The sequence below is a fragment of the Brienomyrus brachyistius genome, unplaced genomic scaffold (assembly GCF_023856365.1).
Source record: "Brienomyrus brachyistius isolate T26 unplaced genomic scaffold, BBRACH_0.4 scaffold82, whole genome shotgun sequence".
Taxonomy (NCBI): Eukaryota; Metazoa; Chordata; class Actinopteri; order Osteoglossiformes; family Mormyridae; genus Brienomyrus; species Brienomyrus brachyistius.
The window spans coordinates 355,502-499,680 of record NW_026042357.1 but is presented as its reverse complement, the minus strand read 5'-3'; the positions used below and the strand labels follow the sequence as shown (position 1 = coordinate 499,680).

At 45.4% G+C, this 144,179-nt stretch overlaps 2 protein-coding genes and 1 non-coding gene across 5 annotated transcripts; 1 reads left to right on the top strand and 2 right to left on the bottom strand.

The window, feature by feature from the left end:
• Window positions 1-24,695: 24,695 nt before the first annotated feature.
• On the bottom strand, window positions 24,696-24,768 carry trnaa-agc (transfer RNA alanine (anticodon AGC)). Its single transcript has one exon. It is a non-coding gene; the product is annotated as a tRNA-Ala (tRNA).
• A 363-nt stretch (window positions 24,769-25,131) lies between these two features.
• LOC125726982 (hyaluronan and proteoglycan link protein 4-like) lies at window positions 25,132-31,157 on the top strand. 3 transcript variants are annotated; one of them, XM_049003535.1, is made up of 5 exons: window positions 25,132-25,181; window positions 26,398-26,515; window positions 28,140-28,502; window positions 28,822-29,124; window positions 30,669-31,157. In XM_049003535.1, exons 1-5 carry the CDS (start codon window positions 25,143-25,145, stop codon window positions 30,998-31,000), a joined length of 1,155 nt encoding a protein of 384 aa, XP_048859492.1. In that variant the 5' UTR covers window positions 25,132-25,142; the 3' UTR covers window positions 31,001-31,157. The 3 variants fall into 3 exon arrangements, with proteins under 3 accessions (XP_048859492.1, XP_048859493.1, XP_048859494.1); XM_049003536.1 differs by lacking the exon at window positions 25,132-25,181 and adding an exon at window positions 25,377-25,450; XM_049003537.1 differs by lacking the exon at window positions 25,132-25,181 and adding an exon at window positions 25,563-25,617.
• Window positions 31,158-56,318: 25,161 nt separating this feature from the next.
• LOC125726981 (neurocan core protein-like) lies at window positions 56,319-131,792 on the bottom strand. The gene is made up of 16 exons (XM_049003534.1): window positions 131,650-131,792; window positions 110,759-110,829; window positions 103,134-103,526; window positions 100,515-100,689; window positions 99,537-99,664; window positions 98,749-99,042; window positions 97,039-97,836; window positions 95,309-95,455; window positions 92,897-94,198; window positions 81,135-81,251; window positions 70,792-70,905; window positions 63,694-63,852; window positions 62,340-62,422; window positions 61,642-61,786; window positions 58,201-58,383; window positions 56,319-56,752 (listed from the first exon to the last, which is right to left on the bottom strand). Exons 2-16 carry the CDS (start codon window positions 110,820-110,822, stop codon window positions 56,634-56,636), a joined length of 4,221 nt encoding a protein of 1,406 aa, XP_048859491.1. The 5' UTR covers window positions 110,823-110,829; window positions 131,650-131,792; the 3' UTR covers window positions 56,319-56,633.
• Between the last annotated feature and the right edge of the window lie 12,387 nt (window positions 131,793-144,179).

Sequence of the window (144,179 nt, the reverse complement as noted above, 5' to 3'; positions counted from 1 at the left end):
CTCCTTTTATTTGTTTGGATGTGGTTTGCATAATGGAGATTGCTAAGTTGACAGTTTCTTTATAAATGAAATTTACATCGATTGCCGACTTCTACAAGTCACTTTGTGGCCTAAATCAAACTGCAATTTGCCACAGAAATCTTGTAGGAAAACAATTAATTTTGCTCCAGCATTTGCTGAACCTTATTTTGCTGTGCACACACCACTGTTACTTACATCACCAGTTATAATGATGAATTATTTTCATTGTTCGTTCATTTATCCCAAAGCGGCTTATTCGAATCTGGAGGACAGCCAAGTCATGGTCTAGTTTGGCTTTAATGGAGGTGATAAGGAGTGAATTCTGATTTCCTGGCACCAGCTCCACCAAAATGTTTTCATTTATTGATTTTTATTCTTTAAGCTTCTCATTCCGTTTTTGTCTTTATGACAGATTTTCACAGTGTAGCGGGGTACGGTGGCTCAGTAGGTACTGTAGCCCCCACACTACCAAAGCTGCAACTCCGATTTCCATTTCTGACTCTGCAATTCTTGAGTTTGCATGCTCTCCCCAAGGCATGTAGGTAGGCAAACTAACTTCTGTAAATTTCCCACATTGTGGGTGTGTGTGAGACTTGTGAGGGACTTGTACCAAAGCCAGGATCCAGGACTGGCCATCTGCCATACCAGTTATTTCTCAATCGGTGTTTGGGTAGGCAAAATTTATTGCTCAGAAACCATTAAATGGGACCCTCCTCAACTCAGTTGGGGGACTCCCAATGTCCAGGTTCGATTTTCAATCACAGTATAGCCCTGTTAGAGTCTCTCCTACACTGCCAGAAGTACCAGTTGGTACCTTTGGGGGTACAATTACTTGTCACTGGAGCCGTATCCTCAAGGGTCTGCCAATTATACTCTAGCTGTATGTAAATGTGCCTTTCAGTCTAATTTAAGGAGCAGAAATGGACACTGAGGAACATTTCTGTACCATTGAGGTATTAATGTTGTTTGTACCTTGGGGAAAAAATCAGTACTAGGGCTGTACTCTATTCTCTGACAGTGAACCTTATGACCTGAGCCTCTGGAGATATACTGTAGGATCACCACGGCACTGCACTGGAAGACCAGTTGTGGATGTTGGATTGATGAATGGGTTGATGGGGGGATTGATTTCTGCATTTTTTAAACAAGGTCACACTTGTTGCTTGAGCTAAAAAAACAGTCAATGTTAAATAAAGAAGCAATGTGCCATAAGTGGGATTTTGAAAGATAGCCGCTTAAAATCCCCCAATACATTTCATACAGACCTGCGTCAGTGACAATGCTTCATGGCACAGGAGACACAGTGCTGTGGACTGCCATCTTGCATGATGCTCCCCGCACTGTAACTGCAGGCATGCTTATCCCAATATCTTACCTGTCAGCCTGATAAGCTTAACCAAGAGCCACAAGGATTAAAATGGCTGCACTGGGCAGCAGGTGCATTTCTGACAGCAGCCATAGCGTAGGAATGGCTAGACCTCTGTACTGTTACGTCGCTGTAGGCCCACGGTCAATCCGTGGAGGCATCATTAAAAGGATGTTTGAATGCCTGATTTTTCAATACATTTAAACACTGGAAAGTCGATTTAATTATGAATGCAGGCAATACTGCCTTATACCCTAACCCTTTTTGATCCATGTAAGCGGTTGATCACTATAACCATGATCACTGTAAGCGGTTTCTACTCTACTGTGTTTTTGAGCTAGCATGTTTATCTTTGGTGAACTGCAAGGCAGGCTAAATCAGCAGAGCCCCTTCAAAACTACATGTAGCTTGTAGAATGAATAAGTCTTTTAAAGTGCAAGAATATCAGCGCCCCGGAGCAGATGCAAGAACCTCTCTCGATGAACCCCTTCGACCTGCTGAACTGGGGTGTTCTCTGGCTCCCATTCCTGCTCTTTTGTTACTCTGAACTCCTAATACCCCAACTCTAGAATAGATACGCTCTGCACCCTACAGCTGGCAGACATCATCATCTCCCCCCCAGCAAGAGAAATCGATAGCAGGGTGGATGGGACTGTTGCTGCATACAGCAAGAGGGGACCAGAGGAGGTTCATTGTCATGGGTTAACTCTTAACTGGAGACTGCATTTCATGTCTTAGCCAAATGTTTTTCTTTTTGCTTCTTAGCCTACAGCTTTACACAATCCAATTGTTTAAATTGCAAAGGCTCTAAATATCTTCGCTTTTATAACAAAGATGGAAAAATAGGCCAGGGAATAATATCCAGATTTGTGAACCTTTCCGCAAAATCAGATTATCATTTATCGACCAGTATCAGGAGGCTGCTATGTCGACTATTTATTAGATATAAGATGGTTATGTAACAGAAATTGTTTCTCTTAAATTGTGAGGAATTCTAGCAATAGATGCAGCCCAGATGTACAATAGCATTGCTTGTCCAAATGAATGAAGCAAATCTTTATATTGATCATTTTTTTCCAGTAACAGATCGATTGTTCGTTGTTTTTGTTTATCTGACTGCTGCCTCGGAGAACAATGGCATCACTTGTGGTCTGATGACCGCAGCTCAGTCACATGACTACATCTGTTTTGGTCCCTCAGCAGGCGAAGAATCTCGTGCTGAGCCAGTTAGCCAGGTGGCACATCGCTGAAGCAGCAGACCCTTACTGCTTGCTGGCCTTATGGTGCATGCCGATTTTTTGTTGGAGTGAAATTAATTACTTATTATAACTAAATATCTGTGTCTCTATGCTTACCATGCTTCCGATCATGTACTGGAACAGGCTAGTCTTCCTCTTTCCAGCTAACTAACACCTACTAGTTTCACAATCTATTATTAGAGATCGCTAGTTTCATAAACCATTGCGATGCATATGTAAATTGTTTGTCTCGCACTATAAATAAAGGCGCAGAGGGGGACCACTTTTTGTAGCTCGCACTGCAGAGAGTGTGGTTACCCTTATGCGTAGGAAAGCGTTGTCTGTGTTTTGTCCAGGGTGTAGGTTGGGGTGGAAAGCCTGGCGCTTTCTCCAAAATATAACTTGGTCCTTCGAGCCGGATCCGAGGATCCCTGACGACATCGGCAGTGCGCCGAGAGGAGCGACACCGAAAACTGCCGGCAGTCACTCGGAGACGGGTGCAAGAAAGACCTGTGATGTGAATTCGTCATCAGGCCGGTGGTTAGAACTGCGCTCGACGTCTGGTGATGCCTGACGGACCTCGGTGACGGAACAGAGGCACCCGGAATAGGTGAGACAACGGGTTATTCACGGAATAACCAGGTCAATTGACGGGGTTAGGTTTAGCCAAAATTAAGCAGAAAAGGGGTTAGGTTTAGCCAAAATTAAGCAGAAAAGGGGTTAGGTTTAGCCAAAATTAAGCCAGAAAAGGGGTTAGGCTTAGCCAAAATTAAGCAGAAAAGGGGTTAGGTTTAGCCAAAATTAAGCCAGAAAAGAGGTTAGGCTTAGCCAAAATTAAGCAGAAAAGGGGTTAGGTTTAGCCAAAATTAAGCCAGAAAAGGGGTTAGGTTTAGCCAAAATTAAGCCAGAAAAGAGGTTAGGCTTAGCCAAAATTAAGCAGAAAAGGGGTTAGGTTTAGCCAAAATTAAGCCAGAAAAGGGGTTAGGTTTAGCCAAAATTAAACAGAAGTATTGTATGTATAAATGACTGAACTGAGGACTTTATGGAAACTTTTCTTATTTTGTCTGGTGAGAAAGAAGTACTAGTGATTGAGGGATCAAGGACGGGTTTCATCCCTGAAAACTGATACCATTGCACAAATAGAGTGCAGTAGAAGGCCGTGTTAGTGTCTTCCCTCACATCTCATACTAGTGAATTTCTCCCCGGAATCTTTACGGTGTAGAAAAGACTGACAAAATGAGAAAAAGTCAAAGTAAGATAATAGAATTAGAAGGAGATGAGAAGTTCATGGAAAGGTATAAACCAGGCTCGGGACAAATAAGTAACCAAAGGTGGAGGAAAAAACATGGATTTGAAGGGAAACTCCATACATCAGATATCCTAAAATTACAGAGTAATTTAAAATTAGAGATGTTACGAACATCAAAGAAAGGAGCAGAGACCCTACACTATACCCAATGCAGGATCTAACCACTGCTAAAACTTGATGGCACCCACATACTGAAGGGATTGATATAGATACCGAAGAAGAGGATGTAGAATTGCAGTGTCCTCTAGTTGAGGTTGCAAATCCAAATAGAGGTCCAGAAGGGCAGGGGCCCGAAACCATGCTGGTCTACAGACCATGGACAGCCGAAGATAGGACGGCAGCGTTAAAAGGAATACCCCCTGTTGATGAAGGGGTACCGGAATTCTGGACAGCAATACTGGAACTACAAAGTAGTTTCCATTTAAACAGTAGAGAAATGTTCCAATGTCTTAGACAACTGTTTAATCATAAATGGGGAAGAGTAGCAGGAGATTTCACCGGCCATGGAGCAGATAATCAACCACTCACGCATAATTCACAGGCGCTACAACAGAGCCTACAAAGTCTGCGCGAGAGAGTAGAAACAGTATTTATGAGAAGGGCAGACTACGGTAGAATAGCCCAATGTAAACAAAAGGATGGTGAAGAGCCAGAGGATTTCATGGACAGAATGAGGGTGGTGTTTAGGGGAAATTCAGGAATCCCTCACAACGAGGAAAACGGAGGAGTTTATCAGCAGCAATTAAAACGTGCCTTCATTGCAGGGCTAAAACCTGAACTGAGGAGATATATAGACAAACATTGGGTACATCAAAATACTGGCTCAGTTCAACAAGCTTTAGAGTATGCCCAGCACGCACAAAAAGCACAAAAACAAAAGTCAGATACAGTGTTTGCAGCTACAGACACTGTTGCAATAGTACACATGAATCCTCCTGGGAGGGGAGGCTTCAGGGGGAGAGGAAGAGGCCGAGGAAGGGGAAAGGGTTGCCCCTTACGAAATGATCAGAACCAGACAAGGGACGATGTCTGCTGGACTTGTGGCAAACCTGGCCACATTTCCAGACAATGCTGGAAAAACGATGGTAAAATATCAGATAATCCAAACTCCAGCACTAACAGTCAGTGACAATCATCCTGTGGAGCCCTAAGGGGGTCCAGTGGGGAGATAAACCAGCCAGTAGAACTAGAAGAAATAGATTTACAGGCGGTCTGTCAATTATTAGCACAAAAACAACCAGAGGAACTACCAAAACGAAGACTTATTATAAATGGAAAAATATATGAATGCCTATGTGATACAAGAGCCTGTAGAACAGTGTTAACCACTAGCCCCCCAAGGGTTACCTTTTCCTCGTCCTCCATAAATATACGAACTGCAGGAGGCCAAGCCGAAAGTCATCAATTGACAAATCCAGTTAGCATAAAAGATGAAGAAACAGAGTTAGAATGTCATGCCCAAGTATTAATAAGCCCTTCGTGTCCAGTTAACCTACTAGGGAGGGATCTTATGATACAAATGGGAATCAGTGTTATTGCGACACCTACTGGGATGAAAGCTATAGTGGAAAAACAAACTCTCGTGATACACGGCACGTCAGCCCCATAATATTATTGGTCCTTAGATTTAGAGGGAACAGTGCAGACAAGGGAGTTACTGCGGAAAACTAGAGAAAAGCAAGGCAGAGAAAAAATTCATAGGGCCAGAGGGAGCCCTCCATGTCACTATGTGGTACAAGCCCACTCCTGGCCCAGACTACCAATATGACCGATAGTTTCATGCATTTGGACCTTCTTGCATAACACTGCAATACCTGTATGTAAATCCCGAGACAGGATACTCAGCAACCTCTGTGTTGCTGGGTTCCAAACAAAAAGAACTGTTTCGAGGACATACACCGCATGTTTCCCTTTCCAAACCTTCCCAAGGGCAATGGCAGGATTTGGTGCAGTTTGTTGAGGATGCTTCTCGAACAACAAGAATACATCATTATAAGTCTAGGCCAGGAACAGAGTGGCAGTATGAGGAAGTCTCTGGAACCTGGCGATTCCCACTGGGATGGAGAGTTCAGGTTACACCCACAACACACCTGGAAGATCAAGAATGTCAGGGTCTTTGGACAACACAAGAGGTAGATGAACCAGAGTTAAGCGATGTACCAGAAGGGTTATGGTCTACCTCTTCAACTGATATGGGATTGGTGAAGGGATTCCCACCTTACAAGGTGATCCTGAAATCAGAACATCAACCAGTGGTGAGACAATATCCATTAAAACCAGAAGCAGAAAAAGGCATAGCCCCAGTTGTGCAGGACATGCTAGCGTCAGGGATATTGCGGAAGGCACCTGAGGCCACTTGCAATACCCCCATCTTTCCCGTGCTGAAAGGGAACACTGGGAAGTGGAGGATGGTGCAGGATTTAAGGCCAGTAAATGAAATAGTACAACTTGCTGCACCAGATGTGCCAAACCCACATCTTTTGCTTAATTCCTTGTCCCCTGACAAGAAGTATTTTTCAGTAGTAGATCTGAGTAATGCATTTTTCTCAGTGCCATTACATCCTGATTCACAACACTTACTTGGTTTCACTTACAAAGGACATAAATACACATACACTAGACTCACTCAAGGGTTTTCGGAAAGTCCACACGTATATACAATGGCACTGCGGTATTCAATGAGTTCCTGCAAAATACCGCCCCATAGTCAAGTGCTACTGTATGTAGATGATATATTAATTGCTTCAGATACAAAGCAGCATTGCAAGGAAGCCACACTGTTAGTGTTACAGCATTTGTATAATACAGGACATAAAGCATCAAAGCAAAAATTACAATATTGCAGGGAGGAAGTTATATATCTTGGACATAAACTCTCCCAACAAGGTCGATCGTTGTTAGAAACTAGAAAACAGGCAATACAAGAGGCACCAAAGCCAAGAACTAAGCAACAAATGATGTCCTTCCTAGGACTTTGTAACTATTGTAGAGAATGGCTACCTGATTATGCCGCACTCGTTCAACCTCTGCAAACCCTAATTTATGGGAAGGACATGGCACTGAAAGATAAAATTCAGTGGACAAAAGAAGGAGAATTGGCATTTACAAACTTAAAAATGATGCTACAAACAAATGTGATACTTGCCTTACCAGATTATCAACAACCATTTACCCTATGTGTTGACGCAAATCAAGGATATATGAAAGCAGTATTAACACAGCCATTCGGAGCAAAAGAGAGACCGTTAGCGTTCTATTCTAAACGATTAGATGCAGTAGCAGCTGGGTTTCCGCAATGTTTGCAGGCTTGTGCAGCTGCTGCAGAAGCAGTAAAATTATCAGCAGAACTAGTGTTGTGTCACCCACTCACCCTGAAGGTGCCACATTCGGTCTCATTGGTTCTTTTGCAGACGCCGCTACCGTTCCTCACACATGCTAGACATCTGACCCTAGTCTCACTTCTGCTTTCTCAGTCAAACATCACGATACAGTGATGTGGTCCTCTCAACCCTAGCACCCTTCTTCCGACAACGGAAGATGGAGAGCCACATTCGTGCAAAGCAGTTGTGGAAGAGCAAACCAAACCCAGAGCAGATATTTTACAGACCCCAATACTAGATTCAACGGTTGTTTTTGTAGATGGATCAGCATCAAAAAATGATATGGGCAAGAACAAGGTCGGATATGCTGTAGTTACATCTACTGAAGTGTTAGAGGCCAATGCACTCCCCCCTGCTTGTTCAGCACAAGCGGCTGAACTCTATGCTGTAATCAGGGCATGCGAACTATTCAAAAATAAGTCACTTACTATATACACTGATAGTCAATATGTGTTTGGAGCTGTTCATCACCATGCAAGAGTGTGGAAAAATAGAGGATTCAAAACATCGCAAGGAACGTCTCTAACTCATACGAACTTATTACTCAGGTTGTTATATGTTGTGCAATTACCAAATTGCCTTGCAATATGCAAATGTAAAGCACACCAAACCGATGCTTCCGCGATAGCTAAAGGAAACAGTTTTGCGGACATGACAGCGAAAAGCGCTGCACAAAAACAGCCTACCTAAACTGTGACAGATGTCTTGTTAATAGACAGTGATGTACTATGTGATGTACAGACTCATGCTCCTAAAACAGAAATACAGAGTTGGATCAAGAAAGGAGCAATCGAGCAAGGGAAAGTTTACTATATGAATGACAAGCCCATCCTACCAAAAAATTTATATAAAACAGCTGCCTTAGTGAGCCATGGAAATACTCATGTCTCAACAGGAGGGATGGTACATATCATCCAGCAATACTTTTATGCTATAAATTTTTCTGATTATGCAAAACAATTTTGTAGAACATGCTTAATTTGCTGTAAACATAATGCACAGGGCAACATAAGACCAAAACGTGGCCAGTTTCCCGTAGCTGAGCACCCGTTTCAAGTTGTACATATGGATTTTATTGAATTATCTTGGTCACAAGGAAAGAAGTACTGTCTAGTCATTATAGACACCTTTCCTAAATGAGTAGAAATATACCCTGTAAAGCACTGTGATGCAATGACCGTTGCAAAATGTCTGGTAGGCCATTATTTTCCTACCTATGGCATACCTCATATTATAAGATCAGACAATGGGACTCATTTTGTGAATCAGACCATGTCCCTCTGCTCACAAGCACTCGGGTTTACGATCAAAAATCATTGTGCTTATCACCCCCAGAGCGCAGGCTTGGTAGAAAGAACTAATGGCACCATTAAAACAAGGCTCAGAAAGACAGTGGAAGAGACAAAAAGGCCGTGGCCAGAATGTTTGTCTCTAGTAAAATTATGGATGAGAATAACTCCCACTCCTGCAGGATTGACACCTTTTGAAATAGTGTATGGTAGACCGTTTCCCTTAGTAACCGAAATGAGTGATATAGGGAAAGCAGACAGAGAAAATACGTTGGCCGATTGGATGCGTAAGCTGTTATCATCACAACGAAAACATAACCCCAGTAGTCTGCCAGTAAATTCTATTTCTAATCAACAGGATAATTTGCAGCCTGGGGATTGGATCCTGGTCAAGGTCCTGTTGCGAAAGGAGTGGAGCACGCCTCGGTGGGACGGAGCTTATCAAGTCCTCCTCACAACACAATCAAGCCCGCATCAGAGACCTCTGCACCTCCGGAGTAGCAGTGGAAGTCCGCTACAAAGGCGCAGCAATCAGTAGGATACTGACGTCTCAACCCGGTGAAGAAAACAGCTGATCTGCACTCCATTTAGAATGGCTCTGATTGGGTGGGGATGCGGTAAGGTGACTCTCGGTGCAATTCTCTTTATGGGAATTGTTGGTTTGCTCTTGCACTCACCAAGACAGGTGTTTCGCCCACCTAGATGGACATGATAGTTCCCACCTGAAACCCATCTCCACAAATGACACACACCATTTTCTACAAAACTACTGGTACGGTTATGTCGATGATATTACAAGGAAAGACAATCTGACTAATTGTTATGTTTGCACTCATATGCCAACTCATGCTGACAGATTAACCATATATGGGAAACCTATGAATAAGACACAAGCGGAATGTGCTGCCTCTTTTGCAGGAGTAGGTTATCAACACCCAGATATAGTAGTAAATGACACTATCCTAGAAGGGGCTGGTTTAAGCAATGGCACATGCTCACAACAATTTTGGATCCTGGTGGCGACTTCTCCTAAAACTATGTGTACCGTTCTTAATCGTATTAATATTTATTTGTTGCTGTTTCTCGTGTATATTACCATGTTTTCATTCTTTCATGCAACGCTCTCTCCATACTAATCTTCTCCTGTATACTGCTGAAGAAGGAGAAGACCTACTTGCTGCAACAATTCATTCTGAAGAAGAAAATGAGACAGTAACCTAAATGATGTATATACAGAAAGCACAAAAGTGATTTGTATAATACTGAAGCGATTTGGTTACTCCTCATGATAAACAGGAGGGACTGTTGGAGTGAAATTAATTACTTTATCATTCTGTATAACCAAATATCTGTGTCTCTATGCTTAACATGCTTCCGGTCATGTACTGGAACAGGCTAGTCTTCCTCTTTCCAGCTAACTAACACCTACTAGTTTCACAATCTATTATTAGAGATCGCTAGTTTCATAAACCATTGCGATGCATATGTAAATTGTTTGTCTCGCACTATAAATAAAGGCGCAGAGGGGGACCACTTTTTGTAGCTTGCACTGCAGAGAGTGTGGTTACCCTTATGCGTAAGAAACTTGCAAGCGTTGTCTGTGTTTTGTCCAGGGTGTAGGTTGGGGTGGAAACATTTTTACAGTGGTCTGCACCGCTAGCACTTGTTCTGCCTTGGCAGAGCCTATGTTTTCATGATGGCTTCCTGGATTGACATTAGGGTCTCCTTATGGTGTGTCAAATGGACAAGAAGGTGGTAGCAGCTCCTCCTCTTTTTCCATCTCCTCTTCTTCGCCCCCTGATTTGGCCCGTGTACCTCCCAACGTAATGAATCGAGGCAATTTGCTGGCACTCCTTAGCAATCAGTCGGCCTGGCCGATTTGGTTGGCGGGGAGTTATAGTGAGAGTTATAGTGAACGTGCGTGATTGTGAGGTTTGTGGTATTGACAGTGACCCATAACTGTCACACCACGGGAAGCCAAACTGCAGCTCCTCATCCACCGGCATGATCTTTTGGGATCATCTCCTGTGACAAGCTCCCTCACTACCTGCCTTACTGTGTAGATGTTATGGTAACACTTTCTATGAATGATACGTCTATAAGGATCTATGAACACATTATTAACACACTATAATGTATTCATGAAGCATTATAAACAGATTCCTTCATAATGCAGTACAAAGTATCTATAATTCTTATACCAACCATTATGCCATATGAAGGTATCTATAGTGCATTATAGATCAGAGCTTCATTGAAGCTTATGAAGTGTTATAATCTGATGCCTTATGACTGTCAATAGAAGATGCTGTAATGCTTTATTGATTCTTGTGCTGACCATTGTAATGCATTTATAAAGGCATCTATAATGCATGACGAATGATCACCTTCAGTAAAGTGTTACAGGTGTTATCATAGCTCATGCGCTGGCTGCTTGCCTTTTGATCTGCATTATCAATCAACAGGAAAAAATGGAATTTCACCACACAGAGTCAGTTCCGAAGATTAAAGCATCACATTTCTGTCACTCCCCGCTGTCCCGGAGCTCTCTTCAGGGCATCCCTCGAATCTCAAAATAAATATTCTGTGAACATTCGTTTTCTAACTATACTCACAATGACTAACGTGAAATATGACATAAGCACTATCACCACACACCTTATTTGATTGGTTATAGAGTCAAGTTCCATAAGGCGCCTAGTAACCCAGAAATGTGACGGAAATGAGTGTCACAGTTACTTTAGCTCTGTGGCTGATAAAACGTGTTTCAATGGGGAAATATGGTGTCAAGATCCATCCTTCTTCCTGACTCAGTAAACCCTTTGCGTTTGTGTCTTTGTGGGGGGCAAGTTCTCTCCTTATGGATTCCCATGGTGTCTCAAAGGTCTGGGCACCTGTGCACTCCAGTCAGAGCCTGAACACAAGATTAGGCTGATTTATAGAGATGCACATTTCAGGTCCAGAAAGTAAAAATCCAGACCGAGGCTTTGTTTTCGCCAACCAGTTGAGTATGAAGAGTCACAGTGACAGAGCACTCAAGTGCTCGGTTGAAACAACATCTGGACTTCAACTTTCTGCACCTGAAATGTCCACCTTTGCTGGTCTCTCACCCTTTCGACCTGCTCCAGATAATCTGCAGACCTGCTCTTATCCTTTTAATAACAGGACACATGTACTGGAGCCGTCTGGTCTTGGCATCAGGATTATTCGTTTCACCTGGACTGGGGGTATTTACTGTCACAATAACACTGGAGACGCAACAAAGTCTGAACCCCGGCCAGTAACTTCACTACTAAAGCTGACTGTTCATTTGCTCTCCTCTCTTCATGCAGAGTGGGCTTCATTGTCCCCAGGGGGCTTGTTCAGCCTACTTAATTCATTACAAGCATTACTTAGAGAGCCAATAGGCTATCCCAGGGTTATGCTGAGGATGGTTCAACTTAATAGATCTATCCCAGATCAGAAACTAGCACAGAAGTCCCATTTTAATTATGACTGACCAGAAAGGTGTCTTATTTTCACATATCTGCATTTATGTACATCATGAAATAGCCATAGTTCTTGAGTCACATGATGCCATATAGCTGAGCAGATGCAAACAGCTGGCCTCTTTGATTTGTCCATCTGTTTACCTTCAAGCAAAGCTGAAACACCTGCTTTATCGCGGCGTACCAGCACTCAAGGGTCATCGATAAAAAAAAAATAGGAAACACATTCAGGAAGATACTTGATGCTTCGACAGTGTGGCAGCTTAAGCCAGCTCACAAAATGTACGTGACTCAGAGCTCCACTGACAAGCTTGCAGTTCTCTTAAGCGAAATTCAAGAAGGTTATAAAAATCTATCAATAAAAATGTATTCCATGAAAGCCAAGCTTCCACTGATGCTCTGCACTCCACTCCAAGTGGCTGGCTAACTTGGTTTATGGCGGCTAACCGATCTGCACATTAGTGATGCAGGCGATATGGTGAAAAGGTCTGACCACCACATTAGCTGCAACAGGACAACGACTGTCTCTCACATAAAGGTGACCATTAAAAGAACTAAATGAATTAATGTTTGGGCAGAAAGGGTCATGATCCTGTCAAGTTTACCAATGAACTGTGTAACGTGGAATGCGGCCACTCTGCACTAAAGTCTAAGCTTGCATTAGCCAAACACTGTTAATCTTAAAATCTGGACAGTGTGAACTGGGACTTTGCTGGCATGGTGGTGTAGTGGTTAGCACTGTTGCCTCACACCTCTGGGACCCGGGTTCGAGTCTCCGCCTGGGTCACATGTGTGCGGAGTTTGCATGTTCTCCCCATGTCGTCGTGGGGTTTCCTCCGGGTACTCCGGTTTCCCCCCACAGTCCAAAAACATGCTGAGGCTAATTGGACTTGCTAAATTGCCCATAGGTGTGCATGTGTGAGTGAATGGTATGTGAGTGTGCCCTGCGATGGGCTGGCCCCCCATCCTGGGTTGTTCCCTGCCTCGTGCCCATTGCTTCCGGGATAGGCTCCGGACCCCCCGCGACCCAGTAGGACAAGCGGTTTGGAAAATGGATGGATGGAAGGAGATACTTGGAACAAAGCAATTCCTCAAATGAGATCTACTCGGGGCCATTTGTGTGGAGGGGTTGATCCATACATTGCCCTATGAAAAAGAAAAGCTTTAAAGTTAACAACATTTAAAACTAATGGCCTGGATGGTTCAGTACCTGAAAAAAAATTCTACACTGAATTTGTTCACATGAAACACATCTAATGATTTAATGAACACAGAACATTCAACAAATTCAAAATGGAGTTGCTAGGACAAGCTGATGCATCCTAATTTAGCCAGAAAGCAAGGGGACCCAGTACTCTGATTAACAAAGACATCCTGCTAAGCAGCTCTAAAATGGCTTGACCCCACAGACAGATTTGTTTTAATACAAGGATGAAAATACTCTGAACAATGGGCTCTAGTGAGCGTTCATGAACCAAACTTTGATAATCATTTATTTATGCAGTATGAAGACTTTTATTTAACTGATGTCTTGAGGCAGAAACATCCGCAGGATAGTTACAACCCCTTTTACTCTCACCCACACAGCACACTTAGCTGCATTGATTGATTTTTGCTGTTCACTCTGCTGTTTCATAGAGAATTATATGTTGAATATCCCCTCAGATTGCCTAGTCTTCATTCCGCCCTGGTGCACTCATTATTAATCACAAACAAAACAAGTGGGGCCTACAGTTGGAGACTCAATCCTACACTCCTTAAAGGCCCGGAATCACGTACATTCTGTCAGCCATCTGAAATATGGTTAAGTACAAACGCAGATGGCGGCAGGGGCTGCGAGCAGATACAAATATCTTCAGATGCACAAAAAACATGAAACTCTATCAGGGGAGACAAAATGGGAGCTTAGGTGGTCACAATAGGCAAGAAGAAAAGAGACAGAACAACTCAGGGGCCTCTATGCCCACAACAAGAGTTTCAAGGCTGAAGAGAGGATAGCTGTTGGTCTAAGTAATCATGTCCATGAGGCACAGGTGATTTCCTTAATGCAGTCATCCTTGCTTACAACACAATGACATCACATTCTAAGGATTCCCACAAGATTCCCCGGAGCCCCTGTCCTCGCTAATGCCACCTGCTGCCCGTGCATGGTATGACACATGTATCAACATCAGATTAATATTTTTACTCTTATTAACCATCCCTACTTTTTCGTGAAGCATTGACGTTGTACCAGTGGGGCTGAATGATTGGCTGCAGGAAGCGATGAGTCAAAATACTCAAGAATCCGAAAATTTAGTCCTTGGAGAAATGAAAGAACTCCAACTAAAGGTCTGCACTGGGATTTCGTCGACGTGATATTGAAATATGACGCACTAAACAATTGCTCGGCAGAAAGGGCTATTATTAGATGAACACAATGCTAATACAAAGGAAACATCTAAAAGCTTACCAAGGAAGCCGTTTAATCAATCCCGAGGTGATAAAATCTTACCTCAGGGATTTTTTAAGAATTTCAAAATAAAAGCTCTCGTTTTTTTGTTTTAAATTGATATACTTGAATAAGCCAGGGAGGACAAGTATTTTCCAGGTACTTTCTGTAATGCTGCTTTATCCCAAACAAAGGGAAAGACCCCTTACAGTAGTGAGGCCTGTCTCACTTCTTAACATTGACTATAAATTAGACATGATGAATAATGCTGTGAGGAATGGCTGAAACATCTACAACAGCAGCTCAATGTGTGCTATGCTGGATCAGGATACGTGCACCGATTGTCTGACCATGGGGTGACAGACCATCTCAATAGACCCAGCTCAAAGTTTCTGTATTTCTTTTTTCGATGTGACACAGAAACAATTTGCCGCCAACATCACCAAAGGGACCTCCTCTGGGCCTGTAGTTGTGTCAATCGACCCAGGGGCTGGGGGACACGTGGGTCTTCCCCTGTGACCCATCAGTCTCCATTTGAAGGTCACCTTCCTGGATGACCAGCCCTTGGGGAAATTATCCATCTAACTGCTTCACTAAGACTGTGAGATGGTGAGATTCACCAAGAAACCCCCCAGATGCTCGTGATCTCATCCCCCTCTGTCCCCACACACTTGAACATATATCGTGATGTTAGCATTACTTGTCTGTATCCTGCAAAAAAGCACCAACTCTTGGTTTGGAGCCTCCTCTGTTTGTCCCCATGCTGAGCTCTGCCATTCTGTGTTACTTCAATAGGATGCCCTGACACAGCAGCAGTGGATAATGTATCTCCTGAATATGCAGAGTTCCAGATGCTTGCATTAAACCAAGCTGCCTTGGCTTCTTCCACTCCAACCCTGGGACTACTCCAGAAAATTGCTCCTCGGTACATCATTTCCTCAAAGCCAAATTTACCCATCGTCTCTTCCCTAATCTCTAAGGCTCATTTACAACATATTGATGGAGCCCTCAAAACTATATCTATCAACCTTGCCCATGGCTTCCGAATTTTTCTTTATAGAAATAGCAAACAAGGTCTCCGGCCCTGTATGGACTATGACAATTTGGACAGTGATTTGTACACAAAGGTGGAAAAATGTGAGTTCCATGTTAATGAAGTACCTCTGCTCAGTTAAGTACTAAGCTTGCAAATGCTAAAGATGGATCAGGAGTAGCTCATGCCAAAGACTGACAGGGAGATGCCGTTTTTCCTGGGCTTAGCAAACGTTTATAACTGGTTCGTATGTAGCTTCGGTAATGTGGGACCCCTCACATCACTGATTAGGAAATCTAGAACATTGTTTCCCAGCCTGGTCCTCAGGGACCCACAGATGGTCCATGGTTTTGCTCAGACAGTCCAGTCTGGGACTGGGAGGGAGTAAAAATGCAGACCATCTGTGGGTCCCCGGGGACCAGGTTGGGGAACATTGTCCAAGAACCTTGTTCTGGGTAATTGTGAAAGCCTTATTCACATAGTCCAGAGCTCCCCTTTGTTGAAGCAGAAGCTTTGGAGGTAGAACAGGAACTGTCTTGTCTCACTGGCAGGGTGATCCTCAAAGGCCAATCACAGAAACATTGAAAGAATGACGATGGTGGGAGTTTGGAACTGCTTGCTATTAACTAGCATCATAAGACTGGAGACACTGACTGAGAGGAGCTACCCATCCATGCTTAATTCTCACCACTGAAATATTGAATACATTTTGGGACATAAAGAGACTTAACCTCAGGTCAGCTTGGTAAGAATTAGCTTTCAACCATTTCCAGTTCAGAATACAGCATCTAAAATGGAAAAAGGCAGGTTTCTTTTCACGGATATACAAACCACCACTGGCCCTGGTCATTTTTAGTCTGTTTCCTCCATATTGGGGACAGAAAAGATGATGTCATCTTAACCCTGTCCTCTTTGTACTTGTCATTGAACCATTAACTGAGGCATTCAGAACCAGAGGCTTTGAGTCTGGCCCTGACATACATGACAAACACATCACTTTTAGCAGGACAATGATCTTGTAATTGCTAAATACAAAAGACTTCCCTTAGAACCTATAGGATTTATGTAGCTCTTTCTCGGGATATGAGGTCTGCTATGATGAAAGTGAAATTCTCTCTTTTTGACTGTAAAACTGCAGATAATATGTTTCCTTTCAAATGCTCACCTCCTGTCTTGTCTTTATAAATTCAGGCTGGTCTGACTCTTGTAGAGGGTCAGTAATGAATGCGCTGATAGATCCTTCACGCACTCAGTGTAATCAAATTGAACACCTTACATAACTTTTTCTGTATATTCAGACTATATGTTTCATTGTCTTTTCAACCGACACAACCATGTGCTGAAATAGTTTCTCTTAAGCCTCAATGGTGCTACACATAAATACACCCACCCAATGAATTACACCCACAATACATAGATCCATTTTCAGCAGCTGTTTATCTCATGGGGGGTCCAGAGCCTATCTTGGAGGTTACGGGAACAGGGAAGGGAACAACCCAGGATGGGGCGCCAACCCATTGCAGGGCATACTCACACACCTATGGGGAAACGCCAATTAACCTCAGCATGTTTTAGGACTGTGGGGAGAAATCTGGAGAACCCAGAGGAACCTCCACAATGATTTTGGGAGAACATGCAAACTCTACACACATGGAGCCATGCCAGCGACTAGATTTATGGTCACAGAGGTGTGAGGCAACAGTGCTAACCACTGCACCACCGTGCCGCCGACAACACAATACAATACAATATAAATACAGTGTAGAAAACTGTTTGATTTTGTGTGTATAGTGTAGTGCAAAAATGCAGAGTAGTCCAATTAAACAACATGCAAATGTAATTAAAAAGCAGAGAACAAAAAGCAAACCATGGTGGTGTCAGGTCTAAGATTAACTCTGGACTATGATCAAGCAGAACTGTAACTACTTTAAAATGGATTATTGTGCAGGCTACTGAGACGTTTGATGGTCTTTCCCCTTTCTGGTTTAATATTGAAAAGCAGTAAAGTCCAACAGGGATGTCAATGGGATAAAGTTCAATCGAAACTGCAACAAATACCTGCTGAAGAACCTTGGGAACGAAACTTTCCCCCCAAAATGTCCCTAGGGGAAAAGAGGCTTCTCCCAGTGATTTTTTATAATAAGAATTTCAGATTACAGTCAAAAAAAGGAATCAGTTATTTGAACATTGCAATGAAATCTCCCTTTACTGTAGAAACAGGAAAATCATTTATGTAATAAGATGTTTTTCTGGCCATTTGTGACTACAAGTTACACTACCCTCTGTGACACACATGGAAATACTGTCATCTAGATCAGCCACTGGGATCTTTAAGCAGTACAAGGCTCTTATATCAAGTCGATCTGTGCCTGAGTGGGATAAGACCAAAATTAGTTGGGGAAGAAATTTGAGGGTAAGCATAGATAGGAAATTATAAGTGTTACATTTACTTAAAATTCCAGGTATAGACTAATAAAATGTAACTTTTTACATCCAGATTGCAGGACTTCATTTCTTCAGCTGTAGTTGAAGGAACTTTTTAAACTTTCTACTTAATCATGCTCTAAAGTTCACAGCTTTTGGCAAGGTGAATGTGACACCCCCACCCGAAATTCACAGAATCATCATCCCAAGGTATCCAGACATCTGTCTCCTCCTGAGCAATATTACTCACTCCGGACTTAAGCACTGCTGTGCTGTAAAACTTACAAGCAGAGATATATTAGCGATGGCTAAAAATGTATTGCATGAAATGAAAGTCAGGAATGTGGATGTCTAAAATGAACAGATTCCTAGAAAAGATCATATACAGGCTAAGAACTAAGATCAAAACTTTCTACAAAATCTGGAAACCTTTTATTCATCGCATGGAAAGCACCCCACTAGACCAAATCGATAGCTTTTCTGTATGGTCAATGTTACATTTTATCCATTCATCTTCTTACCCCTTATCATGATCATCTTGATCACATGGGGGGGATGGTCTGAAGAATAGGCCATATAGCTGGAGTGCACCTTGGATGGGGTGGCTGAGATCAGATGATAGCTGGTGCGTCCAGAGAGGTATGGCCAGGAGATCAATGTTATATTTTATATGTATAACAGAGGCGTTTGGTCTATAGAGGTACACGAGGTCTGTCTTTGAGATTAAATTATGAAACAATTAAATTTGAAATAACTCATTACTAAAATTTTGCTGTCATTTCTCTTCTTTGGGAAAATTCACTATCACAATATTATGAAATGTGCTTAACTTAAATCTTCTTACCTCCATCTTTTTTAGCCTCCTGCCACCTCTGATGTATAAGTGAAATAGCAAACATGCCTGTAGTATCTCTGGTAAAAGAAAATTCTGCTTTTGTTGAATGTGTCTGTCATTTATTTCTTCTTTTCTCCTGCGCCTTGTATTTCTTGTAGTGTGGGCTTTGTTTTGTCCTGTTTCCTTTTCTCCTTTTCATTTGAGTCAGTGGGTTATCGCCTGCACTCGCCGCAACTGGAGGACGGGCACAATGGCGAGGCATCAATTAGGCGGGGAAGAGGAGGGGCGAACGCTTGATAAGATAATCCCCCCACTGGGTCCGGAGTCCTAGATTAAAGCAACAAAGGGGGCTGGGGTGTGTGTGTGTGTGGGGGGGGTGCGTGGGTTGTATGAGTGTGTGTGCCATGAATATGCTGTTCAGGATTCCGATGCACATGCTCATTAATTATCAATCATGATAAACTGGAATGGGCCATCAGTTGCAATCCAAGTTGCCATGCCCCAGAGAATTCTGGGATACTTCTTGTTGGGTTTCATAGTCAGCTAATCACACCTCCTCATAACTACAGTTAGTTAAAAGACTCAAGAAACCTATTTACCGCAAATGGTGGTTCTGACCGTTATTTTTTTTCACCCTCTGAGGTAAGCTATTATTATGCTAATGAGACGCCGCGGTTAGCTTGATTGCTTCTGCAAGTGCTCCATCTTTGCAGGTAGAAATAACACGCGAGACAAGTCTGCTAATGAAAAAGTGATGGACCTTAAGTACATTGCCAGCAATATGTATTCAAAGGCTTCTATATAGAGCGAGGCTGTAGTGCTCATTCACTGCAGTGTTCCTCTTTATAGGAGGTAACAGCAGTAGTGTAAAAAGCGTAGTAAGTTGCAATTTATATTCCAAAGGCTGCCTCACTGTCCTCAGAACCTGTTACAGCACACAGTCGGTACGGCACGGGCGACGCCCCCGAGAATGTACCTGCAGAACCTTAGAGCGTGGCGATCCTCCTCCTCTGGATGCTGCTCTCCTCATCCCAAGCTCCACCCCATCTGGCCCCAGAGCCCCGCCCCCACCTGACCGGTAGGCATTATTGGACATCATTGGCCCTCCCCCTGTGCCACCATACACGGACTTCGGTCATGCAGTCGCCCGGCTCATTCGACAGCATAACATACGTGCAGTCAGGAAGCCTCCCAGGCCACAGATATAAGCTTAGCTGCACCATATTCATATTCCCATAAACCATGGTGGTGTTATTTATACCCCCTGACAAGAATTACCGCCATGAAAGGCCGGAGCGGGCCATTCCTTGACAGCCGTGTGCATTATGTAGATTACAGGCGGATTTCTTTCCTCTGGCTCTTGCGGACTTGTCCACAGCGGCCTTTGATCAGGGTGCCATCAGTATTAAAGCTCTGTCTGCAGCTGCTGTTTACTTGCTCCGACGCAGCGCGATGGCCAAAGCGTCTTTGCATTCGGCATTCTTAATCAAAATAGGGCGCCGGGAACAGCGTGGCGTCACGTGACAACACCGGCAGAGAGGCAGGGTTCAGTGGAACAGCGCATATGGAATAAATCTGCCTGCCTGGTAACATTAACCTCGGTTGTTGAAGTTGCCGTTTATTTGAAGGGGTGTACAGCACTACATGGCCACAACACAGTTCTTTCTGTTTACTGTGTTGGAGGGTACCGCTTGCTGTTTTTGAAAGCAGAAAGTCACAGAATTTCGTTTTTGGTGCATAATTATTAAGCAGCGTTCAGATATTCTGTATTCTCTTTCAGTAGATTTTGGAGTTATATGTCATCCATTCATCTCCTATTCCTCATACCTTATTCAGGATTGTGGGGATCCAGAGCCTATCCTGAAAATGATGAGCACAATCCTGGCAATAACCCAGAGCAAGATATATGCACTGTTCACAACTATGGAGAATTTGGTAACGCTGATTAACCTTAACGTGTTTTTGGACCGTGAGGGGACGCCAAGGAACCCAGCGGAAACACGACGACGCCAACAGCATGCAAACTCGCACAGTAGGAAAGGTGAGACTCGAACCCTAGCCCCCTATGTGTGAATCAGCAGTGCTAACCACCCCATACATGACTCAATATAATTCTATTTAATTTCACTTACTTCCGTGTGATTTATGCCTACATTTTGGTTATCTCCATGCTGTCTGTCTAGTGAAGGAGAAGATCCTACCTGTGATGTTCCCCATCCCTCCATGCCTCAGCAGTTTCACTCTGGCCGCTCTCTGCACCTGCTCAGCCTCCAAATCCCCAGGGGGAGGCAGGGACCCGTCGCCACACTCGTTCCAATATAGGTGGTGCTCCCCCAACTCCCAGCCCTGTGCTGCAACTTCGGTTCCCGTCATCTGCCTGAAAATGGCACCTGGGGGTCAGGCCAGGGGTGAGAGGAAACGCAATTAGCAGTCACCGCGGGAATAAAGCTCATTCTCCTGCCCGGGTTTCACCTTCTTTCTCTCCCAGTCAGCTCTCCCACCCTGACTGTGTAACACTAATAAATGAGTCTACTTGTTAGTTTGTGTTCCCAGGGGCGAAATGAATGAAATGAATGCGTTAATGGTCAGATTAATGGAATATAACTCTGGGCTTATACAGAATGATACAGTAAATTCCATTAATTCTTGGACTGATTATAATAAAAGTTTTAATGCAGTATAACGTTCACACATTGAACCAGTTGTATAGGGAAAATGAGATGAAATAAGAAACCGACACTGCAGCGTCTTTGTAACTGGCATTGAGGGTGAACGCTGACAAAAACAGAAAATGAAGTGAAGGAATGATGCTTCATCTGCCATTTGCACGAGAGAGTACAGTATAGGTATAATGGAATACCTCGACGCATGTCCCATCATGCTCTCCTTTGGGATATGCACACAGAATGAAGCTTGGGGTCCGAGTGCAAGGTCAGGCCATTTGTCCAGCTCTCCTGGAACATTTTGGGTGGTTAATGGCTTAGCTCATTCTCATTCTTAGTTTGCACCTCTGCAGGAGAGATTTGTTGGTACCCGTTGGCAAAATAACAGGTCATGTGTGTAACATATACATGCATTAACACATAAGGTAAGAAAGGCACATAATTTCCACCAAGTGTAAACATCAAACTGCCTGTATATATTGCAAAGATAAACTGCTGCCGTAAGATGATTCTAGTCCCTGTTCTGGTTAACGCTGACTGCCGGTTTAAACATACACAGCTCACATCCTACAGTAATTGAGAGATTTGTGTCTGTTCATTACTCAGAGAGGAGACTCTCTAATCATTGAGGCCTTTAGTAATAACTGTAATAATACAATCATTCTGTTATGGAAGATAACGGCATGATATTCGAATACAGAATTCAAATATCCAATATTTCATAACAAACTTGGAAATGAAAGTTGGTGGCTAATTTTATTTCATGCCACTTTTTTCAAGCAGGAACTGACTGGGTGATAAATCACCAGCCGTTGGGTGGTTTTGTCGTATGATACCAGTCTCTCACTCTTCAGAATTTGTTAACCATAATGCATCTGTGAATCCATAGAATGTCGACTAAGCCTGATTCGTGAAACTTGCTTTTGACAATCCTGCTCACGTCGAATTACTGTCTGCCTCATGTCAGCGCATCCTCCACGCAGATGCCCTTCTGAACTCCGTGCTCCCTTCTTGCTGCCGTGTTACAGTGACATAGTAATGAATGTGTGCTCACCTGTGCATGTTTATTTTTGCACATGTCAGTTCAAGATGATAAGGTCGACACTGTCACTGCTGAAGGTCCTCACTGAGCAGCTCTTTTGACTTCAGGTGCATTCCCAAGCTAGTGTTGGGTTGTATAGTTCTGTTGTACAAGACATGCTGTTTAGCAGTGATATATCCATTGCCTGTCAACAGGATCTACATGGGATCCCACTTTCTCCATGTTTGACAGAATCACCCCCACACCCCATTTAACAGCAGCTTCAGCCTCATTAAAATTCCACCTGATTGAGACACACATTTTAGCTCTCAGCAGCTTTTTCATGCTGAAGGGAGGAATTTCCCACATGCAGACAGTGCAATCCGCGTGACAGCCGTTCTAAATCAAATCCGCGCGCAGTACTGCCGCCCCGCTCGCGCAGTAAGGGATTCTGCAGACCTTTGCTCAGGCGCGCAGGAGAGACTCACAAGCTGTACTTGCTCTGAGCTGAACTGCTTTGAAGCAGCAGCATGGCTTCTCATACTTAAGTCAGTATTTCACATTGACATAGCATTTGTTTGAAAGAGGAATCCAAGGCCCTGCGTGGGGCCTTAGGCGAGCGTCTGTACCACCGCCGGCGCCAAAATAAATGCACAAATGATGGGGAAAATAAAGATCGTTCATTGCTTAATTTAATATAAATGCAATAAATAACACAATAAGTAACATCTATCCATCCATTTTCTGTAGCTGCTTGTTGTATTCAGTTGTGGAGAAATAACTACGCCGAACATTTTATAATAAACATTACATAATATAATAATGTTTTATAATAATATGTTATATAATCAAAATAAATGATTACAAATAAGAATAAAGAAGTAAAAGCTCTCGTATCTGGCATTCAAGTGGCCAGCACAATTCTGAAATAACACTAGAACTATACAAATTTTAAATTCATAATAACGATTAGTACCATGATACTATTAAAATTTGCACTAAAGTGACTGAAAATACTAAGTAAAAGTGGTTCAGTGTTGAGGTGGACTTTACCATTAGGCAAGGTAGGCAACCACTTAGTGCCCCTGAAAACTATGGGCCCCATGAAGATATAATTTCCATAAGTTCCTCCAAATGCAGCGTAGAAATGTGCCCTCTCTTTCCCCTCCCCACGAAGGACGCACCCAACATATCCCAAGAATAATTGTCTAGAGGTAAATTGGGTGTGTTCCGAACTACAAGTTCATTCTTGGGAGGCAAGTTAGCATGACCGACCTTGCCAAGACCACAAGTACGATCTTTGCATTCTTAGTATTAAGAAACTCCCATGGGTAAGGGTGGGAACAGCTGCTGACACAAATAGGAAATCATCTGCAGACCAGACCGTCCCATGTGACATAGTATTCTGTTCGATCTTTGCATAACGCAGCCTAAAAAGACCTCGAAGCATGCAGCCCCTGAATTCAAACACATTTTTAAATACATTTTTTTAAATGCATTTTTTTAAATACTGGATACCGCTTGTTAAGTTTGATGCGGCACATGACGTAAATCTGATTCTGTGGCCAAATGGTCCAAACATGCCACACTGGTGTCGATTTTTACCGTAGCTTCCTTCTTTAACAAGGCAGCGTTAAGGATGGGGACTAGCTTCCATTAATTAATTCATTCCATCAAGTTTGAAAGGGGGTGAAATTTTCGTGACAAGACAAGAACCAAAATTTCAAAAAACACATTAACTGTGGCTGTAGCTACAGCTAGTCCTGGTTACAGTCCGTCATACTCGGCGATTTTTTTTGGTTTCCTAGTAAATTACATAAATACTCGAGAGCGAGTAGTTGATAAAAACCAAAGCTGGCCGGTTATTATACATAATGTTATATTCTTAGCTGAAATATGTTGCTGAGAAGATGAAAGGCATACTACCTTCTACTCGGATTGGCCCCTGAAACAGTATTGTCAGGTTATTCGAACGTCATGGCTTAACAAGCGGATTGATTGGTAAGAAATAGAAGCAAAAAGTTCATTAATGAAGCTATTTAATTGGTAGGAAACGCAAGGAGGACCGTGAGCTGATTGGTAAGAAATGGAAGCAAAAATTGTAAATGAAGTTATTGACTGGTAAGAAATGGAAGCAAATATTGGAAAGAAACTCTTTCATTGGCTGGCTAATGCAAATCATTAAAAATGCACGATCTGGAGAATGCGGGAATCGATCCCGCTATCTCTCGCATGCTAAGCGAGCGCTCTACCATTTGAACTAATTCCCCACCTCAAAGACGCATGCGTAAAGTACATTAGATATCTGCATAATTGCACCGTATTTTTCATAAATAAATTTCATGAAATCTTGGGTTGTTCCCTGCCCATTGCTTCCAGGATAGGCTCCGGACCCCCAGTAGGATAAGCTGTTTGAAAAATGGATGGATGGATGGATGGATGGATGGATGGATGTTGTAATTTAATTGGCAAAGTTTTTCATAAACCTGAAAAAGAAAAAAACTTGGCCGCAGATATAAAAAAAATATGTAAATGTGACTGTAAAGTTTTTTTCGACACCTGTTATTACGTATGGAATATGATTATAAAATTTCACGCGTCCGCTGTGTATTACGGCGTCCGTTTTTCGGACGGCTGCGTCTGCATGCGACCTCCTGCTACTGCGACATCGCACTGCTGCTGGGTATGAAAATGCGCAGCTAGTCCGTCGGAGGGGGTGACTGGAGAAGTCAGCAGTTTACCCCTGCATGGGGAAAAAAAGAAACGTAGTACAGTGGGCAGGAAAAAGTGACGGGGAACTGCGGGGATGGCAGAATGAGAGACAGGAGGGCGAAAGCAATATTGCAGCAATATATCCCTCTTGCATTTTTCCAGCTGACAGTGAAGGGAAATTAACGATAAACGGAGCTTTACGACTGATAATAAAAAATATTTACAGTTGCCTTAAGGATGGTAAGTATTCGTTATATTTGAACGGGAAATATCGCGGCGGGCTACCGCTTCGTGCTCAGTGCGTATAACCTTGAAAATGCGTTAAGCCAAGCGATGAGTAGGAAAGACGAGATGCAGAGCAAAGAAAAACAGGGATCCGAGTGGGACACGCTGTCGCCTTGCTGCAGGTACAGAAGTGGGATACGGACTTGTTTGCTGTTCCCAGAAGGGACCTGCTTTTATCATTTTAACTGGGCACTTAACCTAAATCCATCCACTGGGGTATCCAGCAGAGTTTATGATAATATGTAAATCGCGGCAAGAGAACAACTAACCGGCTGTATATTACAGTACAAATATAGCCAGTGTGCGGAAACAGATGAATGCAGACCATTGTAAAGTTAATAAAACTTTTGAGCACTAAAATAGTTGCGGTCTGCGTTTTCAAGCATCAGCGACCCGTGAACGTATTATCTATAGTTAACGTAGGTATATTAGGGAAGTATATTAACCGGTGCATGTATAAGTAACGTGACAGCATGTGTAAAGTTGCGGCGAGGCACTGCAGTTTCACACAACTCGGCGCACTGAAGGATCAGCGGCACCGCAGAGCAGCCCGAAGCGGACGGTCACGTGACGAGGGGACAAGCAGCTTCCAGCGATTGAGGGATGCTGCATATTTTAGTGCGCTACCGAAGCTAAATCGCATACACATCTCCCACAGCACAAATAATCTAAGTATACAATTGTATACATATTATAAATAGATAGCACCTGTCTTAATTTTCTTGATAGGCAGCAAACACACAGACTGTGCTAAGGATAAGCCCTGTGTAAGGATCAGCCGGTGGGCATCCGGGGAGAAGGTGTAAGGAGAAACCAGCAAGAGCCAGGTGCTTTGTGACAGATGCCTTCAATGGTGCTGCAGGGAGAAGAGACTGACATATATGTTTTTTTGTCATATTTAGCCCTGTGGACAGCCTCTGCTGTTGATGACCGTCACCTGGATGACTCTGGCCTTAGCCTCACCTGTGACCTCCCTCCCTGAGGCAGACAAAGGAAGGAGAAAGGTGGTTCACGTGCTGGGTAATGCCCCCCCCCCCTCTCTTTGACAGACATGCATAATGGTCTAATTAGGCAGTTAAACCATTTTTAATCTCCCTTCTCTTTCATCCCTCGCTCGTCTCAGTATGTGGCTGTTCTGCATTGCGCATTAAGCTACCAATCGTCAAATCAGTGAAAGTATTAATCTCACCTTTATTGTTGTTTCACAAAGACATGTAAATGAAGCACTGCTTTGAATATTACCCCCTACCCTTTTACCTGTTCTCTGGTCTGTATTTGCCATTCAGTGGGAAAACACCGTTTTTGCAGAAAGTGTTTAATTATGGAGCAGTAATTGCAGTAATGAGGTAATCAGAAGCATATTCCTATGCTGTCTGGACAAGCCGAAATGTCGGCTTCCCAAGGCAGAGCGGTGAGCCAATCAGCTGGCACATTTGCCATTTTTGAGTGCCTGTTTTTAAACTTCCATGCGTCCTGCATGGCCCAGCTTCACTATAAGATATCCCAAAATAAAGATACCTCCTAGCATTAGCCTTGTGTCTAAACCAAATAGTGCAGCCTACAAAGAAACGGAACTGGCATCTGTGTGCAAATCCTTTTAGCACCACTAGAACAGAGCAGTTAAAATGTTTTGAGCCCATTACCGCAATAATAACGGTTGTAGGCCTGGTGATTCAATGGTTGTAGATCAGGTTATTCACAAAGAACCTGCAGTCCTCTGATCTCAATGGCCGCATCTGTATCTCACAGGTATTCATTTGTTTTTTTTTTTCTTTATCTGTGCCGTGGACAGCGACAGCCAGCCTGAAATGGAGGCTTTTAAGATGCCGCTGCTAATGAGCAGCTGCCACGGCTAATGACAGACCCCAGGATCTGCCTGCAGAAAGGGTCTCTTGTGCTGCCGTCTGGCCGACAAAGGGCCGAGGTTATTATTGGCCCTCAAATGGATGCTCGCTCTAAATGGGCGGAAAGATTGAGAGCAGACCTGCCAATATGTAAATGGGGGTCTGCGAAGCAGGCATCTGCAAGGCTGACAGGAAGAGGGTCTTTCGCTCCGTGGGATGTCGTGAAATAAGCCGCGACAGGACTGCCATGTACAAAGAGGCCCCAAGGCGGGGCGGCACTTTTGTGGATTGGCACACAGACCGCAGAATGCATCTGAACAAGGGGGGGGCATGAAGTCATATCCACTCAGATATAACCTTAATGGTGCTTCATTTTTATTTAAATTGTTGAAGGCTTCTCACCTTACCATACACTCTTTTTCACTTGTGATGCATGATTTGGCTAATGCTGCCGACAGAGGTGGATAGTTCAGGTCCAGATAGTATAAATCCAGACCAGGAGTTTGTTTCAACCAAACAGTTGAGCATAAAGAGTCACAGTGACAGAGTACTCAGCTGGTTGGTTGAAACAAAATCCTGGTCTGGATTTATACTTTCTGGTCCTGAAATTTCCACCTCTAGCTGTCTGGGGTTGAGCGAGAGGCCGGGCAGGACAAGCCATTTTCCTGTCCCCAGTTGGCAAAATGTACAGCATGGCAGAAGTTATCATGGGGGGCCATTTAGGGGTCCAGGGTCAGATTATAATCCCTGTCCAGCCCTGACAAGCGGTCAGCTCATCCTGACCCACTGCCCCTCCACAGAGGATGAGACTGGGGCCGTCATTGTGCAGACCGCCCCCGGGAAGGTGGTGACGCATCGCGGGGGCTCCATCACCCTGCCCTGCCGGTACCACCACGAACCGGAGAGCGCCGACCCGGCCCGCATCCGCATCAAGTGGACCAAGGTGTCGGACAGCCTGCAGTTCGAGGATGTCTTCGTGGCGCTGGGCCGGCAGCAGAAGGTCTTCGGCGCGTACCGGGACCGCGTGGCGCTGGAGAACATGGGCCCCGGCGACGCCTCTGTCGTCATCCACAACATCACGCTGCAGGACTACGGGCGCTACGAGTGCGAGGTCACCAACGACATGGAGGACGACACCGGCTTCGTCAACCTCGACCTGGAAGGTCAGCAAGCGCCGTCCCGGAGCGTGGTCATTAAAGCTGTCGTCCCTCCCTCGAGGAGCAATAGGGATTCATTAAAATAGAAAATAATTAACAATAATAAAGACGCAGGTTTGTTTAAGGGGACTTTGAAGGTGAAGGTTAAAGCGTGAGTAGGAAGGATGCTCCCCACCTTGTGCGGCTCTCTCCCGCGAAAGTGATACTTAAAAATTCATCCATCGTTCGGACAGATGAGGATTAAGGGTTAGGGTGATAAATGCATGCGGGAGATCAGCCGTCAGCTGTAGCCGGCCGCTCTGGACGCTCGTCCTTCTTCTGGCAGGAGTGGTGTTCCCCTACCATCCCCGCCTGGGCCGCTACAAGCTCAACTACCACGAGGCAGATGAGGTGTGCAGGCAGCAGGACGCCATCTTGGCTTCACACGGCCAGCTGCACAAGGCCTGGCTGGAGGGGCTGGACTGGTGCAACGCGGGCTGGTTGGAGGACGGATCCGTGCAGTACCCCATCGCCCAGCCCCGGGAGCACTGCGGCAGCAAGGACACCCCCGCCGGCGTGCGTAACTACGGCTACCGGCACAAAGAGGACGAACGCTATGACGCCTTTTGCTTCACCTCCAATCTTAACGGTGAGTGTGTCCCTTTGCGTTGAGCATTGGGGGAGTTGAGGTCTACACCCATTTAAGGGGGTGCAGGGTGTTGTATTGGCTGGTTTTAACCCTCTGCATAATTGACACCCATGGTCTGGTCTGGGCGGAAGCTGAGGATTCTGGGATTTTTTCTCCATTTAAGGATGGTGACCTTCCAAAGTCCCAGACTCCAAAGTTTTGCCTGATTATAACAGGTATAAAATTTTATTTCCATTCAGCAGCCATTAATCCTGAGCAAGCTCACTGCTGTATTAGTTGTTATTTATTATTTATCATTTCTAATATTTTATATCCTTTTTTTGTTTATATTTTTTATTTACAGTACTGTGCAAAATCTTAGATAGTCAAAGAAACTGTTTAATGCTGTCTGGGTAATAAGAAAAAAGAAAATTACACTCTCTGCAAAGGAACAGTTACATGGTAAAAAATAACAAGAATTTATTCTTTTAGAAAATGTCACTGATCTCTTGGTTGGTACAGCTTCAGATCCCAAACCTCTCCACCTCGCCATTCCATGTATTTCTTAAATCTTACCACCAGCTCACTTAATTAATGTAAATAACTTGATGAAGCATTGATTGGCTCAAAATGTTATGTTAGCAGTCAACAAGTATGTGGGGTGACTTTAGGAGAAGTTTTGAAATGGCTAAGCTAACACACTTTGACAGACACAAAATCATCCTTTAAAGAATGTAATGGGAGACACGCTTTGGTGTGTGTAGTAAAACATTTAATCCGTCCTGTAAACATGTCCGCTTCCCTTCCGTTGGGTTTCGAGCAGCGAAAAGCGGGGATGTCTTTGGATTGGAGGCGGTGAGCCGCGATGTCGCTGACGAGACGATGTGGGCAGCTAATAGGCGGCGGCAACATGAGGCAGCAGAAAATCGATAGCAGAGTGCAGCGCTGCTTCCCACCCGTGTGTAGAGTGCGGCCTGGTGGGGGAGGGCTTGTGGTTTCATGCTCGGCTACCCCAGAGTGGCTGTGCTCACACTTGCTAGCCACAGAGTAGATAGACAGATAGATATACTATGCTTATTCTGCATATCCCACACATATACAGAGGTGCGTACAGAGCAATGCTTGGAGTCTGAGCGCAGGGTTATGTTACTTATCCAGGGTCCCTGGAGTATTTGGGGGTTAAGGTCCTTGCTCAGGGGTGCAATGGAAATGTGCAAAGGCTGCTTGAACCGGTTACCTTCTGAATACACGCACAGAGACTTAACTGACTGATCCCCACAGCGCCCCCTATAGATAGGGTTTATATAGGAGGCTGGTTTTGTCAGTGTCATTTCCTTTAACTGAGGTCCACGTGGAAGGGGACAGGCAACAGCGGGGGAGACAGTTTTATATTGGGGGATAGGGGGCAACTGAATTTAATACAAAGGTCTATTTATTTGGGGGGTGAATGAATTCAAATTAAATATGGGTGGGTTCCCCACGTTCCTCAGTTCCTGTGGAGTGGACTTTGGGGACTTGGTGACATCTAGAAGCTCATGGTGTCCCCCGCCCCATCTCCTTCCCAGGCAAAGTGTACTTCCTGAAACGCTTCAAGAAGGTGAACTACGCCGAGGCGGCCAAGGCCTGCCTGCGCGACGGCTCCACGATAGCCAAGGTGGGCCAGCTGTACGCGGCGTGGAAGATCCAGCTTCTGGATCGCTGCGAGGCCGGCTGGCTGGAGGACGGCAGCGTGCGCTACCCCATCGTCAACCCGCGGGGGCGCTGCGGCGGCTCGCACCCGGGCGTCCGCAACCTGGGCTTCCCCGACAAGAAGTTCCGCCTCTATGGGGTCTACTGCTTCCGGAAAAATCCAGAGAAGAGTGCCGTTGGGGGAGCCCATGGAGCTGGGAGCATCTGACGGAAAGCAGCGAGCAACTCCGACCATGACACTCGCTCGTCCAGAGATGACTGACGAGTCAAACGAGGTAGTGGGAACTGCCAGCAGGAGCCGCCTGTGATTTTACAGGGATGTCAGTCATCTGTGGTACAAGTGAGCCGCATTAAAGCCGAAACCATAACACAGCAGTAGTCAGATACACCTGGTTTCACTCTTTATTATTGTGTCTGCTGCCATTGTGAGGTAGGCTCCCCCTTTCAGCTGCTACTTTTCATTTGGTTTTCCAGCCAATAAAAAAAAATAACGAGATAAGGAGACCCATCTACATCATCAACATTAATTAGTACAAAGACAGAACGGTAGCTCTTTAGAAATGCCGCCGCATCTCTCTCAAGCCTGATCACATCCTTGATTATTTGACGATGGCATGAGAAAATCCTGCGTCTCCCAAACACAAGCCTGCAGCCTCCTTCATGGACGTCTCCGCTGTCCAGCTTCGTCCCCGAAGACTCTGCACAGTTCACACATCAGGAGGAAGGAAGGTGTGGACTAGAAAGTAAAACCACGTCCTGTTGTCTCGATGCGACGCGCTTGCTTATGAACATTTCGGTAATGATTCAGACCTGATAGTAATAAAAACAAGCATGTTTTAACTGTGATTTAGGCCAAGGAACCCAATTTGACGTACACTGTTCCTGCCATGTAACTGAAATATTAGTGCAATTACGGTCACAGTTACAGTAATGATACAACAAACTAAATGATACCTCAGTGCAGACATTAGAACATATTATATTAAGTGTAAGAGTCTGTAGTTCTAATGAGCTTCATTTCTCGCTTAAGCAGTAGTTTTTGCCAGCATGGAGCTTTGAATTGAAATGTTTGTTACAATGCTTATGAGCAGCAGCAAATGCTAATCTTAAGTTCCACTTAAAGTGTCAAAACTAGCTGTAGGCGTCTCGGAGCTCCGTCAGCAAAACCGTTATGCTGATGAAGTTGGGATGTTCTCGTCCTTCCGTGGCTCTTACAAGGACAGAGTGAGAAGTCAGGAATAGCACACCGCATGCAGCATTTAACAAACGTAACATTACACTCTGAATATTGCCCTTTCGAACCTGTTAGCCAGAATATAGAACTGAATCTGACCTATAGCTAAGCACATTACCTATTCGCACTTTTGTGGGCCGCACTTAGGTTTTTATGTTTCTGACTGACACCCGAGCGCGAACTGTCAAAAGGCTTAATTTGCCATTGTTCGAAAACTGAAAAGTCTCAAATTATTGATGAATGATTTTTATTTTATTCCATCTATTATTGTTTCGAGGCTGACAGCTAGAAGCAGTTCGGCATCACTCACTCATTATTATGGCTGGCAGTTGGCATTGTACAACAGACTCCAACAACAATAGATTGAAAGTAGAAGCTGAATGTAATGCACTTGTCTGTGCCTTTCTGCAGAAATATCCCATCAGTTTGAGACAAACATGTACATGTCTGTACTGCCTTGGTTCCGGTCAGTCGCGTGATTCACTGCAGCAGTAAAATGGTAATGTGCTTTATTCAGGATGTTTTAATGGCCATATGTAACAAGCACATTCAAATGATTACTCATTCTTCCTAGTGCCAGGAAGAACAGTCTTCAAATAATCGATAGATAGACAATTAGATATGCAATAGCACAGTGAAGATGAATAACATTTAGATGTTATTTACAGAGTGGTGCTCTGTTGGCACAGTGTATTGGGTTTGGATAGATTAAAAGCCTTTAATCAACAGAGTGAGTTTGAACGAACATGAATGTTGTCTGGCTGTTTCTAGACCAACCCATTTTCTCAGAACCGGGACTGCAGAGAGAACGATGGCGAGAGAGTGAGCGAGCAAGCCTCTCCATTCTGCATTTCTCTGCTCGAAATGAAATGCAGTGACCTTGTAAGGGCTGAGCACACCCCCCCCACCCCCCCCCCCCCAGAGTAAAAACAGCACAAAAGGGTAGCAGGAAGCTTTCATCTATGCGCTGTTTGTCAGCCGCTGACAGGGGTCAACTAACTCAAGGAACGGTTTGTACCGAGAAGGCACACTGAGCCAGAACGACACAGAGCAATTGAGATGTTACCAGGTGAGCAGCGGATTAAGGACGTGGAAACAGCCATGCGATTCAGAATCAGTGATTGTCACTCATCCACAATCTGCTCACATACTATATACGTTTCATTTATTTATGTTTGTGTATACACACATAAACGATTATAAATGCCACGTAAATGTGTGTATTTGTAAGCATACTCACAACCCTGTACTTGGAAAAACATTTTGGAAGATTGTACAGATGTTACGGAGGTGATACAGATGTGTTAAATACAAATTTCTATCCCATCCCTGGTGGTGTGAGGTTGTTTTTTTACTGCCAACCCCTTTGCATTGCATAAGAAGTCATGGAAGACGGATGCACGGATATTTTAATAGTTTTGAAGTTGCAGATGGTGATAATAAATGTAGTCTATTGCTGACCCCTTACCCCTGGCATATGTTTCTTTCTCTCTCTTTCTCTCGTAGACCTCCTTTTGTTTTGAAGAAGCTTTTTTTGTCTGCGTTTATGAGCAACCAAATGCGAATATTGCCCAGTTTGGCAGTGTGGAGTGGCTTACAGGCTGGTTAGCAGGGCCAGACAGGTGGATGGCCATTGAAATGTAAATCACTCTGGCGGAGGTTTGGCATAAATAAAATGACACAGGGAGTTCAATGAGGATTAAGAGATTGGCCCGTTTAGGCTGAAATCCAGCGTGTACATGAAAGGCAGGAAGCAGAGCAAACGGCCTGGTCCGCCGTCCATCTGTCATCAATGCACCAACAGATTTGTTCAGGCTGCAGAAGAAACATTATGAAGTTTGGGTTTCCAACAAAAAGATCAGAAAAAGAGATTTTATAAGGGAAATATTGAAAGCCACTTAAAGTAAGACCCCCTTCATACAGCAGCCACATACACTGTGAAGGAGATGGGAATAAGTTAATTAGAGAAAATATGCTTATTGTTTATTTAGAAATATGCTTATTGTTTGTTAAGTTCCAGTTCTGCGTATCTCTGGGTTATTACTCAAACGCTCATAACAAATTTACTCCAGGCACCTGTAGTTGGGTGAGTACTTGTCTTACAATGCCAGCCAATCAGAGGTATTTAATTAACCTGCATAGCAGATTTGCAGTCCCTTAAAGCCTATTAGAGCTTGATGGTTCACCATCTGCAGGGCCGTCATTTGCATATTTAACGACAGTGAGATTGTAAGCCTTAGAATCTCAATTTGTCAAGCCGCCTGGTAAAAGTTTGCTGCCATAAATGACAATTAACCTTTTACAACTAATCAGGCGCCACAGCAAGGCGCACCGCAGCGCCGATCACAAGGACAGTCTCATCCCCTGGAAATAACAACAGTCCCTCAGTGACGTTCCACACTCAGGAAGAGGAAGGCCGTCTAACTTGCTAGCCTTTAAAGGATAATGCCTGTTAAAATGTAATTTCAAATGTCAAATAATTAAAACTCAAACACCAAAAATGAACACACATTATAAAAGATATTGGAGGATGCTGAAATTTTCATGAATTAAATCTTCGCCTCCAGTCCTGTCTACAGCCAAGGTGCCCTTAAGACTATCATCAACAGGGACATGTGTTTGAAAAGCAACTATTTTTTTGCATGAGTTCAGGGGGATTGTGTTCTCACCCATCCAGGGTTGGTGGTTCAAATCCCACCCATGGCCTGTATATGTGGAGTTTGTACCTTCTCCCTATGTTGTCGCAGTTGCCAACGGATACCATCTTATTCCTGCACTCTCCAGACTTGCTGTTAGGTGAACTGGAGTGTTGAGACTGCACATTGAATATGTGTGTGTGTGTGTGTGTGTGTGTGTGTGTGTGTGTGTGTGTGTGTGCGTGTACAGGCTTGAGTTCCCCTCTTACCCTGTACTCGAAAAGTGATTAGAATGCGGATGTATAATTTCCTAACACCACCTAAGTAAATATTAGAATGAATGTGATTAAACTGATTAAATTAAATCATAAATATTAATGATAGCTGAATGAAAGCCGGGATGTTACTCCATAAGCAATATATGAAACATTAAATTTTTAATGGCCTTTGAAGTGTTACATTTTAAACTTTTCATACACTTAGCATAAGAATATCATCCACACAAAACGGCTGCAACCTTCTGAAGTTACAGACAGCACATCAGAAAGCAGACGGTATTTTATCGGCACAACCGCGTTCAGTGGATCTGACTGATTAATCATAAATGTAGACTACCGGGCTCTTTTATGGTTTATCGCGTTCTTCGTATAGTCATGGCCATGCAAGGGTATCTAGCATTAAAGCGTCTTAAACCCATCAAGCATCAGAAAAAAAACGAACATTTGCATATAGATGAATGATCTATCAAATTATAAGACGCGCCGCTCAAAGCGGGAATTCTCTAATTGCGTTCACATTTCTAAAAGTTATTTAAAGGAACCCGAGGCGCATTTCTTATAATTAGAAGCAAAAATAAACTCTGTACTTTAGGATCTGATTCTTTCTAAACAATTAATGTATATTTTGGCATTACTTTAAATACAGGAAAATAAATATACCTAAAAAATATAGCTCAGTCATAGAACGCAAATGGAAAAAGTTCGACTCGCCAGCTATAGATTTCACAGTGTTGGTAGACAGCAAAGGTTAAAAAGGTTTTTGCAACAAGATGACATTCTCTGATTAATAAGTCAGGCCGATTCCGTCAAGCAGCATCACCCGACTTAAGAACCAGACCACTCCAGCAAAGCAATACTTTTTGCGCCTTACACCTGTTGCCCATTTCCGAAAGCGCACTACAATACACTGCCGATATATTTTTATGTCTTCCCCACGTCATTAATATGCGTAACAGGTCTTTATATTCTAAAACCAACTTTTATTTACTTCCGTTCTTTTCTATCCCTGCACGAACAGCATAATCCAAAGGGAACTACAACAGACTTTTCCATATCGTGGACAGCGAATCGTGGACAAATACCCCTATGGAGCTAATGCAGTCTCAAATCTGAACGATTTGCATGTCTACAATGTAATTGTATTCATGAATATGAATTTATTCTCCTACTGACTCATTGTAGGCTACTTTTAAATGAAGAAAGTTCCTATTTAAAAAGTATTTTACATTTTACGTAACCCATGCATACACCCAGCCCTCTGCATCACTAGAAAGAGAGATATACAAACAGATGTATAATACAAATTGTCACCATGAAAGCTTCGAGTACAGCTTTGCTCAAGAACACTTGCGTCATTCGTTGCAATAGCGTCGCCTTCTGCTGTAGGAATGTGCTGTTAATATTTTTTCCAGTTGCTTTGCATTATGCAAAAAGGCATTAAATTATGCGACCGCGTTTGGAGGTTATGCATATTTCAAATTTGAAAATGTTTTATGCAGAAACCATGTATACATGTGTAACCCCCATAAACATGGTTACAAATGGAGAGAAGCTTTCGATTTACTAATTTTATTATTTAATAAAGTTTTTCATTTTTTGAAATTATTTTCACGTACAGAAAAAAATATACATGATCCTTAATTGACGTCATATCCCATTTAAAAAAAAAAAATTGGCGCGAGTTGAGATACGATCTTTTTTTTTCTCTCTCGGCTCTAGTTTTTTTTTTGGCTGGTGGTGGCGCAGGCGTGCGCTTCTTAATAAAAAAAAGAAGAACTTAGCATAGCGATTGAACAAAACTTTTATTTGTTTTTTTTCTTTTAATTGAAAGTTACATAGCGGTTAGAAGATTGCTTACCTTATGGTTGTATTCTTTTTTTTTATTTTTGTTGTTCTGGAACATCGTACCCCAGTTGGATGGCGAGCCAGTCCCGATAGATCCCAAGCATCACTGGATTTGATATACGGACTACTTCCAGATAAGATTTTGTTTTTTTTTCTTTCCAATAATCACCCGAGTAGTGTTTTTTTTTCCGCATATGTTCTGTTGTTACTTTATTATGGACTGAACTGACCTGGAATTTGCATGCACGTAAATTTGCAAATCTTTTCCGTTGTTACTTATTTATTTATTTTTTCGAGCTGTAGTTCGTATGGTCATCCTGCGAATCTTTCTGTTTACGACTTTAATGATTATTTCAGGAATGGTCGTTTGATTTTTGTACATAGCATTTAATATTTTTTTTATCTTTTGGTGAATTGTATAATAAATTGTATAATACACTCCAATTTCTGAAAAGAAAAATAGCATAGTCATTCTTATTCTGCCTGGCCGAACCTGGGATCTCAGATGTGTACAGTTGTATCTCGCATTGGGGTATAAAGTGCTACACAAAACTTGGCGAGCCAGCCAGGAGCCAGTTAGCTTTTCAGTATATTAATGAGAAAAAGTTCTGTTATACAATTCACCATTAAGGGTAGAATTTACGTTTTCCTTCTTTTGAGAAGTCTTATATTCTTTTCAAAGAATTTCCTTGCATTGTGATCTTGATTCGTACTACTAACATGGATATCATTGAGTCTAAAAGTGTTAAGGTACCTAATTCTGTTCTGGTAAGTGGGTTGTCTAACACCCCAGTAGATGAAGAAGTGATTGACTTTTTAAAAGAGTTTGGGTTAATTGCAAGGATACTAAAAATAACAAGTTCTGAGCCTCAATTTCAAAACTCTGCCATTGTTGAGTTTCATAGTGGTTCAGCTATACAGAACTTTAGAGATGGGTTACCTTGTAACAGACCATCATCCACAGACCCAACTGTTGTTCATGGTGTGCAGCTTTTGTCCAGTGTTTACACTGAAAAAGCAGGCTCTAACTTGACCAGCACATACTTGGCTGAGTTAAAAGATGTAGCTAAGCTGAGTGGTATAGACTTTGAACAGCTACTTCTGGATGAACTGGCTAAAATTCAGAGATTGACAACTGTTTCTGTAACTAAGGCTATAGGGATGCCATCAGATCTCGATCTTCCCCGTTTAGATGATGTGGCTCTAGATGATTCCTCAGTAGTTGGCAATATTGGTAACTGTACTTCTATCACTACTTCCGTACCCATCGAGAAAAGTACCACTGATAGCATGCCCTCTCCATTTAAACCTAGTGCTGAGGCTTCATTTGGTAGTAGAAGAATAGCATATCAGTTACCACCTGATCAGCTTAGCCCTCCAGAAGTGCAGAGAGTAGTAGTCGAACATGTGGTCAAGAATAATGATGTGTCTTCCCAGTATCACTTTGTCCCTAAGTTAAGATCTTTCTCAGGCAAATGTCCCTGTCCCAACACAGAAGTTGACTATGACACTTGGCGAAGTAGTCTTGAGTTTTACCTCTCTGATTCTTCTCTTTCAGACATGCAAGTTGTACGAAAGATTGTGGAGAGTCTTTTACCCCAGGCAGCACACCTTGTTCAGAATTTAGGCTTGCAGTCAAGCCCCCGTTCTTATTTGACCTTGCTTGACTCAGCATACAGTGCTGTTGAAGACGGGGATGAACTCTTTGCGAGGTTTCTCAATACCAATCAGAATGCTGGGGAGAAGCCATCGGCTTATCTGCAGAGATTGCAGGCTGCTCTGAATTCTGTAATGAGAAGGGGAGGCCTAGCTGCAGGTGACATGAACCGTCAACTGCTAAAGCAGTTTTGCCGAGGTTGTTGGAACAATAACTTAATCAGTAGTCTTCAGCTAGAGCAAAAGAAGGCAAGTCCGCCATCCTTTGCTGACCTTTTGCTTCTTTTACGAACTGAAGAAGATAGGCAAATTGCTAAATGTAACCGTATGAAACAGTATTTGGGAACTCCTAAGGTAAAAGCTCAATCTAGCATGCAGTGTGTGTTTGGTGCAGAGGAAAGTGACATTCCTGTTCCTAGTTCAAAGTCACCCCCTTCATCAGTTACAAAGAAACTGGAAAAACAAATCGCTGAGCTTAACGCACAACTTGTGAAGTTAAAAGCTTCAAAAAGTAATTCATCTGCAGTAAATGAACCCAAACCAGCTACTGCTAAGAAGGTCAACCCTAAAGGGCGGGAGCCCCCTTCAAAACAATCTGTGCCAAGAGTTGATAGAAAACCCAGGCCCTGGTACTGTTTCAATTGCGGAGAGGATGGACACATAGCCTCGACTTGCTGTGCTGAACCCAACCCTACACTTGTTGATATCAAGAGGAGGGAGCTGAGGAAGAAGCAACGATCTTGGGAGGAGCAGGTTGCAGCGATGTCTCCTTTAAACTAGCTTCTGTTCTTGTGGAGGGACAAACAGGAGCAGGTCTAGACCAAAAATGTCCCAGCTTCAGTACAAAATGTAGTACGTTACTCAAGTTACACTATGTGAAGGGCAATAGAAACACTCTTAAAAGATTAGTGGGTCAGAAATGTACATCAGAAGTTACTGTAGCTGGTGTTAAATGCAGTTGTTTACTTGACACTGGTTCACAGGTTACCACTATAGCAGAGTCTTTTTATAATGATCACTTGTCAGAACATCCAATACAGCCGATAAATCAGCTGTTGGAAGTTAAAGGTGCAAATGGACAGTCAGTTCCTTATTTAGGTTATGTGGAGGTTGACATAGTTTTTTCTAAGGACTTCATCAAAAGTGAACCAGAGGTTGCCACTCTAGCCTTAGTGGTTCCTGACTCCTGTGCTAGCAGGACATTACAAGTCCTTATTGGGACCAACTTGCTGGATGTTCTCTACAGTGAGTACTGTGATCAGAACTCTTCCTTAAATTGTTCTGCAAAAAAAGGTTATCAGCAAATTCTCAAAATACTTCAAAGGAGACAGAAGCAACACTCCAGTGGTAGAATTGGTTTTGTGACACTCAGAAGGCACTCAAGGGAGGTAATTCCTGCAGGCCAGAAAGTTGTTCTTGATGGTTTTGTGAGTGCTAATAGCATGAATGTCACTGATTGGGCTCTACTAGAACAGTCAAGTTCATTTCTTTTACCTAGTGGAATTTTTGTTGATAGCTGTCTGATTACACTTCCCAAGCAACGTCCTCACAAATTGCCTCTGTGGATCAGAAATGAAACGGACCATGACATTATACTCCCAAATAACTGTGTAATTGCTGAGTTGAATGTCCCTCATCAAGTGCATGAACAATGTCCCACAGATGAAACACTTCCTGTTATTGCAGGCTGCTGCTCCGTCTCCACTGTCAGCCAGGAAGGAGCCAGTAGCAGCAGTCTCAAAATCGATTTTGGCGACTCTCCTTTACCAGAGGTATGGAAAGATCGAATAGTAGGAAAACTTGGCGCTTATAAGGATGTTTTCTCTCAGCATGACCTTGACTTTGGTCATGCTGCCAAAGTTAGACATCACATTAAGTTACGAGATGAAACGCCTTTTAAGCAGAAATCAAGGCCGATACACCCGAAAGACTATGAGGCAGTCAGGAAACACCTTCAAACTCTTTTAGAAGCTGGTGTAATTCGAGAATCAGAGTCTCCATTCTCCTCACCCATTGTTGTCGTAAGGAAGAAGAATGGAGATGTGCGGCTCTGTGTCGATTACAGAAAGCTAAACACACAGACCATAAGAGATGCCTATGCTTTACCTAATCTTGAGGAGGCATTTTCTGCACTCTCTGGTTCAAAATGGTTTTCTGTCATGGACCTAAAATCTGGGTATTACCAGATTGAAATGGAAGAGTGTGATAAGCCCAAGACAGCCTTTGTGTGTCCCATGGGCTTCTGGGAATTTAATCGGATGCCTCAGGGGATCACCAATGCACCCAGTACCTTCCAACGTTTAATGGAAAGGTGTATGGGGGATGTCAACTTGAAGGAGGTTTTGGTGTTCCTTGACGATTTAATTGTGTTTTCGGATTCCTTGGAGGAACATGAAGCTCGACTCCTGCGTGTATTGCAGCGATTAAGAGAGAATGGTCTTAAATTATCTCCTGAAAAATGCAAATTTTTCCAAACACGCGTGCGCTATCTTGGTCATGTTGTTTCAAGTGAAGGAGTTGAGACGGACCCAGACAAAGTGCGTGCATTGAAGACCTGGCCAAAGCCTCAAAATCTGAAAGAGCTCCGTTCTTTTCTAGGCTTTTCTGGTTATTATAGACGTTTTGTTAAGGATTATTCAAAAATTGTAAAACCCCTGAATGATCTTACTTCTGGTTACCCACCAGCACGGAAACATTCCAGCAAAATGGTAAAGAATGGAAATTATCTAAATCCTAAGGAGCCCTTCGCTGACAGGTGGACATCTGAATGTCAGGCAGCATTTGAATCCATAATTGACAAACTGACGACAGCCCCGGTCCTTGGATTTGCGGACCCCAGATTACCATACATCCTGCACACTGATGCTAGTACCACTGGTCTTGGAGCGGTGTTGTATCAGGAGCAAGATGGGCAACATAGGGTAATTGCTTATGCCAGTAGGGGTATGTCAAGAAGTGAATCTCGTTATCCGGCACACAAATTGGAGTTTTTGGCGTTGAAGTGGGCTGTAGTGGATAAGTTCCAGGACTACCTCTATGGGAACACTTTTACTGTTATAACGGATAACAATCCTTTAACATATGTGCTCACTTCAGCCAAACTGGATGCAGCAGGTTACCGCTGGCTAGCAGCACTTTCAACTTTTAATTTTAACATCAAATATAGAGCTGGAAGCCGGAACCAGGACGCTGATGGTCTTTCCAGGCGGCCTCATGGTACGCCGGTTGACGATCCTGTTTCACTTGAAGAAACCAAAAGGATTCAAAGGTTCACTTCTTACCATTCATTAAATCATGAAAACATACCAGTAGAAGTAGTTTCAGTTGCATGTCATCGACATCTTCCAACTGAAGAACAAAGTTCAATACCAATGGCCCTGGTAGAATCTCTTGCTATTAGTGCAGATGCGGTTCCAGCAGTATATGATGATGAAGAACTGAAGAGTGGGTATGTGACTATACCTACCTTCAGTGAGCTAGAGTTATTAGAATATCAGCAAGCTGATTCCGACATCCGTCGTGTCACGCACTGGTTGGAAACAGGACCAGAAGTACCTTCTAGTGCTTCTGTTGACACCCAAAATCTAAAGTTGCTACTCAAAGAATGGAACCGTTTGGTGGTGAGAAATGGTCTCCTTTTTAGAAAACGACAGAGTGATAATGGAATAATCCACCAGTTTGTTTTGCCAGATTCATTGAGACCTATGGTGCTTAAGCATTTACATGACGACATGGGGCATATGGGAATTGATCGTACTCTAGACCTAGTAAGGTCAAGATTCTATTGGCCGAAGATGACGTCCGATGTTGAACACAAGGTCAAAACTTGTGGGCGATGTGTGAGGCGGAAAGCCCTACCCGAGAAGGCTGCACCACTAGTTAATATCCAGACAGTTCGACCAATGCAGCTGGTGTGCATGGACTTTTTGTCTTTGGAACCCGATAGCAAGACCACCAGAGATATATTAGTCATTACGGATCATTTCACAAGATATGCTGTTGCTATTCCAACAAAGAACCAAAAAGCCAGCACAGTTGCGAAGTGCTTATGGGAGCAGTTTCTAGTGCATTATGGGTTTCCTGAACGTTTGCACAGCGATCAGGGCAGGGACTTCGAATCTCATACCATCAAAGAGCTGTGTGCTATAGCAGGGATCAAGAAAGTGCGAACCAGCCCATACCACCCCCGAGGCAATCCAGTGGAGCGATTCAATCGCACTCTCCTTGGCATGCTGGGCACTCTCAAAGATAAAGAGAAGAGTCACTGGCGCGACTTTGTCAAGCCTCTAACTCACGCGTATAATTGCAGTAAGAATGAGGCCACTGGATTCAGTCCTTATGAGTTAATGTTCGGCAGACAGCCGAGATTACCAGTAGATATAGCATTTAATCTACCTGTACAAGGTAAGAAGCCAGGTTTCCACTCCCAGTATGTGCGAAATCTTAAATCTCACCTGGAGGAGAGTTACAGAACTGCCATACGGAACTCTCGGAAACTGGCAGAAAGGAACAAAAGACGTTTTGATAAACGAGTCCGAGAGTCCACTCTGGAAGTGGGAGATAGAGTTCTCGTAAGGAATCTCCGTCTGAGAAATAAACATAAGCTTGCTGATAGATGGGAACCTATTGTATATCATGTCCTGAAGCAAATGGGAGATCTTCCTGTCTTCATGGTCAAGCCAGTGGATGACAGTGGTCCATCAAGGACTTTACATCGGGATCATCTGCTACCTTGCGGGTATTTGTCTGAAGACAAAGATGATACCCCAGTAAAAGAAACCCGGGTCAGACGACCAAGAACCCGACAGCTCTGTTCTGATGTCCAAGATGGTGTGACGACGGAGTTTGAGGATGAATATACATTTGTTCCTGAGAAAGTATTAGCCTCTGAAGAAAGATTTACAAATATTTTTAATATTCCAAAGGATACAGTCGTACCTGTCGACTTTGATAGTTGTCAGTCTTTGGGTGAGCCACTTTTGTGTCATGAAGAGCCATTAGTAGACCAAACAGTTGAAATTGCCGACAGCCCTGAGAAACTGCAAGAGCATGCCAATGAAAGCCAACCATTATCTGAAGTTCCAGATGATGATGATGTCCCCATGTTGGATCTGGGTGCCCCCAATGAAGAGATTGGTAATGCTGAGAGCTCTGCAACTATGAATCGTGGACTTTTGGATAAACAGAATGCAAAAGTATGTGATGATGTAGTTGTACGTAGATCAGAAAGGTTGCGGAAAGCACCCGGTCGTTTCCATTACCCAGAGCTTGGAAAACCTTTGATTTCTTTTGCCCAAAACGTCTTAGAGAGTTTTAACACTGCTCTTAATTCATTTGTTGGCCTGGATGGCAGTGAGAGTATGATTTTACAGGTTTGATGCATTTATGGTAAGACATGAAGGGACTCATGCTGATTTAAGAGGGGAGTGTGTAACCCCCATAAACATGGTTACAAATGGAGAGAAGCTTTCGATTTACTAATTTTATTATTTAATAAAGTTTTTCATTTTTTGAAATTATTTTCACGTACAGAAAAAAATATACATGATCCTTAATTGACGTCATATCCCGTTTTAAAAAAAAATAAATAAATTGGCGCGAGTTGAGATACGATCTTTTTTTTTCTCTCTCGGCTCTAGTTTTTTTTTTGGCTGGTGGTGGCGCAGGCGTGCGCTTCTTAATAAAAAAAAGAAGAACTTAGCATAGCGATTGAACAAAACTTTTATTTGTTTTTTTTCTTTTAATTGAAAGTTACATAGCGGTTAGAAGATTGCTTACCTTATGGTTGTATTCTTTTTTTTTATTTTTGTTGTTCTGGAACATCGTACCCCAGTTGGATGGCGAGCCAGTCCCGATAGATCCCAAGCATCACTGGATTTGATATACGGACTACTTCCAGATAAGATTTTGTTTTTTTTTCTTTCCAATAATCACCCGAGTAGTGTTTTTTTTTCGCATATGTTCTGTTGTTACTTTATTATGGACTGAACTGACCTGGAATTTGCATGCACGTAAATTTGCAAATCTTTTCCGTTGTTACTTATTTATTTATTTTTTCGAGCTGTAGTTCGTATGGTCATCCTGCGAATCTTTCTGTTTACGACTTTAATGATTATTTCAGGAATGGTCGTTTGATTTTTGTACATAGCATTTAATATTTTTTTTATCTTTTGGTGAATTGTATAATAAATTGTATAATACACTCCAATTTCTGAAAAGAAAAATAGCATAGTCATTCTTATTCTGCCTGGCCGAACCTGGGATCTCAGATGTGTACAGTTGTATCTCGCATTGGGGTATAAAGTGCTACACATGTATTGTTTAATACGTTTTTTCACTTTTGTTCTTGCGAGAACACCGTGTCTGCTATCGGTGATCATCCTCACCCGGGAGTCACTTTGCTGGAAATAGCGCGTGCCCGGGGGAAGCACAGTGTGCAGGGCCGCGCGCGGGCGAGTCATTGACCCAGATGAACAGCAGCAATGCTCTGTGCAGCGTGTTTTACATCTCAGCGCTGCGTTTTAAACGGAATCCGTTTTTTGAGAGATGTAAACAGCACGATGTGTGACTTTTAAACCGGAAATTTTAAATTCCAAGGAAGAAACATTAAAGGCTTTCACTTAATTATCACCACGTGCCTACCCCCCATCAGGGTAGAAAGTAAAATGTCAAGAGGCAATGAAAGTTAGAAAAACCGCTAAAGAAACAGAGAAAACGGGATACAGCTCACAACGGGGGTGGATAATAAAGATATAGTGGCTTCTTTATGCGACGTGCATGTTGTAAAAAAGGATGCCGTTAATTACCGTTTAATCCGAGGAATGAATACAACATACTAATTGAATAAACAGTCAATATAAAACATGTTCTCATGGCTACAGGGGATCGTGATCATGTTATAGATAGACATTAAATTGTTCAGTATCAAGTTTAAGGGGACAGTAAACAATATTATAACAAGTATATTTATAACAATATTATTATTGCTGTAAATAATTTGAAAATTATAATTAGCTTAAGAGTTAAAAAAAAACTGATCAGTTTAATACTTCTTTTAACGGGGCACATTTGTTTGTGCATGTTTGTGACGTATGTAAATTTGAACTCTGTTTTCCTGAAAGTAGAGCCATTTGTCAGGGCAGCTGGCAGGAAGCTCCGCCGTTTTGTTGTGACTCATCACGCCTCATTCTCCTCAACGTACCTGGCTGATAGCGGCAAAATCACGTAGATGCACGATCAATGTTTACTTCCTCAAGCGTTTCCAAAACTTCGTCCTGATTAAATCTCAAACATAGTCAGGGCCTTTCATTTTTCTGCGCTAGAAGTACACCTTGCACATTCCAAGGAATCTTCTAATCGAATGGTCCGGCTCCAATTCTAAGCATTTCTCTGTTTGATCTGTAAATAGATAACGCCCTTTTATGTATAATCACAGATGCAGAAATGCATCATTTCTAGCTTAAGAAGGAAGAGGAATTATTGATGTATCACCATCATCATCATCGTCATCATCATTATTATTGTAATTATTATTATTATTATTTTAACATGTGCAAGCATTTAGTTGGCTTATTATTGTCGTTCAACCCATCTATTAGTATTTATAATCATCTGACCAGTGCGATTAGATGACTTCTAGGCAGCTTAAATTGAGCAAGTTCCTCCTAGTTGGTCCTGTGCCCAAGAGGGTTGTGCAACCTTTCCCAGTGCATGACCATAACTCCTACCAGTTCCCTTTGCCTGTTCTCCCGGCAGTGTGCCCGATTATCTGTTTGGCTTTGACATACCATCTGGACACATGCAGCTGAAGACAGGCAGCAAAGGCCTGTTCAGTCTACAGTGTACCTCTGTTTCTATGGGCAGAATAGCAGGCACCTGGGGACTGGAGGGAGGCTCTGGAAGACAGATCCACATGTATGAAACACTTTTATAGGCTAGCTCTATGGTAAAGGAATTACAATAGAATCTGGCTACAGTTTGAAAAGAACTGACTTGCTTTACCTAAAGTACAATCAGTTCTCTATTGTATATCCCAGCTATCAAATTATACTGCATAATAAATTGTACTCTTTACTAAACACTAGATTCTGGTTATGTGTTTGGTTAATATTACCTTTGCTGTAGAATTGCCCAGTATTTTTGAATGCAATTATAAAAATGAAATATTGCCTATAAGTATGATTACATTGCAAAGAAATACGTGTAATTCTGAGATTGCATTACTTACACACAGTTTCTGTGCTTAACGTCCAGTTCCTGAGGTACTTCGAGAAGCCATTGGCCTTAGACTTGACCTAATATTCCAGAAAGATCATTCACAAACCGTGGTATGTGAGTATGCTTCATGGAAGGGTCACTTATCAGAAGTCATCATTTCCATGACCGGTACATATTCTCACTGGCTTTTGACGTTGTACAGATAGCTCAGACCTACCACATTTCCCCGTCATGAGAAGATGGCAGCCGCTCTCTGACAATTTTAAACAAGCATAGAACAAAATTACAGGCGTAAAAAAAGGGTTAGCAAAAACAAAAACCAAAAAGCACAAGTTTACTTTGATAGTGCGTGTAGGTACAGTGCCCTCCTGTCCTCCAACCCCACAGTAGGCTAGTGGATAATGATCTGCCAATTCTCCTCACCCAATCAGCACAGCCTCTCTTGAGGACCATGCATTTAAGTGAAAGATTGCGATATTTTTCCCAGTACCACTGGCACAGCTTATCTATAATAAACTTGAACTTGTCTCCATATCTGGAGAATTACAGAAATTTCGAGCAGTTTCCCTGGAGATCCAGTAAGCGATCAACATTCCATTTATGTAGTTTTGATTCAAGTCCTACACACTTTTGACTACATATATCTCCATGATGTGTATCTCTCTTGGCAGTATCTCTTCAGTCAAGCACTGGGGAAGAAGTGTAACATTCGAGACACGCGTCAATATGGAGGAAAACTACACTTAGCTCAAGGTCTTGAAACTTTTAGTATGGCATGCAACTCTTTTGAAAAACCCCGTGTTTTTGCCTTAAATCAAATTTTTCTGAAGCCTACTGGAGAATGTAAAAATGCATCATTAGAGATTAATGTTTCAAGTAGTGGTGATTTGGTATTGCTCAAGAGAAGAGCGTTGGTGTTTATATTTTTGTGCAGTTTCGATGGATTACAATAGAACATTAAATCATATTATGTCAAACCAAAGGTTTCCACCTCTACTCTACTTTCAGGTCTGTCTGTCCCTGCTGACCAGGTGAGGAAAGTCCTGGGGAGCCTCTGCACAGGCAAGGCTGTGGGCCCCCTGGTAATAGACCACCTGGATCCCCTGCAGCTTCCCTACCACATTGATGTGAACGGCGCTGTAGTCCACTTGCGGCATGGGGGATTCTCCTAGCTAGACAAATATGGCACCATTGCCAGTATCGTGTTCAATGATTTCTCAAGTGCCTGTAACACCATCCAGACACTCTGACAGGATAAGAAGCTCAGGACACTGCAGCCTGAAGCCCCCACAGCCTCCAGGATCATGGATTACCTATCTAACAGATGGCAACACTGAGCAACACTGGAGCACCTCACGGAACCATCCTGTCTACCCTCAACACACCTGACTTCCACTCCCGCACCAGCTCTTGCCATCTACAGAATTTCTCAGATGACTCTTACATTGTAGGATGTAATGACAATGATGAGCCAGAATACAGAGGACTAGTAGAGGACTTTGGAAGTGAAAGTGGTGCAGAGCTGCAAGATCCTGGGGGGGTCCACCTGCAGGCTGGACTGAGTGATCATCACAGCAGTGCTGTACAAGAAAGGCCAAAGCAGACTCTACTTTCTGAGGAGGTCTTTCAATGTGTGTAGCAAGATGATGTGTTGTCTACAGCGGCCAGTGTGCGTTTATACTCTGTGGCCTGCTGGGGAAGTGCCATCTGTTCAGGAGGCAGTAGAAATGAAGAGGTTGTTGGCAAAATAAGATAATATTATGAACATGTCTGTCAGGATCGGTCACTGTCCTGTGTCTGTCCCCTGTTTGGCCAGCAGGTTGTTGGGCATCGTGTCCTTGGTGCCTAATGTGCTTCGCTCTCCCATGGCTGCAGTGGGTAGCTTTCAACCAACCAACCAACCAACTTGTGATGGGTTCAAAGCTGGCGAGAGATCAGTCTCACCTTCTTCAAATGTTCTTCCCTGATTTTCTGTTACACTATTTTGTCAAATGTGTTCTTGCACCTCTGTTTGGACCCTTGTTTTTGTACCTTAGTTACACTACCTGATAGTTGCATGTAATTTCTTAGTATGTTCTGTTCCCACGTTCAAGTGCGTCCTTGTGTTTGTATGCTTAGTATTTGATTATTACCCTCATCTGTTCTTCGTTGCCTCTAGTCTATTGTGTTTGTGGATAATTAGTAATAGCTTGCACTCGGCCCTTGTTAAGCCCATGTTACCTATTGTATTTAAGTGCCTTCTTTTGCTTTAATCTTTAGTTGGTCATTGTATTTGTCATTGAATTTGCTACATGGTTTGTTCCAGTCTTGCTCCCTTCTTTAGTTCATTATTTTTTCCTGCCTCTGTTTAGACCCTTTGTGGTTCCTTTTGTTTCTTTGTTTTTAATTGAGTTAAAAAGTATCTCCTTTTGTTTGAGCTGTAACGTGGATTGTCCCTTTGTCCTTCCGCTATGCCCATCTGTAACTAATTCTGCCCTTCCACTGCAGAGGGCGCTATCCTGCTCGTTCTAGCAATATGTCACAAAGAAACACTACTGGGGTTCATCTGCTGCCATCAGACAGCACAGTGTCTCCTCCTGACCTGCCAGCCCATAATATCAGGAAGCATCTTGTACAATAAAAAAAAAATTCTCAGGAGATCTTCTAAACAAAGTTACGGCGAGACCTACATTGGACAGTGGGGTGGAATGTTACTTCATGGGTTAGGCCTCTCCGTTTGTGATTGGAAGATTGCTGGTGTGAGACCTGGCCTCACCAGAATACTAAAATCTCCATTGGACCTTTGAGCAAGGCCCTTAACCCCCCAAGATCCCCCAGGGGAGCTGGATAAATGACCTGATCCTGCAGTCAGACCCCAAGCTTTGCTCTGAGTTATGTGTGTGTGTGTCTCTCTCAAAGGAGAGTAAGACGGGATATGCGAGAAGAAGCATTCTAATGTACTTGTGCAAATAAAGTATCATTTAATTTCATGGGGGAATTACTTAAAAAGTAAAATCTTTAAATGTCCACTAGAGTGCTGTCAAAATCCACATTAAAATGGACAAAAACATATTGCAAGATGTGGCTCTCATTCAGTGAACCAGCACTAATCAGGGAGGCCGCAGGACGAGTTTTATTTAGATGTTTAGATATTTTACATCTTGTTTTTCAAAAATTTGGAGCATTAGCTCATAAATAAAAATTCATTTCTTATCTGTTGGCTTACAAACGGTCCTGGTAGGTTTGCTTTGAGGAATTTCAGCATGTACTGTATGGATTCTCTCTGGAAGGCTTGAGAATCCTGCCTGTGTTTCCTCTCTGTCCGAACTCTGCAAAAAGCCTCCCATGGCAGGGACGGATTACGGACCGGGCCAGCGGGGCCGCTGCCCAGGGGCCCTTGGGGTGCAGGGGGCCCGTGGGGCCCCTAGCCCAAAACAATTTGCAACGCTTATCAACAATGTATTTTCATTTGTCTATTTTAGAGGGCCTACATTCTTTGATCCTCTGCCTACAAGGGCCACTGACCCTATAGGGAGGGCGTTTGGCTGCCAAGGGCCCTTGAATTGTGGTGGTGATGCTGGTGGTGGGGGGGGGGGGGCACTCGCAAACGTTTTGCCCAGGGGCCCACACAACCCATAATCCGTCCCTGTCCCATGGAACCGAAACCCGCCTATTCCCTGGGGTTCCGTCTTTTTACTGCTGTGCACACCGTCATACTTCTGACAAACCCACCAAGTTGTGAGCTGAAAACCAGAGGTTGCTGTCATGTACACACTGACTCTACAGAAGGCGCTCTGGTGAAGTCCCACAGCCGTCCGTCTTCACATCACCACTTTGACTAAGAATCTTCTGGCTTACTGGTTAGTGGTAGATCGTGCAAAATGCAGGTCACACCCCAAAGCTGGTATTCATGGGAAGCAAAGATGCCAGGGATTCTACAGTTTCATGGACTTCATTCTCCTAACAGGCACCTTTCTTAGCATGCTGACCTTCCCAAAGTCCCACTTTTCAAGTCTAATACATTCATTCTGTACCTCATCAAGCACACGATTGCCGCTCCTTTACAATAATTGCAGTTTATGAGATGCATTGTTCACCTTTTCTGGAGCCAATCATTCATGTTAAGACACGATTTCTATTTTCGCAGTACTGCTCATGGATATATTTTGGTTAACCCCCCCCCCCCATACAGTGTTATCAAAAGCATATGGAATAAATGCTACTTCTGTAAGGTCTGTGATGGTGGACTGATTTTAGAGGTCATTATCATGCCAGAACTACTTTATGCTGTTTCTTTAGACCAGGATTCACCAGTTCTGGTCCTGGAGAGCCAGTCTGCACCACAGTTTGCAGATTTCCCTGCTCAAACATACCAAGCTAATATCCAGGCTTAATAAGTGTATTTGAGCCTGCAAACTGTGCTGCAGACTGGCCTTCCAGGACCAGAATTGGGGAACCGTGCTTTAGACTAACAAGGATAACAAGTATCAACAACTTAGTATGGTTTCATCATTATCCATTATCTGGGTGTTTCATCCAAATATCTCTCGCTGGTGAGTGGCTCAGGGAGTTGGGGCCCTGTGATTGGATGGTTGCCAGTTCCAATCTCAAGGTTGGTAGAATGATTTTGCCAGTGGGCCCGTTAATATGGCCCTTAACACCAATTGCTCCAGGGCCAGGCTGACCCTACTCTCTGATCCATACTTGTACATCAGTTTAGATTAAATCTTCTGCTAAATATATAAATTTCAACCATGTGTCAATCTGCACTGTGTGGTGTCCCGCAAAATTGACTCTAGCAATTGATCTGTTATGTCTGCAGATAATATTTTCTGATATGTTTTTCAATGAAGCGGCATGACATTATAGCAGTCTACTATTTCCTAGTAGAAATAAACATTTAGGTTCAACAGACAGGGCCCGTAGAGTGAAGAAAAACGAAAGCAAGAGTGTTTTGTCACCTCCTCGATGTATGCACAGCTGAATGTCCTTATATGCGGAGAGCAATCAGCTCCCGCTTAGCGGAGCTCATAGTGTCTTCTGAAGTTTTAATTTTTGCACTCACAAATTGAACTTAATTTCGCATTTAAAATCTACTTTGTGCTTTTCGGTCTTCGTGACGCATGAGGAAAATGTAAAACAAACCTTTGATCACTAGGGGTGAGACTTCATCTTTGGAAACTCAGCATGTCAGCAAGGAGGTTTACAGTCAAAGGCATCCATCCATCTATTCATATTCAAACCACTTATCTAGGGCAATGACATGTGTTTAAAAATGATTTTCAGGCCTTTATGGAGAAGGTCTGACAACGCCCACAGTTGTGGGATCACTACCTGTTTTGTAACAATGGATGATTGGCTGAAACTGAAGGAGTCTGACAGCCTGCAATAAACATGCGGGCACTTGTAGGCCTTGACATTTGTTTCTCATGAGCAATAAAACTCTAGTTGGCAGAAAAAGGGAATGACAGCATGCTAGTCTACAGTTCAAGGAAGTTACATATGACCTTATACATTAATATATCAGATAAACTCAATGCCCTTTGACACTGAAAACCGAACCTCAATTTCAATTTAAAATGCAAACAAGACAGGAGCTTTCAATAACAAGATGGATCCAATCAGTCCTTTAATGTTCTGTGTTTTTTTTTTCCAATTTTGTAAAGAACAAAATACAATGACAAGACTAGAATTGATAACATCTAAGAATACTGATCAATACGTAAAGGCCACATTTCCAGAGCATCCCCCACCACACAAGCAGCCTCTCACAGGCAGAGAACTGCGACATCAAATTGCAGTTACCCTGCCTGCCCCCCCCAATAAGTGTCTGTTAAGGTTATTAGTTAGTTTTAAACTTGCTACAGCTTTGAGAGGTTTCAGAGTGCTGTGTGGCCCAGAAGGCTTTGCAAACAAGGCCCCTAAGGAACAAACAGATATCAAGATTCCAAAGTATTTCAAAAATCCCACAGTATTTACATCACAGAGTAGAAATGCTTTACAGGCTCTGGAGTGAGATACATGTCTGCTTTTGTTTTTGGATTTCCGGTTCTTTCTCATGACCACTTGCTGGTTTAAACCCAGAAAGGCGCTTTGTCGGTGAGTTATTTTCATCTGTAATCAAGCATTTGATGAAAGAATAGATCTTAAAACATCAAGTTATAAATAAATACACTCATACATAAGACATGAAATCATAGCATCAAACGTTCCGAAGTGTTTTACTCTCTAGACAAAGAATTTTGCTGTTAGGGCTCTTTGGGGTAAATAAACAAGAGCAATTTGAATGAGAGGATCTTCTTTGTCCTGCTGCGTTCACGGCACGTTCACTCCCGGCACCGAGTCACGTTCCATAATTAGTTTAAAAACACTCATCAGGCGAAGGGGCTGATTCGGTCGCTTTCAGTCTTCGATCTCTCTACAATGGGGATGAGCTCGTATGCAAGATAAGGCAAATACGATCGCGAAAGAACATGCACGTGCACAAACACACGCACACACACACATGCCCGCACGTACATACGCACACCGCATGGGCGATATTGTAAAACTGGAGGCAATGCGAGGAGAGTGGGAAACCAAAATTTGATGTGAAAGGTCAAATGAGCCGGAAATGAAAGCTGAGAAAGTCGGTTTGGGGTGGCTGAATGCGAGCAGACATGTGGGAGCACACAAGCGCAGTAGGGGCATGGGTACCCCGGCAGTGCAGGGGCCCTTGAATACATTAGATTATGAATCTTATTGGCCCAAGGTGACGTTTTATAGGTATCTGTAGTTATACCCTTAGGTACGGGTATATACAGTGAAATCCACCTAGAAAAGCGCACATGTAGTGTATGTGTGACTGTGCAGCTTTTTCCGCCAAATGGATATCCTGTATGGATCTGCCTCCAAGCCCCGCCCCTCTAATGCAGCGGATGAGACCTGTGTTGATGTCTGCTCTCTCATTGGCCACGTATCGGCATGGGAGAAGGGAAACACTGCCCTTAAATTCTGGGCTCAGCAGGCAGACTTCGCATAGGCCCCTACAGAGATCCTTAAACCTACCCCCCCCCATATCATCACACTCTGGGGCTTTTCTTTTGGTCGTCTGAGTCACAGCTGGGACAGAAGGCTGCTACTAATGAGAGCGCAATGGAGAGTGGATCAGAGCCCTAGCACATGGGGGGGGGGGGGGGGCAGCTTGGCTGTGCCCAATGCGAGGTTCAGTTTTGCTGCAGTTCTGATTATCCGCCATTCTGGGCCTGACTGGCTCTCCTCAGACCGCTGAGGAGAGGGATGCCACATGGATTGCTCCATCCGGTGGGCAGCTGAGGTAGCCAATCCCGGTCGTGATCGGCCAGTGAAACCATGCTGTCCCACATTGTCCCCGGTAAACGAGGTCACATGGATGACAGAGACAGCACAGCACCCGTTAACCTGCGGATATGTGACGGCCACATGTCCCTCGCCAGGAACCCCCCCCCCCCCCCCCATATGCCAGCCGGGGGCTGTTGGGGATGCCGATCACTGCTGCAGTGGCAGGTGACACAGCTCAGCCTGCCGCTAGCTTAGCTGTTAGCTCACATGGGAGCCGTGCTCATCGGGTCCTGCCACGTTCATAACCCAGAAAAAACCAAGGAGCTCTGCTGTAGTCATTGATGGATCTACGGTACTCGTGAAAAGCCTATATTAAACAGAGGGAATGGTGTCTCGCCGGGCTCTCGTGACTACTTGCCACATCCCTGTCCTATTTTCCCACACCTGTGTCGCCTACTAGCGCTGACAGCAGGCCAAAAGTTTCCTTCTTCTGCTTCCGAACATTAATCATTTATTTTTACGATGGTGTGGGCAGGGATCAACCCCTATAGGATCATATTAGGCCAACAGCTCTCGCCCATCGCTGGCGGTAATTACGCTTGCGACGGAGCTGTGCTGTAAATCCAGTCTTACCACTAAAACACACGCCCCGGCGACACATCTGAGACACTCACGGCCGATAAAGGAAGGGATGAAGACAGTGGTGAGCGTCAAAGCAGAATCGTTAAGGAGCTGGCTCTCTCGCGGCTCGTGAACGAACTGTGAATGGCGGCGCGGCGAGCGGGCGGCGCAAAGCGGGATGAAAGCCATGCCGCTAGGAAAGCCGCAGCTGGCTTTTGAAGTCTCGCCCCAGGGCTAAGAGCAGCTCCTATTTAGTGCTTCATCTTCATAATCAGAGTGTGCAATCAGACTGTCTCGTCTGAGGCCGCTTGTCTGCCTTTTGAGACCTCAACTGGGGAGTCTGAAAATGCCTGTGGTGGGAGGGTGGGTGTGAGGGGGAGCACATAAGGGATGCTGAGTCACTTTTAATAGCAACGATGCGTCTCAGAGTCATCTGCCAACAATCTGGCTATGAAGATCCGCGCCAAATTTGCACCTGAGAGATCGATCGCTCTCTGGTCTGGCTGCAGAGCCCCTGTAAGTCCCCCCCGATTCGCCTTCTGGCTAATTCTTTTCAGTGGCAGCGTTTCCGTGCTGATGACTGACAGGTGGAACCTAAGCCTGCCGGCTGAATTGTACCCCGCAGGAATCAATCACGCTGCGGCCATTGTGATGTCACTATATAAAATCTGGGAAATACAAATATCAGAAATACAGGTAGAAACAGCTTCTTATTGCTCTGAGTGACAGATGCTGCAGAGATACAGCGTATAAATTATTGAACGGGCTGTATTAAGATTGACTGTGCAGACGTTCAGCCTGATTCCCCATTATTCCATGAGGCACAGAGGCAGCAGAAAGACCCTGGATGGCTTGGAAAGGGGCTGAACCGGTAATTCCGGCTTGATGTCAGGAAGGCAGGTTTCATGGAGAGGTTACGCAGAACCTGAAGCTCCCTCTATCCATGCGTACTTTACTTGTCCAAAGCGGTCAAGCCCTTCTGTAGAGCTTCAGACCATGGCCCCCACCACGTCTCAGATACATGTGCCCATTCCCCCCCCCCCCCAGCTGCCCTCTCTGTGATGCCTCACACTGTTCCACCCTTCATCCTTCTGCTCCACACTGCCTTCACCTTCCATGGGGTCCTCAGCGGGGCTGCGGTGAAAGGTCTCCCATGCATGAGATCGCTTCATTCCCATAGCCGAACCCAAGCGAATAGACCCGACGCTGCTGTTAAAGATCTCAGATTGGATACTTTCACTAATCCACATTCTTACTGGTGTCTGAGTATTACGCTTTGCGATGCAAAGATACAGCAGCGAATTGAGAGATCTAGTATGTACGACTACTCTTCTTGAAGAGAACAGGGGAGGTTTAAAAGCGATATGAGATACAAAAAAAAAAACACCCTCTGGGTTGAATCGCGATGAGACGTCCATCTTTAAAATAAGCAAAGCAAAAACCGTCACTTTAAGGGCCACACCGATGTCCAGAAAGAAATTAAGTCAGTGCTAAAGGGCCACGAGCGTGCAAACGCACGCCTGCCTCAGCTCTCTGGCCTGACACTCTGCACATGTGAAGAAATATCAGGGGTGGAAAGTTCAGGTCCCGGAAGTACAAATCCAGACCAAGGTTTTGTTTCAACCAACCAGCTGAGCCTAAAGAGTCACATTCGCAGGGTATTTAACTGGTTGGTTGGAACAAAACCTTGGTCTGGATTTATACTTTCTGGACCTGAATGCTGCACCTCTGAGAAGGATACAGTATTTACAACTAGCTGTTTACTAAATTCCATCCTCTACCGTAAAATGAATATTAAAGACGAACAGCGGCCTTAGAAAAAGGGAGGAACGATCTGGAATAATCGAGAGGGTAAAGGGGACGGATTCTTTAAAGTCTGAGACGGAATGGGGAAGGGAAAAATGAGGATGAGGGCGGAGGAAAGGCTTGCTATAGTCCCCTGCAGGCCTGGCGGTCCCCTCTCAAGCCTCCCGGTCGAGCTGAAGTGGCAGCTTGACCCCGAGAGGCGGGGCCAGGGTGGGGAGGGGGAGAAGCTGGGGCTCTGGGCCAGCGCGGCAGGCGGCGGGGCACTTCCGTTTAATAGTGACCGCGGCCGTCCTCGTCACCGTGGTGACCGCCGGCGCCATGCTTCCTGTGCTTCCGCCGCTCGTGCCGGGACTTGTGGTGATGGCGCCGGTAGCGGTGGGATCGCCGAGCTGAAAAAGACGACGGATGAAGAAGGAGTTTACAAGAGGAACAGCTGGTAGCGAGCACCCGGCCTCGGTCCCAGCTCGTCTTGATTGCTCTTGTTTGTTTTGTTCTTTCTCACAATCCCCCAGTGGTACTTCGAGTTGTTTTAAAGTCTTGTAAAATGCTGATGAAGGTGGCTTTTACGTCTGGTGCTGTTCAATGGGGCAACCTTGGTTTTCTGTGGCCCGTGTCGGGGGTGATGGGAGCCAATCACAGGGGAACGGGCCCTGAAGCATGAGACCTGGCTGGTGGGACCCCGATGTTGGGTTTGGGCTCGGCATATAAACGGGTGCACTCCCTGACAGAGCCCGTTGATGGCGCTCCCAAGCAAACCAAGGGGCAGTGGCTGACTTAGCCCCTCGGCACCATTCCTTGCTGGCTGAGGGCCTCCAGAACCCATGCAGTTTATGACTAAGCATCAGAGATGGACCAGAAGGCGGGACTGAAACATCTGATTTGGATGGTCCACCTTCACTAGTTGCATGAACCCATTTCCTCTACAATCTGATGATGGAGATGACGACTCTTAGCTCGCCGTCCATCGCAGCACCTGCGCAGTGGGACCCTTTCTGTGCCTGAGACATGTCCGGGTCCCTAATGCAATCCACAGGCCCTAGGAGTTCCCCACACCGTCAAAGTTTTACTGTCATCATTACTGACACTTACTGTTACCCACCCTGATGGCCAGGAAGCCATTCATGATTAGAGCGGCAATGAACTGAATAAAAGCACTGAAATAGTTTTCACCACTAAGCACTCTGTCCTGAGACTCGGCTTTATAATACGGCCTACGTGAGCTTTAGTGGCATCCAAACCACATCCTGTAGGACACACACACCACTTCACTGCTTTGTAACTGTTTCTCATCCAAGATCTCTGTATATACCAGCTGTAGTCATTGCAACTTTTTTCTGCACTACAGAAAAAGCATGCAGATCTGCTGAACAGGTGTCCCTATATTGTCCTATGAGTGCGTTTCCTGCGATGGACTGGTGACCCATCCAGGGTGCACACTGGGGTAGGTTCCTGGCCTACTGTAACCCTATAGTAGATGGTTATGGAAATCAGTTGCTAAGTACGTTCCCAGGAAGTGTCTGGAAGCTGGTCTTGGGACCAGAAGGTTCCCCAGATGAAGTGCTGTGAAGACCTTGTACTCATGGTACTCTCACTTGAGCACCCCCTATAGGTATTCAGGGGTAAAACATCTGATGATTATTGCAAAAGAAAAAAAAACAACATTCCGTAATGGTCTAATTGACAGGCAGGTGGCGTAGTGGTTAAGGACAGGGAAGGTAACAGTGAAGCCTTGTGGTTCTGACCTGAGAAAGGCACTTAACCTGAATGTCTCCAGTGAAACATTCAGCCACGTAAAAGAGCCAAAGGGGATCCCTCCCCCCCCCCGGTGTCCACTCACGCTTCGTGCAGATGATCTTGGGCCGGTCCCACTTCCCATTGGCGCGGCACTTGGCCGTGGGCACGTGGCGCTGGAGGAAGCCGTCGGCGCACTGGTAACGCACCACCGAGTGGATGTCGTAGTGGGGCCGCTTCCGGCCAATCAGGAATGCATTGTCCACAGTAGGAGGCGCTCCGCACAGCACTGGGAAAGGGGGAACAGGAGCCGTGTCCCATTAATGGCTTCATGCAGCATGTCAGTGAGCTGTCTGCAGCCGTGTTCCAGTGCATGGCTGTGCCAGAATTACATTACCAAGAATTTGATTACCGGTAACTTCGTTACTGTTGGCACTGATTAAAAAAATAAAGCTATTAATAGAAACTACCTTAGGACTAGTTTAGACCAGAACACATAAAATGTTTCTCTGTATAAGTGGTAATGAGGATTTGGAATAAATTGTTTTGCAATGTGGTGAAACTATGGTCTTTATATACATTGAGACACTGAACACTGAGAAGCCCTCTCTGATGTTAAGGTCTTATATGCATCATAGCAGATCTGACCCAGTCAAATGGGCCCGGCAGAACTGGGCAGAAACCACACAGCATACACTGCCCAACTGACCCAAACAGCGTGTCAGTCTTCAAGCAGGCACACTGGTGTTGGCGCCGCGCTCATGTTAATTCTCCATGCACGTGCACAAAGGATCAACCACGGGTGCCCATGGAAACTGCCAGCCTGATCCCACACCTCTCCATTCCATTCCAATGCTCAGACGTAACCAGTCCACACAGGGACGGAGTATGGGTTGTGTGGGTCCCTGGGCCCCCACCACCACCAGCACCACCACCACAACCACCACAATTCAAGGGCCCTTGGCAGCCAAACACCCTCCCTATAGGGTCAGGGGCCCTTGTAGGCAGAGGATCAAAGAATGTAGGCCCTCTAAAATAGACAAACGAAAATACATTGTTGATAAGCGTTGCAAATTGTTTTGGGCTAGGGGCCCCACGGGCCCCTTGCACCCCAAGGGCCCCTGGGCAGCGGCCCCGCTGGCCCGGTCCGTAATCCGTCCCTGAGTCCACAACTCCCAATTAATTTTTAATAAGTACTATTTTTAGAAATGTCCTTCCTTCTAACTTTAAGTGTTGATTCACTGATTAAGTGCTAAAAGAGCTGTGATTTTAATATGCAGATTATTCATATGAATCGAAAAATGAAAACGATTGAGTAATTAAGTAATTAAGGTGGCATGTTGGGGAGAGGGGGTATATGTAAGGTTTTACTCCAGTGACCCAGCAGGGAGGTGGGACTCCTGCCCCTTAGCTTAAAATCTCATCCGTAGTCCCAGTACATCAGCAAATTTCCAGGTGCAGACAACCCCAAATTATATATAATTTACCACAATTAATAAATGGAGCATAAGGGGTGTCAGGTCTTGTCCGCTGTTTGCATTCCTTACCCTAGAGGGCGCTCTTGGTAATGACAAATAATGCTATTTGAAAGAGTCCAAGGAGCCTTTGTGTGGCAAGGCTGTCCATTCCGTGCTGGATAATCATGGATTTCACAATAGCTGATTAGTCCCCAGGGTGGCGAGTTGCAAACCTTCAGCGGCCTCAGAGCGGAAAGCCCCGCCTCCTTATTCCAATCAGGACAGGAGCCCAACGCCATTAATCCTGCAGTCACATTTCATGCCACATTTACAATCAAATTAATCATAAATTTGACCCCCCCCCCCCCACAAAGAAGCTGAATGGAAGGAATTTAGCAGAGGATTGATTTGGAGGAGGTGCCAGGCTCGTTGGAAGAGCTGACAGCTACTGGCTAGCAACCTGCGTTGATGCTGTCACCCCTGTGGAGACCTTCAGCGCCTTTGTGGGGGACGCCTACCTCACCAGTGATGGAGACAGATGACCAACAGAGCAGTGAGAGTCACTGGCAACAACCGAGATGCTAATCCAACGTGAGTCACCCAAAAGTTCACCTTAGTCTGTCTAATATTTTTATAAATAATTTAAGATTCCGAATCAGGCATATAATACGGAGTTTCACTTCAAAGGCTTATAGAATGTATACAGCATTTTCTGTACTGTACTGTAACAGCTCCTGACTTTTGTGTCTGTACTCAGCTCTCTAGACGAGCAAGTCAGAGGATTAATTTGATCTTAGTTACGCTTCCAGGACTCCTTAGGTGATTACAGCACCTGAAAGTGATTTCTTTTAAATCATTTACGTTTACATATTTAGCAGAATCAGTGTCATTCCTTCAGTTTTACATCTTTGGTTCAAGTGGCTCAAAATTCCATGTTTTTCGCTTGTTTTAAGCGCACAGGAACATCAAAGAGGCCGTTGTGGACTATTGCCGTGCAGAGGGATCAGCGATCAGCCTCCCGACGACTCAGGCTGGCGTCAGCAATCCAGAGTCACCAGGCAATCCAGCTTGCCGTTTCTGAACACATTGTTGGAACAGCAGGCAATTAAGCCGAGCAACGCACTCGTACACAGAAAGGTTTGAAAGACAGCCCAGCCTGTTGACCAGCCAATCAAGACTCCAGCCCATACCACTCGGGGTGCAGAGATCGGCTGGAGCCAGGGCAGAAGGCGGAGCTGGAAGTTTTGGGGGCGGGGTCAATGGAACAGGGGGTGTGATCAGGAATACAGGGAGAGGGGTCGGGAGCACAGGGGGCGAGTGCAACGGTAACTGGTGGCTTAGCAAAGTGGTTAGTGGTTTGGGCTTAGCAAACGGATGTCCCGGGGGAGGATTTAACAGCAGTGTATAGTGTGCAGTGGGGGGCTGGGGGGGGGGGGGTTGGCACTTCCTCTGAAAGCTGTTCCGTGGGAGTCAGCAGGCTCCAGCAAGGGGAGACAGAGGAGAAAGTTCTCCTCACCAACAAGTCCTGCGCCAAGGCCCAGGCAGATGAACGTGGCCCCCCCCAGTGGCACTACGGAGCTGTTCTCCCCATGTAAGGGTCATCCTTGGCAGAGATGCTTACATCCAACCTTCCAGTAAATAAGCAGTGGAACGCAGAACTTAAATGTCTCCTGCTCCAGACACCTTGGATGCAGTCAGCTTTCTGAGCCACTGAAGATGATGACACAAATGAAAACTGCTATTATTTTAAGGCCGTAGGAGCAAAAGGGGCTTCCTGTGAGAATCCCTGCCACCTAGGTTTACAGACGGACGCTCACAGACACGGCCCCAAAAGGCTGGACCCAAGAGGATTCTCATTCGCTAATGCTGTGCTACTCTCTACTGCCCCCCAGAGGTAAACTGGGTTTCATGCTCTGGAAATAAAAGCACTTATCAGAAAGAAACTGGCACCTCCAACTTGTTTTGAATTTCGATCTGCTTACGCCGCTTCTCAGCTCTCTTCTTCTGGCAGACATGACCCAGGGAAGGTGCTTTGGACACAGCCGGGAGTAGGTGGAGCCTGCTACTTACCCCCCCTCACCCCTCCTCACCTGTGCCCTTCTTGCAGATATAGGGCAGGTTGTAGTTACAGGGCACATCGTTCCACTTCCCATTTTCGTGGGCGATCATCACCACGCAGTCCTCGCCACCCGCGAAGAAGTTGTCCGGCTGGTTCTCCCTCCAGTTCTCGTATTGCTGTGCAGAGAAGATGTATATGTGCCGGTAATTAATGTGGAGGATGAGGGTCTGGGACTCAGACCACAATATCACAGACCACAAGTCTGGCTGTGATGGTATATATGACAGAGAGCCTCATGTACTGTACTGTAGCCCCTGTAAGTGGTCTAGGCCAGTAACAGCTGCTAAATCCCAAAATGATGAACAGAGGAGTAACACTGCCTGGATTAAGTCCCCCCTCCGACAGCCCGATTGGTTCTGTTCCAGCAGTCGCAAGCTTGAGACAAATTATCAAGGGTTTTATAATCAGCTGACATGTAAAATCCGGTCTGTATGGGTGGAACAGAGCTGTGGGAGGCCAGAGGACGACATTCAGAAGCACTCAAATGCTGAAAACTCACTTGTTTAAGATGCACTGAAGCGCTAAAGGGCTCTCGCACCGATCTGCCATGGCGAGTGAGTCACCTTAGGGGGTTCTGACCAGCCAGTCTTGGCAAAAGAGACACGTCACACCATCTAGAGGCGAGGACAGGGGCTGCGTCGTGTCCTGCAGGAGGCAGCGTGGACATACCAGAGCCATGTTGTCCGTCCACTGGAAGTCATCCTCCACGGTGCGGTCATTCAGGCCAATCCAGGTGTTCTCGTGGCTCAGGTCTATGGGAGATGAGAGACGTCGGTGAGGAGGAGAGGTCAAAGGTCACAGGGAAGGCTGTCGCATCAAGATGGCCGTAGGCTAGGGCAGGGGAGGTCATCGCCGCGTCAGCCGGCGGGGGTGTGAAAAGTGCATGCTGGGAGAGCATTAGCACTTAGAGCATGAACAGGGTAGAGGGATGAGGGTGTCTGGTTTTCATTGTGTCCTGAACGCAAATCGAGAAACCAGCTCCGAGCTAGGTCAGCGACCGAACTACCCCTTTGGTTTGAAGCACAAAACTGGCATTTGATCTTTCTGAATATGAATATGAAGTATTACAAGGCTGAAATGATGCAACTGAACTTCGGAAATGAAGCGCAAAAAAAAAAAATTCTGCATTCTTACATGCGTCATTTAATGCACTCGAGTCATTAAATGCGAATCGTTTCCAGCTTGTCTGATATCTGCCATTACATCAAGCCATCATAACTTATAAATTTTGCAAAGACAAATAAATCTATCTTCCATCTTTATAAGGCATTTGTGCGAGTTCTGCATGGAGTTAAATAGAATCACAATCAGCATGTAAACAATTAACATCATTATGGAGCAAATTAATCTGCCTAATGGCACTGATCCACTTATCGCAGGGGAAAAGACAGCCATTTTCAAGGCAATTAAACACACTTATTCAGGAGAAAAAAAAGGACTCTTACAAATGTTCAGCTGCTTTTCAAGAGTTCGTAAGACCCGAAGGACCTCCCCCTGAATTTCACTGCTGGATAACACGATGGCGGTCACCTGCGTGCTCACCGTTAAGACATGCTTTTGTAAACGCCGCTGTCTTTTATGTGACTCTTTCTGCCATCTCAGTGAAACACCACAAGTGGGGGAAAAGTATTTCCATGGTAGCTGTGAGGGGGAAAAAAAATAAAAACTATATAAAAATATAAGAGGAAGATGTGTGGAAAGCAGAAGAGCCAGATAAAAGATGGGGGATTTAAACCTTCTTAAAGGTGCTTGGAGTCCTGTTTCAATTCCTAACGATTATTTAGAGTCTGTGGTTTTTCCTTTGTATTAAACTGAGAGGAAGTTACAGGGACAGTGTTCTTCATGGGCTAATTTGTCTCACTCTTAGTTAAACAAGCCATCTCCACCGCCAGCAACCCATTCCTGTGAAGACAATGGAGATTTGTGGCTTCTTTTAGCAGCGGTCGCCTCTGTGCTCTCCTTGGCCGGGTTTCAGGCAGTGGTGGCGTGTAGTGCGCTATGGCGCCCCCTGCAGGCGACTCACCATTGACGAAGTCCTGCTCTTCCGATGAGTGGATGCTGACCAGATGGCCGCGGTGTTCCCGGCAGTCCTTCTCGGCATCCTCCCAGGTGTGCCGGTGGCTGAAGGCACGGTAACAGTGGCCGTGAAACTTCCTCCAGTTGTGTTCGCAGCCCTCTGTATCTGTGAAGAGAGAGAGTGGAATTATGGGTAAGGAATCACTGACACCGCCGTACACCTTGATCCTGCTCCCGACCCGGATCATGTGCCCATGTACTGCAGTGTCAGTTCCCCTCGGCCGTATGACTCTGCCGGAATGATGAGAGGGAGCTTTACTGTACGAGACGCGTTTTAATCCGCTCACACGACAACAATCCGCCGCAATGGCACCCGCCACTCTGCCACGGCGCTAATTAAGCCCCGTCAAAATCCCCGTCAAACAGAGCACCCCCCCCTCTGGCATCCTGGTGCATCTGAGCTGAGTCTCAGAGCTAGTGGAGTCCCCCCCCCCCTACGCACACACACACTTCTTGGGGTGGGGGTCCCGTTATCTGTGAGTGCAGCCACGCTCCTCATCCGCTATCTGGCCAAACTGGAGCTTTCCTCGCGCCCCGAAAATCTGAAGCGACACAAATAAATTGGCCAGTGCAAACTGGGCCAGCTGGGGCCCTCGCTAAGCATGAGGAGGGAGGGGGGGTGCTGGTGTGGGTGGAGGGCAGAGAGAGAGAGAGACGCAGAGTAAAGCAGCAGGGTAAGATGGAGGAGGAGGGAAGCGATCAGTGGCGGAGGATGAGAGGAGAGGAAGCAGCAGGAGAGCAGAGACGGAGAGGAGAAGCTGCCCAGGAGCTGCCTGTCAGGAGAGAGACTGGGGCATGCTGGGAGAATGGGAGGCGGCCTGCCGGCCAATGGGATGTTCAGATCTGCCCACCAATGGGATATTGGGGTTTCTCCCTGCCCTGCCCGCTCTGCACTGAGACGCCTGCTGTGCACTCTGAGCCTCCAGCATCAACAGAGGGGCTTTAAGGCAGATGAGGGAAGCCGCTGGTGACAACCCCTGTCCCCCCCTCCACACCCCGGCGAGGTGCGGATTGGCCACAGATGGGGGGGTGGGCTCCACACCTTGCTATGGAAACGGTTACTGACTGACCCATAGATCACAGCCTGCGGCAGCCGGTCCACACACCGGTTACACTCCGGTTAACCTTCAGCCTGCACGACAGATGAAAAGAGCCACCCTCAGTGATTTGGGGGGGGGGTCTTTCATGTGTGTTTTCCCTGATTTCCTGTGAATATGTATAAAATCATCTGGTGCTTAGGGTAATGTTGTATTTGGGGGGAATTGCTGTTTAATGCCACCCCGTCTATCACGCAGGGTACTGCGGGGTTGTGTGATTGGCGCGGGGGGGCAGGTTGTCATGGGTGACCCGGTGACTCCTGGGTGCTTCACAGCAATTTCCCACCTCCCTGCATGGCGCGGTGGGGAGTGGAGATGTACATCAAGCATGGAATCGAACTCGGGGGGCATGGAGGGGTCCCATCGGATACAGAAGAGGGCAGCCAGCAGCTACAATGTGCCAGCCAGCAACCAACTGCGGGTCTCATATCCGTTAGGGTTTCTGAGGGCCCCTCCCCCTTTGTCCTTGGGGGGAACAGACGGAGCTGTTAAATTGCTGATATTTATTAGGCAAAAATCTGGAGCGCACTGGGGGGCGCAGTGGAGCTGAGCAGACGAGCTGATCACAGACACAGACACGCCAAAGTCTGGCTACATGTAACACACACACACACAGGTTTGTAATTGTATCTTTGTGGGGACTCTCCATTCATTTCTATGGGGGAAACTCTAATCCCAACATGACGACCATAACCCCCACCCAGCCCAAACCTTAACCATAAGTGACCAAAGGAAATACGAGGCTTTTAGCATTTTTACTTTTTTGGTTGCATTCACAGATCTTTGTGGTCCCTACAAAATGGTCCCCACAATGTCACAAAATCAGGTTACAAAAAACAATCTAATACAAACCTAATCCACACACACACACACACACGCCATGATGCAACACAAGGCTACACGCTATCTAAAGAGGCCCCGTTTTAATGCCCTTTCAGTCCGAAAAGACTGGACATCATTATGAAACAAACATGTTTTTTCAAAGCCTTTCACACCAAGTCTGACAAATTTGCGTTATCATGACCCTCCATTTTTTTTTTTTTTATTCAGACGGGACTCGATTTCTGCAGGTTTCAGATACATTAATTAAACAAACAACCAATAGGATGTCCGCTTCTACACATGTGATCAGTTTGTTTTTCTAACAGCAAGGAAGCCGTCCATTTGGTTTCCAACACTCGCCTGTAATGATGGGTGATACCACAGGTTTTCTCTTCGATCCAGTGTCGGGATTGCAGACAGGGAAACTCAGTGAAGGTCCCGACGATAAGTAATAACTGCCAAATGGGGGGGTGGGCATTTGCCTGTGGATTGATCCTTCCATTTTCCTATAGTGTCTGGGCAACTTCTCAACAATGCTTCTCAAAATGCAGATCGAAAGCATCCGTACTGCTCCGTCTTGGCGGATGACAAGGGTCATGTTAAGCTTTTCTGGTGATTTATAATTTTTTTTTTGATTGATTTATAGACATATTTGTATACAATCGATATCTAAGAAAAATCCTTTTTAAAAAAATCAATAAGCTCCGTTTTCTCTATTCCTGAATTTAATTAACTGATTATTGGTGATGTTGCTACTATGTTGTTAATATTAATTTTGCTGATGCAGAAGCACCGGCAAATCCGCGTTCTAGTCTATCCTCCTGTACTCATTTAACTGATAATATATTGATACACAAAAAGCTCTTTTTGACTGTCTGGAACGGACTCTGAAAGGTTTAAGCTTTTTTTTAAATTAGATGTATTTAATATTTGCCTTTTTCTTTTCATGCGTTTGCTGAAAAGAAACACAAAAAACGTGCCAGTGCTTCCAGTGATTGTTCGTGGTTTGACGATTTCTTTCAGCGCGCCAACTTTTCTCGATCAGTCATGAAAATTTTGCATCGTGTTTGGTGCGAGCGTTTTTTGGTCCATCAAATTCGCATCTGAATATTTCACAAGTTCCTGCTGCCGCGTTCAGTGTGAAATGACCTTCAGCGCCGACTTCAAGGTCATTTGCAGTGGCTCTCCTGAGCGGGACCTCAACCTACGACCCTTTGGACTCAAGTCTATCTTCTTCATGATTGCTGCTGCCCAAGCGCTGGCACTGGGCCAAGATGGTGGCAGGGTGCACCATGGGAAAGCGCCCCCACAGCCAAAAATCCTACTCATTCGCAGTGTCTGCGTGGGGATAGACTTGCGCTGTCTGAGTGGGCGGGGAGGTTTAAACAATAACATTCCAGTTACCATGGCGCTCACTCTAACATCCAGCCCTTCATAAGCTACTCAAGCTGTCAATGTTTACAGAGAGCAAGTGTGCAGGACAGACCTGAGCAATTGAGACGTTGGGGCAGTGAGGATGATTGGCAGAGAAGCAAACCCCCCCCCACCCCATCCTCGGAATGACTCTAATCGCCTCTTATTTTTACCCGAAGCTCCTTCACATCCAAGAGCCACAGGCTTTGTGTGACCCAGCACTGGATAAGTATTCAGAGGATGGATGCTTGGTGCAGCTTTTTGTAAAGGTTGAATTTGAGGAGAAGTAAACATTTTTAACAAGTACATAACTGGCTCATTTAATACATAGCAAGATGCAGTTTTAATATATATTTTTCTGTACTTTTCAGACCTCATTTCCACGGGATCTCTGAGATGACATCTTTGCACCGCCAATAATTAATCTCTCTGCTGTTGAATAAATCAGTGACCAGAATATCACATTTCTTGAATTCATTTAGGGAGGCAAAAATATAGGTCTGTTACTCATTTGTGGCAAGGACACAGACTTTGGTAGACATGGCAGAAAATCCAATCAGAAAGGATTATTTATGACTAATGGGTTTGTCTGCCTCGCCCGTCTCATTGCCTAGGAAACCCCACCACCCCCCCCCGTTTCCAGAACCTTCTACAGTGGAACGGAGGAAAGACATGCACCGTGGTGGCAGATGTCTGACTGAGAACAAAGGACACCTGTAACTGATAGAGGAAAGGAGAGAGGAGGGGAGGTGACAGAGGAGGTGGGCGGTTGGCATTCGCACCGGGAGCCTCGTCTCCTTCCTGATTGAAATGCCACACCGCTCGTTAAGGCCGATTTGAGCTGACAGGGTCGACGCCATTCCAGCTCCAAGGAGGCAGTGGGAGAGTCCTGCCAAGCTAAAGGCGTCTGGGGTAGGTGCCAGGCCAGGAACTGGGCCCGCTAACCGGAGAGGCAGGGCTGGCTGCCCAGAGGAGGGCCGCCCCTGACCTCCTGCCAGGTCTGCCCCCCCCCACACACACTCCCAGCTGGTGTCGTCCCCTCAAGCCGCACCAAAGTCACCCGGCGATACAACACTACCACCGACAAGCACATAGGGGGTGTCACTAATTTATGTGGCGGCTCAGCCCTCATTAGGAGCCCTGTGGGAGAAACAGATGTGCAAGTGCGTTACGTAAGGGTGGCAGTTTCTTCTTTACTGAAGTAGTTGTGGGAAATGCTGCATGACCCCATATGGATGGAGAAGCCAAGCGTCTGAAGTCTTAGCGGGAAAAGTCAATGCGGATCATTTAAATCCATTTGAGGTGGTGGGTGGCTCAGCGGGTTAGGACACTGCCTGTGATTGGAAGGTTGCTGGTTCAAATCCCATAATTGGCAGTGATTTAAAACATTGGGCGCATAAGCAAGGCCCTTAAGTGTTCAGGAGCACCCAAAATCCCTGTATGGGTAAGATAACTGCAGCCCATGCAGGGTGTTCCCTCACCCCGGGGGGTCAGTCTGCCAGATACAGGCCCAGGGAAGCTGATCTAGAGCCCCTAAGAATTAGCTGTGGTGATCGTGACGGCTTTCTGTGCACGGCACGTCAGCTCAGTCAGTGCCAAGGGTCAGCCAAAGGACAGAGGCTTGCTGGCTTTGATATATATATATAAAGTAAAGAAAAGTTGCCTTTGTTTGCCACATGATCTCTCTGCTGCACCAATCCAGGGCGGTAATTTGGAAGAAGAGCACATAAAGGATGTGGTGGATTTGGGGTCACGATGTTCTTCTGAGAAGGGGAAAGATTTAGATTTAATTGCCAAGTTCAAAACTGAGCTTTCGAAACACTGTTTTTGGGATTTTTGGGGGGGTGGGAGATCCGCAGCTCGTATTTTGTGTGGGACTGGGCGTCTTTGCTTCAAAATGGTTTATGACGTGAAACTAAGAGGGATTCGGACAGAGGATCTCGGTGGTATAGAGCATAGATATTTGCAGTGGGGAGCGGGTTTGAGACACGTTCTGGAACCTGGGTGTCACACAATCAAATGAACGTCAATTGGACATCAAGGCATCTCTGTGTGTTCTGGGCAGGCGTTCAGAAAATACTAAGCTGCCAGAAACAAAGGAAGCATCCAGCCCCCACGGGAATGGCGCAGAACTGCATAAATGAATTTATTGACTGGCTAGCATGTTGCCGCTGTTTGATGGGGATTCCCTGATGAACAAACTACACCACAGGGCTCTGCACAGTGAGAAGCCAAGCACTGAAATGACCGGAACTAGAGGTCCGACCCGTTGGCTGGCAGATGTCAGATCCTAATTGGAACCATCTTACAAGAAACAAACACTGTAAAATATACACTAAATGACCAAAATTATGCAGACCTCAGCTTTTCCAACATGTCATTCTGAAACAAAGGGTATTAATATGAAGCTGGTCAGCTCATTGTTGCTAACATAGCCTCCACTCTTCTGGGAAGGCTTCCTATTAGGTGTTGGGAATTTGTTGGTGGGATCTGCTATGATTCATGTTGGATGTCAATGTTGGGTGATCAGGTCCCTTTCTGTGAATTTGTGTGACCGACCACTGCACAACTGAACTTGCTCCCAGATGTTTTGACCTTCAAGCACTTCCTTTGTGGTTGACCAGAAATGTGGAGAAATGACTCGTTGGGTAGACGGCCTTCTATGATGGGGCATCCCCATGGGTAGAAGGCCGTCATAGAAGTGGAACATCACTAACCTTCTCTGCACAACAATCTCTGCTGCTCATGACTGCTGCAGGAGATCCTGTGACTATGCGCTTATTTTTACAACTGAGTCAGCAATGGGTGTAACTTAATTAGGCAATTTCATTAACAGGGGTATCCATATACTTTTGGCCAAGTAATGTATTCGGATAGTTTTCATACAACCTTTCCAGCTATAAATATGCAGCCATTCGTTCACTAAAACCAATATTTAACTCCCGGCATTTGCAGGCATGCCAGCAGACACGGAAGATCCGTTGAAGGCAGGTGAGGCCTCGAATCGGAGAGTGTACCCCAAAGATCACCTCCTTCATACTGCAGTCTGCCCCATTTTGGCGGTGGAGCATTTGTTATTGTCACCTTATCCTGTCACCATGGTGCGGGAGAGATGGCCTCGCAGGTCAGACTGGGCTGACGGAAGAGGAAGTACGGCAGATGGCCATGAAGAAAAAGGGCGGACGGACCCGCAGCTTCACCGGTCAGGCGGGGGGACATGAGCTGCAAACAATCCATGTACGCCCAGCTGCAATTTGGGGAATGCGGCGAGGCCACACATGGGGCGGGGCCACATATGTAACCCCACCCACACTTGTATTCATTGGCTCAGACAACTTTCAAGGCGGGACTAAATTAAACCGATGTAGCGAGTGCTAACTTAAGCCATTTCATGTAGTAGGACTGTTAAAGGGGTTATAGCTAATATATCTAATCAAAAAACACTTTATTATTCATTACAACACAAAGGCGTGATTACGACCATTATGTGTACGTGCTAAAGGGTTTGGCTACACATGCCTCTGTGACTCAGGGGTCCTTGGAATCATCCAAACTGCCCCTCTTTTGTCTCCCCTGAATGCCTTTAACTCCCAGCTGCTCCAGACCCTGATTTCTCCAAAAACAATATATGTCGCTTTGGATAAAAGTGTCTGCCATATAAATAGAATGTACCCTCCTTGGGTGCCCAAGGGCGACTCTCGCCCTCTGCTTACCTTTCTCACACGTGGCTCCTCCGTAACTGGGCAGGCACAAGCAGACGAAGGAGTCAATCTCGTCGATGCAGGTGCCTCCGTTCTGACATGGATTTGATTGACAGTCGTCGATATCTGCGGATGACAGATGAAACACGTGGTGTGAACATTCGCCGGGGACCCGTATCGGCCATCACCGCGGCCTTTGCTTTCCCGCCTCGATGGCTTTACACTTTGGCTTTTATGCTTACACCAGACAGGAAACCACACAGCCTTCTGGAAACATGAAAGCCAAAGATATTAAAGACTCTTACAGCCCTAACGAGGGTATCGATTTGTTCCGGCTATGCATAAACAATGGCAGCGATTATTTACATCTCAATTCATTCCGGGGGCGGGTGTATGAGAACTATCTGCACCTTTAAAACCTCTGATTCAGAGGGGAAATGGCTAAGCCTTCTCTGGTGGATTTCCAAGACCCAACAGAGGGGAACAAAACAAAAACAAACCAAGAAAACATGGATATCCTAGCCTCTCTGTATGTTAATCTGTGCAGGCTACCCAGTACTGGATTAAATGAAATATTTATGTTTGCAGATAGTTAACCATAGGCAATCTGGAAATACAGAGGTTATGGGTCTCCTTCCTGTACGTGAAACAGCTTGCTCCCTCCTTCAGATGGTACGCATTTTTACTTAGCTTGAGGGCAAAATCAATTAAAAGCACAGATGGTATACCATAATCCTTTGCCTTAAAAAAATCTGAGTGGACCTCTCCTGGACCTGGAGAAAGGGTATGTAGCAAACATGACTTTAAAAGATTCCTCAAGTTTTAAGGTTGCCAACCCCCCCTACCCCCCACCACCCAGCCCCTACTTTTTATTGAAACTCACAGAAGAGTTGCTGCTCTTTTAGGCCTACCCATAATGCATTGGTTGAGAAGATTAATGTATTAAAACAATGACATAGGGGATTATAGGGCAGCAGTTTTTGAGCTACCCTGAGTGGTCCGTCCGTTTAAGTGCAGTAGGCCAGCACAGTAGAAGGGCTTGCTGTGTAAGTGCACATGGTCCAGTATGGATTGCAAAGAAATGATAATGAAAAAAGCCTAAATCATACTGGCTGGCTTTTCTCTGTTGACCCAGAACACAAAACCACATTGCAGCCAAGACATAGATAACTGCAAGCACCAGCTCCTAGTTCCCAGAGGGTGAAGGGCCAGGTGGAGGAGCTGGTCTGGATTTGGGCCATGAGGAGCCCAATCTTGCACTGGCCTGACCCTCACACCTGCAGTGAGGCTGCTCATGGTCAATGTCACTATGGCCTAATATTAAAAATAGCCCCTGATCAGTTTCCTTCTCAGTATTTCAGAGCTTGACATCAGGTGATCACAAAAAGGCCTAAGATGTGATCTACTTAGTTTTCCAGAAGGCCTTTGATGTTGTCCCCCACAAACAGCCCTGGCTTAAGCTCACAGCTGCAGGGATTTTAGGAACTGTGGCAGCTTGGGTCGAAATCTGACTAACAGACAGGAAGCAGCGGGTAGTTATTACAGGCACAATGTCACAGTGGGCCTGCGTTCATAGTGGGGTACCGCAGGGTTCAATTTCAGGACCACTATTGTTCCTCATTTACATTAATGATATTCACACTAATACATACAGTAAACTGCTTAAATTTACAAATGACACCAAGGTGGGTAGAGTAGCAGATACCAAACTAGCAAAACAGAGGCTACAACGAGATTTAATTAGCGACTGAGCTGATACCTGGCAGATGAAATTTAATGTAGATAAATATAAAATAATCTATGCAGGGAGAAGAAATATAAAGTACAGATATTTTATGGGTTCCACTGAAATATAGGGAGCTGATTATGAGAAAGACCTCGGTGTGTATGTTGATGCTTCCATGTCTCACTCTCGCCAGTGTGGGAAAGCAATTAAAAAGGCTAATAGGATGTTGGGTTACATTTCTAGGTGTGTGGAGTTTAAATCAAGGGAGGTGATGATACGATTATATAATTCCTTGGTAAGACCCCACCTAGAATATTGTGTGCAGGTTTGGTCATCATACCTTAAGAATGACATTGCTGCCTTGGAAAGTGTTCAACGTAGGGTGACAAGAATGATTCCAGGTCTTAGAGGAATGTCTTATGAGGAGGTTAGCTGAGTTGAATCTGTTTAGCCTCAAGCAAAGGAGATTAAGGGGGGACATAATCCAGGTATATAAGATTCTAACAGGTCTGGATGCTGTTCAGCCAAATGGCTACTTCAATATTAGTTTAAATACTAGGACTCGTGGCCATGGGTGGAAATTAACGGGTCCTGTGAGGGACTGGCCTGCCATCCAGTGTACCCCCACCCTGTGCTGCCTGAGATGGACTCCCATCTCAGTCTGTCTTCATAGAAGAAGGATAGAGGGATGTGATTCTCCATCTGCGGCCTCTGCTGCCATTATCCAGGTCTGACAGACCAGCCATTGAGGAGGAGCAAAAAGGTCAGTGTCCTTCACAGCGATCCGGTCACCGAAGAAGACAGAGGGAGGCGCACCTTACAAAACGGGGATGAAACATGGTGGGTGACCGAGACACCGATAGCACCTGGCACACTGCGGAGAAATGGCCCGGACCCCAAAGAGATGGACCCAGTCCAGAGCAGAGCTTCCCTTTCATACAGCAATAGCGAGAAAGCGACCTGCGGCCTCGGCAGTCACGAGCATTAACCACGCGGCTGTAAACCTGTGATTACCGTAGCAACCACTTGCTCCTCGCCTCCTTATCTTGTCTCGTTACGTTTTTGCTCCATTACTGCACATTCTTTTACAGCAATCTATTAAAAATAAATACCTTCCCGCTCGTTAGCGCTGTGACTCAAAGCATCATTGAAAACATAGCTTTTCAACATTAAGTTGCTTTAAAAGCTTTTCCTAATAAATAATAGCTTAGCTGATAAGCAGTAATAACCTCCCCTGATCACACAGCCTTCTAAAGGAATATGCCGATGTCACAGCAGGCTGCTCTATGTGTTACCTAGCTAAGTCATCCAGGAACAAAAGATGTATATAGCTATATAAGCCATTTATTTAGATTAAATATATTTAATCTTCGTAAATATACCTTCTTCAAATATCAGTCTGATATTATACAGAGGACATACTGTATGTTTCTTATTTGCCCTAAATCAGGAGCAGCTGACAGAATTTCCCTTCTTCAAACACAAACGTGTGTTATTACATCTGCTAATCTGACTCCATACAGTCACACACATATTACTTTATGTCTCTTTACTGAGGGCTGAGGGACTCTTGTGTCTGGAAGGGTAAGATTCAGCTGGATTGGTTTTCAGGGTTCATTTCAGGATATTTGCCACTGGAGATGTCTGCAGATAATGGCGTTCTTTGTGCCCTGATGAAAGACGCCACGTACTTTCGCAGGTCCGTGCTGCGGTTTGCTCGGCATCGCCTTCCCGTGCGACCGGTTCGCAGTCATACGCGGCAGTGTGTCTGGCCAGAGTTGCCCCCCTTTGTTGCCCCCAGGACACACCGCAGTGGAGCTCAGAGTTTGCCAGGTGCTAGGGGGTGACTTATGGGCTACTGAAAACACTGCATGCTGCTATCTCATCATAAAAGTTGTACAAATAAAGTAGGAGTTCATGAGTACTCTAGGATACACAAACACGCCTTTTGGTGTGATTTCCATCACCTTTCATTCAGCTGCACGGCAATCCTAACTGCATCTCTACACAGGTGAAGTCGTTGCTGCTGTCCACTTCTCCGTGGGAGGGGGGCGTCCTTCTGTGTGTGTGTGTGGGGGGGGGGGGGGTGGGCACTCTGAGCATCTCCAGCCTCTGGGTTTAAATCAGTCAGAATCACACCTCGTGTTATTTTCCTGCGTTTGTAAGCTGGGACCTAAGAAAACCCAAACGTCATTTCGTATGATACAATCACGGTGATGCATTCGGATGAAGTTCCACCAAGGGAAACATCACAGGCAGAAGAAAAATCGATATCGCTCTGGAGCGATGTATTTCCTGGCCAGCAGTGAAATCACGGTACACAGGGCTGGATGTGCTAAGGCATTAAGGTCCAGCTGTTCCCGCAGAAGGGTTAGCACTACCTTCTGCAGGACCATCCCTCTCACTGGAGAGATCTGTTCAGGATGTTCTCCGGACTGGAGGATCACATCTGCGCAGTGCAGGACCCCAGATAGTTCTGGAAAACAGCGGAAGCATGTGCTTTGAAATCTTATGGAAATTAGGGGGGGCTTGGCAGGATTTCAAATTTGCTGTGACCTTTGTTGTAAGAAATGTTTCGCATAGAAGCATAGAGGCTGAAAAGCAGCTTACAGCTTACAGGAAATGATGTTCAAACCCCCCCCCCCCCCCCCCCCATGACAGTTAGCAAGCAGCCTCTGCATCACCTCTGAAGAGATACATTTCAGGGTAGTGCATTTAAGGTTAGGGCTGGCCATGTTTGTCACCAATAGTCTTGCGAATTGTGATTGGCCAGGGAGGAGCAGGTCTGTTGGGGGGGGCAGACAGACGCCAAAGGTAATCGCTTACATCCCAGAGTTCCTCTTTAATGACTTAAGGAGGCGACGGAACACAGGAGCCCATTGAACAATGGCTTAAGAAAGCAGACAGGACCTTCTCAAATGAAGTTAAACCTGTAGGAGGGGGAGTGAGTAGGGAACTGATGCAAACCGCCATCTGTCCCAGTTGTGTAGAAACGGTTACACACGTGTGTAGAAGTGGCTACAATACTGGGTACAGTACAATCTACCAGTACTGGGTCACAGACAGCCTCATGTCTATCCTAGTAAACTTAGGGTGAGCATGGAACATCCTGGACAGACTGCCACAATAGACACACACACTCAGGCTCACTCACTGTAGGCGAACCCTTGACCCTGAAGATGTGAAACAACATTGGTACCCGGTACACCATCACACTGCTCACACATGCTTCTGAAACCTGGAATCAGTGGTGATTAAGGGCAGAATGACTTGGTCAAAATGTGAATCAGTGCCCAAATTACTTAAGGGCCAGACAACTCAAAGTCACACGGGAAGCACTTCAGGGGAAGAGAAGCGTCACATCTGCCATCTTCCGTCTTTGTGGATCTGCAGCTTGGTATTTCTGCTGCCGTATCCTGCCCCACTCGCCACAGGAGTCCCCGGGGGATCATGTAAATTATGGCAGGATTAGCCCGAACGAGGTCAGGAGCAATGGTTAGCTGTGAGGCTACCTGTAAAAAACACCCAAGATGGAGAGGAAGAGGTCTGACGCAGTTACCCAAGCGACCCCCGCGACTCGCCCGAGTTAAGGCGCTGTGTGATTCTGTTTCCAGACAGCACATTCCGAGTTCTGCTCGGAGTCGGTGAACTCAATCGGAACGACGGGGCTTCTGCAGCCGGTAGCTGAGACACCCCCCCCTCTATTTTTCTTTGGGTCAGGGTGATTTACGACAGGACTGCAGCAGAAAGGATCCCCCTCTTACACACACACCGACATGCCTTCCCCGCCCCTCTGGTCAAAAACCTACTGTGTTGCAAGCCACGGTTACAGGCGAAAGTAGGGGGTCGCACTGGCAAAAGGTGTGGATACCTTTACATTTCCCAGGGTTCCACGCAGCAATTTGTGGGTCTCCTTCTGTTGATATGTCCCCGCCCCACCCATGTGGCTGGCAAACAAATCTGGAACGTCGGCAGTATAACAGCGTGACAACAAAGGTGGCAGATAAGAGAAACATCCATATCCTTCTCCTATGGCGACATCAGGTATTCCGGAATCCCGCTGGGTTCCAAGGAGATGTAAAAACACACCTGTTTAGTTTAGCGTATAGGGACACTAGTTCTAGCCCTAGCTAACTCTTCACTCCCAGTCAGACCTGTAGTGTGAGGTGTACAGCTGGGTGGGGATCGGTGCCATTGGCTTTGGATGAACTGGATTGTCAGTGCTGTCACTCTAGCTTCGCAATCTCTTGTGGAACTGGAGTGCTGACATTTCAGGGACTCCCCATGCCTGCATTCCCACTTGCCTCTCCCTCCTACTGATGCTGCCATAGCCATATCTGCCGGAGCTTGCAGATTGCACTTCATATTGTACTCACCTAGCTTTTAGCACTGCCAATAGCCTCCTCTACTATGCCTAATTGTACATTTTATTTCCCCTACTCCTCCTGGGGGGTGATGCCTGGAGACCTCAATCTATCAAGATATCCAGCACACCCGGCCACATGTGACGTCGCCACCACCAGTGACGTCCCTGCATCCAGCTCGCCGTTCTGATCTTCCATGTATGACCCGCTGCCTTACCTCTGGTTGCCTGGCAATTGGAAGAAGACTCGGCTTTGGCATTGGCTTATCATCTTCCTTGCTCTCCAGTTATTTCCCAAATCATATTGGGGACAATGTGACTTGGCCCATCGCTGGCACTTAACCATCTCTCTATTTGACTATCCCTGCCGGCCCCTGGAGGATGGGCTCCCCCTTTGAGTCTGGTCCCTCTCAAGGTTTCTTCCTCCTAGGGAGTTTTTCCTTGCCACTGTCGCCTATGGCTTACTCACTGGGGGCTTTGGGTGAGGATACTGTAAAGCGCTTTGAGACAATGTAATGTTGTGATAATGCGCTATATAAAAATAAATTTGTTGTTGTTGTTGTTGATGTGCCTCGTTCTCACTTGGCAGCAAGAGGGTGACACCAGCCTGCCACTTTCCACCCCTGCAGCGGCTGGCCAGGTGGTATGTGGGCTCTGTCTGGAGGAGTAGGTGATGCAGGGTTGGGGGAGGAGAGGGCCGGACAGGCGGACGGGTGGGTGGATTTCGGGGATGGGGGAGGAGGGTGTTGAGGGCGTCCCATTTGTGGCATGAGAAGCTTGCGAATGACAGATAATGGAGCGGGGTCCACTGATCTCGTCCCAATAAGTGACAGAGCGCCGGGGGCTGAATTAATGAAGCATGGGTGGCGGGCGGAGCCAATCATCTGTCTTAAGCGACGGCACGGCGCCAGGAGAGCAGCATGGAAACCGGGCCATCAATCAGCTGGTGCTGCCGTGCAGCCACTGGCGTGCTAGAGCCGCCGCAGCCAGCCACAACCTGCACACAGGCACGGCCACCGCCCTGCACCGAACGACTTTATTACCCAGTAGCAAAGAGGCTTATTGCTGCCTGAGCGCTGCAGCGAGTCCTGCGCCGGGCGCTGGTCGCATGTTCTGCAGCGTGTGCGAGTGTGTACGAGAGAGAAGGAGAGACAGATCTCAGCTAGCGGAGAGTCATCCCCGGCGATGCGAATGTGCGACCTAACGCAAAGACCGGCGGCCTCAGGAGTTCCATACGCGCTCCATGCCACATCACAAACAGCTGGGGGAACAGGGAGCGGAACGGTAACAGGAACGAAGAAGCGCTAGAGATTGCAAGAGATAAAAGAGAATGACAGCGGAAGTTCTGATTGGCTGACTGGTCTGACCAGTGAATAGGTGCTTGAACCCCACCCAAGACGAAGTTTATCTTGCAACCGCATACTTTCTCCCTCGGGTTTAGAGGGGGAAAACGGAGTGCAACACCCCCTCACCGGATCGAGAGGGCCGAGGAGCAGCCTGTAGAATGGTGCCATCAGTCTGCTGTGGCTGTTCTTCTTATACTCACTGATGCTTTTATGGGGGGGGGGAGCAAATCTGAATAATTTTCTCATTATCTGCATATGGATGGGAGACAGAATATCCAGAATATCCCCCCCACCTACATGCAGCTTTGAATACCAAACAGGCGCATTCAATGTCAGGTCTATCATCGCAATCGCATTTTACTCCTGTTTTTGTTTATGGCTTCGGATCTCTGTTTGCTTTACGATTCCATTTAAAATCCATGAAGCCTGGCTAGTGAAAAAAACACATTGCGGGTTTATGCAGGGAGTGTTTTCCTTTGCGAGGCCAACCCACCCCCCCCCATCTTTCCCCCACTCCTCTCTGCTTGTAATTTCACAGAAAGTGTCTCATGTAAGCTGGACAGTAATGGGAGTAGCTCTGGTCCAGTAACCATCTGGCACACTCATCCTCACGCTGAAGAGTTACGTCCTCCTCGCCCAGCACAGTGCGATGGGAAGCCTGGCCTCCTCTAAATGTGGGCCTGCCCTCCGCAGACGCTCTCATTAGCGGGACGGAGGCTGGCGCTGCTGTATCCACCGTCGCTAAGGGAGGTCGGCCTGCAGTCGTCATTTGCATGCAACGCTGAGGCGGCTGCAGACTCTAAACGGAGATCGAGCGCTGCTAGGAATGATGCAAGAGAAACTGAGAATCTCCCCCCTAGGTGGTAACGGACCTCCCCCCCCGCCCCAGTGGCCCAAGCTGTCCCTGCTCACGCCTGGTCCCTCTGGGGTGCGGGCAAGAAGCGCATCTCTGCTCCTCATGAATCTTTCATTCCCCTGGTGTAGAAACGCAGGCCGCACCTTATACATTATGCAGGGATCCTAAACACGTTTTTCAGAAATAATTGTGATTACAACTTAAGTCCCGGGACTGCCTTTCACGGGACTGCACACCTCTCCTACCTCCATCATCATTTTCTTCACGAGGAAATGGAGCCAGAATTGCTTCTTATATCTCTGCCAATGATAATATTATTACCCTAATCTATGGTCAGGAGTCAGTGAGACACTATCTATGTCAAATGAACCAGGCCAAGTACAGGTGACATCCTTAGCAGATTTAAAATTTATATTTCGGAAAGTGCAATAGAAAAAAAATAACTGTGAAAATATAAACCAATCTGGAAAATGTCTGCGGCGTCAGTATACATAGTAAAACTATGCTACTACTTTTTATTTGCATACTTTTTAATATAAATGTATGCTTTAACTTCTCTCGTCTAAACAATGGGCGAGTAATGTTTCATTCATTTAAACCTTCGTTGATGGACTATAGGGTGACCGTAGACAGATAAGCCTTTTCAGACTTGCCAATGAGTCTTGGGAGCCCATCGACGAAATCGTTTAACAACACAGACCCCTTTTCTCAGCCCCCAACCCTCATCTGCCGGTCCATTGTCTCGGGTGTGATGGAGCTTTCGACCTTTGACCCATCTGTAAACCGTCTGTCCAGCAATAGATTTAATGCGCCGCTCCAATCCACGGTGACGTCTTGTTGGCGGCAGCTGTGACCACTGGGTAAATCTCACCTCCCCTTTCTATCGAACGCTGCTTTGCATTATGGGATCATCCGTCACTGACATCAGGGACACGTTCAGAAATTTAGCCACCGTGTGCCGTCCCACACCAGGATAGCAAGATGTACAAGTGACAAATCGCTACAAATATCTAGGGAGCTTAAATAATGCTTCATTCTTCCCCTCTTCCAGGTCTATGTGCGGATTTTCAGTACCTAGGCTAACGTTCCTGGTCAAATGCCTCGCTATCTCAAGTCATGTTAAGTCAAGCAGGGCTTTATTGTCACACCAGCCATATTCAATGCACTGCATGGACAAGACAAGTCAAGCAAGACAAGAGCTGGTTCAGACCATTGTGCCCTCTGCACTAAACCTCATAATAAGTGCCAGAGCACATGTGCTACCAACAAAGCACAAGCAAATCAGATGCTCCTCATTCCGACCTCGGGCCCAACAGCGGTTGAAGCGGCGAGTCATCAAGTGTGACCAATCCTTACAGGCTCTTCGGCATCTGTAGCTCACTCACATTTCAGATATCCCCGAACGGTTTCATTTCAATTTTATTGTGAGTTCCATTCTTACAGACCGTGGATATAATGTATGAGCATAAAAGCGTACAGCATAAAAGGAAATACTGCCCAAGGAATGGAGTCATGGTTTTAGACTGGAAAATACGACACATCTCAATGTCCTGACACCACCCTCGATCTCTCTGTCCATTGCTCTGCAGACTACTAGTGAATCACTTCACTGCTATGACAACCCAACTTCGCTAGATTGTTAAATTAAATCGCCGATAACATTCGAGGCGGGCTTGGCACTGAGCACTGAGGCCTCCCTGGGCTGCTGCTATGTGAAACGGGTTTGAAAATTACCAAAGGAGGAGATTTTTAAAAAAGCGGCTTTGTGGCGATATTTCCATCATATCTCGAACTGTCACCCAACCACTGAAAACATGAACATTTCATTTTCTGCGGGCTGCTATAGGAATCTCAGGCGGTGCCGGAATAGGCTAAATAACAGTGCCAAACTCTGCTAAAGGCAGTGGGCGTCCTGGACGTGAGTCAGTTCCTGATTACCGCAAGATGGGTCACGGGTGTAATCGATTCCTATCCTTGTGCTTTGTATCGAAAACTTTGCATTTGTAACTGTAGGATGGGACTGAGGAATAAACAAGGGGTGACCAGTGACCCCGGGCTCCTTACCGATCTCGCAGCTCTCCCCGGAGTATCCCTGCGGGCAGTAGCAGCTGTAGCCCTTCCCTTCAGGCAGGCAGCTCCCTCCATGAAGACAGGGGTTGGTCTGGCAGGGGTTGTCCTCAGCTGTGGAGATGGAGTGCACAGAAAACATTAGAGTGAGTCAACCCTAGCTTGTAGACACTCAACCTAGCATTTCATGACTGGTGCAATTTCCATGGTGATGGAGGTGACCTCAGACCAGAGACAGGAAACTGTACCCAGAGGCGATTCTAGGGACTTTGGGGGTCCTGGGGGCCCTCCAACTCACCCTCCTCCAACAGGGTAAAATTTATTACCATTGTTTTAGCAATCTAACAAAGACAATCTAAAAAACACAAGTCCATTATTTTCACTTTTGTGAAAAAACAGGATACATAAATAAAGGAGATGTGTTGTTAAATTGGGGGCCCTCGGGGGCCCCTCCCAGCTTGGGGCCTTGCCTGTCCTGTCGCTACACTTCTGGCCACACCCATTTGACTGTCCAGCAAACGGCACGGCCAATGCAACAAAAATCCTGCGTTCACTGGGAAGGTCTCCAAGTGGCGTCAATTGCAGAACACTGCCGAGGACGTGGATGTTTGTTTGATATGCCCACGGTGAAGATAGAGGAAAACTCCAGACTTTCAACGCAGCAGAAAGGGCACTGGCTATTGGTTGATCAAGATGGATGGCGAGCAGTGGAGGACAATTCTAAACGTGTCCGGCTGACAAGCTGGCCTTCATAAATAATGAGATCATTATGCAGTCAGAGCCCAAAGAGTGATGGAGTCTGCCGCATCTTAGAGCACCGATCTAATGCAGCACTTTCACTCTTCAGCGCTATGACACCTTAGCTTAGCAGAGCCTTTCTGCGGATAAATGGCACAATTTAACGGATTAAATTACGATTAACTCTACTTTTGTGAGAGGGAAATTTACAGAGACAATGCATTATGCTTTATCTCTCTGCCTTACTAAGGAGATTAAGCACTGTTTCATGATCCATTAGAGTATCATGAATTCGGACGTGATCGGGTGGTACATCATATGTATCACATCGGGCGCTATATAAAACTTGTCATATATTCTTAAACTCTAGCAGTGACGTGGATAAAGGGTGACACACTCACAGGCAGAGGATATCACATCCTCAGATGCTGGGTTGCTGCGGTGACCATGCAGAAAGAACAGCAGAGCCAAAGGCGTGGGCAAAGTGCCACTGAATGCAATTTCACATCAAGAACAGGCGAGAGAGCAATTGCCTTTTAATCAGATCTCACTAATAAAAACAGGCTGTATGATATATGGGCAGACAGAAGCTCTGAATGATACTGTCTTCAAGAATATATCAAAAATGCTTGACACCAGTGACATCCCGGCCGGTACTAGATAAGCAGTTGGAAGATGAGATAGATTCTTAACCAGCTTTGATCCTGTTCTATACGTAAACATGCATTGTTAGAATTCGGGGTGTACATCGTAAGCTTTGTCACGATACCATTTAATTTCGATTTTGAAAGGCAGCAGTTTGACATCAGGGATTATTTGAAATGTTACCGCGATACTACTCTATTCGGTAGTACAAGGTCGATATTTTCAATACAGTAAAACATAAGCTAATTTCAGTGAAATCAGACTTAACAAGACTTAAAAATAAATGTTAAATTGTTCATTTGTTGAAAAAATATACAAAGTATTTAAAAGAAAACAACATTCTGTCTTGTACTTATACTTTAGCAAAAAAATAACTATTTCTGGATTTTCTTCTCCCTGAAATTACTGGAATACAGATGTACTAACCTGCATAAAATGAGCTGTAATGTGTTGGTCTCCACTCTCTACGAAGGTGAATCTCTAGATTGCTTTGTGTGTGAGATTTTTTTCACAGATTTTTTTCCAGCAGCATTTCAGCGTATCATCATAGTTTAATGATACGAATCAATATTTGTATCAGCTGAATCGTATCATCGTAGCAATCAATATATCGATCAGAATCGCCTAATTGTTACAGGCCTAGTAGAATGTCCGAGCTGTTTAATAAATTGTGTAATTATTGTAGTAATTACAGTTTTATATACATGCATGTGCAGATGTGATGGGCTGCAGCAGAAACTGCTGACTGGTGACAGATGAGTTGTAATGCCTGGCGGTGTCATTTCAGGGAACGATGAGCGCTGCTGTCTCAGCCGAGACAGGAAGCAAACGACCGAAATTGCTTATACACAGAAACAATAAAGACACGAACAGAAAAATGCACTGTCCCACCACCGAGTCTGTGCATCCAACAGCGACTCGAGGAACCTTTTCACTTCACTGGTTTTTCATCTCGCCCAGTAAAAGGGAATCTACTTGCCAACCTAAATTTGCTTAAACTGGCAAAAAATTTAAAAAAAACCCAGCTTGCTCTCAGCAGCTCTGGCCCAGTTCGGTCGAGTGACTCAAAAAGAGATGTGAGGCACACGTGAGCGCTGACAGCGAGGCCGAACGCTGTGCCCACGGCCAGCGCAGGGGGAGGGACGTCCACTCGCCGCTCACACAATTAGTCACAAATTATCGAGCGCAGACGGTTCCTCGCTGGCTGCAAGCTGGGGCCAGATTTCTGGCGGTGACTTTACACGTGGATACAAGCACAAGTGAACAAGCACCGGGTGTGTGGACAAGCGCGCACACACACACACACACATATACACACACATACACATATACACACACACACACACACATATACACACACACACACATACACACACACATTATGCACTGCACAAGCATTACCTGCACGTTCCTCATGATGCTGTACTTAAATCCCACCCTGTTTAGTTCAGATCGTTCTATCTACTTAAATCCCACCCTGTTTAGTTTAGATCCTTCTATCTGCATGTTATTAAGAAGGGCTCTTCTATCTGAGCGTGTAGCTGGGAGTGAGATATAGAGAGGGATTAGCTCTGTGTTACAGGGCAGCTCTATCAGCTAATATCACGTAGCACTGTGCCCATGGCTAATTAGAACAGTGTCTCTCAGCCTAGTGATTGGGGCCCCCAGACAGTCCACATTTTTGCTCCTTCCCAGTTCCCAACAAACCTGTATCACGTATTCTGTGTTATTGATTGTCTGGGAGATGGGAGGAAGCAAAAATACGGAATGTCTGGGGGTCCCCAGCGACTGGGCTGAGAAACACTGAAATAAAGTCCCCCCTTAAAAGAGAAGAACCCCCTGCCTCTCCATCTCTGTCCAATTTCCCCCCCATCTGTCTTGACCGGGTGCTTGCCACCGGTGCTTCCCCCTGTTTGCCGAGTGGAAAACTCGTTGTGGCCATACTGCGGGATGGCATCCCCGGCGGAGCTTCGAGGGGCTCCATGCCGACTTGCAGCAGTGGGGTGTGGCGTTAGATCAGTAGGTGGGCAGCTACGTTGGAGACTGTCCCATCACCGCAGGACTCGGGGCAGCAACCATCCGCCAAAACGAGTCAGGCATGCTGAGCAATGAAGCTACCTCACACTGTCAGGAGGAAATTTGCCTTTTTGTTTGATTCTTTTGATTAAATTCTGTAATTAAATACGACAGTTTGGCCATTTGTGAGCCTATAGATATACCTCTGGCTTTGGGACCTACTGTCCTCCATGCAGAAACACACACACAGACACTCTGTCTCCGATGCCTCCCCGCTCCATTGTTCCAAGAATTACTGAGCCTTGTAATGGGATCGCAGAGACAGGGATCGCGGCTTTGCTGAGCTCAGGTGGGTCTCTACACGCCAGATAAGCCATTAGTCCTGAAGCTGGAGACCGGGCCACCAGAGCAGCACTTTCGGGACATAATCCAGACCGGGATCCCCTGTGCTGTCTGGGCAAGCTGACGTTCAGAAGCCAAAGAGTAGACGTAATCGGTTCCCGGGAAGGTCATCGTGGAGGTGTACTTGTCAAAATCGGAATGGCTACGGCTGCACTGGAATCCCAAAGAGCGCACAGGCTTTACTGATTAAACGACGGGGGAAAAAACAACAAAAAAGTGATAAGACCACTATAGTACATCCACCTAAAAATGTTGCCATGTCTGCTGACCTAAAAAATAAATATAGGTTTGGCTGCACAGTGGCTGATCATTTACTTGCTGTGAAAGAGGTTTTGATGACGAACACTGAAGAGCTTCCATGACAATATGAAACCGGCTTCTGCCCAAAATAAGGCTTCTGTGTTTGGATACAACACAAAAAGGTCCTTGTCCTACTCCAGCCTGCAAGCCCTGTCCTCCAGGCACATGCAGAATGAATCATGGGAGCCTCATCAGCCAATCCAAATTCACAGCTCCAGATGTAGTTATGTGGCTCAGAAAGGTGGAGACGCACAGTGAAGAAGGAGCCAGACTCCGTGAGATGGATGTGCTGCCGTCAGGATGAATGTAGAGCAGCATGACGGTCCCTACAAAGCTCCCCCAAGAGGGGCTGCACAGAAATCATGTGACAAGAACATAACACCCAGGGCTCCCCGGTTAATCAATCGTGCTGCATCGATCACACTGCAGAGGTCTTGGGACCGTGCACGTCCCATGTGCTCTCAGATAAAAGTTAAGGTGTTGGAATCTGGAATAAGCTAAATGCTATGGAGAATCCCAAAGCCCCTATATTCATTTTAGTGTGTGATTACATGTTCTTTAGGGGATAAGCCCAGAATCAGGACTGGGGGGTTTGAATTCTGCCTCTGTGTCTGTGTGGAGTTTGCATGTTCTCCGCGTGCTTCCTCCTACACTCTATAAACATGTAGTTAAGTGACCCAGGGTGGGTGTGTCCTGTGATGGACTAGCATCCTGCCTATGAAATCCCAGTCCTCCAGACAAATGCAGAACTGATTTCCCTTTCCTCCGGGGTGAGGTTCCAGGCGTACCATCACACTACAAAGGTGCGAAGTTCAGGTCCAGAAAGTAGAAGTCCAGACCAAGGTTTTGTTTCAACCAACCAGTTGAGTATAAAGATTCACAGTCACAGAGCCCTCAAGTGGTGGTTAAAACAAAACTATGATAATACTATAATATACCTGTCCGCACAGGATATATATGGCCTGTTATACACGCCTTTACTCCGCAAAACCATCCTACACTAAAGCTAACTTATCTGTCTCTCTGTTCCAGGTCTCCAGTGACACAACTGTTGTGTACTGCAATTCTAATTAATTTTAATTCATGTAACTTTTGATACTAATCGTATTCATGATACAAATAGCTCGTAATTACTTATACGGCTGACATAAATCGCTGAATAAATACAATTAAGAACCCTGCATCTGAAATAGGGTCAAAACATTCTAATAAAAACTAGATACTGAAACCTACAATGAACTCAAATTTATCAGAATTCAACAAACGTTACTTGTATGCTTCCGCAATCTAAATTTGACTAAGAAAAAAAATAAAGAAATGAAAATGAAACAAAATCATTCGTTTTTAAAACCAATATAAACAGAACGGGCAAAGCCAGTTAAATGTATCCCCGTTATCACATCCAGACTGCCAGTGCTGAATTACATCATACGTTGTTAAATATAAAATGAAATCGCACACTGCAAGATACATTTCCGCCGTGATGCTAGAAACATATGTTCCGATCCTTAGTAAAAACTTTCCGTTTGCATGGAGCGCCGTTTCTACGGCATCGTACTTAGAGAAAGTCAGGTGAATACCGGAGCAGGGTGGATAAAGCCAGACAGACAGCAACCTGCTACGTTCCAGGCTACCGTAGTGCTAATCCATAACCCTAACTCTAACCCTAACCCCAAAAACCCCCATAAACCCCTTACCCTAACCCAGGGGTGTCAAACTCAAACTCAGCGCTCCGAAACCCCAGGACTGGAGTTTGACACCCCTGTCATAACCCCTAAAACCTAACCCTAATCCCAAGAGGGTGGAACTGTACATGCGCAGAAAGGCTCGATGGCACGTCTCTATAGGTAGCACTTTCCGATATTACACCGGCTCTGAGATCGTCGGTGTGAATGATTGTTAGGAGACGGCACGAAAGTATAAAATAAAGACCAGTCACTGATACAACGACACTTGTAGGGTCAGAACTGAGCTCAGATAAACTGCGCTTGTATCTGTACTGCAAGAGAACAGACCATCGCGACTTCACCACCGGCAGTAAGCCTGTTTTATTCCACGTTTTTTTACTTCTTAGGAAAAAAAAGAGTAGGTCAGCAATTGACTCACTTAACTGGCATACAGATTAAACATGGATGCATTTGGGAAATACAGCAAATAAAACACAGAGCAGAGAGAGAGAAATGAATATTAAGCATGTGGCGTTTTGGAAAGCAAACCATGCATTTTTCCCCAGTCGCTTTTGATGCCAGATGAGGCAAACAAAGCATGCGATTACACCGCCGTTAGTGTCTAGCAAACAGCCCAACTAATAGGCGTTTGTGAGGTGTCAGTGCGCTTGGGAAGCAAGCCCCCCACCTCTCTGACCCCCATACATCCTTCCCTTCGACCTGTACTGCATCCATCTAATCGCAGATCGCAGTTTCTTCCGTTATTGCTCTCATTATGGTGGCAGCAGGAAGAACACCGGTTCCATAATGGACTTTGGGCTGTTTCGATCTGTTAAGTGAAACGAATTCACATCACGCTGGTCAAACAGCTAACTGAGTAAGGGTAAATGAAATCCTCAAAAAATTATACGGTTTTAAACGCACGGCTGCGGAGGCAACTAAATGTAAATATATATTCGGCCAATGTTAATTTAGCTTGTTGTACTTTCAGGTATTCAGTTTTGGGTAAATCCCGATTTATTCAGTGTTTACCGATTATTAAAACCGGACTTGCGTACCGTCTCGTTTATGCATGTGTAACAGGACTGTAAAGCATGACTGGACTACAACTGCTTTGTATCAGTAAATTATTTTGGGGTTTTATCACTGACCACAGGTCCTGGTCCTCAGCTTGAAGCATTGTTGTTGTCTTGGTGATTTGCAGCGATTTCTTTGCTTTCGTTGTTTCCATTAAATCATGTTAGGATAAAGATTATAATCGCGCATTGATTTACTAGCGTGATTCGCCTGGCCGGCACTACTTGTGAGGTTATAGAAAATTAATCAACGCTTCAAATTCGAGAATTCGGCAGTGCCGAATATAACGGCATAATCAGCAACTGCCCAGTGACGCTCGTCCTTCATCTGCATTGCGTTCTGGATATGAAACTGAAAAAACACCGAGCTTTTATATTCCGGATTATTTTTGTGTCATTAAAGCAGTTGGAAAAAACTGATGAAATGTGCACTTGTCCTGACATCTGTAGGAATCTAGACAAGGATTTTGCAAACAGATACAGCATTTAGTGTCAGACTCCATGTTCTAGTCATATGTTAATGCAGAAACCCGAATCCACCCTCATTTAATTAGATGGGAATGAATATTTTGCCCCGATCTGTAACCAGGTCAGAGTCCCTTGGCCGTATCATATTCAGGCGGCAGTCAGGACATTTTATTCAGCTTGTCGTATTGGCAGTTGTATTTTGTGGGGCGCAGAGCAGATGAGATATAACGGTTTATAAAGCGCCACTCACCGTGCATTATCGCAGCGCTGCGGACAGTAAAAGATTGATGTCCTTCTTTTAATAGGGGGACATATGGCTGGAGCAAAGGATTTGGTTTCAAAAAGCCGAATGAGGTCCAAAACAATAAGTTAGTAAATGGGCTCTCTCACAGTGCTGCGACTTATATGATAGTCGAATTTATATTCAGCCTGTGAGCTTTATGTTGCGCGCTATAACTTTAATACATGCAACTGCTGTTTGCAACGTGATCAGACTTAAAGCATGGAACATGCAGATACATATTAAAGCCAACAGCGAAAGTTAAAAAAGTAATGAAAGCATATAGCATATAATCGACTCTGGAAATCGAAACATTAATTAACGACACACTCAGCAGCATAAATTCGTTTGCCGAAAGATTAAAATGTCTTATAGAAATAGCTTATCTAAATTTAAAAATGCCAAGGGTTTAATGTTATCTCATAAACACTTCATCTGCTGTTGACACAACTGCACTGAGGTCATACACGACTCTTAGAATAAATGGAAATGATTTTTAAAACTGGTTTAGACAAACAAACGGAGGTTGAAATGTTAGATCGAGGGATGACGTGTACTGGAACAAAAGGATCGAGTGAAGTGTTAGAGCATTTTCAGGTTTTTTTTTTGGAGAATATATTACTTTGTTCATGGAGGTAAATTTACCCAGCATGTGCTATGCAAATCTAGGTCATATGTATGAGAAAGACGGAAATTTTAAAAGGGCTGCAATTATCAAATGATATACCACAGAGGATGGTTCATACATTGGAGGCAGCGATAAGAATAGTTCTCTGTGGGACTCCTTTGTGGATCGGACGTCATGGAGATAGGGAGTAAGGTCTGAAATATATGTACCTGAAGGGAGAGCAACCGTCAAGCATCCAGCATTACGCATTTACTGTAGCTGATACGAAAAAATGTCTATACATAAATGTTATACTTCTTGGAAGTCTATGTAACTGTGGTAAAATAAAAATATAAGAGTTGAAATCGAGTATTGATCGCGCTTATTGTGTTTAAAGGACAATCGGGCACCTAGGAGGTTATGAAACAATGGCGCGCGTCGGTGTTTTCAAAGTGTGGGTCTATAAGGTAAAGGCTATGATCTCAGCGGTGAATAACCTACCGTCTTCCCTTTAGCCCATGCAAATATATTCAAGACATTCAGCGCACCAAGGTAAAGCTAATTTTCTGCTCTCTGGAGCCAGCAGCGCTCCCTCCACCCAGTTACGCAGACATAAAGGAGAAAGCTCAAAATAGTCAAATTATTTATCATGAACCAGCACTGACTACAGTTTTCCCGGGAGCCAATTTTACAGATGCCATACAAGCAATGCTTACTGTCTGTTCCGGGTTCATGTTCAACGCAAATCATCGTGATTCAACGAGATGAATATTGAGATTACAAGGACAGCAGGACTACTTCACATGTTTATTCAGGTAATAAAACATTAGGTCAGAGTCACCCAACAAGAATTATGAGGGCTGTAAGTATGAGTCACATATCCTCATGCACACAGACACACACACACACACACACACACACACACACGGCTTGTTTAATGCGCCCGGATAATACTCCGGAGGACAAACTGGTCAGCACAATGTTAGCATTGTTCAACTATTAGTTCTATTAAAATGAAATGCCATTATTTTGACTAACCTATTAGCAGATCAATTCTGCAAGGTTTCTGTTTGGTGCTACGCAAACATTTACTGATTTTTTACAAGCCCTAAGTAAGTAATCCAGAGTCAATTTGTCGTAATGTCGATTTCAGCTCTCATTATGTTATTCCTCTTGACATGCACCTGAGTGCATGATGCCAAAGGTCGATGACACCAAATGTGATCTTCACAAAGAAGACCTCTTCTGGTTCTGTGCTTCTGCTTGAGGACTTCACATTCAACCTTTTTACTTGTGACATAAAAAAACTCCTTAGCAGACTGGGGAAAAAAGCATGACTGGTTCTTGACAGTAGTGAAACTCTGGAATAGTTTAGTTAAATTGCTGAATGTAAAAATGATGACTACCCAATTGGTAGCTGTTTTAAAGACCTAGGTACACCTAGAGAGTCAAACAAATTCCACTGCCATGCTTTTCAATAACCTCCAGATCTGTTACATATCCTGGTCAAGGAGGTCCCCATGTTATGATTTTGTAAAAGGGGTTTGCAAAATACTTGCTTCCTCCCATTTGTCACAGCAACTCTTGTTAGGGTGGAGCTATATAGATATTACAAGGGAGGTAGACCAACCAATAGCCAACAGGCTCATTTTCTCGTGGAGAAAAAATAGAGCAAAGAAATCAATAGCTGGACAGACCGTTCACAAAGCTTAACGTCAAATTCACAGTGGAATAGGATAAGAACTTGGTATCATTAAACCAGAGCCAATGTGTCTTTCTCAGGCAAAGTGAGGGAAAGCTTATATCCTCTCAAGCCATGTACATCACTTGTGGGTAGTGTGGCTAAACCATGTCCCCCAAGAGCTCAATAAATTCACACGTTACAGTCAACATTTCTGACTGTTGAATCTACTGAATATGTTTGTCAATTCAACATTCCTTAAAACAGTCTTCTCAGCCTTTCGACGGGTACCGATGGGGCAAGTGTCATTTTTTCTCTATAACCGAGGAAAACCAAGGCGATTTGTTTGCTGTGAACTTCGAGAATGCATATGAGGATTGCCTCATTCATTTATCGGGGACGATTGATAATGGAGGTGAGCTTGCAGTGAGAGTTATATATGCTCAAGAGGATGTCACATTTAATATGGATAAGTGATTAATTATCAGTTTACAGTTATGCTCCAGAGTGATTTATCAGCTCAGAGTTGCATTCCGGTAATTATTATAACCACGGCTGATCCTTCTGAGAATACCATTATTCTCTGCGTTTGGGTTCTGCAGCCGTAACTGGACGTGGGCAATAATTCACGTCTCTGTCCCCATGGAGTCCAGATCTCTTCTGTGGGCGTGTGCATGTTCACGTGTGTAGCTAGGGGATATGTATCCTGCGGCAACCTAAGAGCAAGGTTGGTAGTGACATGGGACCTCACCTCCATGTGATGAGGGACGCGGTTAATTGAGGGGGGCAACCCCAGCCCGATACTCTTCCTTGTCTGCAATGAGGAGGGCTATTTTTCAAAGAGCAGATCTGTAATGTCTAAATGGACTCTAGGGAGAACCTTATTTCAAAAACCTCTCCTGCAGCTGATCATTGATTAAAGAGGCTTACAGACTTTCACCTGCTCTAGAGCGGAATGCAAACAGAGAGCGCTTGTCTTTACCTAAAGCCACCGTGGCCTTTTATTAACTCCTTTATTTACCTGCACTCTGAACACTGATGCTTGAGAGCTATTTAGAATTTGAGCTACCTCAACACATGCTTGAATACAATCAGTTTAGCAGTCACAGTGCCGGTGCTTCAGTGCTGTGTTACACAACCTCACCACCTTTGTCAGATTTATTGTCATTACATAATAATTTAGAAAAAGATGCTATAGAAATCTGTTTCCTAATTTGCGTTTTGCCGCACATTTATCATAAGGAATTGTATCAAACATACTTTTCCACACGTATTTGCATCACCCACCTCTCGCCTTGTGTCAGATTAAGCTCTCAGCCCACCATCGCTCTCAAATTTTTCCATCACCTACAACATGCACTCATGCATACTGGTAGTAGGGGCTTGCACATGTTCATGCAACACTATACCCCAAAAGGTCCATGTGTCGTCAGAAAATACAGAACAAGCGAGGCAATATGTCATTACTCATGAACATGTACATCTACGGTATGACCATCCCTTGAATACATCTCAGCAAATGAAGTTTGAGTTGTTAATCCATAGCGAGTCACTCTGTACGACTATCAGCCTTAGTTGACACTAGTTTGCTCGAGAGTGAGCGGTAAACTGTTTGGCATATTCATACATATACTCTATACTGTACTGCTATATGTCTTAGTGCTTTATACCGTTCTGGTACTGCTAACATTTATCCCATGCGGTTTATAACTTTTAATGCTACAGAAGTTTAGGATTCGAAGGCCAGCCCCACACTGAGGAAAAGTTCATACAAATGATCTATGAAATTGCAGAATGACAGATGTAAGCATGTAAGCATAGCACATTCACTTGTAGAATCATTCCACTTAAAAGAATCATTCAACGATGTGAAGCCTACCTGCGGAGGTCTTAGTTTCGTTATCCAAGCTGAGTTCAGAACTGGGCCAGTCCTCAACTCCTGTGTTGCTGGGGAACTGAACTCTGACAGTCAGAAGGTGAGTTCTGTCAGTAGGCAAACTGATCTCTGGGGCTGGAGTCGCCCCGGTCTGCATCATGACAGCCAACGACTCTGTGGATTGAGACTCTGCATTGTGGGCAATTTCCCTGAGACTTGGTGTCAATATGGTTGGTTCCTCTGAGGTAGTGCCAGAATCGGACTTCTCAAAACCTAAAAGCACCTCTGAGACATAATGCTGGAGGTCTTTAGTACCAAAGGTTACCTTCTCCGTTGCTACCAATGAGTAGGAGCTATTGAGATCTGTAATTGACTCGGTATCATTCTCTGAAGGAACTTCAGTCACACCATCTTTTGATTCATTTGTCAGTAAATTTTCTGTTGGTATCCTGTTGGTGGAGAGAAGCCCTGTGACAGGAACCTCTGTGGTTAACCACGCATCCGATGTTGTTGACATGTCCACGGGCTTTTCATATTCATTCATACTGTCTCTGCTGGAAGTGGTGCTTTCTGGGTTGCTAGAAGGCAGACTAGTAAAAAGAATCTCTTCTCTTATCTCTGTGGCAACCTCTTCAATTACGTGTTGCTGTGGGTTAGTGGAGTTAGTGCTAACGTGAGGTGATGTGGTTGGCTGATCTTCCATCTCCCACTGCCTGATGGTGGTGTACTGGTTAATTGTCTGGCTGCCAGTTGGTGCAGAAGTGGGCGGTAAAGAAGGAGAATGATTTGAGGGGATTTCAGAGACAATGTGACTGTCAGAGCTTGATCCAATGATGATCTCGTGGCCCATCCCACTTCCTTCAGCCTCATGCTCGACTTCTGAGGTGAAGCTTTCTGAGGCTGGTTGAGGTGATGCATCATTTGGAAAAGGCTCTTTGGGAAGCAGGTAGGCAACCTCTTCTTCTTGATCTTTCCCCTCTCCAGAGAAATTATCTGGGATGTCTTTAGAGGAGGGTAAAACCAAGAGTTCAACAGCTTCAGCCCTGGCCTCCAAAGATTTAGGGAGTTCCTCTGCAGCATTATCCTGGTCATGAGGTTCAGATAAGTTTTCCATTAGTCTGGACAGCTCTGTTGACATATCCACTGTGGAGTCTACTGGGGCATTGGTCTGAGGAATGCTGCCCATGGCTGGAGTCATTGCCACGTACTCCTCGCTCTGTGTTGTTAGTGAGGTTGCCACAAGGCCTTCCTGAGAACATTGTGCGCATCCCGTTGTGGAGTCAAGTATCGGTGCGTCATAGCTGCCTGGCGAAGTGGTCGACACTGGTACACTCCCAGGACCAGAGAAGCCAGATGATTCAGTCATATTCGTGACCTCTGCATGCTCTGATACAATTACTCCTGCAAGGACAAGACAATTTTATTAACTTAGTGAGTGCAAAGGATGGCTTTGATAAACTATTAAATTAGTAATGGCACACGTGCAAGCACAATTAATAGAAAGTTTTTTGTTGAAGTTTATAGAATCTGCATCAGTATCTTCCTCACTTCAATATGGGCATACCGTTTACTTGTAGCTTTAGTGGCTAAATCTTCTGTCAAACACAAGGAAATAAAGATAAATAATGATAATTGGATCTGTTAGCTCTTTGGAAAGCTCATAATTTATTTGCATGCTTATACTAAATCACATTCGGCGCAATAATTTTCTGTAATTCCTGTTAAACCTGGGTAAATAATTGAGCTACAGTGGTGTCTGTAAACTTGCCCCCACCCCCCTCCCACCAGGCCCCACACAAAGCAGAGACCAATCAGCCACAATTAAACACTTCCTTTCATACTTCGCCCTCTTTCTCTCTGGTTCCTGTTTCAAGGAGGCCAAATAAAATGGCCCTTGAGCGCATGAGCGTTTTAAGCACAGCGGGCACCGGAGTTGGAGACAGCACTAGGATATACGGCAATCCCAAAACCTGGGGCATGCCACTGCATGGCACGCAGTATAAACAGCTGTTAAAGGGGCACATACACGCATACACACCCGGACATTAAATATTAAACCTTTGTTAAATTATTTACTCTCATCAACTATTGTAATGCAATATGCATAATAAACGTATTACTACTCAGTGCAAGCATGCGAATCCATAGCTCAGCAAAGGGATGTCAATGGCACGTGACAGTGTCCATACTTGAGGAAAGAACATCGCTAGACAACCATTAGATGCAGGATATGGGCTTTTCCCAGGCATTTATTTTACTGCTGCATCAACAGACTTGAGGTCTGGAGCCCGCGAGACTGGAAGACAGGTACCTCATGGACCGGAAGAACAAATTGTGCGCATAAACGATATTTTTATTAGCGGGGCTCCATGCGGGATGTGAGCTTGGAGCGTGCCGTTAAGGAGCCCCACATACAGTTGGAAGGGTCCATTTTGACCGCGAAGGATACTCCTGTGATGCCTGAGCGCTCAGGCTGGCCCAGTTTCACCACTCGTGTCCGGCAAGCGATTCCCGCGGTGACATCGAATAATGGGGCCTCCACCGTCTCCTCGCAGTTGGAAACTGATTGACGAAGACTGGAAAATTCATACCGCATACAGTAACTTGTTTTTCCTGACAACTGATTCCCGTTGGCACGGTGACTCAGCGGGAAGCATTCTTGGCCTCATATCACCAGGATTTGGGGGGGGGGTTTGAATCCCACCTCTTTTTGCAAGAAAAGAGACACCCCCCAGCACCCCTGCAACACACACCGGAGCACCCCAGGCTTGTGCCCTGTGCTATCTGGAATGGACTCCAAGCCCACTGCAACCCAGACCAGTCAAAGCAAGTAGAAGATGGATGACGGACTGAAGTTTGTAAGAGACAAACATGCAAATGGCTGAGTCACAAAGCAGCGCTTTTCCTATCTTGGCCTCCACTATTTCCGTCTACGGACGCTTTGGCGTTCGGAATAACTGGAAACAACATTTCAAGGAGGCTATAATTGGGTAAGACTCAGCACCGGAGCCCACGGTAAGTGCTGCATTAATTGCAGGCAGCGCTGAATAATGTATACCAACCAAAGCTAGACTTTCACCTAGTATTAAACATTAATGCCCATGGCTGAATTTGGCATGGGGTTTATGTCTGTATTAATGATGCCCAGGGGATAGAGAAGTCTGTCCAGTCGCTGAATTACAATCTTAACAATTTTTCACACCTGCCTGCTGTCCTCATGCTTTATTGGTTTTGCTCCTGAGTGGTCCAGTTATTGTGTCATTTTTTACCTCTTCACTTTGCTCCTCCATACTGACCATCCATCCCTCCACCCATCCACCCATCCCTCCACCCCCCCCCCTTTCACCGATTATCCCAGTCAGGGGTGACAGGGACATTAACAAAGATGTCTCAGGTATCGATTCTAATTTTAAGCCACCTAACAGGAATGACGGCCGTCCCCTGCACTGTGACCCCCGCTACCCCCACCTTCACCCTAGCATTTTGCTGATCCCTGGAGCTAAGATTCAGGCTAAATATTTTCTACCCACAATCCCTTTCCCTCTCACCTCTGGCCCCAGACATCACTGTTGTTGACACCATACTCGGCGCCGTCCACTTCCCTGATTTAATAAACTCCACTAAACCTCTCTCCGCTAGCCTTCTACCACTCTCCACAGTCGTTTTCAAGAGTCCCAAATTGCTGATTGAGACAAAATTAAGTCATATTCCCAGTGAGCTATTCCCCTTCCCGACTGCGTATTTTCATACGTGACTTTAGGAGCACCTACACTCAATGTCAAATTGAATTTCGCTGCAGCATAGAAAACTGAACTGATGACTAATATTGCTGTCCTCATTTGAGGCAAATGTCAAAGCGGTACACAGGTTTCACTTATCTATTTCTTTCTTGATGCCAACCTGGGAAGTAGGACTGAACCAAGTGACCTTCGGCAAAGTAGCATTTTGTGGAACATGCTCTTTGAATTCATAGCGTAGCTGAAAAGTATTGCATAGAAAAATGTAATATAATCATACATGCAATGATGAAATAAGCAAGACCACCCAATGGTATTTACCACCTGAGGAGATTGTCTCGAGCGCTTCCGGAGTCTCAGTAGGGATTCCAGTCAGATTCATCCAACTCGTCTTTGTAGCTGCATCACCGTGCTTTGGCTCAGAGGTGATTTCCCTCTCCCACTGAGAGAGTTCCTCATCTAAGTCCGCTGCGTAGCCTTCTGAGACTCTGCGTGATTCCTGTTCCCCGAAACTCTCCAATATAGCATTTTTGTGGCTACTTTTGCTATATTCATCCTTCACTCCTGGTGGAGTTCCCCTTCCCGACTCTGTCAGTTCCTGGTTCTCCAATAGGCTCTCTGTGCTCGGGGTTGCCTGTGTGGATAATGATTCTGACTCAGAAGACCCCGTCAGATACCTCCAGGGCCTTATGAAGGAGCCCATGATATTCGAAATCAGAGTGCTGCTGGTCTGGGTCTTGACTGTAGGGGTGGGAGTAGAGAAGATCGGTGGGATTGATGAATCTGAACGCACATCAGGATCTTCATCTACTTCCTCCTCCCTGGCAGAGCCTCCGTGGGTGTCCAGGCTCTCCAGTGCTGAAGGTAGCAGGACTGTCGTGATTTTTGGAGCCAGTACCTCCTGGGGAGCCTGTACCTCTGCACCCAGCTGCTCGGCCCAGTCGAGGGGAGACTGCTCCGACCTGAGATGGATCACCACGTGTTCCTCTGAAATCTCAGACTCGTTGCCCATAATGGAGTCCGTCCCTTCTTTGTCCAGGTCCACCAAGCCAGTCCAGGTGGAAGGCTCGGGCCTGGACTGGTTTGAGGCCACGCTTAGCTGAGAGCTCAGGAAGCTCTGCCCGGCTCCCGTGGAGTCATTCACAGAAGGTGTCCTGGAGTGAAGAAGCCCCACAGCTTGTCCTGATGGATTTCCTGCTGCTGTCTCTGCAGTTCAGATAGTGATAGAAAGATGATTACTAATGTACTTGTGTTTGTATGCACATGTTTATGTATATATTCACACGCACACATACACACACACTCTTCCTATAGCTGAAACTTTATAGACACATGCACAGTATGGCCCTAAGTATGCTGGACATCAGCATATCCAACATCTCATTCCAAAACCAAGGGAAATAACATGATGAAGCAGGTCAGCCCTTGGTGTTGTAATAGCCTCTACTTTTCTGGGAAGGCTTCCCATTGCATGCTGGGACATCTCCTGCCATTCAGGCTGGGTAGTGATGCTCAGTGAAAAGGTTCCTTTCTGTGAGATAGTGTGCCTCACCACTGCACAACTAAATTTGCTCCCAGACACTTTAACCTTCACAACCACGTCACCTGCAGGTGACCAGAGAAGCTCTAGCAGGACAGGAATGTCATTAAATGACTAGTTGGGAAGACCCATCCTATGATGGTGCCGAGTGGAAAGTCACTAACCTCTTTGGTACAACCACCCACTCTGCTGCTAATGTTTGTTGCAGGAGATTGCGTGACTGTGAGCTTAATTATGCACCTGTGTCAGAAATGGGTGTGGCTTAACTAGGCAATTCCTCTAATTGACAGGGGTGTCCACCTACTTTTGGCCATTTAGTGTATTATATGGAAAATGGTATGATAAGAATTTATGTTGCTCTTTAGACAAAAATAATATTCCAAGAAAATAGCAAGCATTAAAGGTGACAAGAATGCTCTGAATTCAGAATAAAAATAAGAATTCTGGGCAGGAGGGAAGATGGATTGGAGGCAAAAACAGAAAGCTGGAGGGAATAGAATGTCACAGAAGCCAGAATCTGAACGTGTCAGACGGCCGACTCAAGCACTTAATCACAGGCGGCCGGCGTGGGGCGGCACCTCTGTAGCAGTAAGCGTCGAAGGGGGTCATCGTGTCCGGGAAGCCGGTGCGGTTGGGGTTCAGGTAGACGGTGCGCACCCCCGGCTCGTCCCCCCCGCAGTTCCGGCGGGGCTGGTTGATGGGGTAGCGCACGCTGCCGTCTGCCAGCCAGCCGGGGTCGCAGCGGTCCAGGCCCGACTGCCAGGCCAGGTAAAGCTGCCCCGCGGTGGCCAGCTGACCGCCCAGGGAGTGGCAGTGTATGGAGGCCTTGGCCAGGCTCAGCTTCTCTGGCACGGTGGCATGGAAAACCTCGCCTGGGGGGGGGGGGGGGGGGTAAGGTGAATTCATTATGTGTCCGCTAGAGAACACAGGAGGTGGAAAAAGAAGAATCTTGCAGGAACCTATCCTTCTTTACTGTGCTAAAATGAGAACCAGGCAAGGAAAAGGCATTTTAGGAAAATCGGGGAATATCGCACCTCCTCCATAGCAGCTTTAAAACCTCACAGAACATTCCAGATGTTACAGGTAAATGGTGGACAGCTTGGGTGGCCTTGTCAACATATGATGTTTGTTGGAAATGACCCCGTTTTTCCAAATGTTCACTTAAATACACGTGTGGACTCACCTCCAGCACGACTACGTGGTACTGAGCTTTAAACAGTACTGACCTACTTGAGACAGAAATTGAGATCTGGGGTATGCAGTTTACCGCTGCTTGTGCTAGTGAGTGAACATGAAACCGCTGCTCTTCAGCCGCCCTAAAGACTCGGGTGTCGTACGCAGCTAAATCCTTTACGAGAAAAGGTACCCTTCAGTTCCTCGGCGTAGCAGTAGACATCAAACAGATCGTCTGGGGCCCTGCTACCGTAATTCCTCACACCAGGTGAATCCTCTCTGTCCCCATAGCAACCTGGCCTTGGTGACTGAATTGGATACCTGCAGAAAGAAACCAGAAGAGTGAGGACATTTCTCCGATCTTAGAATGTGGAAAAGAAAGCGCACACTGTATCACTGCATGCACGCCGTAGAGTTAGCTTAAGATTGAACAGCTAAAGGCTCTTTAAGTTATAAGACCACACAAGTGTCAAGGAGTCTCACATCATCTCTAGAACTGATCGCCTTTTTCGTCGAGTGATCTTGCAGATCTAGGCTAAATCTACAAAGGGTAAAGTGAAATGGAGGTTTTTGCCCTCCCCTCCCCCCACCCATGTGGAACCACATGTGTTATAAGATTAGAAATAGCCTAACTGGGGGCAGTAGTTCATGGAATGGTGAGGAAACCAATCTTGTGACTGAAAAGGAGCAGGTGAACCTTTAAAGGATGCACTTGATGTCTTCTGTGAATATAAACGGGAGGTAATTTGGGTAAAAGCATCTGCTAAGCAGCTAAGTATTGTGATTGAATCGAAGCCATTTGGAGAAGGGATGAAGTATTAAATCTTCCGAGCAGGCTTATCCTTGCCCAAGATCGTTGTACACTGCAGCGTTATATCGATACGGATTCATTCCAGGTATAGCAGTTACTAGTGCTAAAAAATTGGACATGCGAGGAAATATTAGGTCCGTTGATGGTCACTCAGAAAAAATGTTGGCTAGGGATTTCTGATTTCCAGTTAGGGTGAATCAGTGGGCGCAGTTGTCGTGTTGAATTCCCTGTGGCTTGAAATGAAGCCTAAACTGAGTATGGGGTCTGAACATCATAGACCTGAGTGAATTTGAATGCAGCGTGTGTGTATGAGAGCACAGTGCCCCTTAGAGTTATGTTTGGTGTATGTTTGATGCTCACCTGACGGTTTGATCGGACAGCCAGCCCGCGTCACAGTTGTCGTAGCCGTCGTCGAAGGTGGCTTGCAGCTGAGCGGGCGTGGCGATGACTGCGGAATTTTCTAGACAAACGCGCTTGGCCTCCGTAAAGGACAGGGCGTAGCGGTCGTGGGCTGCGCGGTAGTGAAACACAACACCTACAAATGACAGAGTGATGCTGAACCAACATGGGCAGTGACACGGGTAACAGCACAGTTACATCGACATCTGCATCACTGCTGCGAGCATACCGAATGCCCATACGTCCAATTTGCCACTTAAACTACACTTATATTCCCTGAATGGGGCTTTTTTCAAGGAGGAATCGTATCCAGAAATCTGCTAACATCTGAGTGGTAATATCAGGAATAAAGGTATGATCCCAGTGTTGCTTAGAAGATGAGAAAAACAATAGCAGGGGGAATCAAAGTAAATAAGAACCGCCGCAGAACTGCAGACGCAATATCTCTACTGTGAAATCCAGACTGTGGAGAAATGATTTTCTGCGTTTCTCTAAATACTACCACCAGCCCGGAAACGCCAACACTATCCCTCTCTGAAGGCCAGTATTTCCTCTTTAAGGAAATACAGTGGGCTAGAGGTCAGGGTGGGAAAAAAAGTACAATCTGGATGTTATGAAGTAAAATAGGAAGAAAATCCATTCAGCTGGGGGTCAGTTTTGCCAGCAGAGTTCCAGGTCGGGAATAAACATCGGAATATGCTCTTTTCTCTGTGATAGAAGAAAGCCAAATGATAATCCTTGAAATAGTTTCCATTTCGGATTTTCACAAGCAGGGTTCACTCGTTCACTCTGGCTTCCTTCCAGAAATAGCAGCATTTAATCTTCCTCAAAAGATTTGGGTTTATACCCAAATAAAACCAACTAATGCCCGAAGTATAAAACTAGAGCCTGACTGATACATGGGGACACACCTCTAATCTGCCACTGCAGGGATACACATTTACAAATTTGTTCCATTGCCAAAACATCTAAGCAACACATTTGGAGCCTAAAACTTTCAAGGAACAGTGATATTATGTCGAGAAAGGTGCCGTTTGGTGTAACGGTGGATACATACATCTTTTACTACTTCAGAGCACTACCTTAGAAATGCCTGCTCGCCGGTATTTACACACTTATTGACACAGGCGTATAGTGCAGCTACTCTAGACAATGGTACTTTAAAGGGGACTCTTGGGTGGAAATCAATGGTGGGAATGACACAGACGATTGACCACCCAATGTGAGCTAAAATTGCTGACAAAATAAGATATAAGACCTTTGAAAAGAAAGGGAAAGCACAACTATAGCAGGACCCAGTTAAGTAATATGCTATTGATCTTATTTAACAATATTGATGCTAGTTAATTAACTTTTTGGACTTTGGAACGTGCACTGTCCACAAACACACCCTGACTTGCAATTAAGGCTAGACCCTTGAGATCGCTAGCAGACCACACAGTAATGGATTTGTTTCTCCAAAAGAAAGGTTTCTTTTACACATGTTAATTGATAAGCTATGCTGGGGAGCAGAGGTGGGTAATTCAGGTCCAGAGAGTAAACGTCCAGACCAGGATTTTGTTTCAGCCGGTCAGTTGAGCATAAAGTCACAACTGCACTCAACTGCTTGGTTGAAACAAAATCTTGATTTGGACTTTTACTCTCTGGACCAGAACTACCCAACTCTGCTAGGAAGATCTTGAGCAGTGGTCTTAACAAGAACAGCAGGAAATGTTCTTGAACTAGGGACTAGTCCACTGGTCACACCAGATGCCTCAAAACTCAAATTGGTGATAGTGTTAGTATATGTTGGTGTGCTGATTATAAAGTGCCCTGTCACGTTAAACAGTGCCGATCATTTTAAACGTGACTATCCTTAATATTTGCTGAAGAATCTGAAACAGATCACCACACAGCATACAACATGTAAGGACATGGGATTCACCCATGCAGCATCTAGTTCAGGGCATTTCTGTAACTGGAAGCAAAGAAATTTTGACCTAGAAGTACTACAAACAATAAGAGCAACCGAACAAAAGAAATCAAACTCATTTTGTGTCACCAATTTTGTCCTTCATTTTGAAGGAATTTCTAAAGGCTGAAGGTGACGTCTGGGGGGCATACTGTCAATTTGTCCAAAAACACAAAAGAATTCAGTGTTACATTAAGATGATCGTGGCTGGGCAGAGCCAAAGTTCTCCTAAGTGAACTCGTCATTTCCCTTATGACTACAGACTAAGATTTTATTTCAACCAACCAGTTGTACACTCTGTGGATGTAACTCTGTATGTTCAACTGGTCAGTTGTATTTCCACCTCTGCAAGCAGTACATAGCTTGACCAAAAGCATGAGTAATGGTGACCAAAGTCTGAGAGGAAAGAAAAACTCTGGAACTACTAGAGTAGCCCTAAGTGACATCCTGTGTCCAGGGTGTACCCCTGTGATGCCCCTCGTAACCCTGTCCAGGGTGGTTGTAAGATGGAGCAATGGATGGAGAAACAAAATGCATTCATTATTTAAACAATAATCGTCCAAACCATGCACAATAAAAACATCCAGATTTTGTAAGCTTTGATGTGTTACAATGGGTGCAGAACTCACCTGAGACCACTAGGGGCACTGTGTCCTGTTCGTCATTAATTCCAACTACCACTTCACAGCGGTACATGCCCGAGTCACTAGACCGTAGACCAGTCAGGGCCAAAGTGGCATTGTAGCGGTTATCTGGGTATCCAGGCAGGGTGACGCGGCCCTGAAAAGCCTTCTTCACCTTGATGATGTTGTCCTTGGCCACCAGCACTGACTGCTCCCTCCGCATCCCATCTGGGCCTCCCTGCCCCCAGAGTTTGGTCCATTTGATGCGGGGCGGCTCATGGGAGGGGCTAGGGCGCAGAGTAAACACACACGGAAGGAAGGTGGTGCCGGCCAGCTTCTCGTGGATCACCTGATGCGTCACCTTGCGCATATTCACAAGGGGGTCTGCCCAGCTTTTGCCTGTAGAGCCCAAAGAGATGGCAGCGGTGAGATAAGCCACCACAGAACACAACATTTACAGGTGTTCTCCCGGATTAAAAGATTTCAGTGTAGTTCCCAGTGGACCCCATTAAGTACCAAAACTCGGTCATAACACTTTTATTGGATAACAACTCTGAAGTGTTTTCTGTTATCTAACGAAAAAGTTACATGTGGACAACCACGGATTTCTATTTACCTTTAAATAATTCTGTAAAGATTTACAGATTCTGTTAAATCAGTTGTACTAATCGTGTATCCCACAGTGCAAGATCAAATACATTCAAGAAATGCGTATAAATAGCTTATTGCCATTGACTAAAAGCCATCCATGATAGCTTGCTCGCTTGCCAAAAGGCGTTATTGCAAAAAGTGTTTCGTTGAGGCTGGGCTTGCAGCTTCTCAGAGGTAACAAATGTCCCTATTTGCCCCTGTGCAGTACAATAAGGCAGCTAGCGTAGTTGTCACACACAGACAGCTAATTTAACAAACTGAAATGCAGCCATGGAGATGCAGCGCGTCACAGATGCTGGCGGAGGCAGTGCTGCTGGCTGAGACATTTCCAGCTACATGAGAAACGACGGACCAGAAGGGATCGACTCTAAATCAACACTATAAATCGCTATAAACGTAATGGCCTATAGCTGGAGGTAAATGCCTGCTATTGGTAAATGAAGTTCAGCTCGTTTTATCTGTACATCCAGTACCTGTTTGCATTTTTGGGTTGTTATCTCGATTTCGACAGCACTGGTAGATATCCGTGTTATATGGGGCAGCATTTCCCATTACATTTTACATTTTATAAGTTAACGCTGCCCATAAAACGATCATTAATTATTGGATGTGCCTTAACTTATCTGTACCTGGCATCACAGACATTTACTCTCTGGATAGTCCCAGGGCACATTATGAATTTCAGGTTATAATAACTTGGTGTTAATTATTGCTCTGATGGAATGTGGCTACATGCTCTTTTTCGTGGTTCACTCACTTGACCGACTTTAATTTAAAGGCAGATTATTGCTTTGCTTTGTAAAGTACACCAACAGCAATGTTCCCGAAATGCTTTGTGGCTGCATGCAAAACGACATAGTTATACTGATTGATTTACCGATTTACCGATGAATGGGAGTTATAACCAGGTAGTACTTATCAAATGGTATACAATGTGTCCTAGCTAATACAGTACGTGCTTTGAACAAGCAAAACACTTGTCTCTGCCACGCTGACTGTTTAGCTGGCAGGCACAGTAATTTTAATTAAACATTTTGTTTGTTTAACAGAATCTCATTATTTATTTTTTTCCCCCTAATTTCCAGACTTTTTTTTTTTCACGATAAGCCATCTTCAGTAACAACAGATAAATGCTACCTTAGCTCGTGTTAATTGTATGGAATCTGTTGACCTTTCAGCCAAACACTGGAAAGTATGTTTGTGCTTGGCAGGTATTGTCGTGTCAGAGTTGCTAATGAGAAGAGTTTAGGCCCGTGACAATGAAAATAATGCGGACTAACACTGATTATTGACGCCTTCTGTGGAAAGGTCAAGTCGTAGGTTATTTAGTTTTCATTATTATTAGTTTTTCCTAATTACATGTGGAAATGTACACCAGAGATCCTGAGATATGGGGCTATGAGAATTCTCTGATGGCCCCCTACTATTTTCTACGGGAGGGATTATCCAGATCACCTGGGTGTATAAATTACGTCCCAGATGATAACTCTAGGTCTAAAATTTTATTAAACAAAGTTAGTTGAGAGCCCTTTTTAGTGGAGGCCCCTGGGCTTCAACCCAGGTAAACCATGCATTAAAATGCCTTTGTTGAGTCTGAGTTATGCGCAGGTCCCGGCGCAGGTCCCGGCGCAGGTCCCGGCGCAGGTCCCGGCGCAGGTCCCGGCGCAGGCTGCGCGGCCTCCCCCACCTGCACAGACCGTTGGCGCTAACTCATCCCCAGTGAAAATGAGAGTCTATTGCTTACACCTTGTGTCAGCATGTCAGCCGATGCGTGGCTCATCCCCAAAAAGCATCTGTTAATAAAAGCGCAGCGATTTATCAAAGATATCATTCGAGAGGAACTGGAGAGGCAAACGTATACTTAAATCATGTTTTATTTCCATACTGAGGAAGGATAAAATCTCATTTCGGGCCGAAATGAATGACGCGGCATGTAGGGGAAAATCGAAGGCGCTGACAGTCTCCCTTAGAAGCACGAAAATGAATTTATTGATCCGTTTTCATCATACTCACCTTATTTTTCTCTTACACACCTGCCCCCCCCTTACCTGTTTCAATTCATTTGGCTGGGGGTGCAGACCACTGGGAGACTCTCTCACCATGAAAATGCCCTTACAGTTGTACTAGAAGACTCACTCCCTGAGAAATGGTTGAAAAGCATACTGCTGCTAACGCCTCCTTCCGCATTACTAATGCGAGCCGGGCCCTCTAGCTTTTCTCGAGCTTTAAATCTATGTCATGGCTTGGTCACACCGTGCTTCCCGCCTTTTCCTGCTCCCACTGAAAGGTGGTCAATCAGCTGTCCACGACAGCGTAACTCGCGCATCATCGCGACCGTCAGCTACATGCAGTGAGAGCGCCCTCGTCACTACGGAATCTGGCAAGCATTTACGGAGTCGACCGTGGATGCGAGTCGCGCATGTGCCAGTGCTGTAAACCAAATACAAAAGCAGCTAAAAGTAACTAAAGTTGGCAAGAACTAAAAGCAGACCAAATGCAAAAATAACGTATATGCCCAGTTCCTGTGAGGAGCTTTGCCAGTGTTAGTACAGACAATTAAAAGGCAATCAGCCATTTTATGAAAATTCATAGTACGAGTTGGGGCTTAACTTTCTATCAGTGGTAAGGGTGCCGGTTTGGCAGATGGTCCTTTAAAGTCCTTTATTACTTTAATAGTTTAATAGTTCATCATGGCTGACTCAAACCACCAACGCATGAGTGACTCAAATCCACGCTCCACTCAGATCCTGTAGTGACAGCCCTCAGCTCAGGTACCAACGTGTCCGTCGCATGAAATCGAAAGTAGAATGCAGATCGCGCCTCTATGACTAATGTCCGACTGGAGCGTTTCACGGTATAGGTGGTGTAGCGTCCTTCCCCTTCTTTAAGCTATCGAGAGGGATGTGTACAGACCAGGTGCTGTGAGTCCCGCCGATGCAGACACATCACAAAATAACATGCACGTGACGCTTAAGCCCACGATTAAGCCAATAACGATGCCGCCGATTGGTGAAATATATGTCACTCCCATTGTCCCACTCATGGGGCCTTTTTTATTGACAGAGGGATGTAGGATTCATTCAGAGTCTCAATATGAGCATTTGTACATCAACAACAATAGTGTACAACCTATTTACTGCCACTGTCTGTTGAAGTCAGCACGCACTGTGAAATTTAGTTGACCACGGTGTAACGGGGGTCATGTTTCACTCGTGATGGAATAGGGGGTGAAGAAGGTGCAACTGAGTCTTGAGTGAAATCTCATTTCTAAAGTTGTACAGAAAAGCATCTGTTTGTCTGCAATAGAAGGCATGGTTTCCGTCCAAGGGGCATGCAATATGCTTTTTTTTTATAGAAAACAAATCACGGCTCACCACTAAGGAAAATTTTTGAAGTGACTGAATTTTCATTACACTTATTCATTTATCAGATGCTTTTATCCAAAGTAATAGATATTTGAAAAAGTAGGATCAGTTTGTCCTAGGAGTATCTGCAGGTTAAGAGCATTACAAGTGCCCAGTGGTGAAATCACTTTGGCGAACATGGGATTTGAACTGACGACCTTCTAATCAAAGACACAGGTAAATGAATACACGGATGCAGAGGGTCTCTGAGTGCTGGACCCTGATGAATGAAACCCAGGGAACAGAAGAACACAAAGACAACCACCAAACGCACCCCACACCCTTTGACGAAAAAGGTTCAGCACAGCAGGACATGGTCAGATCTCTCCAATAAGTGGAAAGTGGGCGAGACGTGCAGTGCTGGCGGAGGGGGGGCGGTCAGGAGCATCAGGGACGAGCAGGAGACATAGGCACTGTGCCAGCCATAATGCCCGACCGCTGAGAGCAATGAGGCTCCAGGCTGCACTGCATTTGGTGTGCTGCCCCCCCGGCAGGAGCAGCCCTGATTTTTGGGCTCGACTGTATGGTAATGAATCCGCGCTGCTGATTTCCATCCAGCGTGATGGCAGACTTTGGCAAACAGCACTTCAATAATCTTTATTACTTTTGCATTGTTGCTGGTCCCGCGGCGGTATCGCAAGCGTACGGTGAATTACACAGCGTGCTGTCGAGTCTCCCTCTTCCTTGTGTAAATATGTGCTCATTCATTCTCTGGCTTGAGTCTCCCTGCCCTGACGTCTATCGCATTTTGAACCGAAACCATTTACTCTGCGACATAAAATAAAAACGATTAATCGGAGATATTTCCTTAAGAATGGCAGCTAATGGAGAAATCGAGGGGCGGGGGGCTTGCTATTCCCACATGGCTAAATAATGAATCTAAGCAGCGTGTCCCCATCACTGTAGGAATAGAGAATCTGCATTTAGATGGAAATGTTTTTACAAGCACAGCTCCCCGGAGACCACCCCCCCCCAACCTTTGTTTGAAAATCTGCCTGGTTAAGAGAAAAATGTTAAAAAAAAAAAAAAAAAAAAATCTTTTTCATTTTTTAAAATAAGATGCAATTGTGATCATCCACAGGAAGGGGGGGGGGGGGTAGGGGAAAGTGGGGGCCAGTCCCATTTTGGGATCGGCCCCCATGCTGATCCAGGCCCAAATTGGCCTGCCATGCAAACTTGCAGGGCAGATGCAGAGACGCGCGTCATTAATTACTGCCATAATAATCCCACAGTGATGTGGCGCCCACCCCCCGCACCACCCCTCCTCGCCTCTAATGGATTTATTACTGACGGGGGCTCCTTCTTCCTAAATTACCTGCCAGACGGAGAGGTGCCTGATCGATGGCTCCGCCCCTCTGTCACCAAAAGGGGTGATTTCTTTGTTTTCCGCATCGGGGCGGGATCTGCACTCGAGTGAGTATGGCAGCTGCAGGCATCCGCAGGTTAACCACGGATGCATCGTGGATCGCGACCATCGCTCTCTCACCCGCCCGGGCGCGCCTCTCCGTCAGTCTTCTCCATCAGAAGATTCTGGAGGCCCTACTCCTTCCGAATGCGCTCGTTCTGGGCAACACCCTTCCCACGTGATTGAGCGTGTGGTCACGGCCAAGGCATATAGGGGTCGCGACCCATCGGCTTCACGAAAGCGAGACGTGAGAGAGCACAGAGAGAGAGTTATGCTAACTCCCCATCCCGAGGCTGCCCCTGCCCCCCCCCACTGCCATCACGCTATTAATAACCATAGCAACAGACACACAATAACCAGGCACTGTGTGTGCTGGGGAAACCATGGTGTAACTGGCAGCTGAGCCAGGAGGCGGCCCGGATCCGAGAACCGTCACTGAGCCGTGTGCTGCTTCTCAGGGGTGCTAATGCGTAGGTTTGCACACAACCTTCCCAGCCGCTAAACACTGTGTGCCAGCTACCCCCCCCCCCCCCCCCCCCCAAGATTTACGCTGCCCAATGGACTGTACGGAAACGTAGGCTGGTGGGGGCAGGCACGATGGTGTGGTGGGGGAGAGGCACATACCTGCTCTATGGAGTTAATTGCTTTCTTCTCCCGAGTTGACGGAGCGTGAATCAAACGAGAGACAGGAAACAAAGAGTGGCAGTGTGTGCGGGGGGGCGGGGAGGTGGGGTCGTAACGATGCTCCCGTGATGTGAGGCTCAGGCACGAAATCCTCTACCTGTACTCCCTTGGCACACCCGAGATGTGCCCACCCCCGGTCTATGAATATTAATGGTGATGGGGATTTGACTGCGTGTGCCTCACTGTGCACAGAGCGCGCTCAGAAGCCGGGAGGCGGGGCTAATTCCCGCACATCTTCTGCCGAGAAAGTGTTGGATGTGCTGGCTGGGGGAGGCGCGGGAGGATATGGGGAAATCACTGGAGCAGTGGGGGGGAGGGGGGTGTCTATCTGAATAAGACTTCTGGGAAGGTTGCTTGCACCTGGCCCCTGCGTGCACTAGGGGGCACTGCATCTTTCTTCTGGGAGCGTCCATGGTAGGTCTCTCCATCCAGAAAGCTCTACATCCGTAAATACTTGCCAGCAATCTGTCACGCTCGCCACAGACACTCATGTCCCTGACTTGCAGGGATCTGACCTCCCGCTTAATGGGGGGAGGGGGGCACAATTCGGCACTGATGGGTCTGGCAACAGATGGCTCACGCTGTCACGTTCAGATGGAGCTTGCCGGCGGGCACCGATACCACCCTGTACACCTCCCCCCGCCTCAGCACGTCACCAGCAGACGAGGCCATCTGAGGGTCAGCGAGTCTGGCGAGGGAAGCCTTATTAGCCAGACAGGCCTGCTAAACAGCCCGCAGCTGATCGCTAGACGTTCGTCTAGGGGTGTGTGCAGGGGTCTTTCCAGGCAAGTGGGGGGTAAAGTCAGCGTGTTACTGCGATTCCGCCAGGTGTCCGGAGCTCAAAGAGAATGACCAATGAGCTTGTGGGAGACAAGAAATGTTCGGAGGGCAGAATGAAAAATGATTGGGTTAGAGAGATAACCAATCAGATTGTAGAGGAGGTGGGTCCAAGCAACTGGAGGAGGTGGGACCAAAACATCTGATTAGTTGGTCCTGCGTCTTCTAGTTGCTTGGACCCACCTCCTCGATAATCTGATTGGTTATCTCTCTGATTCAATCATTTTTCTTTCTGCCTTCAAAACATTTTTGTTCAAGTAAAACTCCCATGAGCTGACCGAGTACATGGGTCAGTGGGGTAGCCGGCTTTCCTTCCATCTAGCATTCAACATCACAGACTCCAACCCAGAGAGAATTTGGGAGTTTCCAAAACAGTCAATGCCGGAAACAACGACTAAATAAGCCCATCCATAAAGAAGAGCCACGTTGATAAAGTTCTGTTAGAAGATCGAGAAGTCACCACGTGTGACCCTGAGATGTGGAACCACCATTGGGTGATGGGCAGCTGGCCAGCCTTGCGAAGACGCCACCACTCAGGTGGATGTGATCAGCCGCTCGATCAGAGATCGCTTTGCAGCCGCTCCCTGGCAATGGATGTTGGTGCCCGTTGCTTGACCACCCTGCCAACCAGGGCCCGGCTGGGAACTTACCACAACCCGCCACATGGAGCAGAATGACGACCAGAAGGCCGGATGCACGGGTGGCACTCCCCATCCTGGACCTGGCTGTGAAGAAAGAACACACACGTTAAATTCGTAATCCAAGGACATGCATCATCATGTGCCGCTACTCTACGCTGCAGCCTCCCCGTCGCATTCGAGACAGCAGCTCGGTCCCACCGGAGCAACATTTACACCTAGTGCATCTCAAAAGGTACAAAATTTTGCACCCCAGTAAAACAAGGCAGAGTCTGCAGCAAAAACAGAAAGTTACTATGAATAAAAAGATCAGAGCAATAAAAATAAAAACCAGCAATTCCATAATAAATATACCTGCACCCCCCCTCTACATATATTAAAATTTATATAAACAAAACCTAAAATGTTGCAAAACATGGTTCAGAAGTGGGGCCCTTAACCCTCGATTGCTCCAGAGCGTCGGAATCTGCTTTCACAGTAAGTCGCTTTGGATGGAAGAATCAGCAAAATAAATGCAACAGTTTGTATTAAGGCTACATATTGATCTTGAAGAAACTCTCCAGTCCTGCTCGGCAATGGAAAAGGCAACATGTTAAATTAAACTTCATCTCCGAGAGCAGCATCAATCCCGATGGAGCCTGTCCTCCTCCACACACCTCCGTGTGTCCGTACGCCGCATGTAGAGCGAGAGTATAAGGCATCTTTCCCGTGAGCCCCCCGAGGTTGCCACCCTACTCCGATTGGAGTAGATTTCCAGCAGGGGTCAAAATGAAACATGAGGTGCGCCCAGCCAGATCGGGCGGGCCATAGCCGGTGTCTGTCACAACGCTCACGTCGGCTCAGTGGCAAATGGGATGAAAGCAGACGGTGGCACGGATAGGATAGCAGATAGCGTGTAACGTCTGTGACTCTAAAAGCACTACCATTTCAGCCATTAAAACCGTCTGCGCTTCATGATGACCCCTAGACCGCTCATCTTAGCACACGACGGGCCATACTGGGCCGGCATTCATTGCAGGCTTGCTCCGAGTGGACCGGCCCACGGGGGCACATGTCACAAAACACTTCAGGCGTCCACGCCAGCTTGAGTAATTTGTGCAGAGCTGCGGAGTTGTAATACAGCAAGGTTAGTTGCAGGAAATAGGAAGCAGGCTTTTTAACTGTCTATCTATGCGCTAAAAGGCTCTTTGCCGGGAGCAGCCAAATGAAATGAGTGCATTCTGTCAGCATGCCTCTAGCTTCAGTTCCTGCGACCTCGGGGTCGTCTAACCATAACCCCTCAGGAACATCATCTACCGGAGTGTCTCTTAGATATATCTCCCAGTTGGATGCATGCTATTATTAACTGGTTCATCTTTAGTCTGTTACCTTCCCGTCAGTCTTAGCTTCCCCACTGTAGTTAGGCATAAATGGAGAGAGGGCGACAGGAAATGACATCACGATAACACATCATATCATATCTATCTATAATAGGATCGAACACAAAACTCAATGTGAGGTTAAATTCTACTTTCGGTCACCGCAGATGTCCCAAAATTGTTTCTCCGTGGTTCATTTTGCTGAGAAACTTATAATATGCGATTTTGTTGTCTCCTGCATGGAACATGAAGCCCTTCACTTCCAAACGGCCTTTTACATGACAGATGGTGCCACGCTCTCATTCAGGTGGCATTTAGATGCAGATCGTCCCAAGCTGTCATTACCAAGGTTCAACAGACGCACCGCAAAGCACTGCTGTCGGAACACCTGTGTTCAACCGCAGCTTAAAGACAAGCCCAGCAGAACCGGCGGTGGAACCAAGTGACCCAAACACGTCACGCATTTTAATTTTGCTGATAGAAAATCTTGCGCTTCTGCCAAAGAGCTCCAGGAGGCGCCACTGAGATGCTCTGAAACGCTGTGTGCTTGTGTCATAAAGTGTTTGTGTGGTTCCCACCCATGTGTGTCTGCATGTGTGCGTGCTCGGACGCGATCACTGACGGGGAAAGGCACATTGAGGCAGGAGATGGGTTTTAGAGGCAGAGAGGGGTCTGTCGCATTAATGCCAGCCTGCAGAATGGAGCTGTCAGTCACACTCAGTTGAGGAGCCCTCCGCTGCCCCCCCCTTTAATGTTGGGGGGGTATAGATGGGGTGTGACAGGCGTGTGCGTGCAGGTCCGAGCGTCTGTGGTGTTTTTCCTAATGGTATGGCTTTGTACACATGACATCAGAACTGAACAGCCCTCCTCGTCATGCGCCGCACCACAAAGTGAAGAGCAAGCGGTCCTAAATTCCTAGCTTACATCACTGGCTGTCAGCTGTAAACATGTCAGGAGGGGGCGTATTCAAGGGCAGGGCTAATGGCCCCAACTGAAAGCTGATTGGCCCTCGGGAATGCCGCCTCCCCTGTCACTCATCGAGTTGAAATGTACCATTGGTGAATAACAAGATGGGCTCCTGCGTATGAATTACGGCCTTCCCAGTTCAAATGGAACGCAGCATTACATGTGTCGCCAAACATGGTCGATAAAGGCTGGTCCCCCTGGGGGCCAGCAGGCAGGGCACCATAGATGAAGCGCGGTTTCATGAGCGGTGTGAAGACCGCATCATTGCTTTATTATTTCCCAAGGTCTTCAGCTCCTTGCCGTTACATATTTCACCTCTGCCTTCAGCGTGCAGCCCACATCGGAGCGAGCATCGGCGTGCGCAAAGGAGGGGCAGAGCTGGGGCCAAGTCAAGGCCATTAAGACCATCCAGTTAATCAAAGTGAGCAGCTGTGATTCATGATGTGCTGATGCGTACTTCACTGAGGGCCCATTTGTCCTGCTGTAAACCCCCCCCCCCCCAAGAAATGTCCATTGCCACACCCACCTCCAGCAAAAGATCTGCAGAGGAAACCTTTAATGCAGCTGTACAGCCTCAAGTCAATCATATGGATTTTCATTATGAAACAGGAGGACTGGGGTGTTAGACGCTTTCCCGGGGAATATTCCAGAGATCCAAACATAAGCATGTTAAACGGACCCCTTCGACTAAAAGAGAGACAGCTGAGAGAGAAGGACATTTAACTTGCACCTCTAATTAACTTCACATAAAACATCATCCCCCCTCCACCCATAAAGGGTGAGACTTTCAGGGCCCAGACACTAGGGGGCACCCATGAGTGGGGGAACATGGATAATGGTAGCTTTGGTTTGGAGAAGGGCGGGGGCCAATTCAGTGGAATTTTACAGGGGTCCAGCCGTGTCTTTGTGCAGCGCTGCCTACGGACAGCCTGTGTCTGCTCGGAATATTATTGCAGGCGCCATCCCCAAAGTCCAACCCGACGCTCAGAGCAAGGCTGACTCCAGTTCAATCGCTCCGGGGGTAAACTCCGCTATAACTATTTGGTTTGCGATAAAGAGAGGCCGGGTCTCTATGCACAAAGGTGGCACCAGACGGCACAACAGCCAGTGACAGAGACAGTGATGGGCAGAGAGGGTCAGCCGGCCTGTGAAACGTGGCGGTAAGTCAGCCGCAGGTGCTGATGGAGGATGCTATGGGTGGTGTTTTAATAAGACTTCATTTTGCTTGGTCTCGCAGGATACGCAGCCTGATAGCATCTCCCTTACGCAAAGGCAGCGTCGTTGTAATTAAGCCACACGGCATGGACGCAGTGCGCTGCTCGCCGTATGTGGATGAGCTTCAGTCCGGAGGATGGAGGTGCTTCAAAACACGCCTGGTATCCCCACACGCCAGCAACAGGTGAGAGCGCCGGGGAACATCGATTCTACCCCACCTTCCCACCATGGTGCTTGGAGCTCAGAAGCTGTCACAGGCATTTTACTAACCAGCCAAAAACACCTACAACCCGCCCTCACTGAATTAGCAGCAGCCAAACAGGAGCGACTGCATCGCAAGGAGGCTTGATCTCCTTCATTGGCAATGTCACTGGACCACCAGGGGAAGACAAGAAGTAAACCTCTGACATATCACTGACACAAGACAGAATAAGTAACAGACATACAGCCATTCAACCAAAGTCCCCAACAGATTGACTGAACCACTCTTGATCTGCAGCAATCTCCTCTTGTTCTCGACTGCCAAAACCAGTCATATATTCTAAGGTCGAGAGACACAAAGTTGCAGGCCACTCATTTTTTTTAATACAATCTTTTTGAATAGTATGAACAGGGGTGTACCTAGAAATTCTGGCCTCCCATGATAGAATATCACCTTGCCCCCCCCCCCCCCCCCCCCGACTATGGTCCCCCAAGTACCTTTTACCGAGTGGGGGGAGGTTCTCAAAGGTAGATTTTGGGGACCCTGCAAAGTTCTGGGCATCTCCCAGTGTCCCCATACACATAATGAATCATCGCCTTCTTCATTTTGCAACCCAGGCTGATATCCATTTTTCTGAAGGAGTACAGGATCCCATTTTACGACATTTGGAGTCCGATGCTCAGGACCCGGGATTAATTGGCCGCTAGATTGAGAGGGGTTCTGTTCTGGGGGAATCAATAGCCATTCCGGTTAGTTGAGGCAAGCAGCGCATTGGATAAATGAGAAATGTGTGTCCTCTTTTCCTTTCAACTTTTCAGCCAGAGAGTTCGCGAAAGTAGCAGTGGGGGGCACAATGTACATGACAGGTATTGGTAATGAAGGTCTGCAACTGCGATAGAAATGAGTTACTTCACTGGTTAGTAACGGGAGAGTAGCTCTCATCATTAGCCAAAATTGCAGGTTCTACCATATTATTGGAAGATTACACTTCCTAAAATGCTACTACTATTGACAAATGTTTGTACCTTCGCTCTCTGTGTCCTCATAGTGAGACTAATCTAACTTTTAGATATATATTGCTAAACCCCTGTTCCATTTAATTCTCTGTGACATATCAGCTCAACAGGAGATCACCGGGTGACCCTACTTCTTGCCAGAAGTGGACATTTCTGGTTCAGAAAGTAAAAATCCAGACCAAGATTTTGTTTCAACCAACCAGAATCAGAGTCACAGAGAACTCAACTGTTGGTTGAAACAAAAACTCGGTCTGGATTTTTACTCTCTGCTAGTTACCCCGCATAGCCCCCAGCCAAACCAAACCTGTGCTATCACTTCATGTATGAAGACACCAATTGCCTCGAAAAGAGTAGAGTGGAAATCCCTCATCCGTCCAAGACTATGTGGTATTCTAAGTACGCCTGGATCATTTAGCTTATACGTTGGCCTCAAGTCAGATGCAGAAGATTATCATCTGTTCGTCCAGCACCCCAGATCATGACAACCAGCATCCCTACGGCAGACACTGAGTACAGAATAGAATCGACAAAGTGGAGGCTTGCCCTGTCTATCCACCATCAACAGGCTCAGAATGTTCCAGAAATAACAGCTGAGAATTTCTAAGCCTCTAGTTAACCTGTGGGTGATGGATTCTGGATAGATTCTCTATTATGGTTATATACTAGTTTCTGTTATCTTTATAAATATATTATGTGTGTGTGTGCGTGTGTGTCTTTCCAGTTGGAGCCTGCTGTTGGATTCCAAACCTGAGAGCCTTTTACGGCCTCGTTTGGTAGTTTACCAGCACAAAGCTCAGCGTTTGCATAACCTCTCACTTAATGTTGAAAGGATGACGGGAAGGAGACCACAGGATCTGTCAGGTCCATCTCAGTGACGTTCTAGAAAGTTCCCAGAAGCCTAAAGGCAACTGGACCAATACTGCAGACATGAATACGTCAAACTACCACAATGTGATGCTGCCGTCTTAAGGCTGCGGGAGATGAAAGGATCAGCCTCCTAATGAGATATGATCACAGCAGTCTGGGACTGGCAGGGCTCAAATAACCTCTGGCAGTCTTGAGCCTTTGTGGGCCTGCTGTCCTAATATTTGTGCAATGTCGGATTTGTCTGGGCTTCGGCTCCACAACAAGAACATCACATTCCAATGGGGCTCCAAGAAACAGAGACATTCTTCGACATGTTGAAGTGTTGGATCCCATGTGGATGCAAGCAGGGCGATACCCTCTGTACCAAGAGAAGAGATACCCAGCGCACGGGGTTAGGCGTAGATTCGCACAACGTCCGACAGCACAATGCCATAAGACAGCCACGTCTAAGATCAGGGCGATATTGTGGAAATAAGACAAAGCGAACTGTTGACTAAAAGCTGGAGGAAGGTCACTTTGACATTAACGAGATGCTAAGATGTAATATTTCTACTGAATCATCTGTCAGCGAGCAAGAGAAGATATCAGATGTTTCAGAACACAATAGCAGCGACATTAATGTGTAGGATGGCTGATGAAATCACAGGTAGTTAACCGGCCGGGACCCTCCTCACAAACCCCTAGAAGGGGGGGTGGGTGCATCATTTTGCTTTAGCGCAGCAGTCAGAGGAATACATATTTCCCCACTAAGAAGCTTTGACACAGAGGTATTCTGTTTCAGCAACACAAATTCATTGAGCTGCATCAGCTTACATCTTTTTGTAATTTACATTTAAATGTCAGCAGTCTTTCCTTTTATCTCCACTTTGGATTTATATAATACCCACTTTCTACATGACCTCACACCTTCAAATATCGGATACTTTTTATTAATAGCAACAACAGAAGAATTTCCATAATAAGCCAGTCTCTATCATGTCATAGGGGCCGTTGGAGTAAGACGTGTACAAGACAAAATAGACCAGCTCTTAACATATTTGTATCAGGTTTTTGGTGTTCCTGACTGTATGTAGGTTTTGTTCAGATGTTCTGGGAGCTGGGAGAGAGTAAAAATGTGGATCGTCTGCAGTTCTTTAAGAACTGGCTTGAAAAACACTGAGAATTCAGTCATAAGATATTGAAATATTGAGATATTAATTCAACTGTGCTGTAACCACTTGTGAGTTGTTGGTCAACGTGATGTTAAGGTGACAATGCAGGTATTACAATCATGAACAGAATTACAAGTCGCAGCTATACTGTATGCGACGTCTTCTGGAAAGACAGGACCCAATAGTGATGGAACGGAAAGCTATTGGTAAAGACTCCAGCTGGCAACAATGGTTACCACAGACCAGAGTGGGTCTTCATGTTTTTCTACTCACTTGCCAGCTGCTCTGAAGACCAACTGCTATAGCTGAAAAAAGCGTGATGGTCCTGGGGAAGGAGCTACTCTTTCTGTTGATCCTTCCGTCCAAGACAGGGTTGTTGGGACCACACCCCAGTTTGGGCCAAAATGTGTGCAAACAAATTTGGGAACAGATGGAGGAAGCTGAGGGGAAGACAAGTCACGGGTTAAGAGGGGCAGACGTGGTGGGTCTTTTATTTAGGTCAAGTTAGTGAAAGGGATCTGTTAATGCAATCGGCCTGAGAGCCTCTTAATTGTTTTAATAAATCATTATTAAGACATCAGATGTGCGGGGGTGGTGTGGGAGGTTAGTGGCTGGATGGTAGAGCAGTATTTGACTTTCTGCGCTTTTCATTTTCGTCCCATTGATTGTTTTATAACCGCTGAACAAATCCTACAGGGACATTTAAAGGGGATTCCACAGCACAGCTCTTTCTCAGTCTATAACGCTACAATATAAATATCGATTCAGCTAACATATCAGCACCAAGAATATCAGATGTGAGACCTTGCACCTCTAAATGTATCACTTCTGCCAAGAGATAAATAGTCATTATTATGTAACAAATGCAATTACCTCCAAATCAGAGAACATGGATACAATGAAGAAAAGATATTTTCAAGAGCGATTGGATGAACGAGATGTCAGTAACTGAAAACCTGGCCCACACTCTGAAAAACAGGATTTGGGCTGATCTTGACACTGATAGTGTTAAATGAGCATCCCCACTTCCGCTGCCTGGTTTATCTGATTAGGGCTGAACCAATTTTCATATTTTGTTTACCACAGTCTGGGACTACTGGTTTATTACCATATTAGAGTATTTTTTTCGGCTTTGAACTGTTTATGTTCAACTGTTCTTTTCGGTATAATTCATCATTTTGTAATCTCTCACACTAGGACATAATTCCTTATGTTTCTCTCCCTTGGGGAACATGAACTATAAAGGCTTTATGTCTCAAAATGCCCTGAGGTAACTCGAAATGCCTGATTTTTAATGCATACTTTTTGGTTTAATGTATTTTCGCCCCCATTCATCATTTGGACACAAGACATTACTGTCAGAAGCACACCTGCCTTTAAACCCAGGCCTTAATGACATTATTTAAGGCTCAGAACTCTTCCATGACTGAACCTTTAGATGTATCTATGGGCTGCTGATCAAAACACATGAAAATAATTGGCCAAAACATCTCACACGTGTGTCGCCAGGTTCCCCCCCATTATGACCTTCTGATGCTCATAGTTTTATTATCCTTGCTGATATTTCACAGCCTGACAGTCAAATGACAATAAAATGGCATAGGGATTTCAGGTGACGCAATCATATGTGACAGTCACACGTGACTGTGATAGTCACACCAAGCTGTAAACTGCCTTCTGGCCATCTGTGCTGAATGAATATTCCCACATGGTATGTTGTGCTCTGTGAGAATGACTTCAGGCACCTGACCGCATAGGGGAGGGTGAAGGGTGAAATAATCACAGTAAGGGCAGGGAGGAGAGCCTGATGGACAGTGGTGGTACTTTCCATTAAGGTAGGTGAGCGCGCAGTGTAGGAATGGAGTGAAGAGGCGAAAGAGACAACGGAAGCCTTGCCGAGATGTGAGGGTGACGCTGGCAGAGGTGCTGCCCGGGGGCCTGAAATCTTACCCAGCTGAGAAATGTTAAGTAGTAATATTCACTGGCACAAGGCCTCTGCGACACAATAGGGAAAACACACAGTGTGCGGTTTTTCTGTTTCTTGGTCAAACATTCTTAAATAAATATTTTGAATTCATGAATAAATGAGTGTTACATTTATATAGCGCTTTTCAAGACATCCAAAGCGCTTTGCAGAACCGATGGGGAGCCACTTCAACCATCACCTCTGTGTTCCACCCACCTGGATGATGCAAGAGCAGCCATTCTGCACCAGAACGCTCACCACACTATAGCTAAGGGGGCGGGGGGGAAATTGACTTTTTTTTATCTTACTATTTATACACAGTGACATAAAAAATACACTGTTTCTGATGGTAGGGTGTGATGGGTAGATCAGGGGTGCGGGTAGAGGTTTTTGGCCCCACGAAAGCACATCATATCGGGCCCCCAACCGAAACCACTGTGATTATCTTCCTTATTTTTTAGGGCCCTTGTCTCTTACCGGCCCTTCTAATCTGGATATATTGCATTTGTCAGGGACGAGGAATATGGCCAAATATTTCTAAGCCAGTCTGGGAATCAGTAGAAGCCACAAACTTTTATAAAGATGTGGCCAGTTTCATCCTAGGGAGTGACTGTATGACGCACAAATGAATCCCACCTCAGCGACATACTATTACACGAGTGGCTCTGAGTACTCGGATAATATCGTTTCTCCCTTACACCGATGGTCATGTCCCATTTTTACGCTATTGTTAGCCCATTAAGAGGGCCAGTGTAACGACGCCTCAGGCAGCTCCGTCTGCCGGCTGCGGTCCGAGAGTGAGAACACACACCAAGCCACTCTGCCACGCTTCGCAGTTTTGGACGACGCTGAACGCCACACAGTTTTTAACCGAAGCGCCCATTTTAGCTCGATCGCTAATACAAAAAATCTAGACCATTTGCTTTCCTTCAATGTTTAAACTACATCCAAAATTACCCAACCTCCCACCACAAACTCATAAGTTTAGCAAGAAGCCGGGTAATTGGATTTACACAGACAGTTTGAATAATTATGTGAATTAATTAGGGACGGAATTTAGACACGATCTCTGGTAAATTTGTCACTCTGCCAGACGTGCAGTGGTGCTAAAGGCAGAAGGCGAGGAAGGAGGGAAACGTGTCTCCATGACAGGAGTCATAACAGCCCTGTTAGGTAATCGGTAACGAGCCAGAAATAGAGACTGTTCACAGTCACACAAACTGAAAGTAAAACTAGCGTACGACATTTTTGCAAGCCATTTCTTGTTTCAGTTCTCGTGTGTAACATTACATGTATTCCTTGACAACACATGTAGAAAATCTAGAAATCAACCGTTCACTGTCTCATGGTTTTTTATTTGACTGGGGTTAAAATTAGAATAACATTCTGCTATTATTAAGTCTGTGTCCATCAGCTAGTTTATAAGTCTGGTCCTCTACAATTACGATTTCACGCAGTCGGGCACCTGAAAAGACACCACAACAGAATGACACAAGATTACAACATTACAGCGAATGTGTTACAACGACGGCAGCTTTCTCACTCCATTTCTTCCACAGCGTCGCTCGCAGCCATTATGGAAACAAGTAAGACCCTCGATACATGCCGAATATAGAGAATCCAGCCTAATGAGTCAGACAGCAACAGGCTGACGTATTTTTGATTCCGAAATCACCGGAGAGTATGCGAAATAGACAGTGAAGCCATAACCCAGAATTGCAGATTCAGTGCCACAGATATACCATGAGGGGACCATAAGGAACAATCGACACTGCACATCACTGCTTATTCTAATCTAATCGGCAAGATGAGATTATAAAATAAAGAATAAAGGATGCTCATTTTAAGCACAATTCTTTGTGTCTTACATGACAGAATTACACAAGGGCGTAGATGTGGGTATGAATGATGAGAACAAATCCCTACAAATACTGTGGGAGTGCTATGTGTTATGGGGCTGATTTGGCCCCTACCGGTGTCAAAACCAAACCTACAGCCTTGTAATTGCATACAATGAGACAGATAAATGTTACAAACATCACGTCTCGTTCCAGCTGGAGCCACACTATGTGATCAGGGAGTGGAAGATGAGCAAGAAAACACTGATTTTGAAATCGAAACAGACTGTACAACATTGCAGCCAAGATCCAGTGGAATAAATAAAGTGTTTTGTAGCTACACAGCCCATAAGAGCGCATGGAAAGGACAAGAAGCGGGACCCGATTATTAACGGCCATGGCAGAAAAGGGCGGTCAGTTTGATTCATATGAACAGCTCAACGTTCTCAGAAGGCAAAAGTGATGGTAATATTGGGCTATAATTCCTGGTGTGTTTAATTACTTAATTCATGCTCTTTTAAATGACGGAACGTACACTCGTCATTCTGTGAATAAAGGCTACCAAAAATGGAATAACCAGTCTTGGTTTTTCCGTTTTTGTATCTAGCTGAACATTGCCTCCTTGGCCTTGTTGTTGCTCCGCATCTCCAAGGAGTGCCACTGCGAGGTGCACGCCTGTTTTGGATTACTCACGGAGATGGGAAGGCAATTGTGGGATGCAAGGCTTCCTCAAGGCTGCCTGCCTCTAGCTGACTCACAGCTCCATGTCTCGCAGTCTCTGTCCCAGACGGTTTTCCAAACAAGGATTCTGAGGTTTAGGTTAGTAAGTGAACCCGTGGCTGAGTCACACAGCCTCGTCGAAGGGCAGGAGACATGCAGACATGTCCGGGAGGGTCACGTCAACGTTGCCAACCTACTACATGTGTGGACTAATGGATCCTCATGGACAGCACAGCGTTCCAACTGAAACCGGTTGGCTGGTCACAGAGGGCTTATAGCCTATCCCAACATGCCCTGGGTGCACAGCAGTAGGCCTATAACCAGAAATAAATTTTGCGGAGGCTCCAGTAACCTTACATCAGGGCATTTTGTCAACTGAGGGGGGGGGGGGGCTCTGTAGATCTCACTGACCCAGGGCTGAAGTGTATTTTGAGGGAGGTTCAAACTCATGATTGTGCTACTATGTACCTAATCGGGAGAGATTCTAACCCGTTATTTTACTACATGGCTATGGCAGAAGATGTCCCCCCCCCGGCTGGGAACTGCAGCCCAACATCATCAGGTGTATTAGGGAGCAGCTACGTACGACTCAGCTCGCCACTTATTTCCATTTCGCCTTCTGACTCGCAGAATCTTACCATGGAAATGGGGGCCCAGCCGTGTTAAAATGCCGATCAGCGGAGGCTAACAAGCCATCGCTCACTTCGCTAGAGACCATTTCGTGGAAGCAAGATACTCACTTCTTCTATCTTCCCAGAACAGAACAGAACAGATAAGAATAAATTACATTTTTTTATCTTCCCGAATCCGCTGCAAAATGCCCGAGTGTCGGTTAATTTGTAATGCGGTTTGTTAACGCAGAATGTTAAAATGCTGCAGACATTTTCTGCCAGTCTGTCCTGCGTAATATCAGTGAAGTGTTTTCATGAATGTATTTTTCATTATTTATTTATTTTTGCATTTTCTGAAACACAGGAGGCTGCAGAGGCAATACTCAGTCTTACAGGTCCATACCAAAGGTGCTGTCAAACCATGTTGGGCACTACACTAATGATGGTCCAGTTTTCATTTAATCAAATAAAATGCTTTAAATACTATGTGAAAATTAATCAGTTAATCAGAATCTGTGTGCGACTGACTGGACTGATGTGTGCAACACTCAAATTTTTATGATTCAAATGAGTGAAAGCCACTATTTTCCATAAAAAAAAAAAAAATATCCAAGATGTATTTAATTTTCATTTTTCAGGAGGGATGTTTTTTGCTATATATGAAGCAAATATACATATTTATATGATTGATTAGCTAAAATGATTATCTGCTTTTTATGTATATATCTAATACACACAAACTACTCATTACATGCTAATTTGGCACATTAAACACAGTTCAGACACACAAATCAATCTCTTCGCTCCATTTAATTCCAAAACTGGATATTGGGTTTCAGTGAAAATGTTTGTGTAAAAGCCGATTAAATGTGATCTTTGATGTCATTTCTACAAATATTTAGGTAGATGATCCTTAGTGAAGAAGCCATCCCTCCACACTGACACTTCACAGGAAAACTGCCGACATCATTTGTGGTATTCCGACTGAGAAGGACACTTACAGAGGCGGACCGCCTGCGAGACGGAGATACCGACAGCAGCGGCTGGTTTCGGTAAATATGACACCACAGCTCAAGAGGACCGATTCAGTGCGAGCTCATCCAGCTCGATCAATGCCCGTCAACTGATAAACGGTCGTACCCAAAGTCGGTTCTGAAACCGAAGGGCAGCTTCAGGGCACCGATAACGTCAATAACGGCTTTTCTCCCACGTCCCAACGTTGCCTCCCAGTTACGTCAGCGATGGCTCTCGGTTTCTGAGGATGCCTCTTCCATGGATGCCTTGCTTGGCCCAAGTCAGGAGACGCCTTTAAGGGCGTCAGTCTCCAACCCGGCGCAAGTCATCACTGGCCACCAAATGATAGCTTATAGCGAACATTCCTTAACTAATCATTCCTTAGAGCTCCTCGGGATTTGGGTCATGCAAAAGCAGCGAATCATCATAAGGAGACCTTCCACTAAACCATCACCATCATCCCATCAGCTTTCATCTCCTGCTACTGGAGGCCTATAGCGGCTCATAATTTCCCAGAAGTCTCTATTCTTTGAAACGCAGCTTCATCTGAAAGCTTTTTCACCACGCCATTTTTTTTTGTTCCTACTGTAGAACGAATTTCGAAAGTACCAGGAACTGGAAGGGATTGAAAAAGCCTTTCCAAGAAGCATCTATAAAAAGTGAAACGTGAACGTGACTTGAAAAGGCAGCCGTCTGTGGCCTGGGTGCCGCATCGTTATTTATTTATAGCTGTCACGGCTTGGCGGCAGAGCTGATGGAGACATAGTGTGCGATTAATGAGCGAGGCCGTCGTCGCTTCTCTCCGAGCCCTGTGGAATCCTCTCCACACTCCCAGCGGGATTAATAATGCTGCAGGACGGCAGCCCTGAGGCCCAGTGCGGGCAGATGGCTGCCCGGAGCCACCAGCGGGGACTCTGCGCTGGGGGAGGGATGTTCCATGGGAATCGACCCATGCCGAAGTAACCATGTGACCAGTGCCGGGTCCGGAACAAAGTCACTAAGAGTGTATTTGAAATTAGTGAGGGGACACAACCCCCGTAATCACAGTGGCTCATGGGAGTTTAATTTACACAAAAAAATGTCCAAGAAACTAGAGGAGGCAGGTCCAACCAATCAGATGTCTTCATCCCGCCTCTTGTAGTTACTTGGACCCACCGCCTCTGCAGTTTTATTGGTTCTTTCTTCTCTCTGAATCAGTCATTTTTCATTCTGCCCTCAGAACATTTTTGTTCCCACGAGCACCACACTGCAGTCAGGGACTGACTGGCTTCCTTTTGAGGGAGCATGTAATTAATGTGAGGGTGCTATGCACCTCTAGACACCACGTCTGACCATGTTACTGTAAAGCTCTTCTTTCTTGTCACCTCATGGAACCGGAATCGGGGTACGGGGCTGACAGGAGGCTTATCTCAGGGTTTGGCCACCTCCCCTCCTCCGGTACAGGAGTCGCGGTTCTCATTTCCAGGATTCCTTCACCCCGAGAGCTATCAACCTTCCCCTTGTCACTCTCACCAAACGGGTAGCCCTAGGAGATACCAGCAGGGAAGGGGACCTCTCATTCTTCAGAGCAAACACGGCCCCCGTGGCTCCATGCATGGAAGACACAGCATGATACATGTGTAAAGAACTGCAGAAAGAACGGCAGCGGGAACAGCTGAGGCGGACCCTGTGGAATATACTGGGCACTATTTGTCTTGTGGATAATCGACCTTGACCTTGAAAAATTTCCCAGCCCTAAAAAACCGCAGCAATGAAGAGCGATGGCTTCTGTGTAGACAACTGGAGTCGAACAGACAAGCGTTTGATTCTGTAGTCTGCATCGTCAAACAAGCACTTTACATGAAATGTAAATAATTTATCTGTGACAAATGCGTCCCGACGGAGGAGGGGCGGTCGTGTCCGCTTCCTTGATGTTCAGATATCTCATAAAAACCCCGAAAAACTGTCACACAAGGGACACATGAAAGCAAACTCATATGATTTGGCATCTGCAGTAAAGCAGCTTAAAACAGGCCGGACACCAAACCACCGGGTATCATGAAAGATACCAAAGCATGGCGTAACACTGGTGATACTGACCATTTTTAAAACCTCTATTAAAACTCAATGAAGGTCTAGTTTAATAGACAGCTACTTAGCCCGAATCGACAATTAATCAGAAACGGCAAATTCCCTGATAACAGATCGGAGCAACACGTACACCATGTGGTAATACTTCAGACGGCTATGATCCCTATAACTAGCTGCAAAAGGTAAAACTGCCCCTTCAGGATCCCCCTCCCCCACCTAAATAATCTTGAAATGGGAAAAGTAATGGAACAGAGTCACTGCCAGGGGTGTAGATGAATAGACCCCACGTGTAATCAGTCCTGCAACATTGTGATAAGCTAGACAGCTTTTCCCCCATTACACCACCACAGCTAGTAGGGGGTGGGGGCTGGCAAACACCCTCAAGTTATCTACCCCCCCCCCCCCCCCCCCCCGTGGAATAAATAACAGCAAAGTTAGAGAAAAGCCAGCTGGATAATTGCTGTTGGTTATTTCTTGTCCGTTCGTTGTGTTAGGTGTGTGTGTGTGGGGGGGGGGGGGGTTCTGCTGGATTTCTCTGCCAAAAACCTGGAAGGTCATGGACCAAGAAAGCCAATTAGTCCCAGTGGGTCCCTGGTTCTCAACGGAAATGGGAGCTCTGAGCCAGAACAAAAGAGAACCTTCTAGTGCCTTCAGGATACAAGGCTGCTGTCTGCAAACCCTCTTCACTGCCGGCCCCACGTGATGAGCAGGGAAGTGGGCTGGAGAATGAGCCCTGCGAGGGTCAAAGGGTACCCTTACCAAGCTGGCGGAACTCAGAAACCTGGGTCTCCATCGTCTGCACACTTATCAGTGTCCACCTCCTGGCGTGGGGGCAGGATCTCGATCACATAGGGAACAATTCCTCAGCATGATGTACCAACATCCACTGCATCCCTGCCACTGGATGGGAGGCGAACAAAGAGAAACACCCTTCTTCCCACTTGCTGCAGGATGTAGCCAATTAAAATTCCTGGCAGGAAATAAAGACTGTTCCTTTAATTAAAGGGAAGGGGTCAAAGGGCAAGGAGACGCCGTGATGGCGAGAGGCTGCTACCCGTCGTCACGGCGCCCTGGTGGTGACCGCCACCGGGCAGGTGAGAAGGAGATGGCTGGAATGAATTGAATGTCAATATGTGCCAAAGAAAACCCCCCCCCCCCCCCGCCCGAAAACCACGATGGGGCATACTTCTCGTTAAATGCCACGCTGCTAATTAACGCAAGAGAGTCAACCCCCCACACACTCTCTCTTTCCGAAAAACTTCTTTTCCTTTTTGATATTTTACGGTACGCCATTTAATTACAGAGGGCAACTGGGTGCAGCCCTGCCCGTTTAGGCTTAATGTAGCACGCAGAATTGAAAAACCATTTGTGTCGGCGAGGATAATTGGCATCCAGAGTTTATGCATTGGCGCTAATTGTAAAAAGGCATGGGGAGTGAACAGTGGATCCTACAAAGCGCCCCCCCCCCCCGTTCTTACCCACTATACCTTAAATTGATCATGTGACCAGCACCTGGTTAAATTACGCTGTGTGCATGTAAATAATTGAGTAGAATATTTTGGGAATTTTCTTTTTGAAATGATTTAACACTCCAGGAAAGAGAACGCTTTTCCACAAATGGGACATCGCACTGTGTAAAAAAAATCCATTCCTTTGTTATTTTTACTCTCATATCGTGTGCATTTACGCCAAATTTAATGCTTCCTATAATAAGACCACTTAGATGACCTTCTTTTAAATGCAAACTCACTGAAAATGTCAGATGGAAGAGCCTGTTAAAGATCATGGAAGAGCAGACGGTCACCCAGCCAGACGTCTCATACTCCAATACGTTTTAACAGTCCATTGATTAATGTAACCCCTCCCCCCAACCCCATCCCATTTGCTCTGGTGGGCGGGGCTGACTCCGCCCCCTGCCACGATCCAGAGTGGGAAGGGGCCCACAATTTGACCTTGGGTGTTGCTACAATCCTGCAGTGTCCAGGGTTGTTCTGACTTGTTGACCAAGTGTCACTTAAGCCATGGTAGGTTCAATGAATCTGAGGAAGCAGACTCCAGGCCCACCAGTAGGGGGAGCACCGGTTAAAACCACCACAGCTGACAGGATGCGAAAGACAGCGATGCGTGCCTGACCTCTGGCTAGAGAGGCGAGCGCTCGATATGAGGGAGGGATCAAAGCAAAAAGAGGAGCGAGCAATTTATTATTAACAAGCCAAGATAGTGGAAATCCGAAAAATAAAAATTCCAAAGGAGCCGGCAAAGACAGTCTGCAGGATTTGCAGCTACGTTAACGGATCAGCTCCGAGGCCAAAGCTAAAAACGTAAACTTCAATAATGTTGATTAACATGCTAATGGGCGCGACTTTGGAATTATGCGGAAGAGCAGAGACTGATTGCCATTAGGCACTAATATCTCTCGACATAAGCAGATAAGGGAAATCACTCAGAGACTGGTTTCACAAAGGCGCCGGTCCCACGTTGCGGAGAACCACAGCCCCCGTCTGCCAGATTTTGGGTGGGAATAACTACATCACACTGACAAAGCTCCCCACCCGCACCCCCACTCATGAATTTCATTGTTTAATAATCGGTGTAATTCATCCCCAGGCTCAAGCAAACCCCAGATACAGGATTGGTGCCTCTAATTTGTACCAGACAGCTCTGAGAGCTGCGCTTTAATAAATACTCACTCAAGGGTTTTATGTCAGACCTGAGGACCTCGACTTATTGCCGGTAATGTGCACTCGAGTCCCTGCTGGCTTCGAGCAGCAGTGGACCCTCTCAGCCATTGAGATTGTGGACCAGGCCCAACACGACAAGAGGTGTCAGAGGATACTGCCAACAAAGGCCGGAAGGGGCGGATCTTTGGCTGCCGCACCCCCCATCTACCCAACAACCAATAACAGCTATCATAATCTAAATACAGCGGAGAGGCCCCCAACAGGGGTCCCACATTGTTTGTTGGGACAGCCTCCTGTCCCCTGCCACTTCTCTCTTTGTTTTCACCTGTGTTGCGCCTCGCTGTACTACCCTCGTGTGTGACTCCCTCCCAGCTCCGGGAAGACGAAGAGGGGAGCGTGCCAGTCGGGAAGAGGACTGCAAACACTGTCGGGTCCTTCAGAGACATTAACGGGCGAAATGGTAGGCTGGTTACCCAGCAATTTTATTTAGTCGTCTTCTAACAGTTTGCCGTAAAACAGTGAAAGCTTAGTGTAGAGAATGCGGCACATTTCATAGCTCGCTCAAACGATACACAAAGACCGTACTACGAAATATAAGTCGACCTGGAGAGATTCCGCGGCCCCGGAGAGCCGTAAAATCAGAATCCCGCCAGCAGAACAGCTGCAGGCTTAACCCTTTGTGCGCCCCTCCTTTTAAAGGAGCAGGGAAAAACGACTACCAGATGTCATTATTTATTTATGCATTTAATGGTGGGGGAGCAGCTTCTGAATAATGCATTTTCTTTTTGTAAACCAATTAATATTCAAGAGCCGGGAGAACGACGTGATAATATGCTATGGGCTCACACAGCAGGTCGGCGCTGTGTACGCTCGCTTACCGCCGGCCCGACCCGCAAAGCCACTGGCGCATGTCCGTTCTGGCCGCCGATACCAGTACTCCGCCGTAACCGTGAGTTTATTGCCCCCCCCCTCCACTCCCTTCCGCTAGCAGTCTGGCTCGACACCGGACACACAGCCGGGCCGCTTTTCGGTGGTTAATTGGATCAGCCTTTGACACTGTGTGCAGTCAAGATTTCATGAGGACTTGGAAGACGATGACACCACCCGCCCCCCCCAGCCCTGCTTACAGGCCAGGAATCCTGAGGCTCCGCCTAGGAATGGGAGGGGGGCCAAGAGGAGGGTCTGGCCACAGCTAAGGGCCATCTTCGAGATCTGCCCCCCATGACCAGCTACCTATACTTACTCTGTCGTCCTATGCAATTTATTGAAAAGAAAACACATTAGATTTTGTTTAGTTATACTTTCATTATACACTGCATGAGAATTATTAATTTAACACATGCCTAAAGCAGCTCAATATTCAAACATTTGCTTTATCTAAGAAAACGTGGCTGTAGGGGGCCACTCTGCAGCTAGCTGATGGAAGGAGGCGCCGAGCCGCAGAGCGAGAACTGTGGAGACCAGGCAGGCGTGCAGAAGGCCCGGCACTCTCACAGCCGCTTTGGCTTTCAACGTCGCTGGAACGCGGCCCACAATGCAACGCTCCTGCGACTGTTAAGAGGGCAGCGTATCTGTCTCTGATGGGAGGGGGTAAATATGATTCTGTGAGGATAATCTATGCAAATAAAGGGATTAGAATCAGTTAAATCGGTAGCTACATGCATGTTGGTGGTATCTAGTGTCACCCCCTGGACCCTGGAGTTTTTATTTTTTTCGGCAGAGTCACATGACTGATCAACCGGTGGGGAAGGTGAAGCTTTACAAATGTAATGTATTACGCAGCTATCCGGCGTTAGGCTGTGCCAGAACCTTCTTTCCGGAGCATACCGCTTTCAGCGTGCCGGTGGAACCCGTCCCTTTCTACTCCGCTTGAGCCACTTCACAAAAACGGCACGGGGATGCAGGCGAAGCTGCCCCCCCCCCCAGGTCACAGGCACACGCCACGTTCCCAGCATTTTGCAATCAGCAGCCACAACCCCGTGACGGATTTCCCCGGGGTCTGTCATGCAACTAAACACCCCCACCTCCACCTGGGTCTCTCCCACATTCACTCACATGTGTATCTCAAAACAGAGGTATTTACACGCATATTTATATTAAAACACATCTGACCGATGGGACCAAATGCACAAAAAGAAAATAAATAAAACCACGTACACTTGCATAGATTTTCACGTCAGCTGTGACTCCTGGGTTTTCATAGATATACACAGACCGGAAGGCATGTGTGACAGTGTGATTTCTCAGAGGAGAAACTGGCTGTCATTCTCCACGGCATGTTTGGTGTCAGCAAGTCTCAGGCAGACTCAGAGACTGAGGACTGCCGGTCTGAATGGCTAATTTTAGCTGGAGCCAGATAGACACTCTCCTGTACTAATCCTTTTGCCTCAAATGTATAAGAATTTCGTCCATGTTCACCTGAGCTGTGTCACATTTATTCTAATAAACTGGGCAGCCCGCAGTGAAGAGGCATTTCCTCCGATTTACACAAACCATTAAGAACCACACTCCATTAGCAGAGAACGAGTTTCCAGTTCAGGCACATATTTCAGGCCAAATCATAAAGTAAGATTCAGATAATTCATGCATTCTCTTCCAAGTAAGGAGCAAATACACCATTACAAGGACAAACGCGAATCCTTAAAACGCGCGGTGTTATCGGCTACTTGGGAACTATAGGCGGCTGTTTAAAAACGGCGCAAAAGCTGCAGCATCCTGAATCAGCCGCTTTGCTGGAAATGGCTGGCACTGCTGCCCAGAGCAAACCAAGACGCATTCCTGCATTACCAATAAGTTGTAAATTTGGAGTTTCTCACACGGCAACCGAAAACCCCACAGTGAGAGATATAAAAGATCCGGCTTTTTAGCAGTCCGCGGTCCCTAAAAGCCCAAATACCGGCATGAGATAAATGCAACCTGTGTTTCGCTCTCAAAAACCACAAAACAAAGCAAAAAACATTGTATACATTTCTAACTTCAGATGCTGAAATACTCGCTGTCCATACGTTAGTATTAATGCAGATGCAGGGTTTCTAAATGCTTGACAGCTTTCCTTTGTTTTCGATCCTTTAGCGATATATATTCTTTACCGATGCGCTCGGTGTAGAAGACGAGCATCAGTTACTAATAAACATAGCCCAACTGACAATTATAAATAAAAAGCAAGGGGTCGAACGCCGACTATAACATTCTAGTAATATATTTAAATATACAAGCCATCGCTGTCACCTTTGGGGTCTTCAGGAATGTAGTCGGTCTTGTCCTAGCGAGAGGTTGATCTTGTTCAGTGCAGGTGCTCCGGTAACGTCCGTGTGCCACAGCAGCCGATGCCAACCATCAGACGACGAGTTTCATTGCCAGAGTTTGCTCACATGCCAAGAGGTTTCAAAAAACCGGCGTTGGAGCGGAGAGTGGGGCGTTTTTTGAAAAGCGACCACATCAAAAGTCGAAATCTCCGGCGCGCAGATGATTCTCCAGACAAGATTATATCTCATGCAGAGGGCAAGAGACAAGAGAAAGGAGAGCGGCGATGTTCACGTCCTGAGCAGCAAAGCGCTACTGAACAAAAGGAACCTGGCGAGTAGGCTGCTCTCTGCAGAGTCCCTCTATTCATATGGTGGGAGTCGGCGGAGGGGCTGGGAAATAGGGTGCGAGCAGCCGGGGGTAGGGCAACGGCAACCCCGATTGTTTCCTTAGTCGTCCTATTTCTTAAATCGGTCTTAAGGTGTGATTAATTAATCATAAATTTGCAAGCGCGTCATTTAAGTAATAAAGGGGAAAAACATTCGCATTTCAGTAATTTTGAAACAACTTCGAGGCTATGGGACTACAGGGAATATTACATGACATAAACGCACCGAGAAGAAATAAATAGTGAAATCAGTAAGGGGACAATTGTTTTTCTGTAAAACTTAAGCTACATTAACTCTGACATATTGGGGGAAAATAAAATGAGAGGAAAAAACGATTTATTACTTGCTTCTTGTATTTCTGTGCTTGCATGTTGTATGATTTATCTTCATTAAACTAGTCTAATTGGTTAAAATGAAAAGTTTTTAACTCTGGATAGATGCGACTGAATTAAATGTTTTTTTTGTCGGTTTTGCTTAATTAGGCAATATGTTACTGTAGGCTTACAATAAGACAACATTCTGAGTCATAAAGCGATTGCAATAATCGTTAAGGTTGTTCGGCCCGCTAAAACATCACAGCTTTTTAACTTACAAAGGAATCCCGTGTGATATGACAGTTTCTGTAGACATTAATCATGTTACTCCCAATGTACTAAAAAAGCAAACAGGCATTTACCGGCGTTTTTAGGGTTGCGTAGCATCTTGGTCATCAAAACATGACTCCTTTGTACCCCCCAGTTCTCTTTGTCTGCATCTTTTTGTGACTGGGGAATTTTATTGTATATTTAATAAGTTAGCGCTTGGCATTGTCTCAAAGATGTGACCAATTATGTCTAAGAGATTAATATATTGCGGCTGCCAAGGCGGATGTGTCTTGCTGCGGTTTAAAACAGTCAATAGAGAGAATCCCTCCTGACACACAATCCCTGCCCACACCAACCATAATTAACCCCATTGAGATTTTACATTCCGGTGCTGCAGGGCATTAATGTGACTCAATAATTTAATATAATTTCAATCCGTATTACCATTTACTCTCAGTATTACACGAGGTTTGATAGATTCTCTTTAATTTTCGTCATTTCAGAAGATGAGCTCACACATGTCCAGAGTCATATATTTTCACCCCGAACTATACCCAAACGTGACTGATAGCTCATATACGATGCGAAGTTCTTTCAGAACTTCGAAATAACGCTGCCATTTGACGTAGGAGCGTATGAACTGTCCGTGGTGCTGAATGTCATCTTAAATCATCACTGGAGGGTCGTTGTTAATATGATTCTACATATTTCAGACAACATAAAAATTGTAATACTAAATTAAAACCATGAGATTTTTGCATTTGATATGATTAAGATGTCATCACCCTCCCTCTCCTTTTGACTTTGCAGGACCGCAGAGAGTCAGTACAGTATGTGGCCATTTGGAGATAATATTACAATTAGTGGAAGAATAGCAGACCTGATCCTTTGTTCTCCAGGAATTCATGCAAAAAGTAAGAGACGGTACTTTACCTGGGTAGACTCGTTTGAATTCTAGTTTCGCTATGTTTCTGAGACAGACAACCTCACATGTACTTCAGTGAAGGTAGGACCCGCATCATTTACAGCAGCGCACCACAGCCGTCTAACACATCCCCGAGGCCCCAATAAACAAGCTCGTAAGATCTGCAGCTCTGAACCAAAAACACATCAGCAACCACAGTCTGGGACTCAGATCAATTCACAGCCAAGTGCTTCAAAGGACAAGCTAGCTTGATATGGAATGGGGGAGCAATACAATCGTTCTCTTGATGTCTCCAGGTAAACAATTCGCACCAATCTACAATCACAAGCCACATGTGTCATCAGCCCATTACAGCCTTAGCATGGTAACGAAGCAGGAAGATTTTTAATTGATCTCAAGGACGTGTGGAGGAAAATTCTGACCACTGCTTAGCCATCATAGTTTTAGATTTAACGACGCACGCGGCACGTGCTCAAAAGAGGGACGATCAGTCCTCAAGACTAATGCAATTATTTCAGTGCTGTGTCTATGGATGGTGTTTAAAGAATAAGAGGAATCTGTTCTCTCAATTTGTGTTAAGAATTGCCAGTCAGGTGGCATTATATGCAGAGTATTGGCATTTTAAAATGAATTCAAATTACCTTATTTTTGTGCCACATTGTTGCCTTACACCTCCAAGTAGGACCAATTTTAGTGAGCTCCAGAACTGAAGTCATTGTGGGACCCTACTTACAACCCAAAATGCTGCTGTAACAAACAGGACAAAAGTTTGGTGCCCCCTACAATTCTGGGCCCTGGGCAACAGCCCAGGTTAAGCCCGTGGATAAATCTGACTTTGCCTCCAAGGATAGAAATCCCTTCCAGGGTGTCCCCCGCCTTGTGCCCTGAGATGGACTGGTATCCTTTCCAGGGTGTCCCCCGCCATGTGCCCTGAGATGGACTGGTATCTTTTCCAGGGTGTCCCCCGCCTTGTGCCCTGAGATGGACTGGTATCCCTTCCAGGGTGTCCCCCGCCTTGTGCCCTAGGATGTACTGGTATCCCTTCCAGGGTGTCCCCCGCCTTGTGCCCTGAGATGGACTGGTATCCCTTCCAGGGTGTCCCCCGCCTTGTGCCCTGAGATGGACTGGTATCCTTTCCAGGGTGTTCTTTGACTTGTATCCCATATTTTCTGGAATACACTTCATGCTCCTTGCGACCCTGCACTGACAGCATTTTGAAGATGGATGGATAGACGATATTGTCTTTGGTTGGAAGTTCATGACTGAAGCTCTCTGTTGTTCAGTTTAGTCCCTGCCCAAATTCAGCTTAATTCTAAATATAAAAATTACTAAAAATAGGAACAAAGAGGAAGCATAAACCAGAAACGGACATGCAGAGGTACAATCATACTGACAATACTTAAAGTGATTAGAGGAGTAATGGTAATAATTATGTGGCACCAAACAGTTTTATTTTTATTCACCTGAACATTACTTTTATCTGAACATCGGAAAAAAAAGAGATGAATGGATGAATCTCAGAACCAAAATAAAAATGTGTCCCAGTGGCGAAAAGGCTGTATTTCACCGAATTACTGAACTCAGCATTTTAAAAATAGCTGTCTAACAAGTTAAAAGTTTGTCAACTTATCATCTGATGGCTGCAAGGGTCTTTGATGTTGTACATGGGATCCGGTTTGCCTACTGAGCACTGTTCAGTCCAGCAAAAATGTGGAATTATGAACACGGAAAATTTTTACCGTTATGGTTTGGAAGGATAGTTAAGGACGTTTTGCATCATAGAGTATATACTATACACTACTATGCAGTATATACTATACTTTACAGTATATACTATACACTATTATGCAGTATATACTATACACTATTATACAGTATATTTTATGCACTCTACGATACCATACATTACAAACACTGCACGTGCATGTGAATATATTCTACATTCTCATTATACAGTACATACTACGTACGCTATACTGCACCTGCATTGTACAGTGCAGGATGTGTACACCAGGCACCAGGGTTGCTAAATAATTTTTCCCCGACAGACAAATTCCATCAGCAACGCAAAGCCAAAGGCCACAAAAGAATTATCTAAGCAGTTGGGGGGGAGGGGGGGTCAGTTGCGGAACCCTAGTGTACATGGTCTACATTAGACTGTGGAGAAAAATGTTATTCTTGGTGCTGCATTTGGTCCCGATTAAATTGCATTTTGGTCCAAATGCAGAACCGTGGAACATAGAAATTGACTAATGTCATCAACATTTGAATACCTATAAAAGTGTAAGAAAGAAGGAGGAGAAGAAGAAGAAAATAGATATTGCATTTTATGTTAACGATGCCCACATTCAATATTAATAATCATAAGGTGGAAAGTGTTTAAAACTGTCAGTATTTAGCAGGTAGGTTTCATCAAGGAGGATCCAATATTCACTAATGTTACTCTGTTAGCTAGTGGACTTTCATTCTAAACGTTTTATTTACCCACAGATGTTTATATTTATGTCAGAGAGTATATAACAATGTGTGCATGGATACACGCTCAGTTGAAATGTATGTGTGTTTGTGTTTGTGTGTGTGTGTGTGTGTGTGTGTGTGTGTGTGCGCTTATAGCTGCTTCTGAATCCTCTAATGCTGATTTAACGAGTCAGTTTTGCCTGAAAGGGGACGAGATTCCGCTTCACACCTCTGACGCTTGTGCATCACAGCCACCCCCCTCCGTGGGCGTAGTCGAGGTCATCGCAGAGGAGGAGCTTGGCACAGGGCCAGCCACGCTGCTCACTGACCCAGAAATGAGTCAGCGAAGCACCATGAGCCGATCAACAAGCCAAAGCTCGTGCAATTGCCGTTCAGCGGCAGCACGGGAATGTGTGAGGTCACGTGCAATCGAGCAGGGAGTGTGCCCAAGCAAAGGTGGTATGTATTTGGTGTAAGGCTGGGGTGGGAGTGCACCATTACTGTTGAGCAGGTCTGTACCACGGGGGGGGGGGGGGGGCAATATGGTGCGTTTTTATCATCTAACTAAGGTGAAATATGCATCACATTATCTAGGTATGTAATAAGCTTAGCAAAGCTGCATGAGATAAGTACTTAGATCATAACAATAGTAGCTGAATAATTACAGGTTACACTGCTTCTTATCGGAAGGTTGTTGGTTCAAATCCCGTGATTTCACCGCTGGGCCCTTGAGTAAGGCCCTTCACCTCCAATTGCTACAGGGATACTTGCTGACTCTGCTGTCTGACCCTTAATTATATGTCCTTACAGAAGAAAGCATCTGCTTTGCAAATATACTGCTAAACTGAGTCCCACGTTGTAAGGTAACATATTTGATTACGACTTATTTCATTATATCACTGTAATTGTTTACCCCTCATGCTTTACTACAGCTGCCTTCCTACTCAGCCAAAAAGCTCAGTACATTTAAGCGTCCATTTTTCTGCAGACTGTGCATGTCCCCTTAATCAAAACAGGCACTTACAGCACTTTGTTTAAAAAAAAAAATAAAAGCAAAAATAATTGTCAAGTCGCAAGAAGTCAGCAATTTCACCGGGTCGTGTGCCCACAACCCTCGTATTTCCAGAAGGTCACTGGACGAACCAGGTGTTCATGCAAGGACAGCGGAAAGCCTAATTTCTCAAGAAACACAGGGTGCCCTAAACTTAGATAAATGACTGTGCTCAGCAGTCAGGAAGCTTCACGAATTTTCATTCTCGCCCTCGCGCCCAATTACATCCCAGAATGGGCCTCTCTGATGGGCCTATGCTGTCGATTGCATTGTTTTCTCACTTGATCAAAATGCCTCTGACTCTTACTTATAGATGACTGGCAGAATAAAATAGGCTTAAACATTTCAACAGATGGATTTTTCACAGAAAACACTGCCCAGTATCTGAAAGAACTACTGAAATCTGTCTTTAGTAGCCACACGTAGAGTGTACCAAGCATTATTTGGGTAGTCGTTGGAGGTTTAGGGGAATTCTCAGGTATTTCCAGCCAAGGTAGTGCTACTTGCCCAGTTAGCTCCGTTGGAAAAGCATGAAACCCTTAATCGCAGGGTTGTGGGGTTGCGTTCCATATTGGACTATGTCTCATGTATGTCACTTTGAATAAAAGCATCTGCTAAACAAAAAGTTTTTCTTTTTTCCTGCTATATTTGGCACCTTTTTCCATTTGAAAGTACCGTTTTATCTCTTACCCGTATAAATGGAAACAAAGATCAAACACATTCATCCTCATCCTAAGAATATCTTCAGTAAATATATTCATCTCCGACATTCTGCTGAACTGTTCCGTAGACTAAAAAGGGCGTCCAAATATACGACTATAAGAAAAGCAAACACCTTCCTTCTGTGAAACGCTTTCTGAAACCATCCAGGTATCACTTGTACCTAATCGAGCTGTGAAGGGCTGATCTAGTGTGAGATTTGGACTGAGAGGATGAGACTGAAGGAAGGGTGAGGAGACAAGCATCTTTGAGGAGTCACATGGAGCTGAGAAGGAACAGAAATCTGAACTGTCTGGCAGGGACCTCAGTGGGAGCAAAAACATAGACCAACTGCAGGGCCCTGGGGATCGGACTGGAAAACACGGACATAGACATTATAAGCCAAACAGACGTTAGACTCCCCTGTCAATCTGTTCTAATGCTGAGTGCCCAGGGTATTGGTGTGGGAAGATGAAATATGACCACATGCTTGGTCACACCAAGAGTTAGTACCTCCATGACAATTGTGGTTCATCTTTGTTTCACCCGTGTTCTAAGCACTTTCCTCCTCTTAATTGATCTCTCTTAATGGAGGCGATTACACACCTCCCCACCCTCTCTCGTGGGGCTCCAATAAAAGTAGAGAGCTGAAAATTCAAGGACAGTTATTTAAAAACTTGTTTTTTGCCCCACAAAATTCTATGGATATGCCATAAAACGACACTATAAATTAGATGGTCCAACACAAAGATTTACGGGGTACCGGAACTGACTCAAATAAATAAAGAGCAGCCTCTTTCACACACGTCTGCTCTAACTCTGCTCCTTAGCTCTATAGTGCCTAGATATTGTCTTTATCGGGGCCTTGTAGAGACTTTTAGAGGGTCTGGTGATTAACCAGTACATTTATGTTATTGCTGGTGATGAAAAATATGCAGTTGGTGAAATTTGGTGCACCAGTGGGGGGGATGGATGCCCCTACCCGCATACCTGGTCGTTATTAGGGCTGCAAAGGGGTGGAAAATTTCCAAAAACTTTCCATTTGATGGGAAGTTAAGCTGGGGAATTTTGGGAATATTCCAAGTTGGAAACTTTCTAAGGGAATTAGCAGGGAAATTAATGGGAAAATCCCAAGAATTGTGTAAGTTTTTATAGCCTTATATCTGCACCCCACATCCTGACATCTTTTCTACAGCACGTTCACATCCTGTTGGTCTGTCGATCCTCCTTATCATACTGGAAGCTCTGTGCGGTAGCACAGGTTTCCAGCCAGATGGCCGAGATATCTGCTGCAAACGAAGGCACCTTGAAGCTTGCGAAGCTTGTTGAAGCTCCCTCCAACAAGCCAGAAGGGGCTGCGAGGGAGAGCAGGCCAGGAGTAGGTGTCAAAAGCAAACAAATAAATACATGCACTCACGCACAAACACACACGCACATACATAACATTGACTCCGCCTCTGCATTATTGACCCCAAAGTCTCCATGTCCTGTTTTATTCCACAGCACCCTGCTGTAACATTGCCAGCTTTTTTTTTCCTGCTGAATCCTTACATGAGCTGCCTCCAATTTTCACGGTTTCTCAGCAATATCCGTATTAGCCTTTACGGGGCGTGAAACCACACAGGAAGAGACCCCCCACCCATAGCAGTGGACTACACTGGACACAAAGAGGACAGAGGCATTGATTATCGCTTAAATAAACTGTTACAGAAATACAAATAAGATAAAAACCAAAGAGACAAATTTACTCTGCGTTTCAACCCTCCGTTGTCTTTGGCTGGCGTATGCCCCAAGCGAGTGTGCGTATCAGATTTGCAATTGTTATTAAATACATGCACAAAGGCGGCATCAGACAGATGAATTATTGAATGCCTTGCGGTGTGTGTTATTCCTCTGGGGACAAAGCAATCCGCCTCTGCCGCCACATGACCACGAGTGGCAGCAGCGATCACCAGCACTCAGGCAAGGTGACTTTTACAAATGTCAGCTTCCTTCTAACACCACACCATCTCTGGCAAGACAGAATGATGCCTGTCACTGTGATGTGAGCAAGCGCCCCATCTTATTATTCCTTTGGCCCAGGCAAAGAAAAATAAAAAAACAGAGGTGAACACATGCAATTGGAAATATGACCATCATTATTGCATGATGAAAAATACATATTTTTTGCTAAAGGGCCTGGAACTATTGCTGATTTAATGTTCAAAGGAAGCGTTTCTTAATTAGAATTATAAATTCCAGTGCACACCAAGAATCAGCTGCGGGCCACATGTTTATCATAAATAAATGTTTCTTTATTCACTTGCATTGCAAGCCCAGCCGATTTGCAGAACTCACCTCCGCGATTTTGAGGGCTACGGCACGAATCGTGTAATTATTGCTCCCTTATCTAGGCCGTGACATTGGTGAAGCTCGCGAAATCCGCAGCAGGCGAGCCACCCGGAAGGCCTGCCGGAGCTCGCCTGCTCCTCGATGTTCCTCGGGGAAGGTCTCCAGATAAGGGGTGCTCCTGTCACTGACACCGGCAAGGCAATAGCAAACTCATGAGCGATGCTGACCCCAGGCGATCCGGTGGCCGCTGCATGCGAGCCGCGTCTCCCAGCCGCCAAGGGGCGGTCCTTCAAAATGCCGGTTCCGTTGGAGCCAGGTGACGGCAATCAACAGCTTCATAACTTAAAGGAAAGTCAATCCTCTTTGTGATTATGTCCAATGGCCCAGAAGCTTGTCATTAATACATACACATTCTGTCGTCTCCATATGCATTTGGAACTTCTCCAACACTTTCACTGACTACTACTTACCACATAAATGACATAACTCTTCATCTTTTAACTTTTTCCCAACTATTATAGCCTTCCTTAAGACACCGGACCTTCTCATAATATACCCAAAATAAATATATAAATGAGAACGAGTCTATTTCACTGGAGCAGTTCCAGTTCTGTACCTCTGGGGCAGGACAGCCTGGTTCCTACCTGGATTGAATACCCAGCCTTCTGGATACAGTTCTTTAAATTTAATGCTTCCTACTATCTGTTCACGGGGCAGAAATGACCATTAACTAACAAGTACGATACCAAGCAGAAGTCCACAGGGAAGCTCAAATCGGCCAAAAACGACTCACATGACAACATAAAAATCAAACAGTAAATGATGTCTGGCATTTAGGAAAGAGACAGATTACATGACACTTGCCCATAATATCCTTCTGTTCCAGGGGCCAGTGACATTGCTCAAAATTACTGTAGGGGTCACATTACTACTTTACTACATTAGAGATCACGATGTTGATCCGAATGACAATAAAGATCACAATGCTGATTGTGACGAAACGACAAAATCACAACATTGATCCAAAATACATTCCAGACCACCAATGCTGATCCAAACGACATTAGAGATCACCGACACTGATCCAATCCACTGCAGGTATCAGTGACACTGATCCAAACTATTGCAGGGATCACCAGTGCTGATCCAAACGACATTAGAGATCATCGACATTGATCCAATCTACTGCAGGTATCAGTGACACTGATCCAAACTATTGCAGGGATCACCCATGCTGATCCAAACGACAGCACCAGCTCTTGCAGTTTTTTTGCACTTTTCTGTTTCATGGAGAGAGCAGAAGCTGGTGAGGTCCAGAGTGTCTGTGATACCTCCTCTCCCTGTAAGAGGATCCCTTACAGTTCAGCTTGGTGTACGGTGCTTAATTACCCACATGTGAGCGATCCACAAGTGGGGAAAGTTGATCTGTGTGACTCATGCCTGGAAACTCGGGTGTTCATGTTGTCACTGCCTGAGGTAGATAGTGATGACAAGACGAAGATTAAGGAATTCTGTATATTGAGCCTGTCCTTCTGTCATCAATCAGAGGCGGACTGCCCTCATACAAGCCTAAAAATGGTACCTGGTCAAACACAGGAAGTTCCACTAGGGTTAAAATGTCACTACTGGCCACAAAAATGGCCAACAAGGGTGTAACAGAAAGCAACGGTCTTTCAAAAATATGATCTGTGCAGTAAATATAAAAAATTAATAGTTAACATTTCAGTAGAGTGCACACATGAATTAATAATCTGAACATTGAGTACAGCACACACTTACAGGCATACATACAAATGCGTGTACATGATTCTTAAATGGTTTTTCAGCCCGGTAAAAAAAACACAATGTAAATTGGAAGATTCAAAGCATAAAAAGATCAGAGGCTCCAAGAAAGAGGACACAGTGTCATGTTTAAAGTTTAGACACCAGCTCCAACGTGGGAAACGTTTAACTGTATCCTTTGATTATTTTTTTTTTCTGCTTCCTACGGCATTTTCCAGGGGGTTTGTGCGGCGGAATTAGTTAACGGGTTTGAAGCAAATCTTCTGCCAACCTCCAGTCTAAAACAGATGAGGTCTATACAACATGGACCACAAAGGGTAGCTCTCTCCATTGTACACACCACGGTCCCCCTCCCCCCATGCTTAAAATTCTACTCATGAGTAACTCTGCCAGTGTGGCTGGCGACTGCATGGCTTCAGCTCTCTCATCTTCATTCCCACTCGATAATGAACACCCCCCCCCCCCCCCCAACCCCTGTGAATGCTGCATGGAGTCCCGCAGTACTCCCCAAGCTGTCTTCTCCCTCTTCCTCTTCATCCGCCGGGGCCGCCAGCCTCTGCCCTCCGGGTGGTATAGAGAGCAAGGGCTTGAAATTTCAGCAGAACATTCCGGAAACACCGCACAGCCCCATTCTGCGTGACAGGTGAGGGGGTGCGGGGGTCTCGGGAGCAAGAGTCGGATCACCGAGGCCAGCGTGTCGATTACCTCCACCTGTCCGTCATTCCCAGTGAGGTTTATAAACTGGTCTGTCCATTTTTTTTATCCGAATTGAAAAACACACTAGATGCCCCAACCCACACCACCCTCCCAGCAAACACATTCCTGTCGTCACACTGTCTGCCCATTTCTGTTCAGTCCCCGGCTGAAACAACAGAGTTCTTTTAAAATCCCACTGGTAGCTCGCCCGGCCTGATCTCTCCTGTAAAGGACACTCCCCACCCAAATAAAGATTCCACCAGCTGCCTGGCCTTTGTCCAGAGTCTCTCCTCACTGCTTCAGATGCTGCCTGTGAGCTGCACAGCCTTCAGACTGTCACCCTCGATACGCTCATGTCCCAGAATGTTCCACAAGGAAGCTGTATGGTGAAGAAAACAAAATCCAGACTGCTAGTATCAACCACATGAGCTGCAAATGGTTAACCTGAGCCATTGTTTCAGAATGCATATATGTATTCAGTATAATTAGTCTTTTTGACTATATGGTTCAGAGAGTCTATCTGAATTCAGCCAGAAAATCTAGGTTATTTATCCAGTCTGGTATAGCAACTGTTGAAAATATGCAACAAAATAGCCACATCTCAGAATAGACAATATATTCACTATATATGCACATTGAGAGACAGCAACTATAAATGGCTGAGGATGTAAGTATACAGCCATTACATTCCTCCTTTGCCCATTTTCCAACTTTCCAGGACACCATCATAAGGTTTTAGTGTAGAAGGATATGGTATCAGAATATGGCAGCCCATTTTCCGAGGGGAACAGTCTTGGCTCCCATTAAACCAATAATGAGGAAAATCGGTGGTTGCTGGATGGATTTTTAACACGATGAGCAGCATCCCGCAGAACGTGTTTCCAAATACAATGTGCTGCCGCTGATTCAGCCCCGGTGCCGCTCAGTATCAAGAACCCTTCCGCCGGAACTACTTTCCGTGGGGGGATCGCGAGCAGAGCCAAGACTTAGATCCAATCCTCTTTCTCATTTTCTGCACATTACGAGATATATATATATATATATATATATATATATATATATATATATATATATATATATATATATATATATATATATATATATATATATACACACACATATATACACACACACACACACAATACAGAATGCGAATAAATAACACTGTGCACACAGACAAGCTGCTGCCGCAGGGCTGCTTCGCGCTGCTGTTTTTATTAAATACATTCCACTTGTACATTACTAATAAAATTACGAAGATTACCTCGGGTGCCTGCATTGGTCCCTTTAACTTAAAAATACGGTCTAACTTCTTTTTAAACAGAATATACTGCGCAAGTTAAATTCTTCGTCCATTATCTCAATTTGGAAAAACAAACACTTTGCTGTGAAAACTACATCTGTTTGTGTAATGGGAAAAGCACATCGTAGCCTTTGTGAGTAATTAAATTCTTAATGCGATTTTAGACAGATATTGCTCGGAAACTTTGGGGTCTTTCGCTCTACACTATTAGGAAAACCTTCCTTGACCGACTAAAAAATGATTTAATAGACATTTAAATGGTTAAAGGCTTCGTATAACTGAACTAATTTAATTAATA

Coding starts and splice junctions, on each gene's coding strand:
- LOC125726982 (XM_049003535.1), top strand. CDS start 25,143: ATGCGACCTCCTGCTACTGCGACATCGCACTGCTGCTGG. Junction 26,516..28,139: donor AAAGGTGGTTCACGTGCTGG/GTAATGCCCCCC, acceptor GCCCCTCCACAG/AGGATGAGACTGGGGCCGTC. Junction 29,125..30,668: donor CTTCACCTCCAATCTTAACG/GTGAGTGTGTCC, acceptor TCTCCTTCCCAG/GCAAAGTGTACTTCCTGAAA.
- LOC125726981 (XM_049003534.1), bottom strand. CDS start 110,822: ATGGGGAGTGCCACCCGTGCATCCGGCCTTCTGGTCGTCATTCTGCTC. Junction 97,837..98,748: donor CGACGCTTACTGCTACAGAG/GTGCCGCCCCAC, acceptor TCTGAACTGCAG/AGACAGCAGCAGGAAATCCA. Junction 94,199..95,308: donor CAAAATGGACCCTTCCAACT/GTATGTGGGGCT, acceptor CCACTTCGCCAG/GCAGCTATGACGCACCGATA.